The sequence below is a fragment of the Anopheles coluzzii genome, chromosome 3 (assembly GCF_943734685.1).
Source record: "Anopheles coluzzii chromosome 3, AcolN3, whole genome shotgun sequence".
Classification (NCBI taxonomy): Eukaryota; Metazoa; Arthropoda; class Insecta; order Diptera; family Culicidae; genus Anopheles; species Anopheles coluzzii.
The window spans coordinates 25,439,543-25,579,233 of NC_064671.1; the positions used below are offsets into that span (position 1 = coordinate 25,439,543).

General features: G+C 45.0%; 14 protein-coding genes across 20 annotated transcripts; 6 read left to right on the forward strand and 8 right to left on the reverse strand.

Annotated features, from left to right (window-relative positions):
• Window positions 1-230: 230 nt before the first annotated feature.
• Window positions 231-4,080, forward strand: LOC120955488 (zinc finger protein 16-like). The gene is made up of 3 exons (XM_040376393.2): window positions 231-584; window positions 756-876; window positions 959-4,080. Exons 1-3 carry the CDS (start codon window positions 571-573, stop codon window positions 2,327-2,329), a joined length of 1,506 nt encoding a protein of 501 aa, XP_040232327.2. The 5' UTR covers window positions 231-570; the 3' UTR covers window positions 2,330-4,080.
• Window positions 4,081-4,181: 101 nt separating this feature from the next.
• On the forward strand, window positions 4,182-22,032 carry LOC120955483 (annulin). Of its 2 annotated transcripts, none has more exons than XM_040376384.2 (6): window positions 4,182-5,651; window positions 19,361-19,876; window positions 19,949-20,332; window positions 20,396-21,045; window positions 21,103-21,537; window positions 21,606-22,032. In XM_040376384.2, the coding sequence occupies exons 1-6, from the start codon at window positions 5,498-5,500 to the stop codon at window positions 21,816-21,818; spliced, it is 2,352 nt and encodes a 783-aa protein (XP_040232318.2). In that variant the 5' UTR covers window positions 4,182-5,497; the 3' UTR covers window positions 21,819-22,032. The 2 variants fall into 2 exon arrangements, with proteins under 2 accessions (XP_040232318.2, XP_040232319.2); XM_040376385.2 differs by lacking the exon at window positions 4,182-5,651 and adding an exon at window positions 15,805-16,130.
• Window positions 5,676-9,178, reverse strand: LOC120955484 (annulin-like). The gene is made up of 4 exons (XM_040376386.2): window positions 8,317-9,178; window positions 7,682-8,236; window positions 6,117-7,609; window positions 5,676-6,044 (listed from the first exon to the last, which is right to left on the reverse strand). Exons 1-4 carry the CDS (start codon window positions 8,378-8,380, stop codon window positions 5,856-5,858), a joined length of 2,301 nt encoding a protein of 766 aa, XP_040232320.2. The 5' UTR covers window positions 8,381-9,178; the 3' UTR covers window positions 5,676-5,855.
• LOC120955485 (annulin-like) lies at window positions 11,725-14,819 on the forward strand. The gene is made up of 4 exons (XM_040376387.2): window positions 11,725-11,851; window positions 11,926-12,489; window positions 12,553-14,045; window positions 14,107-14,819. The coding sequence occupies exons 1-4, from the start codon at window positions 11,806-11,808 to the stop codon at window positions 14,248-14,250; spliced, it is 2,247 nt and encodes a 748-aa protein (XP_040232321.2). The 5' UTR covers window positions 11,725-11,805; the 3' UTR covers window positions 14,251-14,819.
• On the reverse strand, window positions 21,968-24,510 carry LOC120955490 (lipase member H-like). 2 transcript variants are annotated; one of them, XM_040376398.2, is made up of 4 exons: window positions 24,404-24,510; window positions 23,127-23,307; window positions 22,874-23,064; window positions 21,968-22,799 (listed from the first exon to the last, which is right to left on the reverse strand). In XM_040376398.2, the coding sequence occupies exons 1-4, from the start codon at window positions 24,453-24,455 to the stop codon at window positions 22,168-22,170; spliced, it is 1,056 nt and encodes a 351-aa protein (XP_040232332.2). In that variant the 5' UTR covers window positions 24,456-24,510; the 3' UTR covers window positions 21,968-22,167. The 2 variants fall into 2 exon arrangements, with proteins under 2 accessions (XP_040232332.2, XP_040232329.2); XM_040376395.2 differs by lacking the exon at window positions 24,404-24,510 and adding an exon at window positions 23,419-24,025.
• Window positions 24,126-35,428, reverse strand: LOC120955495 (uncharacterized). The gene is made up of 7 exons (XM_040376403.2): window positions 34,067-35,428; window positions 33,724-33,987; window positions 31,762-31,947; window positions 31,387-31,687; window positions 26,437-26,621; window positions 25,940-26,371; window positions 24,126-25,872 (listed from the first exon to the last, which is right to left on the reverse strand). Exons 1-7 carry the CDS (start codon window positions 34,377-34,379, stop codon window positions 25,190-25,192), a joined length of 2,364 nt encoding a protein of 787 aa, XP_040232337.2. The 5' UTR covers window positions 34,380-35,428; the 3' UTR covers window positions 24,126-25,189.
• A 475-nt stretch (window positions 35,429-35,903) lies between these two features.
• LOC120955489 (phospholipase A1-like) lies at window positions 35,904-41,840 on the reverse strand. Its single transcript, XM_040376394.2, has 7 exons — window positions 41,571-41,840; window positions 40,038-40,210; window positions 37,684-37,807; window positions 37,362-37,607; window positions 37,112-37,294; window positions 36,843-37,041; window positions 35,904-36,385 (listed from the first exon to the last, which is right to left on the reverse strand). The coding sequence occupies exons 1-7, from the start codon at window positions 41,629-41,631 to the stop codon at window positions 36,295-36,297; spliced, it is 1,077 nt and encodes a 358-aa protein (XP_040232328.1). The 5' UTR covers window positions 41,632-41,840; the 3' UTR covers window positions 35,904-36,294.
• A 1,335-nt stretch (window positions 41,841-43,175) lies between these two features.
• Window positions 43,176-52,299, reverse strand: LOC120955492 (phospholipase A1 member A-like). The gene is made up of 8 exons (XM_040376400.2): window positions 50,730-52,299; window positions 50,329-50,440; window positions 44,618-44,763; window positions 44,287-44,402; window positions 44,090-44,216; window positions 43,830-44,021; window positions 43,577-43,757; window positions 43,176-43,509 (listed from the first exon to the last, which is right to left on the reverse strand). Exons 1-8 carry the CDS (start codon window positions 50,773-50,775, stop codon window positions 43,452-43,454), a joined length of 978 nt encoding a protein of 325 aa, XP_040232334.1. The 5' UTR covers window positions 50,776-52,299; the 3' UTR covers window positions 43,176-43,451.
• Window positions 52,300-53,358: 1,059 nt separating this feature from the next.
• On the reverse strand, window positions 53,359-73,469 carry LOC120955486 (serine/threonine-protein phosphatase PP2A 65 kDa regulatory subunit). 5 transcript variants are annotated; one of them, XM_040376392.2, is made up of 10 exons: window positions 73,041-73,469; window positions 71,887-72,534; window positions 68,877-69,642; window positions 68,516-68,785; window positions 55,121-55,187; window positions 54,790-55,039; window positions 54,566-54,723; window positions 54,276-54,493; window positions 53,628-53,793; window positions 53,359-53,540 (listed from the first exon to the last, which is right to left on the reverse strand). In XM_040376392.2, exons 1-10 carry the CDS (start codon window positions 73,131-73,133, stop codon window positions 53,462-53,464), a joined length of 2,715 nt encoding a protein of 904 aa, XP_040232326.2. In that variant the 5' UTR covers window positions 73,134-73,469; the 3' UTR covers window positions 53,359-53,461. The 5 variants fall into 5 exon arrangements, with proteins under 5 accessions (XP_040232326.2, XP_040232325.1, XP_040232324.1 ...); XM_040376391.2 differs by lacking the exons at window positions 53,359-53,540; window positions 53,628-53,793; window positions 54,276-54,493; ... (1 more) ...; window positions 54,790-55,039; window positions 55,121-55,187 and adding an exon at window positions 66,839-68,425 and having other exon boundaries at window positions 68,529-68,785; XM_040376390.2 differs by lacking the exons at window positions 53,359-53,540; window positions 53,628-53,793; window positions 54,276-54,493; ... (1 more) ...; window positions 54,790-55,039; window positions 55,121-55,187 and adding an exon at window positions 66,839-68,428 and having other exon boundaries at window positions 68,529-68,785.
• On the forward strand, window positions 70,085-71,850 carry LOC120955493 (uncharacterized). Its single transcript, XM_040376401.2, has 2 exons — window positions 70,085-71,196; window positions 71,296-71,850. The coding sequence occupies exons 1-2, from the start codon at window positions 70,785-70,787 to the stop codon at window positions 71,742-71,744; spliced, it is 861 nt and encodes a 286-aa protein (XP_040232335.2). The 5' UTR covers window positions 70,085-70,784; the 3' UTR covers window positions 71,745-71,850.
• Window positions 73,470-74,111: 642 nt separating the features above from the next.
• LOC120955494 (uncharacterized) lies at window positions 74,112-75,402 on the forward strand. Its single transcript, XM_049609719.1, has 2 exons — window positions 74,112-74,946; window positions 75,008-75,402. The coding sequence occupies exons 1-2, from the start codon at window positions 74,550-74,552 to the stop codon at window positions 75,397-75,399; spliced, it is 789 nt and encodes a 262-aa protein (XP_049465676.1). The 5' UTR covers window positions 74,112-74,549; the 3' UTR covers window positions 75,400-75,402.
• Window positions 75,403-75,421: 19 nt separating this feature from the next.
• On the reverse strand, window positions 75,422-77,132 carry LOC120955491 (uncharacterized). The gene is made up of 2 exons (XM_040376399.2): window positions 76,743-77,132; window positions 75,422-76,655 (listed from the first exon to the last, which is right to left on the reverse strand). The coding sequence occupies exons 1-2, from the start codon at window positions 76,748-76,750 to the stop codon at window positions 75,617-75,619; spliced, it is 1,047 nt and encodes a 348-aa protein (XP_040232333.2). The 5' UTR covers window positions 76,751-77,132; the 3' UTR covers window positions 75,422-75,616.
• Window positions 77,133-80,390: 3,258 nt separating this feature from the next.
• Window positions 80,391-82,074, forward strand: LOC120959349 (uncharacterized). The gene is made up of 2 exons (XM_040382654.2): window positions 80,391-81,220; window positions 81,296-82,074. The coding sequence occupies exons 1-2, from the start codon at window positions 80,821-80,823 to the stop codon at window positions 81,724-81,726; spliced, it is 831 nt and encodes a 276-aa protein (XP_040238588.2). The 5' UTR covers window positions 80,391-80,820; the 3' UTR covers window positions 81,727-82,074.
• Window positions 82,075-88,851: 6,777 nt separating this feature from the next.
• Window positions 88,852-90,157, reverse strand: LOC120958777 (uncharacterized). Its single transcript, XM_040381777.2, has 2 exons — window positions 89,677-90,157; window positions 88,852-89,602 (listed from the first exon to the last, which is right to left on the reverse strand). Exons 1-2 carry the CDS (start codon window positions 90,110-90,112, stop codon window positions 88,920-88,922), a joined length of 1,119 nt encoding a protein of 372 aa, XP_040237711.2. The 5' UTR covers window positions 90,113-90,157; the 3' UTR covers window positions 88,852-88,919.
• Between the last annotated feature and the right edge of the window lie 49,534 nt (window positions 90,158-139,691).

The window sequence follows — 139,691 nt, forward strand, 5'->3', positions numbered from 1 at the left end:
CCAGCCGGTCTCGTTAATTTTTGTTTTTGCTTTTTACCAATTACACGATGTATAAAACTCCCAAATTTCATTCGTTAAAAGAAAGAAACGAAACAATCTCATCCCTCCAAAACGAACCAATCGAACTTTTAACGAACATTTGTCGATCGTTTAGACATCTGTCGTGCGGTCGTAATAGGTACGCCCAGTGCTGGTCTAACTGACAGGTGCTGCTGTCACAGGGTTTTTTCCAACAAGAAGCAACAAAAACAAACACCTGATAGAATTGTTTTTTCTTCCCCTGTACGTGTGTGTTAATGTGTCGCCGACGACGACGGAGCGCGAGGGGGGAGATAAACATCGGATTTTTCTCCACGGGGACCGTGGCCAGCAGCAACTTCCAGCGTTATTTAGAACCCGAGGCGGCATCGCAACACTAAAGCGGCCAACGAATCCACACACCTCCGAATTTTTCCCTGTGTTTCGTACGGTTCTGTCTCGCTAGGATAGATTTTCACAACCCCTCAACATCGCTCATTTTCCGACACCTACCCCCCCTCCGTCCGTGCAGATGTGTTTCTTTAGCAAGCCATGAGTTCAGTACAGTGAGTATACCTATTTTGGGGATAAAAAGCGACATGCGAGCGATCTCCGACACCTTCGGTAATTAATTTTCGATCCGATTTATTTCCCCGGTGGCGATCCGATTTCATCCCGCGCGCCCTATCCGAACGGCGAACCGGACTACTCACCATCGCACCTGTGTTGGCGTGCAGTGCAAAAATAGAAAACATTTGCAGGCTCTGTTTGTCCGGCGATGACACTTTGGAGTCTATTTTTGGTGATAGTGGAAGCGATGCGCTTCAGACGATAATCTACGACTGCACATCGATTAGGGTAAGAGTGGGAAAGGTGACGCCGTGAGAAATGCTGGAGTCTCGTCAAATGACCTTTCTTCTTCCTGGCTTTTATTTTTCAGATACTACCAAAGCTGGGCCTTCCGTCGGCGATTTGTGGTGATTGCAAATCGAAGGTCGAAAACTTCCATCAGTTCCGCGAGCGGTGCCTACACAACGATGAGTACCTGCGCACGACGCTACTGCTGGTGGCCGCCGCACACACGCAACCAGACGAAGCGGACGAAGATACGTACGGCGAAGAGAACGACAACGACGACGACGATGAGCAAGAGGAGGAGGAGGAGGAGGACGTGAGCATCAAGCTCGAGCCGGAGGTGCTGCTGGACGAGCAGAGCGATATCGATCCCAAGGAGGCGGACGAAAAGGGTGACGAGGGCGACGAGCGGATGCTCGTCGACCGAAACGACAACAAAATCGAACGGTTCGCACCGAACGAGCCGGACGGACCGGACGAGTGGGATGAGGCCGGCTCAAACGATCTCGATTCAGTCGGCAACTCGTCGCTGGAATCGTTCCACTTCCCGTACCTGTCGCCCGATCCGGCGGTGTACGGGTCGCTGCTGAAGTGCGAGTACTGCTCGCTGGAGTTTTCCGTGCTCGAGCAGCTGAAGCGCCACATCACCAGCCACAAGGAGGAGCGAATCTTCCAGTGCCACTACTGCCCGAAAACGTTTCACTTTGCGAAGAACCTTAACATGCACGTGGAGTACATCCACTCGAAGGCGAAGTACACGCCGACGCAGGTGGCCAAAATGATTGCCCGCCAGCAGATTCTAGTCCATAGCAGTAGCAGTAACAATAGCAGCGTGAGCCACAGCACGACCGGTGGGTTGAGCCCGCTCTCCTCGCCGCTGCTCGATACGAGCGACTGTCTCAACAATAACACGATCGTGCCGCCGCCAGGCAGCGATGGCGGATGTGGGTTAAGCCTTAACATCAATCTGAACGGAAACACACCACCGTCCGGCACGAACGGTGCGGCACAGTCGTCGGTGCTGGGGCGCAACTTGAAACCGATTCGTTTGCCCTCATCGGCTGAAGGGCGGCGCGGATCGTCCGTCGCGTCCGCCGATCGACAGCAACAGCAGCAGCTGCAGCATGAGTGCCACGTGTGCCATAAGAGCTACGGTGAATCGGCCGCCCTGCGGCAGCACATGCTCGCCCACACCGGGGAAAAGCCGTACAAGTGTGATATCTGCTCGAAATCGTTCTACAACGCCAGCACGCTGAAGACGCACCAGCGTATCCATAGCGACCAAAATCCGTACCGGTGCGGCACGTGCACGAAGATGTTCGACAATGCGCGCAGCCTCGAGCTGCACCATCGCACGCATACGGGCGAAAAGCCGTACGCGTGCGACGTGTGTCTGAAGAAGTTTTCCTGCTCGTCCAATCTGAAGCGCCACCGGAAGCTGCACGATCGCGACTAAAAGGAAAAGCGGATGATCGAACATGATTGCGTGTCGTTTGCGCAACGCAAAAGCACGTAAACATTCAAGCGAACCGGCCTGGTCGAAAGCGCATAGAATTACGAGCTTAATATGAACGTGTGTGTGTGCGTGTGTGTACAAGAGCATTACTTCCGGCCGGTTTGTTAGCGGCCGGAATGTACATATTTTTGTTTTTAATTTTTAGGGTGCAATCGCACCCCTTGGTGCTTCCGGTGCAGAGAATCTCAGCATAAAACACAACATTGACTGTGCATTTATATTTACAAAAAGAGGAAAATAACAAAACTTAAACACACACACACACACGCACCCATAACCGAAATAACTCCCCAAACCTATATCCCCTTACCCTCCCTAATGTGCACTAATGAGAGAACGACTTGATTTCTCGAATTTGTTAAAAAAATCCCTGTTAACATTGTTGTTGTGTTGTGAAACGTTCGCCTTTTATAGAAGTGTCCGTCGAGAGGCAGAAGATGCTCGTTTTGCCGTCCCCTTTTCACGGGACGGCTGTCCTATTTTTTGTGTGCTTAAATGTACATAACCAAAGCAAATCCCTTTCCTATAAAAGCAAAAGCTCGTCCCGAAAAAAAAACAAACTCGAAGTGAAGTCAGCAAGCGAAAAATGCAAAAGATAAATCTTCAGCTAGTAAAATACGCCAAAACGAAAGGAAAAACAACGACGCGAAACATATTACAAAAAAAAACAAGCGAAAATCAAAACCCAAATTTCTAGGTAGATATATGATATACTGTTGCTAAGGCAAGTTGTTAAAATTGAAACCAAAACCCCTGTTATCGAACGAAACCGCGAAACGGAGAAGAAGATGTTAAGCCGAGCTTGATTTTTACCTATATATATTGCCTACACTGTAGGAGGGGAGGGAGAAGCATAACGCTACAGCCAATGAAACTAGTTACTAACAACGTGATAATAGTTCCTGTGCAGCCAAAAACATACAAATAGCGAAACACGAAACAAAATCAAATGATTAAGTGCCGGCACTAGCAAGCAAAACGATAGGGAACGATAGAGGTGGCCGAAGCGTTTCTTGGTATTTTGAGCTTTTATGTTCGTTCGTTTGTGAGTAGGCTTATTAGATGTTTCTTTTTTTAGTGCTTAAAACATGTAAAACTGTTTCGTTTGCTGTTTCCTATAGCCATTTACGTATACAAACATACCAAAAGCCATCCATCGTATCCGACCAGTGGATCGATCGCATTTTCTAACGGCCATTTAAGCAAGCAAGAGCATCATCAATCGTTGTTGTTGCTGTAGTAGGATCTGAGCAAGAAGCAAGAGAATAGCTCCAGTTAGAAGCTAGGTGCAGCTAAACTATTGTTCTAGTCAATTTGCCGAATCCCGAAAGCGCGCGGATTTTGGGCAGCGAAAACCAAAAGAACTGGTGTGAAGCAAGCAATTTGGGTGCAACCCGACGAAGCGAGAGTGCGCGAGGAGGTAGCGGATGAAAGATCTTTGCGAAGCAGCTTAACGTTTTATTAATTGTGATTTTTATGTTATTATTTAATCTCTTTTAAAAACACTATCGATCCCAGATCCCGATCATCAGTGTCCGGACACCGATATCATGCTGGTCCTGTGTAAAAATGAGCAAACGGATGAAAGCGGGAGAGTAACGATCATTGCACGATCTGTTTGCACTGTGCTAGCGTAATTTGAACGGGCGCTTCTTTAATAAAAACGAAATCGATGGAATGAAACTGAAGAATGCGTGGGAAATTGTGCGATTGCTGATTGAAGCTGATCCGAATGTGTGCAATCAAAACAAACCTGCCGGATGGCACTGAGTTGTGGTGTGATGTGTTGTAACCTTTCGAAGATGTGGAACTGTGTCAAACAATCTTTCAAGTGATTACAATGAGGCATAAATTTAAATCCTCAATCACTCTGTTCCGATTGCAATTCCTATTAAGGAGTGTGATTTCTCATCCCCTGCACTGCACCGTGAATCATCTGGCAATGTTGAAGAGAATGATCCCCGGCTTTTCCTTATCGGTACCGCACGCGTGTAAATGAGCGCAGATTGCCACTGCATTCAGCTGGTGGCGCCCGGTGGTGGCTCATCACCATGCATACTTCTTGCTGACCTATTGCCACTGGGACTACCTCACAGTGTTGGACCCAGTCGGAAGCGAGAGCGGGAATCACCGGCTCGATCAGCTCCAGTTCTTAGATGCTTTCTGTCGCACGCTGAGGATGACGCGTTCACTGCGATATGATTGAGACCAACAAGCAAGCGCGCGCGCGCGGTGTGGATGCGTTGGAGGCGTCTGGAGGTCATCGCGCGGATCTTCTGATGTGGAGGAAAGCGAATACAGCATAGGAGGGGATTTTGAATTCGAGTTTCGAGATACAAACAACCAAACTGTCCACTTGAAAACCGCGTTGTAACAGGCATGCCCGTACCATATGCTCAGCAGTTACTTTCAAGCGCTCAGACGCGATTGTTGTTAGCATAACACGGGGTCCGAGTGCGTGTTTTTTTTTTTCAACCGGCACACAAGACCCTCCCTCGTGGGAGATCGCCGCTGCGATTAGTAGTAGCAGCCCGGCGCTGCTTGTGTTCGATCGGCTAAAATCAGTGATTGTATGTTAATTTCCCATTAATTGCGCCTTGTCGGTAGCGCAAACACGGCCCCGCTCGCACTAACCGTTTGGTCTCACAACGCTTGGTTTCACTGTTGAACGAGCTTCGTTTGGTGCAACACATCTTGGATTAGTGCAAGATTCATCGCACGTGTAACGGAATAATCCAATTCCAAGTCTTTCCGGCGACCAGTGTTCAATGTCGCCGACTCCCGGTCAACGGTAGGGTGAAGTGACATCATCTTGTCTGATAAAAATACGTACCACCAAGCTGAAGGACACCGGTTGAGGTGGTTGTTGTAGCAACAGGTGTGGTGCAGTGAAGTGGATTCCACAACAAAGTTGTGTTGGAGACCTACCTGTGAAGAATTTTACACCCGTTTGATTTGATCAACAAACTGGTGGTTTTCGGACAAAAAACGCACACAACTTCTGTGATCTATATTTGTTTAATTCCCCACCTTCTGGGCGTAGTGGAGTGTAATCGGTGTGTGTGACCTGTCCACCTACAATAATTCTCTGTTGGAGTATTCAAAATAATGGGCAGCAAAGTGAGCACCTTCTGGCGGCGGGCAAACTGCTGCCAGTGTTCGTCGTGCATGGACCGTGGCGTCTCTGATGATCGAGGAAGCTCAAGGTACAATCCGTTGGCGAAGCATCCCCTCGTTTCCTGGGGAATGGCCGATAAAACAGGTGAGTAGGAATAAAGAGTATTACTTTTATAGCATACTTTTAAGTTTTATTGGTGATCTGTGGTAACAACTAATTCCCGATCGTTTATTGGTGATTGGTATTGAATCGTGATGGCAAATGGCTGACATCTTGGTTTATATTTTACGACTTTTTTTATTACAACTGGCACTGTGTTGCATCGATCATTTGCTCTAGATCTCCAATTTAGGAGAAAAATAAAACCTCATGCAGTGTATTGTTTTCCTCGCGCTCTTCCACCTCGAAGTTAAGCGACCCTTCGATATCGCTCAGCTCGTTGGACTGGAATTTGGCCGACAGCTGAGTGCTTCCCTTGAACGAGGGTCGAATCAGGAAGGTGACTTCACACTTGTCCCTCGCGTCAACAAACTCAATCTGAAAGTAATCAGCATAGGGATGTGCGTTAGTAAATAGAAGTTCAAAGAACGATCGTTCTCCAATAATTACCGGAATGGTGAGACTCTTGCACAATCCGGAACACTCAATCTGGAACGACCCGGCGGTGATGGGAATCGGCAGTGGATTGTAGAACGTCGCCTTAACCTTGAGCGAAGAGCGCAGCAACGGCGTACCGCTCAACTCCAGCTGGACGTCTGGCTTGCGGAGGCTGTAATCCTCCTGCGAGAAGTACTCATAGTCCGCACCCTCGATGGTGGCGAAGCTGGTCACCTTAAAGATCGCCTCATCCATGCCCGGCTCGTAGTAGTCGTCGAACGCGACCGGCACCTCAATCACTTCCTCTCCGCTCGGCTCCACCTCCACCGTGAACGGGTGGCTCGTGATGGTTTTGATGTTCTTGCCCGTGTACAGGATGTGGTTGAGATGGATCCGACCGCTGACCGTGTGGGGCTCGTCCGGTGATACGTTCCTTACCCGCAGCACAATGTTGAACGCTTCCCCGACCAGGGCACGATCGTTCAACTCCAGCTCGAACTCCACATCGCGGCCCTCGTGCTTGATCGAGGAACGATCCTCAATCCTCACCTGCTTGAGGTAGTGCTTCGTTAGACAGCTCTGGCCCAGCTTGAGCGCTCGCAGCATCGTAAGTTTCGCTTCGGACGACTGTTCACCGCACTTGTAGCTGGCCGTAATGTCCTCCCGCTCATCCACACCGATCGCCTTCGTGCTAATGAACTGCCCAATCCCAGCCGTATCCTTCTGGATCAGCTTCAACGCCCTACCGGGGCCCCGGTAGCGCCAAAACACCTTGTCCGCGTTCACCTCCGCAAAGACAAAATCACAATCGTACAGCACGTTCACTAGCCCCTTCCGAACGGCAACGACCGGTGCGGGACCGAGCTTGTACGTGCCGTCGGAAAATTCCTGCGGCGTGCCATCGATCACCTGCCAACCGTCGTACGCGGCCGTACCAAGATCGGGACGCTTCAGCCACACCTCGTTCCACACGTGGTAGTTCCAGATGGAGTCGCGTGAAAAGTTCCGCATCACGTTGCCCTCCTCGTCCAGGTATACGTCCACCGTGAGCGAAGCTTCCGTGTCGTGGGCGGACGAGAAGTTGGTGACGATGCGACACGGGAGTCCAAGTACCCGGCAGAGCGTGGCCAGTACACCGGCAAACACCCAGCACTGGCCGTACCGGACCGGGCTTTCGGTGCGGTAGTACTCTTGCAGGATCTTGACCGACCCGGTCCAAGCGGTTGGGGCCGTCCCGTCGCCGTAGCTGCCGCTCCAGTTGCCGGTTACGACGCCGTAGTTATCGTTGCTGTTGACCACGCCGGACAGGGCACGGCACACCTTGACCGGATTGCCCCGGTAGGTGGCGGAAAGGCGGGCGACGTCGCCGAGCAGCCAGAGCGCACAGTCGAGAATGTTCTCCTCGTACTGGCCAAGTTTCCATTTGCGGGGATAGAAGCTGCGCTCGTTTCCCTTCCAGATCATCGTCATGTCCTCCAGCACGTACTCGCGCCGTTGATCCTCATCTGTAGTTGAGATGTTAAAGATCTCTTCTTAGTATCTCCTGTACTAACTGAAATCTTCTTTCAACTACTCACCCTCAAGATAAACTGGATCCTCTTCACACCAGGCATTGAATAGTAGATAGAACGGTTGATCGAGCTGGTAGCTGTTGCTCTCCTCCACTCCCTCCGACTTGACGTTGATAGTCAGCGTCCACCGGGATACGGACGCGGTGGGTGAAGTTCGTATCGCAACGAGCAGCTCCGTTAGGCCGTCCTCATTCACCTGCATCGATCGTAGCTTTGCATTCCAGTCGGAATCTTCCTCCTCATTGTTATCGCCTGTTTGCAGTATCAGGTAAACGACCGTCCCATGCCCATGGCTGATCCATTCACTTGCTATAGGATCCACCGCTAGGACGAGCGATATGGCATCCGTTTTCAAGTTCACCGGCCGGCTGCAGATCAGCTTCACAAGGAACTCTTCACCACGGCGTACGACGAGCTGGGAAGGTTTCGCTTTGGCATTGGATGTGCTCATAAGTTCAAATTTTTCCGTCCGATGATTGAGACCATTTTCCTCCAAACAGGTGTCGATTCTTTCAATCGTTAGTTCGGCCGACGGCTCATGATCGATCTCATTCTCAAGGTCTGCAGAAGTGATTGTATAGAAATGGTGGAAAAGAAATTAGGAACGGTTAATGTGCAGCTATAACGCCGAAATGTCTTACCATTTTGGTCGTGCTGCCAAAATGCGAACGGCAACGTGTGTGCTCCTGAGTTATTCAGTTCCATTGGTAATGCTGTAATATCTTCCCACTTTTTTGTTTCTGCTGTGCTGTAAACGAAACCGTCAATCGGTGTCCACGCGTGACTTGGAACTAAACGGTCAGCTATCGGCGATAGCTCATTTTATACAGCGCCAGCAATTCAACTGTACCAGCCATCTCCGCTGTGACGCCCGTGAGTCATGCGTGATGTTTCTGCGGTGGTTATTATTAAATCCAAACCCATCCGCACACGTCTGCTCCGGATGCAGGGTGGGTCAAGAGATCCGCACCCGTGGGATGGAGGCACGACGGGCAGCACTCAGTTCGTCATCGTGGTGACGTTATTTTCGGGGAGAGGGATAGCATTCCTCGAATACTGATCTTCGGAAGATGAATGGTCAACCGGACAAACACCCGTCAATATGCGTGTTGCGCTTGTGTAGAAGGAGAACAAATGGGAAGAAAGAATAATGATCGTTTGGTGTTGCGGGTGCTTTTGCGTGATTTTTACTGCCCCAGTAACGAAAACATTGGGCCCGGGTGTGCGATTTTATTATCAGCGCTGCTGCTTTTACTTTCACCATGCGCACAGAATGCGCTGGGAATTGTTCAGTGCAAGCGATCGTAACATGTCGAGCGGGAAGAATTATTCACCAAGTCGTAAAACAAGGCAGACAAACCAACTCGCGATAATCTCTTATCAAGGTGAGGTGTGGCCTATTTTTGGGTTACTCCTTGTCGTTTTCACATGATAGCTAATAATCGGCTCAACAAGTGTTCATCTTTGTCTTCCTGTTATTTCAATTACTGTGTGAGGTGTGGTGATTTAGTCCGGTATACCATTCCACTTATTGCATAACTATAATTCTAGATTTTATTCGATATAAAATGAGCGTTTGTGCAACATTTTTGTTTGTACAGAGACTGTTTATTTAGCTTCATAAATCATCTGCTACACAGATCGGTAACAACCACCTTTGGCGCTTGGATACTACACATAGAGCGTGGGTTGATTGTGTTTGACCATGTCGTTGAGATCTCATAACAAAATAGTAAACAAACCTAGGAGCCGTGGAAAGGTTAGGCGTGAGAGAAGCGCATGAAAGAGTAGAAGATCACTTATTAAATCGGCAACGGTCGTGTTATATCGCTTCAAATTTGCTTTCATGTTCACACTTTATCTCTGGCTTATTTGGTCTCATGTAGAACTGACATATGATGAATAAGTTCAAGTTTATTTTCATGATCATTTTGACTCTAAAGTAGCACATGGCATGGTAGAAGAGATATTGTTTCATTACAATAAGAGCTAGTTAGCTGGAAGCGCGAAAATGATCTGGATGGGAAGCGAACCAGGATCGAAGTTTATAGGAGCCGACGTGTTAACCATTAGACCGTTTGATTGTTTCAATCAAGGGGCTCATGTATGGATAGTTTTGATTAGGTAGTATTCTATTCCGATAATATACCACAACGAAGAACGATCGTCATATCAGAACTATTGGTTTCAGACAACATGCCAAACGTTAAAATAATTTGTTGGAACACTGGAAAAATACCAGTACATACCAGTAGAGTAGATTTAAAGCTAACATTAGATAAACATTTGATAGTGCGACTGTCACGAAAGATAATAAAACTCTAGGATGCATCGTAATATCTAGTCATATGTTGCAGTTCCCTCTTTATCTGCACTGTTTGTGCTAGTATTGAATATGATTCTGTGCCTTGAACCCCAACACAAACGATTAGAATTGATAGGATTGATAGGTTAAAAAAACGCTTGAAAACAGCAACAGTGTGCCAATGATCTTCTGTGATCCTCTGTTGCAAATTATTACCTCCTTTCATGTCTGAGGATCTCTGAGGAATGAAGCATATGAAAGGTGTAGATATAGGAAGAAGTATGTAGGTCATGTTTTACAAATCAATAAAATAAATCAAAGGAAAGATAGTCCTGGCTACGGTGCAACGTTTTAGAAAGGAATCGTGTCGGGCCAGTCTTGTAGAAGACGGCGCAGACTAGCCAATAACCAATAGCCTACCAACATATACCTCGTATGTTTAAATTAGAGTTTGTCAAAGTTAACAAAAAAGCGGAACTAGGTCCGAACGGTTCCATCAAATTTCGGAACCAGTTCCGAAGAGTAGGTTCAATCACTCACGACGGAACTGTCCGGAACTGTCCGGAATCGTCCGTAATCGTCCGCAATCGTAGGAATCGTACGGAATCGTAGTCGCCCGATATCAATGAATATGATTAGACACATTTAATATATCTTTCACTTTCTCGTCATTGCGTTGTGCGCACCTCTAGCAACTATGCGCTCCCTAAGTAGTTGAACGGTGTTGAAGTGTTTCGAGGCGATCGGTACGATGGCAGTATACTCCGATCACTCCATAGAAGTTTCGGGCATGATGTCGTACCATTTTTCTTTGTATTTTTTCATCGTTTTGTTGCTCTAAATATGGACAAGAAAAAACTGACCCAAGTTACAAAATTGCACGAACTAAGGCACAGTTCATTTGACACCATGTGATCGATTTATTCTAACTGTGACTCATTGTTGTTTCTGTAGTAGGTATGTGGGCTCGGTCCATTCAGGTCCATCGAACCTATAACGACCATGTTGCTAAAGTCGTACGCACATTCACTAGTATCGTTCGACTACGATTCTTGACGATTCCGACGACTTCAGACGATTCCGAACGATTCCGGTGAAGCTAGTAATTCCATTTCTCTGGAGTCGGAGTCTTTCAACCTAGCCAAATTTGAAGCGAAAACGTGGGTGCGATCCTGATAACCCATCTCTAGCTCAAATTTCGTATGGCGCCATACTACGATATCGCTAATCCTGTTGTGAGCGTCTGCGGTTAGTGTTGGTTAGCTTTTAAAGTACATGAGTGTTGTAAGCAACCGTATAATGGTAATCGAATGTTCTTGCTAAACAAAAAAAAACTAAATATAAACCAACACCTTTGAAAATCATATCACATATCACATATCACAGCTCCCCACAAAGGGTTTGGTCAACTGCCCTGTGTTCACATCTGGTTCAACTGGTTGAGCTTAATGTAACAAACGAAAAATCGGCACGTGTTTGGTAGCTTTCAATCGAACTAACTGCCATGGGCTAATTTGCCATCAAGTTGAAACTGCACCGTGCTAGAAGGCTGTTAACCAATTGAAACATTTGCCAGTAGAATGATGACGAGGATTCCGATCGATTCGTCATGCAAGTTTGTTCGTTTTCGCTGCCATTTTCCATACAGCTGCTACTGTTTGCAATTATTAACAAGCGATTGGTACAGTGGGCTGTACCAATTATTCACCCAAAACCTAATTGTCTCACGTATCGAATCGGCATCAAATAAGCAATTTCCTTATAAAAGTAAGCACCGATCACTGTGCGCAAGCTTCATTGGTGACCGTGCAGCCGTCCCACAACCATGTCTACCACCTCTACCAACTACCGGATATGGCCGGCTCGAAAAGGTAAGCTAGCTGTGAGCGTGAGTTCTGTAGTGCAAGTGATTCCAGCAAATTTGTGTGAAATTTCCTCCCCTCAGTGGTGACGAACAGTGCGATAAAGGATGTGCTGAAGATCGAGTCGATCAATCTGTGCTTCGATGAGAACGGGAAAACCTTCCACACGTCCCACTACGAGGCGATGACGAAACCGCGACCGACGAAACGTCCCCGCCAGCTGATCGTAAGGCGCGGGGCTCCGTTCGAGGTGCGATTGCTTACCAACCGGCGGTTCGATCCGACCGTCGACACGATGGTGCTGGTAGTTTCGATCGTTTCGTACGGCAGCGAGAAGCCATGCTTCGGCAATGGGACGGAAACGTACGTGCTGGTGTCGGTGGCGACGGACGGGACAGCACCGGCCGAACCGGACGAGCTGGCGGAGGATTGGCGAGCGGTCGTGGTCGATAGTAAGGATAAGGAGAAGGGAAAGGTGGAGCTGACGCTGCAGATTATGATACCGTCTTACACGCCCGTCTGGCGGTGGTCGATTCAATTCCACACCCGGCTGGACACGACGGACGCGAAGAGCATGACGGAGATCAAGGAACCGTTGTTTGTGCTGTTCAACCCTTGGTGCAAGAACGATGCGGTGTACATGGAAGGTACTGGGAGAGCGGACACTCGACTGTGTTAATGTGTACTGACATACAGTTTCACCCATTTAGATGAAGCTTGGCGTTCAGAGTACATCCTGGACGATAGTACGGCCATCTGCAAGCCCGCCTCGAAGGGGCTGCACATGAGCAGCTGGTTCCTCGGCCAGTTCGAGGCGAACGTGCTCGACAGCGCGCTCTACATCGTGGAGCAGGTGGCCAACGTGAAGGCCCCGATCAGCGGCAATCCGGTGCTGGTGATCCGTGCCCTTTCCGGCGCGCTCAACACGGCCGACGGGACCGGTGTGCTGCAGGGCAACTGGAGCAACAACTACGAGGGCGGCACGGCTCCCACCTCCTGGACCGGGTCGGCCAAGATACTGCAGGAGTTTTACGACACCGGGGAGAGGGTCAAGTACGGCCAGTGCTGGGTGTATGCCGGGCTGCTCACCAGCGTGTGCCGTGCGATCGGCATCCCGAGCCGGGTAATTACCAACTTCGAGTCGGCCGGCGATCACGATGCGTCCCTGTCGATCGACTACTTCGTGGACGATTCGGAAAAGACGGGCGCCGGCATGACGGTCGACTCGATCTGGAACTATCACGTCTGGAGCGAGGTGTGGATGCAGCGGAAGGATCTGCACAATCCCACCTACGACGGGTGGCAGGCGGTGGACGCGACGCCCCAGGTGCTGTCCGACGGCATGTTCAAGTGCGGCCCGTGCCCGGTCAGTGCGATCAAGCAGGGCCACGTGCACGTCCCGTACGATGGGGAGTTTATCTACGCGGAGGTGAACGCGGACGTGATCTACTGGTCGATCGGGAACGATCAGAATCCACCGAAGCCGCTCGAGATCAGCACGGCACAGGTGGGGAAGAACATCAGCACCAAAGCGATCGGGTCGGGCAAGCGGGAAGACGTGACGGAGCGGTACAAGTACCCGGAGGACTCGAAAGAGGAGCGCGACGTTATGAAGACGGCGATGAAGTACAGCAGCCAGCGGTTTAGCAGTGCGGGGCTGGCGAAACGGCTGCTGGGGGCAATGGTGAACGATAGCAACGGCACGGAAGATGCGATCCAGCTCGAGATCAAGTGTGACGAGGAGCTGACGCTGGGCACGACGTTCCAGATCGAGGTGGTGGTGACGTGCGCCAGTGCGGTCAGCTCGGTGGAAGTTACGGGCAAGTTGGTGCTGCGCGACTCCGACTACACTGGGCGCGATATGGCAACACTGAAGGTGACACCGTTCGCCATCAAGCTGGAACCGAGGGAGTCGAAATCGATCATCGTGCCGCTGGAGTACGGCGAGTACAAAACGATGGATACGCACAAGACGAACCTACGGGCGATCTGTACGGCGGAGGTGAAGGGTAGCGATCGGACGTACTTTAAGCTGAAAAACTTCCACCTTTCCGTGCCGGCGATCGAGCTGTCGGTGGTCGAGCACAGTACGTCCGGACCGATCGCGGTACAGGTGGATCTGAGCAATCCACTGCCGGTTCCACTGACTGGTGGCCGGTTCGTGGTGGAAGGCTCGCGCTATACCGATCCGATGGAGAAAAAGGTAAGTGGGGGAAGGTTTTACAGTGTACAAACGAGGATTATTTTCTATTTTCTATTCGCAGTACGAGAGCATACCGGCCGGTGAAACGGTGCAGTTTATCTATCCGATCAATCTATCCCACAAGGGTAAGATGGTCGTTACGGCATCGTTCGTTTCGAAGGAGCTGAAAAATGTGCATGGAGATCTTACCATTGATATTCCTTAAGCTGTTGTTAAAGCTGCAAGGGGAAAGATGAGAAAATATAGGTCAACAAGATGAAGGATAGAGTTTTGTGCGTCCAATAATACGAAATTTCATTCTTCAAAGGCTTATTACAAAAGTAATTGTGAGGAAATGTTTACATATTGTTTATGTTTCCATTATTGCTCTATTAATCAGTGAAGATTGTAATTTAGTACTATCTCATGCATAATAGACTTTATTTCATATGTGTGTGCATCTATATTACAATAATCAAAACTCCATTTTTGCTTTCACACTACACAACATTTTATTGAAGTAGATTATCACGCTTCTCAGTTCGAACGTTGGCATACATTCATTTTCTGTGGCATGAAGTGATACGTTCTGGAGTGTTTATTTTGCAATGACAGTTTGTTATGACACCATGTCCCGGTGAGTCCAGAAAGTGTGAAATCGAAATCATTATCTGCTGAGAAAGTTTACGAAAAAACGAAAGCGTATTAATTAAGGCATAATTATATTATAACCGAGAGTGAAAGACTTATAGCTGTGTGTGTATGCGTAATAAAATTGAGATATCACGGCAGCAATCCTTTGGTTGTGATTCTTCGCATTTACCATAGAGACTATCACAAAATCATTGCTAATCTCGTACTACGTTGATCATTGATATTAAGAATTTATCAAATACTCTTACGGTTGAGAAAATCCGTACTATGTATGTAGGGATTTCTTGGAATAAGGGTTAATCATACGATAGTTGAATTGAGAATATGTCTGAAACGACAAGGAATTTCGATTAGAAAGTTACTTCACTATTCATTTTGCTGCTGTTAGAGACTTCAGAGAATAGTTGGAGCATCGGTATTTGTAGAAGAGCAAGATCAATGTACATCGCTTTACATAAGCTAGTCTTCCGTGGGCTGGTCTTACTATAAGTACAAGATTACCACGTTACAAGAGAGTCAGTCTTTCCTGACAAATAACGGCCTGAAATTTAAAAAAGATCTACAAATGGCCTTGAAGTAACTGTTACGTCTCTATTCGTCGATAAGACCATCCCTTGCGTAGTGTTACAATTTGCAAACTAAACTTGTGTCATTAACCCGTTCCGATATCCGGTACATCCTGCACACATTCCAAAACGACAATCGAGCTCAATTACACGCAGTTCTGCTGCACAATAGAGACAAAAAACCCGTTCGTGACGTCGTAGTTTGCCACACCAAATTGCCTATTGACCGTGCTGAATGTTGTTGTTAGAAGAGCCCTACACAGCAGTTTTACAGTAATGACATCATCATTTCGTACGATGTGTTTCGGTACACCTCGTCGTCCACCCGTTAAGTCCGACTGTGTGATTCATCACCATGCTTCACATGCTGATTTGACAAATGATCTTATGCTGAGGGGTATGCTGAGGGCTTTTTGATAGGTCGAATCGAAAAATGTCCGCACCCTCTCACCCGGTTGGTTGCAACATCGCTACCTCCTAACCGTCTTAATGGCACCCTCTCTCTCTATCTCTGTCTCGTTTCTCCGGAGATCGTGCCAAAGATGTTCGAAGATCAATATGTGTCTGTGTGTTGGTACGAGACGCCACCACAGGGAAGCTGTGATCTGCGAGCGCGTAAAACGTTCGCGCACCGGTTAGCAGATGAAGTTAACCGTTCGACCTGCGCGGAGCACGTTTCTAGCTTTAGTCGCACGAAGTGTAGCGTACAAAAATTGATTTTGAAAAGCCATTGTTTGGGTTTGGTGTTTAGTGCACATTGGTAACGTGTTGAGTGTTTGAGTAGTGTGAACAATGAGCTATTTATACGATTATGTGGAAAAGTACTTGCCAACGTCGTGGCGAAGAAAACGCATCCGTCGTCCTATTATATGGTCCTCTCCAGAGTGTAAGTATGGAGTGGAAGTGGTGAAGCTATTTTTGAAAAGTGTTTTAGTTGATCGTACAAAATACCCAAATTGAAGAAGATTTAATTTAGTGGCACAAAATAAGTTTAGTGAAGTGTTTTCAAATTAATTCAAACACATGAGCTAACAGATTGTACCAACGACACGTATAAGAGCTTTGCGCCATCTCGTAGTCAACAGTAGGGTAGTGCCTTAATCACTGCTCCGTCCTACTGGACGATCTCGTACGTGATCTGTCGCCCGATCGTGTAGGATAGTACACAAATCATTATCGGTTTGCAAACGGAATTCTCGCGCACATTGATCAGAGGCTAAAAATAACCCAACACAACGCCCCCTTCGTACAATTGTACGACTCCAGCTGTTGTAGCCTCCCGTACTCAAGTTCAAGTAGCTTGATTAAGTAATACCAGCGGCCGCTTAGTAGTGATAAATAAAAGCACCCCTTTTTGTCACAGTGCCCGTAAGCCCACCAGTGTCCAGATGATCATTACGGGCGACCAGCTCACCAGTATGCAAATCGAGCGAATGTTTGTATTCCACCAAGGAAAGGTGTGCATTCTGACGCTCTTGAAATTATAAACAAACCCTTCTGCAGTGACACAACGGATGTGAATGTAAGCAAAGAAGTTGAGTGCGATGATTTCATACCCCGCCGAAACCGATCATTGGGTAAAGAAGCATCGCCAAAAATAAAAGCATTCATGCCTTGACCTTGTCAGTGCTTTTTTGCAAGCAACTTTAAGAGCTAGACGAGCGTTATGCACATGGACATCGCGGACCGAGGGGGTTTGTTTGTACCAAACGCATGCATGTTTATCTTAGCGTTTTGGGTAAATATTGCCAATAATATTCGCCAATGCTAAAGACGCATACCAGTCGTGCGTGTGCTACGATCGCCCCATGATCGCCGTTGTTTGGAGGCTGGAATCGTATGTGACGAATGAGGGGGTTTGATTTTGCAAGGTCATATAGAGACGAGAGCTAGCTGCGGTTAGCTAATAGAAACTAATGAAACCGCGCTTTTGGACACTTTTGTAGGCGTTGCAACGTTCAAAAATGGACTCGCTCGAATAGACAAAAGCTGCGATCCTGTGAGGCAGATGTCTCGTTTATAAGGTTTAATCTGAATAGAACTGTTTGTGGTGAAGCAGTTAGGAGGTCTGCTGTCGAGTCATTAAATGCACGACAACCTTGTGAGGGCAACGTTAGATCGAGCTGTGTGTGTGTGTGTGTGTGTGTGTGTGTGTGTATGGGGGTCGTGTATGTAGGAGGCGGAACCGATTACTATTACGCGGGAGCGGTCCGATCGATGGTGCGAGATTGCCTTTTAATGGCATGGGGCTTGAATGTCTCGAGTACGCACCCGAACCGCAAAATTGGAGCAGAGCTCAAGGATGTAAGTAAACAAATGGCTCATTGTTGGCGGCTCGTTTGATAGTGGGCACCTGTTGTACACTGAGAACGTGTTATGTGAGTTGTTTTATGCATCATTTTGCTTTATAAGGCATTTAAAACTGCACCCGAGTTGATGATCAGTGTAATTACTAAGATTGCAGCTAAGGTTAATAGTCAATTTGTATATAATTTTGACATATGAACGTAGCTACGAAATGTTAAAGCCGTTCCCGTGGTACATACGTCAACTCTCACGATTTAACAACAGGCCCGTCATAAGATCAAGCCCTGTATTAAACCGTATTTAACTGATAATTATGGAAATATTTAATCTATCTTAGTAGAATGCCTTTAAAGCCTGAATTATAATTGATTTGGTCTAACGATGACTGTATTCTATGTTATTATGATTATTTATTATGAGGCGTGCGCACGAGAGCGCAAACGTTCGCGTCCGTGAATTTTATTGTATGCTAATGGGACCGCCGAACAAGGCATGCTCGTGGCACGCCGCACGCAAAGCGCCGTGCAGTGCTTTGTACTCCCCCGTCGCTTCTCGCCTCCAAAGATCCACTCGCCCACCATCAGCTACGATCGTAAGATCCGCAATCATCATCACACCTCTCAGCCTGCGCCGACCCTGTCGCCAGCCAGGGTAGGCAATCAATCTTTCAAGCTAGAAAGTGAAGGTGGCTCGTTCTGCTAACAGCAGCCTCTTCCCATTCTCGACTGATTCATTCATAAAACGCTCGTGCGCAGTGAGGGTAGATGGGTGGGCATGCATGTCATCGAAATCGTTTCTAACAAGATTGGATGGAGAGTCACGGGACATAGCAGGATGGTGAATGATGGGGTACGATTCGGTTCGATAACTGATGATTATCTCGAACATCACGGGTAGCGATCGTTAAATAAACAATGGTGCAGTACAAAACGTTTACATTTTCGAGAGCGTGAGAAGCTTGGGTTGATTGTATGATTGAGAGTTTGAAAAAAATAACGCCAGAAGCGTTACGTTGCCAATTAAACGATGATAGATGGCGCTACGAAAGACCGAGAGAAGATCGTTCACCTATCAATAGGTTCTAGGTTCTTCAATCACATGAATCCGCATGATCACGATCGTAAACATAACACAATCAAGCAGGTCGCGTCGCCTAGGCGTGAACAAACGATAAATTATTCCAATGGTATAACATCGCAAACGACATTGGCCCGACTGACCCATCGCTAGTGACATTTACACTGACCAGTAATAAAACTAAGACATCGTACATCGGACAGTGATGTATTTGCTAACGGATCTGGTTAGAAGAAATGATGCTGGAAGTATGGCGACAATCAATTCTACAGAATGTGTCTAGTATATGTGACTCAAGGAAACTTCTCTAATTGGGGAATTCCAACAGTAAGGAACGACCGGATGTAGCAAGAAGTTTTCGTTGTGATTCACCCACGCCAAGGAGAGGACACTTGGCACTTAAAATAGAATTGCATTACAATTACCGTAAAGAGCATGCATAACGCCCTGTCACATTGTGTTACCTCACCGTTTGCAAAGAGCGCCTGATGGAAAAATCAATCTAACAACACCCGAAGCCATTTCCATCCGTGACGCGGTACGGACCAATTACAGCACTTTGTACCGATTTCACGCAACCTGGCTTTGATTGATGAAGTTGGTTGTTGATTTATGCGATTGAAGTTTATTATTAGATCATGGCGTGGTGGCGTAAAATCACTTGTTAATCGTACCTTTTTTTCCTCCTCACAATGATTCAACATTCTTTCTCTACACCTCCTCTCCAAACAGATTCACCCTCCGCTGATGTGCTGACGGTAAAGTCGGTCGATCTTTGCACGGAGGAAAACGGTAAAGATCATCACACCAAGCGATATGAGCTGATGAGCCGGGATGAGTATAGTGGGAAGATACCGAAGCTGGTCGTACGTCGTGGACAACCGTTCCGTTTGCGGTTGGTATGCGATCGTCCGTACGATCGGGCTCGCGATGCGTTGAGCCTTATATTCACCGTAGCTGATGAGGATCAGCCAACACACGGTCACGGGACGTTGGTGGGCATTCCGGTTAATCAGTTTCCGGAGCAGCTAGGCGAGCCGGAGGAGTGGGGTGCCGCGATTGAGGCGATCAATGGCGATCTGCTCCAGGTGTTGGTGAAGCCGGCAGCGACGGCTCCGGTCGGTCAGTGGAAGCTGGACATTGATACGAAGCTGCTGAGTGAAGCGTTCGGTAAGAGTTATTCGCTTCCGCAGGCGTTCTACGTCCTATTCAATCCATGGTGTCCGGATGATCTCGTGTACATGGAAGGTATGTAGCTGAACCGAAGTCGTCGATTAAGAACTTCTTAAACCTAATATAATGTTCTTGTTTCATCCGCAGAGAAAGCACACCGTCACGAGTATGTGATGAGTGACACGACACTCATCTACCGTGGATCTTACAATCGACTACGCCCCTCGGTGTGGAAGTTCGGACAGTTTGAAAAGCACGTCCTGGATTGTTCTCTACTGCTGATTGCAAAGATCGGCAAGGTTAGTGCAACGCACCGGGGCGATCCGGTCAGGGTGTGTCGTGCCATCTCGGCCGCAGTCAACTCACCGGACGATGATGGTGCACTGATGGGCAACTGGAGTGGAGACTTCTCGGGTGGAACTCCACCGACCAAGTGGGTTGGATCGGTGGAGATACTGCAGCAGTTCTACAAGCGGCAAAAGCCGGTCAAGTTTGCCCAGTGCTGGGTGTTTGCGGGTGTTGTGTCTACAAGTAAGAATGGTGGCAATTTCCTGGAACTTCAAAGCACTTATAATTATTATTTTTTCATTTTAGTTTGTCGTGCCATCGGTATACCGTCCCGTGTCGTAACGAACTACTCCTCAGCGCACGACACGCAAGCCTCCCTCACGGTGGACTACTTCGTGGACAAGAGTGGCAAAATTATGGAGGAGATGAACGCCGACTCCATCTGGAACTATCACGTGTGGAATGAGGTGTGGATGCAGCGGCCCGATCTGGGCATCAGCTCAGACGGTGACTATGGTGGCTGGCAAGCGATCGATGCTACGCCCCAGGAAAGCTCGGACGGAATGTTCCGCTGTGGTCCCGCGTCCGTGTTGGCGGTGAAGCTGGGCGAAGTGCTCAAACCGTACGATAATAACTTTCTCTTTGCGGAGGTTAATGCGGACAAGGTGTTTTGGCGCTACACCGGGCCACACCATCCGCTGAAGTTGCTGCGCAAGGATGTGCTTGGAATTGGGCTGTTTATCAGCACGAAGGCAGTCGGACGGTGGGAGCGGGAGGACATTACGTCAAGCTACAAGTTTGCAGAAAAGTCGGAAGAAGAACGGGCCACAATGCTGAAGGCGCTGAAGCAAGCTAACAGCTACTTTAGCCGCTACTATCTGAACGAGGAGTTCAATGAGGTTTACTTTAACTTTGAGCTGCGGGATGATATTAAGATCGGTGAACCGTTCAGTGTGGTAAGTGGTGAATTGTGATGTATCTGATAATAGTGCCTAATGAGTGACTTGTTACAGATATTGACGGTCAAAAATCGATCATCGGAAAACCGGCACGTGGTAGAGGGATCGCTTCACGTCGATACCGTACTGTACACGGGCAAAGATCGGGAAAGCGTAAAGGTGGACAAGTTCTCCGTCACACTTGAACCTGGCACGGAAGAGTCCATCCGTATGATCGTTGAGTTCCACGAGTACTATCGCAAGCTGCGCGATCAGGCAGCATTCAACATCTCCTGTATGGCGACCGTACTCGATACGGAGTTTGAGTTCTACGCGCAGGATGATTTCCGTGTGCGCAAGCCGGATATAAAGATATCACTGCTTGGTAAGCCAGTATCGCAGGCACCTGTTGATGTGCAGTTTACGCTTGAAAATCCGCTCCCGATACCGCTGCACAAGGGACTGTTCCATCTGGAAGGATCGGGCATTGGCAAACCGCTTCTTTTTAAGGTATAGCTGAAGTCTTCGTAGTGGAGAGACATTTATTCAACAAAATATCTTCTTTTTTGTTTCTCTAGCACGCTGAAATCGCACCCGGAGAGAAGGTCTCCAACACATTCACTATGACACCACCGTACTCGGGACGGTTGACGCTCGCTGCCAAGTTTACCTCGAAAGAGCTGGACGATGTGGATGGCTTCTTGGCGTTCCTCGCCCATCCACGACCGGAGGATATCATCACGGAGGTGGAAGATAACGTAATCGTTGCCCGGACGGACGTGATCGATTAGGGAATAGGGGCCAAAGAACTTGCCATTTGTAGTCACTACTTACCAATTCTAGGTTTAAATCTCTCACTCACACTCTGACTCTCTCACTCTCTATCCCCGTGTGTGTTACTCACTAACTGCCAACATGACGTGCGTAATGTGTTTTGAAAAAAAAAATCAACTGTATTTAATTAAACATTATAGTAAACACAAATAAACAGTGCCACAAAACAAACCAACCAATCAACCAACCAACAGGACCATGGGCAGCACTAACGAGTGGAGTTCAGTCTTCGATTAAACGCTAAACAAAAACAGGGGCCAGATAAACATGTAACGTCATGGAATGGCGAGAAGCGATGCAAAATCCCTAGAACCCTTTGCCGTACTCTGGTTTGGCGTTCGTTTCCAGGAAATGATTGCCCCGGGCCGTGTTGGGCGTAGCATCACCCATCGGAATCGAATTGGACCGGCACTTTGCCTCACGGTACTCCTCCGCACTGCGACAGGGATAGGCTTTGAAGGCGGCTGGACGGGTAACCGACTCGGCATAGAACTCGTACGAACGTCCGTGACTGCAGGCTCCCACAAAATCGTCGATCCCGCCGCAACCGGGCTGATTGACACGGCCACCATTGGGCCAAAAGTCCACATGGCCTAGGTTTCGATCGTGCCCAAGCATGCCCGCACACGTGTGCATCACGTCCACAAACTGAGCGTCGCTCGGGTCGAGCAGCTTGTCGGGCTGTTGGTCGGTGAAGCCGGGCAGTGCCGGATCTAGCCCGGTAACACGTGCCGCCTTGCCGCTACGGATCGATTGACCCGCAAACCCGGACGTGTGGGCACCGAGACTGTGGCCGATGATGTGTAGATCGTTCAGGTTTGTACCACGCTCCGCCACCATACGATCGATCAGTCCACCGACGTGTCGTCCGACGTCCCGCGTTGATGACGCCGCCCGGAAGTACAGGGTGTCCGATGCTAGCGGTCCCCAGTCGACCACTATTTGAAGGTGATAGAGGAGAACAAAATTGATTATCGCCGTGAAGGTTCTTCTGGCAGTGGCTTTAAATTACCGATCACATTCATATCCTCTCGCCGAAGATAGCTGTTTTTGATGTTCTGCGACACGGGGCTAACGATCGAGTTCTTCCAGCCGTGTATGACGAACTTTGTGGGCAGCGTTGGATCGTAGGATTTGTTCAGGGCCAACGGTGCCGCTGGATCATTGATGAAGCGAAACGAGCTCGGGGAGTTGATTGTGGATCTGCAATGAAGAATATGATGAATAGTATTTCGTGATTATAAGTAGGAATCATGTGATCTTACTGTCGATAGTAGTAAAAGGTAACATCCTCATGAATCCTACTGTTTCTTCGCTGGTCCGTGCTAGTATCGTTCGGTTCCGTTAGGTCGACAATGATCGGCGTGCCCTGATCGTCCGGCATAAACATCCACGTCACGCCATAGTTCGGATCGACCGCTTTCAGCTGCTGTATGTCACAGTTCACTGGAAAGGAAAGAGATCATAGGCTTCTGATCAACACTACCTAAGAAGAACCGCGAACACCTCTTGATGCTTTTCAACAGTACAGTACTACACAACCACACCAACACTAACATTCAAACAGTTCCCGAAGGAATACATATTGGCACATTAGCTGGATAAGGTAGTCGAACATTGCTGCCGTACGGTGCGAATTGTGCACATCAACTGATCGGTCCGCGGGCCAATTGCCCTCGCGATGAATTGCGCTTCCCAACCATCCGATCGGAAGAAACCATTAGCCGTGGTGTGGACATTACCGTTAATTAGCGTCACTACGGGGTAGGAGGTAGTTAGGTGGCATCCTCAGCTGTGGGAGGGAGATCTAAAGTATTCCAAAAACTACCCAAAAAAAAGGTAAATACATCATCACCCAACTGCTCTCGCTCACTGTTTGTACCCGGTTCCGCAAAAGTTCATGGTGAGTGGTGGAGATCACAATCACTACGATCACCGGGCTTCAAGGTTTGGTGGCGCAGCGTTTCTGCTAACAAACTGTATCATCTGTACATTGAGCGGGCTAGCGCTATCAGCTGAGAGTGAGAAAAAAGAGCGTGGTTTGCAGTACGATTCACGGCAAAATTGGGATCATTTAGAGAGGTGTTTGAACCGTGTCAACAACATGGTTGTTGACTGGCCGCACTGAAGGCCGCGTTGGGAAGGCCGCGTGGAGAAGGCCGCGCGGAGTACTGGATCGGTTCTAGAGTATTTTCGGAATATCACATTCACAAAGGCCAGGCGGGAAGTACAGGCACAGTGGGATAATGTAGAAAACGAAAGTGTTATAATATAACTATTATGATATGCACTTTTATTTATTGTCCACTCTTCGTATTTGCCTTTACCAAACTCTTCAAAACGGAGTTGCCTTATTCCACACCGTCAAACAATTACATACACTTGTGCTTTCTCTAACTGTGCATTTCACACGATACACTTAAGACTAAGATTTAAAATCCAATGTTACACAATCTCCTAATCATTCACAGTATAACAACAAAAAAACAGGCATACACTCTAAAATGGCACTGTCATACACTACGAACAAACGGCTACGAACCTCCTGCGAGCAGAAGTACTGCAACGATCGTCACGCTGCTCCAGATCACCATGGTGATCGTACGCTAAAAGCCGCAAAACTGTCTTGCTTGCCTGCACAAAAACCGTCACCGAAACACACTAAAGCGATCGCCAACCAGGAAGGACAATTTATAAGAGTCACCACCGAAACCGGGTTGGGGAGCAAACGAAACGCTTCGTTTTAGTGCCAGCATTGTGCCGAGATAAGCCGACTGCGGACCTGCCACATTGGGTGGAATCTTTTTTTTTCTTTTTTTTTGTATTTACTCTACCATCTAACCGTTCTAAGCAGGTTTGATTAGAATATGTGGTTAACCGGGTTGATTGGATAGCCATTTTGACTGCACGCATGAACGCCACTATCCAAAGGAAAAGTGAAGTTATCGGGGGGAGGGTGGGGTAGCAACTTGGCCCCACGCAAAAGCAGCTGACAATGGGTTAACGAACAGAACGGAACGAATCAAAGTGTCTGAGGTGGGACAGGGTGCGGTGCGTCAAAGGTAAGCGAGTGTGACACTTAATTTCCTGTTTCTTTTTTTTATCCACCCATCCCTCCGAAAGAACCGGTTCCTGACTGTACTGTAGCTTCACTTTCTACACTACTTTTTACAGCGAACTGGGCGTGCGAGACTCATTAATTAGATAAAGATGACTTGTGGCTCCGCCTGTGCCCCGGGAAACGCCGACGTACAACACACGAGAGTACGATAATTGATGGGGGGGTTTTGGGGTGCACAGTGCAGACATAGTGGCGACCGAAACTGCACTAATGTGCATTAAACATTGGCATCGTGTAGCGTTGCATAACGCTCGCTTCCTTCTGCTGCAATCGGCGCCGTAAATCTTGCAGGTAGAACGCATCGTCAATGTCGTTGTCGCTAGGGGGCGCCACCGCTGGAAGGATCGTCGTGGCCAGGGTGCTCTTTACCACTGGCAACGCGTCACCACTGTAGCGTGATTTGTCTTGCTCTAGAATTTTCCTGATGTGTTCCTTGGTCAGGTCGCTTGTTCCGACATGGTTAAAGTATGGCCACTCATCATCCTCTCCGCCCTGCGAGCCCTGGTGGTTTGGATCCTGTGAGTAAGGGGTAGGAAAGTGGTCCACATTGTTGAAGGAACTATCGAGCTTGCCCCACTGATCGATATCGCTGATGAATGGGTCCCGATTCAGCCCGTGCTTGTTCAGAATGGCATCCTTCTTTTGAGGGATGCTAAAACCAGCCCACCGACCGATGGCAAACGGAGAAGCAGGGTTAGTCGTTATCATAAACATGCCCTCGGTACCGGTGGGACAATCTTCCCCGGCGATGACTTGCGCATTATTCTGTGGGCAAAAGCCAAGCAGATAGTACACGTAGCTTTGGCAGCTCCAGCCCCAAAAGCCGGTAAGGCTGCGGATCGATTCGGCGTAGTAGTCTGGGGCGCGATGATGACTGCATGCCATTGGGTCTAGAAAAAGGATGTAAAAAAAGATGATTAATTTTAAATACTTAAAAGAGAACATCTTTAAACTCACTTTGTCCGGAGCCCCAACAACCTGGCTGCAGTATTCCTCCATTAACGTAGAAATCCACATGTCCACACCGTTCGATCTTCCCCTGCACCAAAGCGTTCGTGTGGATCACATCGACAAACTCGGCATCGGTAGGATCTAGCTTATCGTCCGGTGCGGCCGTAATGAACAGGGGCATCGCTGGATCCAACCCCGTAATACGCTTCAGCCGGAACGGTCGCACCGTTGTCGACACGTAGTTAGTCACCTGTGCACCCAGAGAAAAGCCAACCAGATGTATGTTGTCCGTGCCGGCATCGATAATACGCTGCACCAGCTGCCCGATGCACTTGCCTACGTGGCGTGTATTGTGGACGGCGGACGGGTAGCATGGACCGTGCGCAAGATCACTCCAATCGACGTAGAATAGGTTGTAGTTCGCACGGGACAAGTACTCTGTTGAGGATATCATAATTTTAAGTTCAAGTTTTTTTGTGAGAAGGAGCTTCTTGATCGTGTACCTCCTTTCATGTTTATCAAAGGAGTTAGGAACATGTCCGCATTGTACCCATGGATGATGACCTTCACCGGATGGGAGGGATTGAAGTACGACGAGCTCAGATTGGACTGTTCCCAGGTCTCGTCAATGTGGATGTACTGTCGATCGTCCGGATTCGAGCGGGTGAAGAGATAGAACCGAATATCACTATCCGGGCAGGGCCGATCGACAACCCAGACACAGTTACCGATGGTGAAGCTGCTGCGGCCTTTTTTCACCGAAACAGGAACAGGTCGGCAAGAGGGCAGGAATGATAAAGCTGAAAATGGTTGACAAAGAAATGCAAAGAAGTTATAGGAAAACACTGTAAATGATTAACAGATCTCTTCTTGCTTTACAAATTCTAGTAAGAGGTAACGAAAATCATTGGCAAGATTGGAATAACCACTGTATCAATTCACGTTCAATTTCAGCGACGATTTAGATCCAAGGACCTAGTGATCAGTTCCTGAATTGATACGGGTTAGTGATCAGGTCCAGAGCCGGTGTGAGTACAGAATTAGTTCCAAGCCAGACATGGAATCAGGATTAATTTCAGTACTGGTATGGATTCGGGATAGGTCTCAAGAGCAGGATGGGTACATGATCAGTTCAAGAACCGGTCAGAATTCATCCTTGGACTGTTATCAGTTCCAGCACCGGTGTGAGTGCGTGATTAGTACCAGGGTTTTCAGGAGCGATACAGAATTCTGCTATGTTCTAGGACCATGGATTTTGAATCAGTTAGAAGACTGGTTTGGATTTTGGATCTGTTACATGACTGGTATGGGTTGTGGATCAGTTTCAGAATCAAACATTTAAGAATAAAGAGACCGAGGTCTGGTGTTTTGATAAGCATGAAAGAAGTATTTAGCATTAATTCGTAAACTGGAATGGGTTTGGAACCGTTTCACCTTGCTTTACACCTACGAGATAACAAATAAACCTTGAAATTGTGTTGCTAGCCCTGTAACTAAATAAGCCCTGCGCCAACATAACTAGTGGTTCAAAAATAAACTGTTTTATTGTTTAAACATACGAAAGGTAACATTTGTTTACAAATCCGGCATTATCAACAACGACCACACTCCAATCGTTGCATGTTTATCGTTCCATTTGGGTTCTACTAATGCAATCAACAGATAAGAGAGTCGTTTTTTTTAAACAGCTTTTTAGATAATGCAAATAAACGATCAGCTCTTGAAATAATAAACAACCCGATAAGGGCCACACTTCAAATGGGTTTGTATAGCCCTGAAAACGGTACGCGTAATGGTTGGTCATTGTCAGGGTATTTTTGATGATGCAAACAGTTTCCCTACCAGTAAGCACCACCGCTACTAGCACGTTCCAACTCATTTTCGAGCAACTGAAGTTCCCTCTTCCAGCCATTATGCTCGTCTCATCACCGATGTGTGAAGCGAACTATTGCCGTGACGTTTGTCACACTACAAACTGCGCTATGATAAGCACTCTGGCGCAACAACAAACAACAAACTACACCGACGAACACGCTTATCACTGCCACACTATATCATACATAAATTCGCACAAACACACACACACACACTTTAATTGTTCACTACTGCTCACTATGCTCATCGGTCATTAAAGCATGTACCGGAAATGGTTACATACACCGTTAGATACATTCTAACAAACGAGCACACACTAACATTATCAAGTTGTCAGTCACTCACGGGCAAGATTAGCTGCAACGCTTCCGCAAACTGCCACTGCACGGATCAAACTAATGGGGTAAAAAAAACTCACTAATGGTCGAATGTGGGTGGGCTTGGCCGAAAGTTTCACCGTTGTGCTGTGTGCACAGGAAGGGTGCGTTAAATATTCTTTACGCGTTCGGTGCGGCTGGAAGCGCGCGAAAGTGTTTTCGCGTACAGTGCGTTTCCCTGCTTTTGGCCTCTTTGCGCGGTGCGTGTTTTCGCGCAATCCCGCGACAGTACCGCCAGGTGGTGGTATGCCTATCGACTACGGCAACCAATCATGCTTGGTTGACCACTTTTATGACACTGGTTCACTGGTTCTCGTTAGCGATTCTCGCAGTGTGTTACGCGGGTGCCGCCGGCTATGGTGCGATATCGATTTTCACTCGCGCTAAACGGCAAATGAGCGATGATACGACTGAGGTGAACAAAACAAAAAAAACACCATCCGAAAATGTTGATCGATCCGTCTGGACGGTTCGCCTTTGACTGGACGTAATATGAGTTAGTGAATCACAAACAGCTACCACCGGGTCGAGTGAAAGTGCGGGTCTGTCGGTCTACTAAGAGGAAAGTTGGAGGGTTCTTCTTTCTTTGCCCTGGTACTCCTTTTTTTCCTTAACCACGCGTGAAAGAGGGAAGTGATAGTAAGCGAATGCGTTTCTATGGTAACAGTAGACGAAAAACGCAAACCAATCCTAGTACGGGTGCACTTTTCTTAGAATCTACCAGCACCAAACGGACCGCGTGTGCCAGCTGCTAGGAAGAGTTTCGTTTAGACACTAATTTCTACACCCCCGGCTTCAATCGGTTTACGCTTGCCGTAGGTCCGCCTGGTCGCGCTGTCGGGGGTTTGTTTTGTTTATCACGGCACACGGCGAGAGTGTGTTTCGTGGTGATGGTGTTTGTGATATGCGATTGGTGGGGTTGATGTTTAGGCCAGGGATGGCAAACCTAGGAGATAGCGTTTGAATGAAAAGCATGTGATATTGGGAGCTAATTTTATCCAAATTTGTCAATCAGAATATCACTTTAATTTTATTTAGTACTTTTAAATATCCATGCGATTTTTATTCTACCAAATTTAGTACTGTTGCATTATTTCTCGTATTTTATTCTAGTTTAGATTACAATCAAGAAAAAAACAACTTCAATGTGAAATGTTGTTTACACACTAATAACTAATAAAATTACAGCCACTAGACATCAAGAAAACATTAAGATTACAGACATAGAACTTGATTAAACTAAAGGTCTTTTTTTAGTGAAGACGTCTTGTAGTTACAAATGAATGAAATAAAAAAAATATAAAGGAATAAAAATACATGCTCAAGAATTAGACAAAGATAAAAAATGGAACTCAGAAAATTAAAGTTAATTTTAAACGAAACCATCGCATAAAATAGAGATCAAGAGAAAATTGTATAAGTAATTAAGAAATGAAATGAAATAAAGTTAAAGTAAATGGACATAACAATAAATAAATTAAAAACAAAACAAATTATAATTCAAATGTTGCAAACTGTAAAAGACATCTAAAGATAGAAAGCAATGAGGAAAACAATGGAAAATATAGAGGGATTTGAAACACAATACAAAAATAAATAAATAATATGATTTAGGTTCGACACCCTTGCCATCGGCACACAGCAAAAGCGCGCCGAACACACTCAAAACCGGTTAAACTAAGCAGTAAAATAAGCGCAAAATGTAGCGCATTACGACTGACAGCAGCACATGCACATAAAATAATCAATTGAAATCGTTTAAAAAAATGTGTCGAGATTTGGAAATCGTTAAACAATGTTGCAGAAATTGTGAAATAATGCAAAAAGACACAAATCATCTTAAATTATGCTGGTTTATTGAATAGTAATACTTAACATATCCCAAAACACATATGCTTGGGATGTCAATTGACGAATTGTGACGTACTACGCTGCAAACAAAAAAAAAAGACTACAAAACTAATATAGTTGAAGTCTAAATGATCAGTTTCACCACTGTACGCCGAATAACAGATCATCTTCTATTACAGCGACTTAGGTAATTATGGTCACATCATTCCCACATCCCACCCGATGGCAGTTAGCTTATTCCACCTGTGTTTTTGTAAGTCTTTCGATCCTGGGCGAACATTCTTTTCGCATCGGTCGTGAAGGTCGTGCCACTGCGTCTTAGCTTCGACGGTGTACTTAACCTAGGCGATCAAAAGTTGGGTTTCACGCCGAACAAATTACCACCCCGTTTCGCGTCTGCGTCCAGTGTGTGTGTGTGTGGCAATCGTAAATGAGCCAAACGGGGCAAAGTCATGAGCGAGTTCGTCCCCGTGATGATCCCGATAAATCACCAATAATACGTAGTTATGCGTTAGATTTAGCATTCCATTTTTTGTGTCTTTAAGTTAATTCACAGTCCCACTGCTGGCTGCTTGATTGCACCCCTGGGTGCTTAGTTCTTGGCACATGCGTTGATCTTGCAGCTGAACGTCACAGCGGTAATGAGACAAACGTGTACACGTCGGTGCCCTCCATGCATTTTTATGACCATTTTTTGTGTTGATGCGAGTTTATGCGAGTGTTAAAGCTGTCGATCGAGCGTAAGCATAGAGCAGGCGGCAGGTGAAATCTTCCGCGTTTCCCTTTGAGATCTTCCACACAGATTTCACCAGCTTTGCGGTGAAGGTAGCTAAATGAATTCTAACGCTTACTCTTTCCGGTTTGAACGTTGCGCCAGCCCTAATGTGCAATGCAACACATTGGCAAGTTCGCAAGTTTGATCGTTAGATCCAACAGACAGTACTGTGGCAAAGCTCATCACAAATCGACAATCGACGGTGTACGCGATCGTGTACGCCTCTTCGCACAGCGCAAGAATGAAGTAACCGTCTGCTGATCGCCATCAACTCCTCAGAAGCCCATTGCAAACGGTGGCACTGGATTTGTCGGCACGAAGTAGACTCCTTCGACGCTGTTGAGATGGACAAGAGAAAAGAAACGAAACATTAAACGGAACGATGTTATAAGCGGGAAATAGCTAAGGCCCAATAGTAGGTCATTGGCGACAGTGTCCCCAAAATATTGAATTTTTCGGCGAAACCCAGGAAGCCACTGACCCACTGACAAAACGGACGAACGGACGGACGGACAGACATACTCTCGCGTACAGGTTCGCTGTCAGCGTTTTGGTTCGTTTGATGCGCTACTCACGTATTCGAACAGTACTCGCCCATCAGTATGCGATTGCTATCGGGCACCTGGTTGTTTTCGCCCAGGGCCACGTCAGGTTGCGCGGTCTCTTCCTGTCTGCTGCTGCTGTTGTTACTGCTATCTTCACCGGCAATCAACGATTGTAGCTGCTGCTGCTGTTGCTGTTGCTCCACGCGATACTTACAGAAGCCGAAAAAGTATGCAAAGTAACTGGTGCACCGTGTCGCCCAGAAGCCGTGCTTGCTGTTGATCGATTCCGCAAAGTATGCGGCCGACATCATGTGGCTGCACAGGGGTTGATCTGTCGAAATAGGGGGTGTGTGTGTGTTACACATTAGTCACGGAACTGCCAATACGATTGGCAGACTCACTCACTTTGATCGTTTTCACAGCCGGGTTGATTTTGGCCACCGTTCATGTAGAAATCGACATGCCCGCACGTTTCGATCTTCCCGTACACGCCTGCGTTCGTGTGGATCACGTCCACAAAGTCGGCATCGCCCTGGTCCAGCTTCCAGTGTGGCCGGGCGGTGGCAAAGAATGGCAGCGCTGGATCGAGACCTACAAAAGTGGACGGAAGATGATTGTTAGCACACGTGCAAGGTGTTCGTACTGGACATGACCTTGCCCAACGGTTGCGGAAGTGGATATGTTTGAGTAGGAATGTACATTCAACATTACAGCATCAAGACAAAAACAAGAACTGTGTACAATGAGGGTCATTAGGTCGGTGCTTTCTTTTTTTGTGTGCGTTTGTACGTTATCTATCCAAACCGAGCTGTAGCTTTGAACTTGACACAAACAGCTGGAGGCTTTATTATTTGAGGACGGAGGAGTAGGGAAAAAACAGAACAAGCGCCACACAGCTTCAGCTGACATTGACATTAACCCGTCCGGCGTGAGATGAAGCCGCACGGAAACTGTATGTGCACTGCATACAAGATCAAATACACGAGATCATTTGAGCTGAAAGGATGAACTCTACAACTTGTTTCAGCTTCAGAAGGTTATACAATAATCAGTAAACTCGTCATTTCTTCGTTGTTTTTTTTGGTGAGTTTTTTACCAACAATCGATGGAAGGATGGAACAATCGACGACCAATTTGGTGCTCAGTTCAATGCTCAATTAACATTACCCACAAAACGGTCTCCAGCTGGTGAACAGGTTTTCCTTCGATCATGAAGCCATGTTTGTAGGGCCGTAATTAATGTGTGACCCTCTTCTATCAACGTAAGGGGCGGCGCTAGCTGAGGGCTGAGCGCTGAGAAATATGCAAACACGACACGGTTCTCACTTTCGTTCGAAGATTTGCATGTTTCCGATCAGGCGGGAAATGGTGTCAAAAATAAAGGAGGGTGTTAACACGCTAGGGTCTCGTTTGTTTACCGGATCAAGGTGAGTGGATACGAAATGGGTAAAAAACCTTATTTATTGCTAAATGATTAAGCCTTTCTGGACGGAGTTGCATCATTTAGCAAATGGAAAATGACTGTTTTTGAACTTTGTTTCCTATTGCTATTGAATTCAAATTAGCTTGCAATGTTCTCCCTGGAGTTGTTAATAAGATCACCTCATTTGCAGTTTAATTGATCATTTTCAACGCCCGATCGTATCGGTTAGTTCCTCGCAGCTCTTAAAGTGCTCATTGTTTCACTGATTGCGTTTCATCTAACTGAAAGGATCTCGCCAGTAGCTCAGCCTAGGTCAATTGGTTGCCGTGTATCAGCCTGCACGATCTAAAAGCTTCCTAAGCACCGGTGACCAATCAACCGTGGAGCAGCATCCACCGTTTGCGAAAGCACTCTGCAGTCTGAGATGGTTTGCAAAAAAAAGTGATATCCAGAACCTCTATTTTATGCACGAAATTAGTCAACCAAAAACGAGTTATGCATCTTTGGCGAGAAAGAGAGAGAGAAGGAAAAAGAGGTGAACTGTATCAAACACAACCTCAGGTTTCAGATGTGAGCGCATGTAATATTATTGCAAATTTATTACCCTCTCACGCTCACTGGCGGGATAGCGATCGCGCGCGCTTTCGCCTTGATAGAATGCGATCAGTCTTCTCGCACACATTCGGAAGTTTACGATGAAACGGGTTTTCTCGCCATCCAGCATGAATGGCTCATGGGGCCACGCATTTTACACTGCCATGCAGTGCAATGACCATGCCGGTGCACCAATGCACCAATGCAACGGCAGCAGCAGTGAATTTGTGCCAAACTGTCACTCGGTCAATGCGAACCACTACTCACCGGCACGGCACGGTGGGGGAGCTTAGACTCCAGTGCGTGAAAAGCGCACCCTTTCCAACTTCTGGAGCTACCGAAAAACTTACCCGTGATACGGCGGAACTTGACGCCGATCGATTTCTCCAGCGCGTTGCTGGTGAAGCTGAGCACGTGCGCACCGAGACTGAAGCCGATGGCGTGCAGGTCCCGGGTGCTAAATTCCGGATGGTTCGCCTGCAGACCGATCAGAAAGGTGGCGGTACACTCGCCCGCCTGCTTGGTGTTGAAGGCGGCCGTCGGGTAGCACGGCAGCCGGGACAGCTTACCCCAGTCGACGATGAAGACGTTCGTGTTTGGCTTGCGCAAGTACGCTGTCGTAGTGAAGTGTCGAACAGAAAGGAACATCAGAAATCGGGAGGTTTGAGAAATGAGGTACTGTTTGACCATTACCTTTGCGGATCATTTTGGTCGCGTTGAAATCGATACTGCCGCCATAGCCGTGTACGATCAGCTTGTTGGTGTGATTGAGCCGGATGTGTTCCGGGACGTGCGGATCGATGGAATCGAGCAGTACGGGGCCATCCTTGGGGTGTTCACTTGAGAACACGTAGAATGCGATCGTTTTCGAGGTGCACGGTTCTAGGTACTGGAATTGGCACGGTCCTATCGTGAACTCGTGTGCGGTCGTTGGGACGCAGCCAACGAAGATCGTTAGCAGAAGCACTGCCAAACGACACGAGTTACTAGGAAGATTATGGCACATTTTTAAAAACGCTTCGTTTCTCAAACATGCACCCAAGAAACACACTCTCGCTCTCACTCGCGACGAACCGCCAGCTCCTTCAATCGATTATCGAACGCGTAGATTGTCAACTGTTTCATCGGAATGTGGTTTGATGCGTCGGTACGGGTTGTACTAAGCGATCACGTCGGTACGTTCCGGGGACTCACTGCACACTACACCGTTGCGACCTAGTTCGGACAGTGAATTCGATGTGTTTGAACGACGCACTTTCATTACCACGCACTTCGGTGTCCCAAGTCCCGTAGATGGGGGGGAATCCTTCGTTCACACTTACACTGTTTTGTTTCTGCCGCTCGGTTGCAGCACAGCTTTAATAAACGACACTAAAAATTAGCAACCGTACACATTTGGGGTGTGGAGATCAAGCTGACGATGATGATGGTTTCTTGCACAATGCACAACCTGGCGTCCAGTGTGTGTCCCCCCAACTGTGTCCTCAACTGTGTCTATTGCTGCATCGGTGGGGATCAATCGAGTGTGCCATGTGTGCACTGGCCAAATGCAATGCGTGTTGTAGTTTCTGAAACCGACTGTTTCGGAGAGTGCGCTACTCACCACTTACCACCGTTACAGCTGGCAGCACTGCTGCACGTAGTGCTCGAATTGTACTGAGCGATCCCGTTGAAGCTACTAAAACTCGCTAGCTTAGGGTTGATCCTAAGAAGCTTGCGTCCGGCACGCTACTGAGCCGTGGGGAGTAAAAGTCTCCAAAAGGCTACGGGGCCCGAGCACTGCTCAGCCCCCCAAAAACGTTCTATCTCACCCGGCTCACTGTACGTTCGGACCCGCGCGTGAGACAGTGTGAGGCGCGGCGCATGAATTTCGCTAATCCTAGTTGCGCGCTTGGTGGGGGATTAAAAGCGTAGCGTACTAAGGTGGGAAAGACGAGTTTGTATGTTAGATGCGTACGTGTGAGCGCATGTGAATAATGGTAATGATGATGGTTTGGGGAAGATGATGGTGATGATGATACCCGGCCGTACCACGATCTGGTCGAATAATGGTGAGAAGCTGTGAGAAAGAATTCGTTTTTATACGCCCGCATCGCGCGCCCTTCGCTTGCTGAGGTGGGGGAGACGAACACGTTTTGTTCTAAGCCTGTGCTGCACAGTGGGTTGCAGGTGGTGGACAAAATTCCAACAAGGGTTGGTTTAAACATCGATGAATTTAGAAATATTTGATTATTTTATCGTTCAATCAGGTAGAGGCAAGAATAGAAAGAGGAACAACCTTAACCTTAAAACATGAAATGTTCGTGCTTTTTTATAATTTATTGTAAAATCTCAACGTTTTAAAGGCGTACATACCGTAAAACAATCATCAACAAACCGAGTGCCACAGCTTCCTTGTAAATAATTGTGCGTTGAAGATAAACCGTTGAAGGCTTCAGACGTTTGCGTCAATTACTACTATTCTACCCAGAACGCAACGCTCTGACTCGGCCGACAAAACAACCCTACCAGCATGGAAAATTACCACAAATCGTTTCGCAAAAGAGTTATTTATTTATTTGCCCTTTTTGCAGTGAAAATCTGCAGCCGTAATTACAACTTCCTCATTGGCGATGATGGGAATTTCCTCCCATCGCAGTACGTGAGATTGGTTGGGGTGTTATGGTGATGTGATATTGTGGTGTGGTGAACTGCTATGAACAAACGTACACTAGAACTCTGTTGAGATGATGCGAACCGCGTAAAATGAGATGAGATGGGTGTCTTAATAGCTAGAATTGACTTCATATTCTGACAGTGCATTGCCTGCATGCGTGCACGAACGAACGATCGATTCTTCATTCGATCATTCCAAAGATGGGAACCGATCGACGGATGAGTTGAAGCTAGCGATCGTTCGTTCTAGCGTTGCACTCGAGCGCCTATATGCAGCATCGCTGATCGCCCGGCATCGATGGTTTCGATGGGCAGAACGGTGGATTATTGTCCTTTATGCAGTACGAGCCGGAGGCACTGCGAATGAGAATAAGAATATGGTCATACGGTTAATGAGGTTAAGGCGGTTTGACGACGGCATGCTGCGTCACCGTGGACGATCATGTGCTTGTGTATGCATCTGCAATGAATGCTTTTCCCTCAACCTTTTGCCCCTAAAAACTGTTACGTTCGAAAGAGAGGTATTTAGAGGCAGGGAGTCCTGCAGAGCTGCTTAAGCTTGGATGGAAGGAGTTGCTAGTGATGATCTTGCTGTCGTTAAAGTGGTAATAAAGTATTGCAGTTTATAATTTCGCGGCCTTGACGTATCCACGAAGGGAGTAGGTTGAATATAGATAATTGGATATGTTGGAGTAGCTCTGTAACTACTATTTTATACCAGACTGCCTTTTTTTGAAGCTCCTTAGCTCTTCTAATGCATATTTTGAGATCTTCACCCAGAAATGCCGCTTATTTTTGTAGCCTCAAGTCTTACTTTGGTGGTGTTTTCAGCCCCATCGGTATGGCGTAACCCATCGCGTAGCCGAACCGTCGGCGTCCCTGCCGGACGCCTGACCCGAGTATCGCCGAAGACGGACAGCGCCGACTGCAGGGCTCCGCCATCGGTTCGTGACCTTCGTACAGTGACTGGGCGAGGTAGCAAATGGCCCATATGTGACTGCACAGATTAATGTCTGGAAGATAGCAAAAGGGTTTGAGTGTTACTGATAGCTCTTAGAAAGCATATGCTCCAGAGATACTTACTGGTGCTATTCCCACAGTATGGTTGTCGCCTGCCACCGTTTACGCAGAAATCAATGTGTCCGACGCGTCCTCCTTCGCCGTAGTGGCCAGCATTCGTGTGTATGACCTGCACATACTTGGCATCGCCCTGATCAAGTCGGTTCACTCCACCCGGTTTAATTAGTGGCCGCGCTGGATCCAGTGCTGATGATAGGGGGTATAGAAGATGTAGTCTTCAAGATAGTCTAACATATGCAACTTTATCCCTTACCAATAATTCGCTCCATTCGGAAGTTGAGATAGTTTGCCATCAATCCGCAGATATGTGCCCCGAGCGAGTGTCCTACACAAGTCGTCCTTTCCACCGGCAATCCAAGGTCTCGCAGCTGCATCAAGCTCTGCGCCAGACATGTTGCCACCGGCCGTATATTGTACACCGCCGCCACATAGCACGGCGGCTGACAGAGGGCGCCCCAATCGACAAGGAACACGTTGTAACCGCCATGATTGATGTAAGCTGTAGCGAAAATTTTATAAAAAAAACAGTGCGTTACTATTCAGGTCATTTGTCTAACGTCTAGCATCACACCTACCATCTCGCAGAACGGCAATCGGTAGCGTATCATCACCGCCGGCGTACCCGTGTATCAGTATGATGTTCTCCTTCGAGTGATCCCATTCGGTGTTGTTCAACCAGTCCCGAAGCCGATGATCGAACTGCGAGAGTGAGAGAGAGAGAGAGAGAGAGATGGAGGGGAGAGTTAGAACAACATACGGCCTTGTCGAGTTTACCGGGTAGCTTAGAACTAGAACTGTGTCACAGCAACATTGATAACGCGTGGAAGTTTTGAAGTAGGAGCAGACTCGCAGCACCAAAACACGGCCTAATCTGCGTGCCAACCGCAGAATACCACCGTGCATGACATTGATCAGGGCCAATAGGCCACGGATGTTAGGTGGTGGTGGTGGTGATGGTAACACGATATGCAAAACAAAACACGACTTTCGAAGGCACCGTTGCGGTTCGATAATTGAGGTTAATAAACTGGTGAACCCGCCGCGACCGATCCACTGTTGACGAATGATCATGAGGGCGGTAGCGCTCGGAGGGGAAACTGAATAAGGGAATGCATATTAATAACTGCCACTCGGTGCGTCTCCTTGCTCACCAGCACTTGTGGCGTACCGTGTGCGTTATGTTTTGCCACTTGCGTATGCTTAACACGTTGCCCACCTGTTGGATTCATGCGCAGTAATTCCACGCAAACCCACGTCGTACGCAACTTCCGATGCGAAGGGTTTCCGGTTTGTGCTTTTGGCCTGCCGGCCGGTTACTAGTTTAGACTAGCGCGACAAAAACGGACTGTTGACAGTTTTGGGACGGCTGGGCGTTTTCCATTGACCGTGTCACGCGGTGGGACACTGATTGTGGGGAAAGGGGGAAGAGGTATGCGTGCCGTACCGGTAAGCTTGCCGGCACTAATTAGTGGGTGAGCACGCTGGGTAATTGGAAAGTATCCTCGGGCAAGATCTATGTCAAGAACTTACGGTATGGTTGTTGCAAGTGGACTCATTCGAGCGCACTTTTAAAAGTGCTACCGCATGCTCAAGGTGGCAGAAATTACATGTGTCTTAAAAGAATGCCCAGTGGACTCTCGCATAATGAGTTTAATCCGTTCGAGTAACTCACTGGTTACACTAAAAAATAGCTAAACAAAATAACTACAAAATCATCTAAAGGAGTAAGTGACTCATAGGAGTAAGTGAGCTATTAGTTAAGTATTTCTATGACAATTCGTTTATGTTTTTGTACAAAGTTATTAGACAAGAATTGAAACAAATTTTGGGGCGATCCTCTTCAAAATGTTGCCTTCCTTTTTTAACTAGTTCTCAGCTTCTCAACTCAATAACGACAGGTGCTACAACTCCCCAGGTTGAGAGAAAATGAAAAAAAAAACTGATAAGGTTCATTAGTTTCTTGAATTATCTTAAAGTGTTCTTTAATTAAACACTCAATTTATCATTCAACATAGCCCTCAATATCACCATTTCGTGGCATCAATAACCAGCAACTGTCGATGGAAGCTGAAATGACATCCGAATTTCCTTCCTGTCAGACCGGAAACACCTTTTTTGCATGCCATTTTGTTTGCCAATGCATGCCCGGAACGCGTCGATAATGAACTTCAAAAACCCTAACAGCCCTTTCCAGTGGCCCTTCAAACGCCCGATGGCGTAATGTTTCGCGCACACCGGAGCCTCCGGGCACGTGCTCGCGGTAAAACAGTTATGCGCGCCAAGCCTCAGTTATGCTAAGCGAGCCCTATGCTGGTGGCTCCAAGGGGCTAGTACATCGGTACATGCGCGTAAGCACTTGTGTCTGTCTACCTTCCGCACCATCACCACCACCACCACCACCAGGGTGCAAGCAGCATTGCATTTTATTGCTTCTTTTGGCTTACAAGAAGGTTGGAGGGAGAAAATATATAATCAAACCAGTTATTAACAACGTATCAAAACGGCAGGATTGCGTGAATGTGCACTGCCCCTGCCGGACGTGTGCAGTGGTGGCGATTGTACGACTGTACGAAAATGCAGCCTTTTGCAGCCTGCAGTCATGTGCATTGCATGAGACCCCTGTCCATATCCACCCTACCCTTTTACGGCTCCGCGTTGCACGTGTTGGTAGAGGCCACAACGTTAGTAAAGGCAACCTTGACGTTCAAAAACGAGTTGTGGCATGCTGCGGTTTGAACCGAACCGATTCACGACCCAACGCGAGTACGGCGCTTAACCGTAGTGTGTCCTCTTTTGGGTTAGATGTTTTACCGGTACACGATTACACGACACTCGCGCAAAAGGATAAATCTACCCAAACTTGCCCACAGTGGGCCCACCGAAGCCTTGAAGATGCCGTGTGCTAAAATACACCAACTACCAGACTTACCTTAAACTTATCCTTCACGATGCCGGACGTGTAGAGGTAGATGCTAATGTCCTCATCCGGACAAACGTCCTGCCCATTGCCCCGCTTCCACACGCAGTCCTCCCGCGTCGTGTTGAACGAGTCCGGATCGCCCAGGTAGAGGGCCTGCGCCAGAAGATGCTGTGCCTGCGCGTCTATAAATTGGTCTTGCGGTTGGTTTTTTGTGTGTTTGGGTGTGTGTTTTTTTTTGTTTGTTTCGTTTTGTTTTGCGCGCGATTGTTTTGAAGGTTCGAGGGTTTCGTTTGGCGCACCACGCAAACCATTAAAACGTACAAAACCAGATCGAATCATATGCTTTCAAAAGAAATTGGGGGTTTGGAAAACGAATGATAGCGAAGATAGAGTGCATTGTGGGTGTGGGTGCTCGATGGTGATGAAGCGGACATTTTGGTGGATGAAATGTATGATAAATGTATGGAAAATGGTGAAGATGCTCCCACGAAAACAGGGTGTGAGTTTGCGTGAGTTTAGAAGAAACAAGATAGGAGGCAGAAAGACGCAGTAGACGCCCGAAAGTGATGAGAAAAAGATTGCAGAAAAAAAGAGCCCAAAAGACTAGATTCAAACCATTTCATTCTAATCATTTCGTGCTAGAATGCATAATACGAAAGAACAGAACTGCTTGAAATGTGCTCGAATAGCTCGATGATGCAACGCGACACTCACACATGCACAAAAGGGATGTGTTAAGTAAGATCAGACAGTAAAGATAGACAGTGACGGAGCGTGATGGAAATTAGTATCCATGGTAACGCTTGCATTACACCGGCACATGGCGCCAACTCGGGCTTGAGTAGTTGTAGTAGTAATAGTAGTAGAAGTAGTAGTAGTAGTAGTAGTAGTAGTGGAAGTAGCTATAGGCATGCTTGTGCGTGCAAATGTACCGGGTGCGTACAAATGGTCCGGTTGGTAGTAACCGTGAACCGTGAAAGTGATCGACTTGTTCTCTCGTTCTCTAAGCGTGTTTTTTGCACATGCACTTGCACACATAATACGCACACACACACAAAGAAAAGCCATATGATTCGTGTCGATGGTTTTCCATTGTTTGGTTCTTGCTGGGGTTGGCTCCAGTCGCAGTAGTATTAATTGACACCGCTTGCATTGCTGTTCCGCTGCGAGATACGCGATTTTTAATTCAATTTCCTGCTCATTGTCGTTTAAGGGCACGCATACGAGTGCAGATGAGACACATAATCTGATTGTTTGAACTTTACTTCTTGTGTAATGATTAATTCTGTTAAATTTAATACAGCGACTAAGACTTTACTTCAATTTTTAGGACAATAACCACATTCGGGGTTCGTCGCCTGATGTAGCAAAGTCTCTCGTACACTCTATTTTAATCTATTAGATTGCATCACTTAATATTTTCCACGAAAGTGTTTCCTCCAACGCGGGGGGCTCACTACAAACGCATCCTCCCTGCTTCTTCGATGATGATGAAGGAATGCGATGATAACTCTCAAAAAGGCGCTCAAAACAAACACTTACAAATCATTACACCACCGCTGACCAGCATCGAGCAGAGAGCGATCTTCACTAGCAGCACCATGCTGGACGTTTGGGTTGGATCACTTGGACACTGTGTAATAAAAAATCCTAAAACCACTTCTCACACACCAGGAGCCACACACCGATGGCTGGCCCTTTACCCGACACCTGCCAACAGACGACTGACTGACCACCAGGCACCACCAGGTCCGTGCTGGACAATCCAAGCCCTAGCAAGCAACTGCCGAACGGTCCGTCTGCACAACTGCATCAAAGTCGGTCGTGGGGCCGGTCTGGGTCTGCAGGTTTTCACCTGCCGCCACTGCTGCGGCTCTACACCATGGCCATGAGCTGGCAGTGTAGCAGCGCCGCGCGTTCATCGTGCCATCCACCGGGTGGCTCGGGCAAATGAACACAGCGCTGATGTGGGCCGGGTTGTGTGTTCATGCAGACCGCATCTTTGTTACGGGGCAGTGGTAGTAAGGGTTGCTTTTTTACCTGTGAGTGCGCACATTCGCGCGGCTTAAACCGTTAGATGCAACATTTTCAACGGCACGACCGTGAGGTGCTGGTGCGTCTGTGTGCGGAAAGCGATCGGTTGGAGGCCGCAAATTGGCAGCTAATTGCGGTTGAGATGATAAATTCATTACAACGATAACGAGGCAGGTTGACACATGAAAGGGGTAGAGTAGGATTAAGCGAAAGAGAAGGTAACAAAAACAAAGAAGAAGTGTTAAGCACGTTGTAATTACGGATCAACATGTCACTGGCTGCAATGGTTGCTATTTAGGGCTTCAGAATGAAACGAAAAACTCGCGTAAAGAATTATAAACACTTTTACAGTGAAGATCTTAACTGATCATTTGCAGGTCAAGGATTCGTTTCTTGTGTTCGCCCTTTTATTCCGTACCGTCTTATTTAATACAACCTGAAGACAGTTCATACCTCTTGCTCTCTAATACATCATTGGCACTAAGTAGGACATACACACGCTCAAAACAAAATCATAAATTTCTTCTCCCATCAACAAAACGTGTCTATAGTCACATAGACAATGGCCGGCGCGTGGTGTGCCTATTGGAAAAGCCACAAATTAAGTGTGCGGTAATAGCAGGAAAGGAAGATCTCCAAAACCAGAGACATAAACAACACCTAGAAGAAGCTTCTTCAAATGCCAAAATGGTGTCGCAATTGGCCAGCACCTGCTGGGATGATTGAACCCCATTCCCCATTCCGAGCACGTTTCAGCCATTGTGACGGTGAGTTTGCCTAGCTTACCCGCACTGCACATTGTTGAAGTCCGTCCCTAACCACCCCAAAAGGGAAACCACCCCGTGAGGGGCACGATGTATCGGTGAATTCATTTTTGCGAACCAGCAAGCGAGAAACCGAATGAACACGCGCCAGAAAGCTTACCGCGTGCGTTGAAGCTGAAACGTGACCCGGTTTCGTTTCAGAAGTGTAGTAGAACAAACAGCCGAAACTTGGAGGTTAAATCGTACAAGTTCCGCCTTCTTCCGGAAAATGTGCTGATTGATTGTTCTTGAGCTGAAAAATGTGCAGTTTGTTCTCAATCGAGCGGCCCAAAATCACGCAAAACACATGTTACACGTTGTTTTGGGTTTATTTACAGCGCTAAATCGAACTTAATGCTAGCGAGCTATGATGTTGTTTTCGTTTTTTTTTCTGCAATTTGATACTGCCCCTGTGCATCTCTTGTGCATTTCATTAAGCTTGCCCTGTTGCTTGCTTTAATACTGGTATTTGTAAAACCAAATGCTTCTTCTATTTGTAATGCTTTAGGAATTACACTGCACCTTGTCCTTTGCGGTTGTTCTTCAATTTCAATATCTTCAATATTTCAATTCTTCAATTAGTTCCTTAGTTAAACGGACAGTTCATGTTCTGCTCCATGTGAACACAGTATCCTCCAGTCACACTAAAAAACAAAAGGAAAGAACAGTTTATAAACATTGAATGCTAATAAAATCACAAACATGTCTTACTTTCCCGGTGTATCCTGCCCGACGGTGAGCCATTTCATTCGCACACGGTTCGACTTCACGAAGGGTATCCGGTTGTCTGGCACACATCCGGACGGGCAACGGAACGCACGCATCGGTCTGGCGGCTAGAATGGCATTGGCAAGGTAGCACACACTCAGAAAGTGGCTACATCGGGCTTGTTCTGTGAAGTGACATTAAACATTAAAAACATCTGAACAGTAAAACAGTATAGGGAAGTTAAACGTATTCTTACTAATTCGATCGCCCTCACAATAAGGCTGCACCTGGCCACCGTTGATGCAAAAGTCCACCCGACCGGAAAACGAGCTTTGCCCGAGCAGGCCGGCATTGGTGTGTATGATCTGCACCGAGCGGGCATCATCTCGCGTGAGGCGAAACTTTTTCGATGCATGCTTCTCTATCAAGGGTCGTGCTGGATCGAGACCTGCCAAAAAGAAGCATTAATTGTAAGAAATAGTCTTAAAATGAGATAAAATTCAAAGAAAGCTTTACCTATAATTTTATACTGCTTTTTCGTTAGATGGTTACTCATCATGCCGCATATGTGTGCCCCAAGGGAGTGTCCTACGCACGTGATCTGTTTGCTTGTACAGCCGGCAAACGTTAGGAAGGAATAGAGCTGTGAAAACAAAATATTTATCCGAATTAAATCGGCTCCTTAAAGCATACTTATGAGCTTAAATTCATACCTGTGCCGTACACTGTGACACCAGCTTGGTGTTGGAAAGCGATGAGAAATAGCACGGATACTGCGACAAGACCTCCCAGTCGACTGCAAACACGTTGAACTTACGCGAAAGGTAGGCTGCGAAAAGCGAAAAAAAAGACAGGTAGAACAGTTGTAAAAGCTCGCGCACGTGTCGGAAAGCTCTGCGCGAAACGCTTCAACCGGTGGCGAAGCGTTTCGCATACAAATGAATCGTTTTTGTGAGGTATTCTTTTAAATTCATTTTGTGTCTTGTTACTGCATAAAATAGTGTAATTTTCTTTTAGTTTCAATGAGTTTTGCTGCATCATTACCATCCTTCAGGAACATTATGTGCCGGCTCGTCTGCGTCCCGTTGAAACCATGGATGATGATCGCTGTCTGCTGGTTCGTTTTGAAGCCGACCTTGAAGATGGACTTCGGCTCGTTCATATCGATGATTCGGCCCTTCCGAAAGGTTCTGTTAAATGGTGTGTGGCAATGCATGCAAATGAAAGCAAAATTAGTGATAGTTATGGTGCTCAGCGTTTTTGTCGATTTATCGCTCCTATTATCGTTTTTTTGTTTTGTTTCCACCCCGAAGAAGGTAGGAAGTAGTGCAAAGTGAACGAAAATTGCACCCAACGAAAGATAGATCCCGTCGCGTTTGCACCAAAATTATCATTACACGCTGCGTTGGAGCAGAACGTCACCAAAGCAAGGTGAAGGCTTCGGCCGTAGTATGTAAATGAGAACGAACGAAAGCGCACGCGATCGGCAGCAACTGAAGAAAAAAAGAAGGCCGGAAAACAAGCGGCAAACATCTTCCCGCGGAAGTGACGGGATTCCATCCGGGGCACCCAGGAAGAAGGGTGGTGAGCAACCGTTGCAGTGAAAATGCTTCACGCGCCATGTGCGGGAGGTTTAACAAAGTTGCAGACAATCAACGCAGCAAGCGACGCTTGTAATTGTTATTACAGATTATCTTTTCCGTTTGCTATATCCACCTATGCGTGTGAGATTTGATTGAAAATTTTAGAAAAAAGGAATAGACAAAATCAAGTACACTGATGTGCAAGTAAATATCACTTTATTTAACGTAAGACAATACATGTCAACCAAACCAGCGGCAACACAAATGAAACTTGCGATTAATGTTTTGTCCATCACACTCACAAAAGGAAGGAAGTTCGGATCGGTCTGCTGCATCGCAGTGCATTGTAATTGTTTTCGCGAAAGGGTGGAAAGATGGGAAGAATTAATTCATACCGCCGGGCGAAAGTAACACCTGCAGCCTCGACATGCACTTCCTGGGCGTGTTGGAAGCGATCTTTGATTGCAGTTGTGATAATGCAAACTGCAAGAAACAAAGCACGCATCATGCACGGATGATCGCAAGCCTTTTTCCCATAACGATGGTGATGACGGTTGGTTCCATGCATGCTCAGTCGATGTAAGACATAAACCATGCCACCAGCACCTTCAGCTGAGAGACCCCGTTCAATTTTGCACCCATTTTTTTTTATTATTAATAGATCGAACCCGAAGAAAAGCTCAGGTGACGAAAAGGGCACGACGGTGATTATGACTCAATTTAAATCGTATTAGTTAGAGAGGGTGCAGCAATTCTTCGGGGGGCACGGAAACAGTGCCCTGGTGTCACACATTTCCTGCCGTACGGTTCCTTCTGACTTTCACTTTTCTTGAGGTTTCGATCTCTTGTGCTTTCCTTCTCGCACACGGAAAAGTACCCCGGTTAATTGCGATGATGTAATTGGGCGTCGAGATGGTGCTGATGGATAAGATATTTCATCAGAATGTAGTCGGCATCTCGGCCCTCAGCCGGTAGCTCCTTGGGTAGTTTAAAGATCTTAAACGCAGGCAAAACATACACTCCATGGGAAACTATTCCACCAGGCAGTCAAGAGATGATTCCGTGCATCGTTAGCGTTTGATCGTGTTGGGAAAGGTAGTCACATCGCCTTGCGGAAAAACGAAAAACAAAAAACCCCACCGCCAACGGCAAATGTGCCATTTAGTGACTTCAATGCGCGTACCACGGTAAGCAACGAACCCAGCGAAGCAAACACGAACAACAGCATGCAGTTGTCGCAGAGTGCACACAGTGGGACTTTCTTCTTCCGGCGCTTTCCGTTGTTGTTCCGCCTGATCGCTCGATCTTCGTGTGTCGCATCGGGTTAACCTTGCCGGCAGGGGTTTCTGCTAACTAAATCAAGCGGTGGAGAGGCAAGGATCACGATTCTGGTGTGCCCGTTGGTGCCTGTTTCCCCATAAATGGTACCCATTTTATGAATCTGCTGTGACACTGTGTACGAGGAAGAACTCATCATAGAGAGGAGCGTGCAAAAAAATAGGCAGTCTGTACGCTATGAGATTTACAACTCTTTAACGTTTGATACTGGAAAGGTTGTGAGGGGAAAGAGAGTTTCGTGCATGTGGGGAGAGGTTTTTTTTTTATTTTAAAATTGAACTCTCTCATGGAGATACTGTCACCTCGGAATACATGACAGTTTGTTTTTTTTGTGTTGCTTGTATAAAACGCACGAAATTGAAAGTTTTCTTTAAAAAAACACAAGAAAAATGCTTCCGGGGAAATTCAGTTTTCTCTACCAGAATGAAGAAATTACGGTGTTTAAAGCATAAATGAGCACTAACAAATAATGGCAATGCCGAATTCAACATCCAACAGGAATGCTTAACCATTATTGCGAACCTATCTTCAACCGGTATGTGGAAGCACTCGGTTAATTGATCGATACAGTTAGCTTCTTCCCCCTGTTTCGCATTGAGTGCCTAGAATTTTGCAGCTGTTGAAGAAGCTCGCACCACAACCACAATAGGAAAGCGGGGAAAGTAAACTCCAGACGTGGCTCCAAACATATGATTACGTCGATTATTAAAACGGTCTACTTGAAAGTTCAATAAACGGTTCGGTGCAAAACAGGAGGGAAGTCGTATTCGATCGGATGAACTATGCTGTAAAGATTTGCTCTTTACGCCAAGAAGTGCTTTGTGCAAATAGTGCGTAGCCATCATTGAGAGCTAACGGAGCTGCTACAAGATGTAAAGGGAATTCGCATCATTCCGGAATGCTATTGTAAAGTAATCAATCACCATTCAATTAGCGTTGAAGCTGGCACGAAATGAGAGACGTTTCCGTGAGTGTGTCGAATTAATTGTTTTACGATCAAGCACGCTTATAGGCGAAGTTCATGATCGCTGAGTTGAGCTAACAATGATGTGCTACTTTCCGGATTTATAGAAGAAACACGCGTAACTGGTTTTAAAGGAATATCATGGTTCAAATGAGAGACTTCCATGCATATAAATCGAGCGAAAGAGTGATAGAGCTCTGTAAATGTGAGATACATCGCACATTTATTTGTCCAGTGATTCTCTATGGACACGAGTCTTGGAGCATCATTCGAGCGGAAGATGCAAACGCTCTAGGCGCGTTTAGCGACGCATCCTTCGGACCATCATTGGCGATGTGTTGGAGTTTGGAGGAGAAGGATGAACCACGAGCTTGCTGAGCTGTACGGCGAACCAAGCATCCTGACAGTGGCGAAGGCTGGCAGGATATGTTGACTGGGGCATGTGATGAGGATGCTGGACTCATTCCCCACCAAGAAAGTGTTCGACAGCGATCACCAGTTCGACATGAGGTGCATGGGAGCACAGCGAACTCGATGGCTGGGTCAAGTGAAGTGAGATCTGTCGGAGGTCGGGTGTCTAAATGGATGGGAGGCTACAGCCAGTGACTGAGGTCGCATCCTGGAGCATGATTGTTGACCAGGCCATGTCACGGAGAAGTATTCTATCGCGCCAAGTAGGCCAACAAAAGAGAGGGAGAGAGCTTTATAAATATTGTCATTTTTTAAGTAAAGTTTTAAGTTACATAGCTACAGTTTACAGTCTTAAAATGAAATTAAACATATGGAGTACCTAGAAACTTCAAATACTTCAAAAAAGTGTAAAATTATAATTTTCTCAAATTAAAACCTGCAAAACATGATCCTCATGAATGATTGATCATAAAACAATGAGTCTGTGTCAACGCTCTCATCCTGCACGATGATGCTCTAAATCCAAGACTTACAGACAACTTTTACCGTCCCTTAGACGCCATCAATGGCCGCGTTTAACGACCACGCGGGAGATGTTGATTATCGCGTACCTTATTATCTTTAATCGATCTACAACGATCACGAGTGGTGCACAGGAACGACAGCATGATGCTAATTTAATGTACAACCGTCCGGCACAGCAATTGCAGCAAGGGCAGACGATACAAGCAGTCAAGACGCTGCTATGATAATGAAATTTCACTCTCACTGATTGTGCGTGAGCTAGCTTGTTGTTGGCGGGAGAGGGCTTTTCACTGCAAAAGGAAGCTTTGTCATGTCCTTGAGCGAATGGGGCGTGTGCGGAGGAAATCCGGCCTGCAGTAGCCGGGAGTAGAAAGTGAAAACGGAACCAGTTTGTGTGAAGTGCCCTTCATTAGACGGGAGAGGAGCAATAAAATTCTTCCCCTTCGATCAAACTGTGCCCAATGCATGCATCCAATGCGTTGCAGTTCAGTCCCGCGCGCATTAGTAGCACACTGACCCACAAATGATCATCACTCTCCCCCAAGGTTTGTACTGCCGTGGCGTGGGCAGTGCAAGTGCAGTTGTCAGTTGTGCAATTGCAGCGGAAAACCGTTACGCAGCTTTCGATCGTATTTTGGTGACCCTTTTTTTAAGCTTTGCCCAGGTTTTCAGGGATGCCAAATGCCATGACACCATACAATAATAGTTCCTGTAGCAAAACAGGATTTCCTGCTTCCCGGGAATCGAAAAACTAGTTGGAATGGAATCTGCAAAGGTGAAGCTACTGACACCGCTAGCTACTTGGTCGCGCGAGACGTTTGGAATGGCATTCAAACACCCTTTTGAGTGACATGGTTACACCGGTATTTGCCGTTAAAAGAGAGCCGAACTTAGCCGAACAACGTCTCGAGTTCCCTATTTATGTTGTTTTACAGAAAAAGAAAGTTCATTTGGCGAATGACATCGTTAGTAAGTTTTTCGCATTCGTTCGTTAATCTTTTAAGACACTAATTAAAGCATTATAACACAAAGCATTGAACAAAAAAGCGTATGATCTTCAGCTGTCCTAGGATTACTTATATCTGTTGATCGTTTATTCGCTAATACGCCACCAAGCGAACTTGAAAGACTACTGCGCATCCCAGGCTGAACATGAAAAAGTCTCCCTTAGCTACTAACATCATTAATCACTTGCAGTTGCAGTTTTCACACAGCAAACATTAAAACTCATCACATCGTTAACTGGTGACGTTTCCCCCGGTGTGTTGCTAATTCTGCAAACACAAGAAAGCAACACACGATAGACTCGATAGGCCAATGCTCTATGTACGACTATTGTCTAGCGCACCCTTTCTTTCTGCTTTATTTAATGTAGTCGATTGTCTTTACAGGTGCAACGTTAATTTCCTCTTCTTGGGCGTGCTACTGCCACGGTTGAGCGGCCGCTGCTGAACCTGGGATTGTTTTATTATCCTTTGCTCAAGCCTGTTTTGTTATTTAGTTCGATACAAATTCCCGTAAACAGTCGCTTTCGCCGTTTTGGTAGCTGGTGTAAATCAACACCTCAAGCAGCAGCACGTGTGGCTAGTGTTTTCCTAGAGGCTTTAGGAGCGTAGTGTAAGGGGCGAAACTAAAGACAATATATAGACTGGAGTGTGGTGCGGCAAGTCGTAAAAAATTAGCGGAATCGATGTGCTCCAAAAGTCAAATATCATAGTTTCATTTCAGCAGGGGGTTCTTAATTATTTTATAGACAACTATAGATAACAAAGCTTGTTATCTAGAGAAATTAATTGTACCATAATAAGGGCATTATTATGAAAGAGTTATATAAAAAACTGTTCTTTTTTGTATCTATTACACAAGCAATTTCTCAAATTGACAAGCAGCTCTAGCTTTTCTTATAATTAAAATCAATTCCAAGCTATACTTACGGTGTGTAGAGGAAAAACTTTATGTCCTCGTGTGGGCACTCGTAGTTCTTTGTCCACATGCAGCGAAAGAAGTTGAGATCCAGCACGCCACCCTGAAAAATGGCGCCTATCCCTGCCGGCAGCCGACAGAAACGCAGAACAGAACAGAAGAACAATGTGTCAAACGAAGGACATGTGATGGTGGAGCAATTTGCTCCATTACACGCAACTACTAAATCGATCACTAAGCACTAGCTCATTAAACCGCAAACCCACACCATATGCTTAATCACCCCCCAACTAATCTGTGAGAAACTCTTGGCATTTTTTGTGCAAAACAAAACACAACAGAATCACTTTTTACTTGCAAAACAAATGCTCCCAACTAAGTGCACTGTAGGCAACCGGACACCACAATTTACCTGCCAGCAGCGATAGAACGGTAAGCACGCCGAATAATAGCCTCATAATGGCTTGTTCACTTGCTTCTTTTGCGACGGTTTACGGCAGCTTTTCACAGGTTTTTGTTTTGTTATTTTGAATTTGGACACACGTGTTTCGGAGTGGCGTTGGAACAATTACATCGGAACTATTTTTAAACGCACTTGCCCGAGGAGTGGAAGAATTGCGGCTCGGATCACTCACATCACTCAATACGCAAATAGAATATTCTTTCTAACTAACGGAAAGAGATTGAAGGAAATAGAAGCAAAGAACGCATGCAAGCTGTTTGGGAACCGGGATTGCACCGGTTTGAATCCAGCTATCGGGACAAATTACGTTTAATTTCACTGCCGGAGCTGGATGGATAATTCAATTTTTCCACTTATTTCCACTTTTGATTCACATTCTATTTATAATTCGGATTTAACAAACACTTGCTGGATGGTCAGAATTTCCACTTTGCACGCGCATTAAGCGAAAGGAAGAAAACCCGACCGAACCGAACACCGATCCAACCGCGAACGAACCGCGCTGGTCGAGAGCAGCAGCTGAAATGAGCTTTTCGCGTTTTCTTCCGCCCGATGGCATGCTCGCCCATGCTTAACCATCCGAGCATTGCCGCTTTGTTTGTGTGCTTGCGCCCGCCATGGGGAAGCTGTTTTTCTCACCCATTTGCTTTTCCACGGCGCGTCACGAGCGATTCCACGCGCGCTGGGCAGACGTCCTGAGCTGAGGGTGTTTTTAAGCGAATGTTCAAACAAAAGGGTCCAACGCAGACAGTCCAAGGGATGGGGTTTTCCCATTTGCTTCACTTTGTTTACAATCACGCAGCAACAAACACTTCCTTTTACTCAATTAAACACCTTCTTGTGATTCCGCACAGTGTGAAGGAAGCGTTTGCACCGCCCTTTCTGAAGCTCTGCCGGGATGCTGGGCAAAGCTCAACCAGCACTGCCGTTGCCGGGCAACACACTAAAAGAATCGTACCGAAGGAGCCATAGGGAACGATCGAATAAACCGGGACACACTGGTAAGTATCTTTCGATGCAAAACTTAAACTGGTACTGGTTGGAATTGACCGCAAATAGTGCACGAAAAACAACAACAAAAAACCGGTCCGAAAGGAGTGCGCAAGTGGTTTGTTTGATTTTCTGGTTTGACGCACCGATGCAGCTTTGGGAGGCGCAAAACCAACGACCGGGATAGTTTGATTTTCCTTGGCGCTGGAAAACCGGCTCCCCTACTGGATACTGTCCGGGTGGGAAGTGAATGGACCACCGGGCTAACCACCTTCCGCTGTCACTTGCTTTTCTGGAGCGATCGTAAAGGAAAAGCTTTGGAATGGCCGGGCGAGGCGGGAGCGATCGATGACGATTAATGTTGTTGTTTGAATTGATGTAACGATGCGGTTTAGTAGGACAGTGGAGATGAGGGAAAACTGAAACGTCGATAGAATGCTGCGGTATTTGTGTCACCAGTGACGCAATAAGAAGACATGTGTGCGATTGAAATGTATGGCCGGAAGGTGATTGTGTCATGGAAAATGCGAGATGGGGAAAAGCTATTTAGAAGTAGGAAAAGTGAGAATATTTACAACAGAACCGAGTTTTTCGAAATTTTTAACGCTGCCTCTAGGCGTTTTGATTATGATTTCCCATTTTTGCGTTTGGGTGTACTTTGTCCAGGAAAAAGAATTATAGTAAATCATATTTCAATAGAAAAAAAACATCGGAAACGGTTATAAAATCTGGGTAACCTTGTATATTGCTAAACATTGCGACAAGCATTTAGAGGACGCTTGGAGGTTTATAGTATCAAATAAAATAAAATATTATATTTAATAAAGTAAAATATACCAATTTTTAATTAAAAAAATTGATAACAAATGTCATTTGTTGTTGTTTTTTAAATACTTCAATTGTAATTTACCTAAAATAATGTAAACTAATAAATAATACATAATGCAGTGGAGCGCCGTTTATCCGGGCTTCTCGGGACTTGACTTCGCCCGGACAAGCGAATAACACGGATAATGGGTCAAATGATATATTTTATCACCAATTCCTGGTTATTTTTTGGAAATTTTTCTTATTTTTTGATAAAAATAACCCAGTTTTCATTAACTTCATGTTTTCGAAAGAGAATTTTTAAAATTTGCCATGAATTATAGTGTTTTTGTTATGACAATGTGCTTTTATAACCGCTTTTTCAAATATCCTCCTCATAACCCAATGTCACTTTTGTATTGAACTGTCATTTCTCAACAGCACGGATAAACGGAATGCCGGATAAAAGGTACCCGGTTAAACGGCGCTCCACTGTATGTTGGTACTTGCCCATAGTGCTTTTGACACACGCTATAAAAACTCCTCTTCCTATAAACGCCTAAAGGTATGCAATAACACGTTTAAATAGCGCACGTGGTTCTGCTTGCTACTCACTGAACGAATTTAAAATTAAATCAAACATCATCCAAGGCCTTTCTTTCGTTTCTACTCCACATTCTGAATAAAAAAACAAACATAAATGAAGATCAACATGCTAGAGGGTTTGATAGAAACGGCAAAACAATAATCTCTATAGTAAAGTAGCCAAAAATCGCATAAATATTGTTGGAAGAATGTTTTTTTGCTTTACTAAAAAACCATTTTGTACAAAAGGGTAACTTGGAGAAGTCTTAAGCTAATCAAAACAAATAATGGAGCGAATGTTATTCAAATTTCGAGCCGGACACTCCTTTGGAATATGGTGGGGCACCGTTGGTCTGCAGGTAGTAGTCACCTTTGGCACTGGAAAGCGTAAGAAAGAAACGTAAAAAAAACGTTAAATTCAGCTCCGAATTTAGTCGTTAAACGCCAGTGAAACTGTCAACTTACTCAGAGCTGCAATCGATTCCCATGTGCACGATCGGAGCCGCCCGATCGACCTTGCCGTCCTTGAAATCGTCCCACGATTTGCATTTGACCGAGTGGAACGACGCCACATTGCTTTCCGCTACACTTTCCGCCCAGAACCACCACGAGCGCCGGTGGCTGCACAGGTCTGTTGTATTAGTGGTAGAAAAAAAAAAATGAATGTTAGCAACAATGTAGAGCGATTTAGATGAGAACTACTGCAGCTAAAATGGCCGATCGATAAGCAAATGTAACTACAGCTAAATTTCTATTCTACTACGCAAAAGAAAATGGATGAGAACCTTCGGACGAGTTTTGGCGGAATGCTTTCGCTGTAGGGTAATAAGGGCAGGATGGAAGTTGGATGGATGGGTTTGAGCGCAGGCGGGAAAAAAACCATGCAGTTAATGTGGCATTCGTAGTAAGGAGGCAGGCACAGCAAGGATAAAAGCAGGACATAACAGTAACAGAAAAAAATAATAAAAAGAACGAAACAGAAACATAAGACAAACAGAAAACATGTACAAACATAAAACAAAAACAAAAAGGTTAATATGAACGAAGTTCACAAAAAAACGCATGCGTAAAACACACACACACAAAACACATGCCAATCATGCGCACACGTACCATTATCGGTGAGCAGTTTGTAGTTTCGCTTCGGGCAGCCCGGCTGTAGGGTTTTGCCATTGTTCGGCCAAAAGTCGGCCGTGCCCGTGCTGACCGGTGCACCGTACAGCCAAGCGTCGGTGTGAATGACGTCCACAAATTCGGCATCCTTGGAGCTTAGGGCGGTAGCGAAGATGCCCGGATAGAACGGTGGGAAGGCAGGATCGAGGGCCGAAATTCTGTAACAAAAATACACAATGAATATAACATTATTAAATTGTCCACTACGCTAGAGCTCCTTAAGGTTATACCTGTTTAGCTTGACGCGCTTTTCCGATTGAGCTATCACAGTGCGTCCAACGTATCCCGCCAGCTGACCACCGAGCGAATGTCCAACGAGGTGCAGTTTGTCCACATTCAGCCCCGCATTGATCATCCGCAGTACGACGGATCCAAGATAACTTCCAAGCTGCGAGCGAGAGATCGCGTTAGATAATGTACTTGGCCCAGCAAAAGATTTAGTGCCCACGCTTACCTTCTTGCAGTTGGGGACGGCCTCCAGCAGATAGTTCCCGTCCGCCAGCTGTGCCCAGTCGAGGATGATGATGTTATGGTCACCCCGCTTCAGGTACGCATCGGCAATGACGTGCACACTCTCCACCTCCATTGACTCGATGTAGCCGTGGAAGTACATGACCGTCTTTTTGCTCTTGTCGAACCGGCTGTGCTGCAGGATGTCCTCGGCCTTTTCCAAACTGTACGTCTCATGGTCCTCAAACTTTGGTCTAGAGCGGGGTTTTGTTTTGGAGCAAAGCGAAGAGTTAAGAGGATGTTATTTTTGTGAAAATTAAAGATTTACTACATACCCGTAGAACAGCACAAACTTGGCCGTGTCTAGGTGGGCCCGCACCGGCTTCATGCCCACCCATACTCCTGCAAAGAGAGGAAGAGAGTAGAACAGAATGTGAGTAAAGAGATCGTGTACACTGGGGCAGCAAACGTAGTTTGAGAATTAGAGTGAAGGACGCCTTTAATTGACGCTGATCGAGAGTTGGGCCAATTGGCACAAATGATTTATTTGCCATTGTGCATCATCTCCCAAACGAAAGATCACGTCGATGTGTATGGAAAGTGTACAAAGGTAGGTGCTCAACTACTGACAGAGTTAAACGACAACCAACCATTCAGGCCGTTGATTGACATTTGTTGCGATCATTCGTGTGATCAAGCAGACACGGGAAAACATTCCACACCGTCATCGCGACCTGCCAGACACGAACCGATACGACACGCTTGTTTGTGTGATCTTTCTTCCAAGAAACCCACGTTAGTACATGGGAGAAGTATAAAAAAAACAAGCCCCAAGCGTCGAGATTTAATTAGCTGCTGCTGCTCCCTTAGCATCTCGCTAATGGCTACCGGTCAGTCAGGTGACTAATCATCATCAAACCGAAGGTAATCATTACGTTTAGCGGGCGTGTGGGTATGCAAAAAGATCGATCAGAAAGGGGTAATATAGCCTCTCCCCTCAGGTCTTAAGGGTTGACCTCCGCATATCTCCAGTACAAAAGCGCGGTTTGCGGTTACGCCTTAATTGTAGCCCCGCGGGCGCTCTTCGACTGCCTAATGGGGTCTCTAATCTCTACCCGATCGGACGACGGTCATGACCAAGGCTGGATTTACGTACCGGCCCAGAGACAGCGCGCGAGAGATGTAAAACACGGAAGACACACAGCAACACACACGCTGCACTTCTGTTGGGGCGTGAATGTTGTTTATCACCGTTGGCAGGCAGCGTGCATTACCGCTTATCGTCTATGGCGGGAGAGATACGGATAGGGGGTTTCGGGGGTTTGGATTGTTGGAGTGGTTAGTTTACTGTAGTTTTTTTTGCTCAAAAAAAGGTGGCGCCTTTTTGTTCGCTCTTCTTATCTCCCAATGCAATGATAGTGATATTTAGGGGCTCTATAGGGTATATTCATATTGTTATGACATAGGCCGTAACTCCCAAAAATAACGGAGAGTGCGCGAGCAACCTAATATTTCATCATTTCAGAAAAAGATGCGTTACGGAGATTCAGCTCAAAACTAATTGGAGCTCGTTTGGAAACTCAAGCTGCTCAAAATGTGATGTAAACCAAAGAACAGCTCTCTACGTTATTGTAATTTTGTAACCCAAAAGAAATCTTCTATTAAGCAGGTCTTCTGACTAGAGCCTAACAATTTGGAATTTGAATGGACCTTAGACGTCATTCCGCTGAAATCTTGAGATTGAGATCCACAGGTGGTACACGCGTGACGCCAAAGTAGCGCTGATCTTCAGCTTGTCTAAAGATCCCACCATCACACCACGGAACTAACGATGCCATCGCTCCAAATCAAGTTCAAGTTCCACCTGCGCAAAACCCCCGAACTTGATTCGAATTTCGCCGTAGGAGAACCGGTTTCAGGCCCCGTCCGTCTCGATCGACACGTGTGTGGCTGAGGCGACTTGATTAGTGGCGGGTGGCGAGGTCCCATCGGAACCCGGAACATCTTGAACCGGGCACCATGAAGAGAAAGTGACAAAACCAGTCATGCCAGACGAATGTTGCGAAAGTTGCTCAACCGGGAGAGGCACACAACAGGCAACAGTTCGGTGCATAGGATGCACCACCACCATCGTCTACTGCTTGTGGGAACTTGAGTAAGGTCGGATTTTCAGGTCTGATTGTGTTCCCTTTGAGCGGCAGCAATTAGCAGCAAAGCCATCCATTCTTTTTCTTCACTGTTCCGTAGTATGGCGTGCGGGCGCACGATCACACACTCTCGTGAAACTTACTTGGATTTTTTAGACTCTTCATGGTTGAGATGCGCGTTGCGACGACTCGAGCTGACACTCTCCGCGATGACTTGGCTGTTTCACGGGATTGGTACACTTCCTATACCTTGTCAATGTATTGGATGCCTTTGAAGAGTTTTACACAATTAAATCACACCTGGGTCATCACACACACACACCCCTCGACTAGAACGAACAACGTGGTTTGTAACGTGTCGCTGGGAATGGAGCAGGAAATGAGTCTTATCTCCCGCAACACTTCCCGCTGCGTTCCTGATGGCGTGAGTGGCGAACTCACAGTAGCAAACACAATTTATTGTCCAACCGACTCGGTACAGGAATTACGATACAATTTAGAACTCACGGCACACGAACGCACGCACACACACACACACGCCTCTAAAGTGGCTTTATTTTTAGAACCAAATACTATACCACGCTGCTACCCCGCAATAGTAGCGTAGCTTCGGGATAGGTCCGGATTGAAGGAGGGAAGGTCCAACTTCGCGCTCAATTTGCCAAAGGTCCAAATGGGATGACCCAAACCGAGCGCACACCGCACACGCAATTGCTTAAAAACAGCGCCTGATTTGGCCTTCAAATACAGTTCAATGTACCGCACATTCCACGCGACCAACACCGCACTACTGTGCGCGACCGCGCACGCTTACACTGGAGAGAGGAGATGGTGACGGTGGCCGTGGCGCGTCGATTGCGTAACTTTTGCCGAACAACCACAATTGGGCTTATGGGGGAGGGGTACACCGTTGGGAAACGTGAGCCACCGCTGTCTGTCTAAGGGCGTGTGGAACTGGCGAAAGGAGCGCGCGTGGTGTACACCCGGACGCGAACACACAACCGTCCGATGTGATCGCTCGCAGTGAACTGAACGCGGTACGGCTCAAGCGCGCACACGGCACGGCGTTGTTGATTCGGCGTGTGTATCGGGGCAGGAAAAACTGGAAACCCTTGAGAGTTGGATGTCGCTATTTCCCACCACCCCTTGGCCGGTGCTGGAAGCGAGCAAAAACAAAACACGCGCGCGGGGTTCGATAGATGCGAGAGTGTTTGTCCAGTTGTGTCGAGAAGGGTATCAAACTGACGGAGATTCTACGATCGCGGGTTGTTGTTGTTGTGGTTGTGCTGTGTGTGCGGGGTTGTTGCAGAGGTGGGAGGTACTGTTATGCTGCTAGAACAACCACATTTGCCATTTCACAGCAGTGTTTGTCTTTTGATGAATCAATGGTGGCACCCCTCCGATGTGACCGAGTGGGAGAGGAGCACGACGTGAGCGCCACGAAGTACTTCAAGGGCTACAGTTTTACGCATCAAATTCAACCCCGTTGGGGGGGAACGTCCAAACATGGGGGGGTGATTGGTCATGTTTAGTTTATGAGAATGCAGCACAGAAGGGATTAAAAAAGCAAATAAATAGATGGAGAGGATTATGTTCGAATGACATTGAGTGCTTCTAATGATCAACATCCCCCATCATGGGATGGGAGTTGTTTTGAGACTAGGAGAAACGATCGCGTGAGGCGAGAGAGGTTTGATAAAATAGATGTTTGTTGTGCGTTGATAAACAATTATCAAAATAGAAAATTATTTTTTGAAAAACTGCAGTTTGAGTTGTAGTGTTAGAGTTCAACAATTTGGCAGGGTTAAAAATATAATCGATAAAAGTAATTAAATATGTCATAGTCATAGGCTCATAGGCTTTTAAACTCTTTAAACATGCCATTTTCCAATTAACAATTAACTTCAATGACAATTGACTTCTTCAGATGGTGGTGATGGTGGAGCAACGCATAAAGTTATCTTTAAATTATATTGTTTATCAAAATCATTTCCGTAACTCTTCATTCTTTACACCTGGAATTGTAGTAACTGTGTAATTATTGGCTCCATGAGGCCTAAGAAGAGTTCACATTTTGATAACAGAAAATGTTTATACAGTCCATCAAAAGAGAGATCTTTACAGTCTTAAGAGAAACCGAGGAAGTCGACACTCATTGAAAGTTAATCAGTTCGATGTACTACACCAGGGGTTGGCAAACTCCGGCCCACGAGCTAAACCTATCTGGTCCCTGAGACCATTTTATCGGATTGGACGATTGGATCCATAACAGTGGAACGGAACAAGAATATGTTTATTGAAGTGAGTAAGTTATGTGACTCAAAAGAACATTTATTGCAAATGACCAATGGATGAAACGAGGATGTTAAACCATTCATCGCGGTTAATAACTTATTCTTTGATCAATATTTCTATCAAAGTTGTACAACTTTCTTCCTCATGAATCGTATTGATTTTTATGATTTCATGGATTCATTGTCATTCATTTCAGCTCTAAGTTCACATCTTAGGTTCTGGTTGATTTGGTATCTAGAACGAATAGAGTAATACACAATTGTTTAGGCAGATGTTTTACTCCAATACAACCAATTGTCCATTCCAGAGTTATACTACGTCCTGAGTTGTAGATGTATCGATGTTGTTTACTTAAAAACATGCTTTCAGCTCTTGTTGTAGGATAAAAAGCAAAAGACTAAACAAAGAGGACATCACGAGAAATTGGTGCATTTTTTATCGTTGAAAATGCTATCCCCGTAAAAAAGAAGCACATGTCTCAATGGTTTAAGATTAACATTAACTACAATGAATACATCTATTCCATCTGGCTCTGTACTTAAAAGTTTGCCGACCCCTGTACTGCACGATCACCTTCTTCAATATCAGTTCAATACCAATCGTCGATAGTAGCCATACAAAAATAATAAAAAACCAGCATACATCAGCACCGACCATCGACATATCACCCAAGACTCACGGGCTGCCGGATTTGATTTGTACACCTTGCATGTTTAGTCACTTTCATCCTCTCTCTCTCTCTCCCTCAGTTCCGCTACCTCCAAGAAACACACCCTGTGTGTGTGTGTGTGTGTGTGTGTGTGTGTGTGTGAGTGTGTGTGTGTGTGTGTATGTTCAGGAACTCGTTACGCAGGAAAGCCGTTGGAAGTTGTTCCTAAAGGCAGCACACAAGCTACCTAACGCCGTCGTCTTGTCATCAGAAAATTGATTGCACTCCCGACGACGTCATTACTAGCCATGCTTGCCCATGACGACGACGACGACGAACATCTACTCATCAAGCACATTCAATTTATGGCCGTAGAAAGCTCACTGCACCAAACCCGCTGGACAGCCGATGGACGGATGGCAATCACTATGAGGCTTTTTACACGTTCAATCTAAGGCGCATGATTGCCGGTGCCTTTAACAACATCCCTCACCGACACCCACACGGGAAGGAGAATTGTACCAACTGCACTTTTCACCATCAATACACTGACCTTGTCACCTTGCGTGCAATCGGGTAGGCCCCATACCCAGCCCAGCCCGCCCGGCATTGGTGTCATTTTGCATTGGTATCGTGGTATCGTTTTTCTAAGCTTCCTGCTCCGGGAGCGAGAGTATAACAAGTGCCGTCCGTATCTATTACAGGAAAGAATCTAACTACACCTCGTGTACTCGTGGTTGTGGCAGGACGGGTAAGCTCCCTCAACCTTCGGTCGGTACAGGCGATTGGTTGGAATGAATTATTCAAATGCGTTGCTCGTTGGTGGCATTTTGCCGTTTCGTGGCTAGTTTGCTAGAACGATCAAATCGACAGTTTTATTGACGAGCTCGTTTATGTCCTCCCGTGTATGCGCGTACTGAGCAGCTAAGTCCGTGGAATCGATGATTCGTTGAAGTGCTTGAAAATGCAATGACTTGCATTACAAATTAAACCTTGAAAACACAGGAAGATATGAGCTAGCGGTGCTTCTAGCAACCAGAACGAAGATTTCCTTTTGAAATGTTACGATTTCTGCAACACCCGCCAAAGAACAACCATTCCGGCCATCATTAGCGGTCGTTGCAAGTCCCCGGCACCATTCACGAGCCGTTGAGTGACATTCCTTCCCTCTATGTAAGGCACACCGGTCCCTTCCTTCTCGTGTCATGTCCATACGACATGACCGAAAAGGGGTGGGGTGGCAAAAGCACAAATCACTTTCAAAGTTTGTCCACCACAACCACGGGGCCTGATAGTGAGTAAGATCCGTTCTTTGGCGGTAAACCCAGAAGCTTCCTCCGCCAGGTACGTTCGGCACGAAAACGGCCATGGTCAAACCGGGTTGACCAACCGCACCAACTGCATCGTGGTAATAAAAACCGGCCACCGGATCCGTTCGCCAAAAGCCACGCAGACGGGTGGAGCGGCCCGTCTCCAAGTTGCTCGTTACGAGCTGTGTACCCCGATGGATGCATTACTTCTTTTGACCAAGCATTTTGGTTCGACGGTTTACGACGGCTCCCTGTCTGATTGGGTTTTTGCCAAAGCTAACAACAGGCCGAACTTTCGCGGCTAGTTCTGTAGCTGAAATCTACCACCTTCCAGCCCAATCCTCTGTACGCTGTGCATCGTGTGTACGAGTGCAGCAGAGTGCAAGAACGAGTTGCATATTTGGTTGTAGCTAGCAACCACGAACGGGAGGAGAGACAGAGAAGCTGGTGTGTATGGTAGAGCAAATGAAAAAAAAAACAACAGTACGGTGTGTATGGCATGTTGCAACGAACGGTTTTCGAACATACCGCGTAACACACACGCCCCCGAGGAAGTGATTGAACGAATTGATGGTTTTGTTGTGAAAAAATGGTTGTCCATGAGAAGATTTCTTATTTGAAGGGTAAATTGTTTAAGTAATAGCATTTCATGGTTACATGAAGGTGATGGTTTTTTTGTTGATAAAAATTTGAGCTTTCAAAAGCAATAGCTTCTAGTTTTCATTAATGTATAAGCATTGAAGACTGGTTGGATATAAAATTCTACAATTATTCTAGTCTGCATGCTGTCTGAAGACTATTGGAATTGAAATTGAAGCATAAAATCAATTGGAACTGTCATTACATTGATCGAGTCGTATAGTCAATACGTCAGGTGCATTGCGATTCAAACAACACGATCGCGTCGGCTTGGGATCGAGCCTCAAATGTTAATCTGAACTTTTCACTCTCAAAATAGGCGTGTCACTCTTTGACTGTATGCGTTGATATGAAGCAAGCTACGTATTCGAATATTTCTGTCTCCAATTAGTCATAATTCACAAGGAAATAAGCTTGATAAATAATACTGGACAAACCCTGTTCACACCGATTTTGATTAACCCTCTATCTTATCGTGTGAGAGTCTAGGTCGAAGAAAAATACATATTTGACAGTGTCAAACAACACACTGATTTCATGTCAATGTCGCGTCATCTAAACACCTATCTTTGCCTCTTTGCATGGGCATTTGCTGTTGTGGGCAGTTGTGTAGAAGTTTGTTTCCCGAATCACAAGGAGTACACACAAGCATTAATTGACAATGGTCAACCCCTCCTCCGGCAGGGTTAATCCGAGATCGATGTAAACAATCCATCCACCACAACACAACTGGTTTATTAGTAATTCTGCTTGCCGAATTGAGCTGTCGTATTTGTCTTCGAATCAACTCTGTTTCGGAGGGATGTGTGTACACGAAACGAAGTTCCAAAACCAATCTCGTGTGGTACATTCAATGCCTTAATGCACACTCATCATTCATTCCACTTAGGGGTTTGATTTGCGTCAGCGATGCCGCCCCAACATCACATCGAATCGTTTCGCCTTAAATCACGTAAACGACACTGTTCCTGATCGTCGCCGCCATAAATCACACTTTTCTTCTTTACGCACGATTATAATTTCACACCAATGGTTTTGTATCGCGTCTTTTAAATTGTCACACCGAATTCCACCACCCCGCAAGCACTACCAGAGACCGATAATTGCAGGCGCAAACTTCCGCTCGAGAAGCGGCAAACACTTTGCTGAATGACTGTTTGTACCGAGGACGCGTGGACAGCACGGTGTGCGGCAGCAGTATGATTATGCAAATGTGATTCACACAAACCACTTGTATCGCAGTACACTTGGCAAGCGCTTCGGATGCCGAGAGCAAGCGCAAACCGCACACAAACAGACACACACAACAAAAAAAAAACAATTCCGATGCACTGCGCGTTTGTTAACCGAGCAGAGTGAAGTGCAACGATCAACTAAAATGAAACGATCGGTTGCAAGTTGCAACAAACCAGAGCAACTGCACCCGATGCACGAGTGCAGCATTTGATCGATCGGGTTATTTTTTTTATCTTTACATTTGATCGATTAAATGGCGATTCATCGATTCTTTGATTTCTTTCTAGCCGTTGCACTTGTTCATTTGCTATTGGAATCAACTTGGGTTTAACAGCCGCTGTTAGTGACACAATCGTTGGATAAAATATTATAACGGAGTGGAGAGTTTGCAAGCGCCTGTCAGAGGAGCGGTAAAAGCGGCCAAAGGCGTTGGCAGCTGTGCGTGGTAAACACGTGACAAAACGATTCCCCTACACGTGGTGTAGCAAAATGTTGATATTATGGAGAGGTTGTATAAAAAATCATAACTTTTAAAACTAAGATAAAAGGATTATAATGTACTAAATGTAAAATTGTAGTGGACACATGGTCTTATCGGTGCCATTTCTATAAAAATTAAATTAAATTAAATATGTTAATGTATAGTTATATCCACAAACATACACAATTTTTGGGGACAGTTGTCATCGTTTCTACATAAAATGTTGCAGAAATTGATCGTTTTAAAACTATTTTACAATTACACGAAAGCCATTTGCGGCCAAAATCCGACGATACTAAAGAGTTCATTAAGTTAAAATGCTGTCCAAGACTTAATGGTTCGGAACATGCGACACGCTGTTTTGAGCGATTATCATTAAAGGGAGGGTGGAGATGGTATACAGACGGGGTTGAGGTTTAAAGAGAATGATAATAGGAATTAAATTAAAGCATGTTGAAAGCCGACACAGCACTACGAATGAAAAGAGTATCAGACGAACGTTTGAAATTGACCTTGATAGCTTCCAAATTGAAGACCTTTGGATTTTGAGATGCAATGGGAAAACTGATACTGACGATGATGAAGAAGAGCTTATTTGCTCTAAAAGCAGTTTATGTTGCATCTCTAAAACTGCTTTAAAATAACATTAATTCAACTTCATTATAAAGCAACATTTTCTTAACTTCACTATCAAACAGCTGCTGGTTTTAGTATAGAAAACAGCTCCAAAAAGTTACCATGTTTACAGATAAGTTCACTTTGCCCATCCAAAGTCTACTCACCGACCGCTATCACCAGTCCCGAAACAACCACCAGCACCTTGTTCATCTTGTGTCCGCGTCCGCTCACAACACACGTTCGCACTGCGACTGGTCGCGCAAAATTGGCGGATCACTGCCGTCCGGCATTCGCCAACACGACCGTGATGATGATGATGATGATGATTTGCCGGTGATTTCGTCGCTTATCAGTACACCACACCAAACATTGGTAACCATACTAGCGTCCAACAAATACACACCAAACAGAGCACAACACAATTCACCCGGGCCAAATGTTATGCACGAATGAATTATGCGGACTGAAAGCACACGATCGAACTTTGATCCCGCGAAGCGATCTCGTCTCGCGTATACGGATGAAGATCTTCGCAGGGGGTTTGGTGAACGCGCGAAGAGGTTTAAAATTAGAGAAACTATCACCGACACACAAACACCAACATGTGTAACATAGGGTTAAGAGCTCAGCACTCTCACCACGAAAATGAGAACATTGCTGCACACCGTCAGCTGACCGGTCCCGCGGATGGATATATCTCGTTCCGCGCGAGCATAACCAACACAGGCGAAGATCGTGTTCGCGCGGCTGATATAGGAATTTTATCTTTCCAAGGGTGGTGTAAAATGCACGTTTGGCAGCGATGACGCATACGTCAGTGTCGGCAGTGCCGACAACGTCTTCGTACATCCGTTGAGCTCCACGGATTTGAAGCGTTAATCGTGGCTTGTAAGCTGGTGCCACCACTGGGTGTATGTTTTAAGGAAGGCTACCACCCCGGCACAAGGATTAGCGATTAAACGAAGGTTTGGGGGTTTTTGGTGGTGATGGTCGGCTTTTGTTTTTGTTGGATACACTTTTGTTTTGTTTGGTTTACTATATTTTAAGTTCCATCAACGAACACGTTGCGGGTTGTGGATCGCAAATGTCTGTCTAATTGTTGGACCTACGATGCCCCTTCTGTCTGGGATCTACGCTCCATCTGAGCATCTTTCTTCTCAAACGAGGCTAAGTGAGTTTCTTCAGAGTTGTGCAGTGTGTTCATGTGAGAAACTGGAACTACACATATATTGCACAATCCCAGCTTCGACCTTTGTAAGCGGTATTTTGAGGAGAAATTGGTGAAAATCCTCAGACTGTAGCAGGACCTGCTGACAGCCCTAATACACTAACATCAATCGCACGATGTACTACTAGGTTAGATGAAGATGTAGATATAAAATATCCACATCATCCTAATGTTGAATCTTGGTTGAATTCTTAGTTTTGGCTGATTCCTTGCAAATATGGTGCAAAAGTATTAAAGAAGATCTCTCCTTCAATTCCACAAGGGTCAAGACGATCCTCACTTAGGAGGAGAGCATTAACACAACACAGAACAATAGAGAAAGTGCAGGATGTTTTTGAAAGATCATCCATCGACTGTGGATTTGATTCGAATGTCAGTTCGAGGCAACTTTGAAAGGATAAGGATTTTCTGAGTTAATACATCACTATTGTAGGAGATTATTGGGCCCATCATCATTTATCCACAAGTTGCTGCGAACCATTTCGGTTCCGATGCTAGTTTCGTGTTCATAAAACGGCCAAGAAGAAGTTACGTTTTTGGGATGCTCGAAAAGATATTGTAAAAATGATCTCCTAACGGGTAAACGAATCAGTTTTTGCTCGATGAAAACATTTAACGTAAGAAGATAAAATGTAAGTGGATGATAAAAATGAAATGTGGAAAGGAAAATTGTGTGTACATCAAAATCACGACTCAAATTTTAAGATTAATTTACTAAAACTACGTCTACTCACCGATCGCTACCACCAGTCCCACCAAAAGAACCACCAGCAGCACCTTCTTCTTGCTGCATGTTTTCTTCGCACGTTCGTCCTCCAGTGGATCCGGCGTCCCGTATTGGTTTGGTGATTTTTCTGGTATCAGCATACCAAACGATGTCTTCCCCGAATCCATAAGTAAATAGGTTGAATAAGACACCACTAAACAGAACAGCGTTCACACATCCGGTGCAATACACAAGTGATCGGATTAAAGCACTCTGATTGAAGATTATTCACGTAAAATGATGTCGTCTCGCGTGTACGGAAGGTTTTTGTAGTTTGGCGATCGCGCGAAGAGGTTTAAAACTGATCAAACTATCACAACACGTATAAAAGGAGGACGTCAGCTTTCAACACGAAAGCCAGAACATCCCGCGCCGCCAGTTTTTAAACAGCGAATGGATATGGTTAACCACGACCACGACAATCGCAAGGAAAGATCTTGTTCGCCACTGATAGCAATTTTATCTTTCCCCGGATACGTCAGTGCCACGCCAGTTCCGAAAACACCTTTTACTTCCGTGAAGCTACGCGGATTTGAAGTGTTAATCGCAACGGTGTAATCTGGTAAATTAGAAATTATATTTTTACGAAGCTTCTTAGGATTTACTATTGAACGAAATGATTCAAGCATTGGAAATACTGTTAAATTTCGGCTTTGTCCATCAAAATTTTGTATCATTGGAGCGTATTTTTTTTTGTTTGGTTTATGTTTTATTTCTATTTCTCATTCCTTCAACGACGGCATTGTGGGTCGTGGGTTTCATATGTAATTTTCTCCCGTTTCGATTTTGCTCTTAAACGTTAATTTGCCAAACGATCGCGCAATTCATGTAGCTTGTGTTTTGTATTCCTTCCGTAATATATATAGTGTTTATATTTATTTATATGTATATAGAATAAACTTAGGCGTTAGAAGAAGAAATAATTAGACGTTAAAAAAGACATCGGTTGAAAGAAACGATCCTACGCTGATGCTACCTTTTCAGCCGCGTAGATTATACACATAATCGCAGATCGTTAGTTAATTTCGCACACAGTTTTCCCGTACATTCGCTCTTCCACACACACGAGAAAGCGCTTGGCACTTTCTCACTCTCTTCTGAGCTTTGCGAAAATTGTATAAAGCAAAAAAGCAAGGGAATAAACATTGATTTTAAGATCTTTCGCTTCGTAACAGCCCGCAGAGTTAGAGCCTGAAATTCCAACGGCGGTTTTTGAAAGGAAAATTAAGATTTGCGCGCTTCTCGACACGACAAAACTAAGGATGATTGCGCGGGCGGGGAAGCGACGTGTGAAAAAGCTGCTCAGCAAACAGCGAATGGTTCGCCTGCGTGAGAAAGTGCGCGCTGGACGCCCGAGTCGGGTGGACATCGTTTACAGAAAGGACACCGAAATACAGGAATTTAAGTTTCTCAGAACAATTACATATTTATAAAAAAAAATACAGAGAATGTGTTGATGTATGTGAATGTGGTGTGAGAGAGTGAATTTTAGTTTCTGTTTGTGTCTGTGTGCCTATTGTGTGTACAGTAGTATAATCCCTTGTCTTGTGTTGTATAAAGAGCTCCTATTGCCCTCAGTAATGTGTAATCGCGGCCCCAAAACATGTTTCTCCTTCTCCGCCCCTTTACGCCGCTTGGCGCGGGCTGGAGTGGGGTCGTATTTTCAATAAACTTGTGTTTTGCTTGCCCACCTGCGCCCTCCTAGGTCTAGAGAGTAAGTGATACTGGCGGCAAACGGAAAAGCGCAGCAAGAAAATGCTACTAATAACAACACTAGCCTCTCCTTCCCTCTCAGTTAATTATTTGTTCTGTTATTCGTTATTTTAACCGCTTCCACACATACACATACACACACCCAAGCATGAGCTCGCGCGCACACACACACACACACACACGACTCGGCAGGACATTATGTCCTACCCCTTTCTGTTAAGTAGTTAATTGTGTTTCTTGCAAACGGACAAAAGAAGGTGATTTGCGCGAGCAGCATCCAACCGTCTAACGCACCCACCGAAACGGTATGTGTGCATGTGTGGATGCATCTCAACCACTTTAAGAGAGGAAGGGTCGAAAGGGAGGTTTACTTATTTTGTGAGTGTTTCCTGCACTGCGGCGTATTAATAGTTACCAAAAACTGCGACATAAATCGTTCCTCCATTAACCTACAAATTTCCCGTACAACAATTAAGATGTCGATCCTGTTGTCCTGTTGTTCTGCACGGTTGCGCTGCACTCACCCCCATCATCATCGTTCTCGACGCTTTATTTAGGCTGCTATAGTGAAAATAGAAAACACCATTCATTAGACCACGCCCGCGAATTAATCGACAACGCGTCCCGCGCCCACGCCATTGTACCCACCGGCACTGCTCACCATCGCTTCCGAGGCAAAGTATTTCACGTCCACGTCCGTGTCGGTGTTGAGCTTCTCCAGGATCGGCTTCACGTGCTCGTCGATGGCAGCCTGGTCGAGGAATGGCGACAGTTTCTGCAGCGTTTTCGCCACGTTGAAGCGCACGTTCGCCACCGGATCGGTCGATAATACTTTGATGGTCGGCAGGAACAGCCGCTCGATGATGTCGGCACCGCAAACGTCGGCCAGTGCGTTGATGCAGAACAGGCAGGTCATTCCTGGGAAGGATAGACGTCAAATGGTTCAAATATTACAAGCTCTTTGCTCCATCCCAAATGTACCCAAACCTCATCGACCGCGAATACTTACGGTGCAAATAGTTGCTGTTTTTGTACATCACCAAAATCTGGTTGATAATGTTCGTTTCCGCCCACTGGGTGCCGAACGTTTGCACGATCTTCTTCATGTTGAGCGTGGCCGCCTCGCGGATCGCGTACACGTGATCGTTCAGCCAGTTGAAGCACAGATCGCGCAGCTTCTGGTTGAAGAACTCCTGCCCGAGCTGCCCGGCCAGCAGCGGCATGTACTCGATGATGGCGAGCCGGACGCGCCACTTGCTGTCCTCCGCCAGCTCGACGATCGCCGGCAGCAGCGACTGGGACAGCTGCTGGATGCCGATCACGTCGTTGATGCAGTCCAGCGTCGAGATGATGTTCAGCCGCACCTCGGGCCACTCGTCCTTCAGCTGGATCAGGAACAGTGGCAGCAGATGCTCGATCGTGTTGTTGCGGCCGACGATCGGGCTCAGCCCCATGATGACCGAAGCGAGCGCCGACTTGACGTGCTGGTTCGAGTCGGCCACCAGCTCCTTCACGCACGGCAGGATCGACGTCATGATGATCTGCTCCTGGCAGGCTTTGTCCAGGTTGGCGCAGAACTCGGTCACCTTGGCCGAGGCGGAGGCGCGCACCTCCGCCTCGCTATCCTTCAGCAGGAACTGGAAGGCCGACACGAGATCGTTCTTGGTGATCTCCTGCCCGACCGCTTTCTGCAGATCGGTCAGCTTCTCCGACACCATGTACCGGACGCGCCAGGAGTTGTCGTTGACGCACTGGCGCAGCGTTGGCATGACATTCTGAGGGATGGGATTGGGAAGTAGAACAAAAGCAAACATTGGAGGTAAGTATGGAGGAGCTTGATGTACAAATTGCGAACGAGAAACAATAAAAAGCGATCTTTTATTGTGCACGGGACTATCCACGATCACTTCGATTGTACTACACCGTGGGAAAAAAGGTGAGATGATTGTGTATGTGAAAAATTATTAATGCACAGATCACACGCAGTTGCGTAGCTTATTAAACACGCAAAATATCGAAGATGAGTCAGCAACAAAACGAGCTGAGTAAATAGTTCAGTTATGACTCCGATGAATTGCATCATATTTGATAACATAGATCAATTACTCTGTATTTATATCACTGATATATTAATATTTCTAAATTGCATATGGAAGTAAACACATTATTCAAACAAAACGACAAAGATTAAGTTGGCGTCCAACTGTTGTTTCAAGCATAAATTAATATGGGAAATATTAAATTACAATATTCCGATGTCCATCCAATGCGAAGCGTCCGGACAAACCTGTTTTTGGCGAAGACTAATTGTCTCTTTGCATCGGTATAAAATCAAAACATTCATTTTATGCGCGATCAATGAACATTGACGGCGACAATTTCAAGGCCACCAAGGGGGATCAATGTTGTAGCTACCCAAAAAAAAAACCCACACCAGGTAGACCGGCCGACCCCCCGGGCAGGAAGTACATTATTAAAACATTTATATTAGAGGTAAAAACGTTCACCGTCTCCCGTCAGTGGGAATCCCTCTTCAAAGAACGAGTTTTAATCTTCTCCCATGTTCTCAAACGCACTGTGTGTTCCCGACGCGGGCCTTTTGTTTTGCCAATGCTCACAAAAAGAGAGAGCAACGCAGAGCGTTCGCATATTTCACTACCGTACGGCTGACCGAACGGTTCAAGCGCTATTGCCTGGATCGTGCGTCCGTTCGACTTGCTGTTGGTTTTACCGATAACCTTCCGTGATCGGTACATCACGCAACCTGAACTAAACTGAAGGAGCTGGAGCGATAAGAAGGAGTGCAGCTTAGCCGCGTTCGGCGAAGAAGCATAAACGAAGCGAAAAATTCATAGTTGCTCCATAGTTGGTTGGTGGTTAGTTCTTGTTTAACCATCGTGGTAAACGGTTGTCCCAAATGATGAGACAGTGTAGTGTAACGTCTCGTGTGTGTACGGTGCTGCTTTGTCTGGCGGTGATCGGTGTCGCCGAGGGTGGCTTCTTGGACTGGTTCCGCAGCAACAAAAACAAGGGCCACGATGTGTGCCGCGTGGAGTTCGAGGTGCTCGACCCGCAAGGTTTGCGCCTGTGGACGGCACAAAAGCCACAGATGAAAGGGTTCGGCGTGGAGCTGTTCATCAATCCGGTGCACGGTCGTAAGCAGCAGCCGTGCAACGTGTGCCGCAATACGACGGAAATCACGCACGGCAAGTTCTTTCTGCAGGATGAAAGCGTGATCGTCAAGAGCGGGGACATACTGGAGTACGTGATCATTACCGACAATGGCAAAACGGTGCAGCGCCACAAGCCCAGGAAACTGATTGTGGACGGTAAGTGAGGTGTTGCGGTGGTGGTGTTCGTTCATGCAAGGACGTTTGTTGCAACAGAAAAAAGCGTTAATTGCGCGTTCATTTTCTACACCCCCCCAGATTTCCTCATTAAACCGAAAGGAAGCTGTGCCTGTCCGCCCGGTACGGTAACGCCTGCGACGCCGACCCAAACCGCCCAGCAGGTCTACGAAGAGCCGACGGCCGAAATTGCTCTGCTGGAGCGCATTCTCGAGCGAGTGTCGAAAAAGTGTGCCGAAGGCACGATGTCCAGCTATTTGTTCCTGCAGACGGATCGCGTCGATGGTCCGGCGGACGATTTGAAAAAGATCGTGCTGAATTACTTCCAACAGAGGGACGCACTGAAGCCGCTGGCAGGATCGATCCTGTCCGCGGAGGACGGCTCGGACGGTATCGTGTTCCGGGTGGCTAACATTATTGATAAGCTGAAAATTTTGGAGCTTGCGCGGCAAGAGAACGACATCCTGGACTACGACAAGCTAACCGCCATCGGTGACATGGACATTCGGGCTTCATTCGATGATGAGTGAGATTGCGTAAAAATAACGCTTTTGTGTAACAACTAATGAAGCGGCGGGCAGTATGATTGTAAATGTAAAAACTGAATAAAAGCAACGCAAAACCTTCACACTAAAATGCACTGTTAAAGCTGTGTTAATGCCTGGTACTTACCAGTTCCACCTCGTCCTGTGGCAGCAGCTGGGCAATGCTGACACATGCCTCGACCGCGAGCAGCCGCACGGAGTCCTGCTCGTCCTGGGCCATCTGTACGAAGGTGGGGATCAGGTCCGACTTGAGATACTCCAGCTCGACCACCTTGGCGAACTCGCCGAGCTTGCCGGCCGCGGCACGGCGCACCATCGGCGTCTCGTCCTGGCAGAGCGTGCGGAAGTTGATGCGCAGCTCCGACTTGACCGCGGCCGACACGCGCGGATAGCACACGGAGAACAGGCCGCAGGCGGACGTGCGCGATGTGAACCAGTCGCCCGACACCAGGCGCTGCAGCGTCGGCACCAGGTGCACCTCCAGATCCTGGGCGCTGTGTTGGCCGGCCACGGTACGGAGCGACTCGACCGCCTTCTCGCGCACCACCGTCTCCTCGACCGTGGCGAGCGATTCGAGCGGCGGTATCAGATACATCGCGTACTCGGGCCCGCCGACTAGCGGGATAAAGTTGCCGAGCTGCTCGGCCAGTGCCAGCAGCACCTCATCCTCGTCGTAGATGGACTCGGTCAGGAACGGGATCAGCTCGTTGCGCGTACGCTCTTCGCCGAGGGCTAGGGCAATCGTCGACAGCTTCTTGATCGAGTTTAGGCGGAGCTAAAAATAAAAGCACCAGAAGCGGGAAGGAAAACGAAAAATGTAGTGGAGTTGTAAACGAATCAACAAATCAATAAATGGGTTGCTCCCTGCTCGTGTGTCTGAGTCCTCTCCCCTCCTCCAACCGCATCGGAAGGTTATTTTGCGTAATCCGCGCGTAACGCACATTGCGTCGGAAGGCGAAGAAAGCACGTCATGCGTTGAGGCCCCCCCTGTCAATAACATTCCCATGGACCGCAGTAGGATCCTTGATCCGAAATCAATCGCACTGCCGCCGCTTTCGCTTCCCGGTGCGTACTCTTTGGGCGGATGCCAACACACTCTCACACACGGAACATATACGGGGCAAATCCACCACCACCACTACCGCCAACCTCATCCGAAATCGATGGGGTTGCAGCAGAATGTGAAGGCAGGCAGCAGGCAGGAGAGGGACAAGGTCAGAACGGAAGCACTTCCGCTGCTCCCCCTGACATTTGCCCGCGGGCCAGTCATGACGAACTTACCTGAATATCTTCATTTTTCAGCTCATCGATCAAAACAGCAATCGGATAGAGTGAATCATCCGCAGCTTTATCACCGCTCGCACTGGCAGCCATGTTTTATTCCTCCTCGGGGTGTTCTGTCTTCTCCTTCACCGTTGCGTATCTGTGTGTGCGGTGGAGCGGGATGGGAAGGCGCACTGCGTTGGTGCTCCGAACGTGTCCGCGAGCAAAGTGTTGAAAATCCGGTTCCGGATGCTGTTGCTTCGCGCAAAACTTTACGTTAACTGTGCGTCTCTCTTCGTACTACACCGTGTCACGCTTCACACTACCCTATCGATTGTGGGGTTCAGCCGTTCGCACGCACCAACTTTCGTGACGAGAAAAGCGAGCAATGCTTCTCCTCCGATTTTCTCAAGCCGATTTCCAGGTATGTAAAATGTCACTTTGAAGCAGCGAGCTCACGCACACCACTGCAAGCAGAGGAGCGTTCGTTTATGGTGTGCGGTTGAAAACTGTCAGCGCGGCGACAGTGTGTCTGTTGCTAGCGCTTTGTGCTAGAGAGCAAATAATTGCGCTGCTCTGTTTGCTCTGCTTGGACACATCGGTACCGGTTATTGACAGAAGCCGCCTGTCTGTTCAGTGTGGCCAGATTATTTAGGCGGTTTTCGGTAGGATTCCAAAATTTTATTTGTAGTTTTAAGTAGTAAATTTTGATTTTGTCAGTAGTTTTCGGTAGGTTTTAAAACTCAAAATTCATTTAAAAAAAGTACCAAGCGAGAGGGGGGAGAGGAGGGGGTGCTAATACGCTAAACGAACATTCCACCTCGCGAGAAAATGTATACTTTATCTATTTCAAGGAGATGGATTAGATTTGGTTCAGCGGTCACACGATTGCAGGTTTTTCTGAAGTGTCGATCTGAAAATTATACTAGGAATTCTAAGCCAAAGAAGGACTGAGATGCCCATTTTCTTCTCAGCGGTGGCGATTTCCTTTCCTCGGCGCTTGGGGCTGTGGCAGTGCTCCATCGGATATGATTTTATCGCACGTGTTGTCAATCGATTTTCGCTGTATTGTTTAGATTGACAATTTCTATTGATAAAAGTATTATAAAAGTTTAAGTTCAGTTTCTCGATTAGTATTATAAAAAAATCTGTGATTTTCGACAGGAAAAGTAAAAAATCGGTTATTTTAGGGTGTTCATCTGTGAACCGATAGGCATATAAAAAAATCAGTAGGAATACAGATAAATAAGTATTTCTGGTCACTCTGTGTATGTTGAGGGATGCTGTATTCAAACAGCGCACAGATCAAACAGCCGTTAAAATTGTGATAATGCTGTGCTTTGATTGTAAATTTGTGATAACGTGTTGAAATAAACAAATCTGTGCAGTCAACGGGCGGTGCGTATCAGTACAAGTTGTGTTTTGCTCGAGAGAGCAACTTTCTCGTTCGTAAGCGTTGCACGGACAAACTTAAACCCCGACTCATACACAGATAGTGATCTCAGCTCGCTCGCAGTACAGTTTACGATGCGTTCGCTGGTGCATTTTATATTGAGTTTAGCATTACTGCGCCTCGCCTGGGCCCAGGAAGATGTTCATCTGCCCGACTATTTGGTGTTTACGAAACAGTTTGCGGTGCACGTGCAGGTTCGCGAACCTTCCGGCATCATGGTCTGGACCCGAGACAGTCCGCTGATCGAGACGTTCGGGCTGGAACTGTACGTTGGCCGGGGTAATCACAGCACCCGGGGACCGATCTGGGACAGACAGCTGCTCGTCAACACGTCCGTCCTGGTGGATGGGAAGTTTTTCATCCACGACGACGGCATGGTGGTGGAAGTGGGTGACACGATTCGCTATCGCTTCATGGTTACGCACAAGAAAACGCTGTTCCACAGCAATTTCCGTCGGATTCTCGTAACAGGTGTGGGAATGGACGTTGTACTAGTAGAACCATGTTAAAATTAATTTTATATAATTTTCAGATCATCTATTCTATCGCCCGAAGAACAACTATTGCTTCTCGCAGTGCCTGGTAGGCGATCAGCAAGTCGCCCACGAAGAGGTTACCCACCTGAAGCTGCTTCTGGAGCAGAAGATACTGCAGTGCGTCGGTACGCAAGCGTCCGAGCATCTGTTCTTCCCGCTGGAAAATGCCTCGAAGCTAGTTGCTGACGCCGAGCTGTACGTAAAGTCGCGCCTGTTTCAAGTGGAGGCACTGCGACCGCTGGTCAACAGTGTCGTCACGACCTACCTTGCCCACAACGGTGTCGGCTTCCGTATGTATACACTGCTCGATAAGTTTAAGGTGCTCGAGCTGGGCCAAGGCTACCTGGATGTGATCGATTTCGACAGCTTCCTGGAGGAGTCGAACTAGCAGCGAAAGGGGAATGGCTGAATTCGTTTAAAACCATTTATTGTAATCGTTACTAAACACTAAACACTTTGTGTCCCGAAAGCAAGCGTCTTGTATGGCGAATCATAAGGAAGAAAAACAGAATGACAGAAAAATGAGGGAAGCAATACGAATCAAACAAAAAGAAAGAAGGCTGGAAGAACAAACAGTGATGAGCTTGCCGCCAGCTAGCAGCCCACTACTTCCGCAAATCGTCATCGGTGGAAAATACTTTGTCGTGAGATTTCATGTGATGGTCCAGCGTTTTGCGCTTTTTAAACTCACGCAAGCACAGATGGCACTGGTACTGTTCCGCGATGATGCAGCAGTGCTTCCGCAGCGACTCGCTGGACGCGTACGACAGCCCACAATCCCGGCAGTGATGCAATCGTGTCGGTTTGAGCAGCCCCGACGAAGCAGTCCGGCTCTGGGCAGCCGGCTGTACCGATGGGAAGGGCGGTGACAGTTGAGATGATTTTATCATATTCACCGTTTGTCTAATGGAGGCGGAAGGATTGTGGTGGTCGAACTTTGGGACAATGGCAGTGACAGGTGCTGGGCTGGACCCGGAAGTGGTCTTAGCGGACGGTTGCATTGACGCCGTTACCGTTTCGAGCGCTGAGGTAGATAGTCGTGCCGATGCCGTCCATCGGTCCCCGGTCGGGCAGGACGCTTTCATCTTGGAGTACGAGCTAGCTTCCAGCTTTCGGCGGCCCTTTTGAATGTAATTGTTCAAAATGCGCTGATACTCTACCGGAGGGGACAGATTGCCGTGTGCCGCCGGTTCCTGCTGGTGGTGGGGTGAAGCAGTTTTGTCTGGCTCGGGTGTCTGTACGGATGAAGCTTCCTTACCATCATTCTGCCCACCACCTTCCAGTGCGCCCGTTCCGTCCGGTGATTCCCGCCGAATGGGCCGTTTGCAGGAAAACTCGCTTGGATTGACGGCAATCGTAATGGCGCTCGTGTCCGACAGCACCACATCCGTCCCGGGCGACACTTCGGTAAGGTATTCCATCTCGGAGAAGAGTGACGATACCTCCTTGTCGAAGCAGCGGCTCGAGCCAGCGTTAAAGCCACCGGGAGGGGGGCTTTCCTGCCGGCGCAGTTCCGCATCGAAATCCTTGCAAAGGTGCAGCGAGCTCGCACCGGCAATCCGGACCACATCCTCGCAGATCTCACCGAAATCGTCGATGATGAACGTTTCTTCCGCGAAGTAGTGATCGTAATCGAAGCACATGCTGTGAAGGGAGCGGGAGGGGAAGAAACCACATGTTAGAACCGGTTTTGTTGGCGGCAGTTTATGGATTTGCATTGCTCTGCCCTACCCATCCATCGTGATGCGCACTGATGCAGGGTGAAGATTTAGCACCGTAAATGGCCACCAGCTGGCACCGAGCGGCGCGTGATTCGTAAACAAGAGTGAAGAGCGAAAAAAAAAAGGAAAGAAAAGCGTGCGCTACACCCACCACCACCACCACCACCACCGAGGAGGAGCGGCTTTTGCGTAGAACTATCACCACATTTTGCTGGCGATGGGTAGAATGGTGATTTCACACTAAATCCACACTGTCCGCGGTCATGGTTGATCGGGTTTCTTATCGATTTCGGGCGCCGAATTTGGGTGTAATTTTGTGTGAAGCGATTTCGTTCTAGCAGCTCTTTTCGGTATTTGTTGTGTTCTGAACTGTCAAAGTGTGCGCACACACACACGCGCGCTAGGGAAGAGCGAGAGAGTGTAGAGTTGTGCTAGAAAGAGACAAATATTGCACTGCCCGCGAGGGGTAGATTTCGAAAATTAAGGGATGAGCTTCGAATGGAGTTTGAAAATTTGAATTTGCAACCGTTGGATCACGTTTAGACGGAATGGCACCATTGTGAAAGATAAATTCGTTAATTAGAAACGAAGCTTTGTATCATATTGTAGTAAAAGAAGCTTGAAATACATAAGTTCATACAATTCTAAACTTTGATCATGGTTTTATAGAACTGTTTAATAGTGTCCCTGGAACAGTTAAGCAGTTAAGCCTAAAGTTATGCAATCATAACTTAAAAACACAGGTTAGTCCCGAGATACGCGCATTTATCTAAATTTGAAATTTGTTTTGAGCTAATTGTACAGGCGGTCCCCGAGATAAACGGTACCTCTTATACGCGGATTCGGAGATACGCGGTTTTCTATATTTGACAGTTCTTTGAGCAAATTGTACTGATTTGACATATAAATTGTAAAATGCCAAATAATTTCCCTTTTGATAAAACGTTTAAACCATTTCAAATGGTTTAAAACTGCTAAATTCAATCAGAATTATATCAAATAATTAAATGAGTGACTAAAACCGCCCCCTACTTGCAAAAATACATGAAAATTAGTGATATTTAAGCTGGAAATCACGAGATTCCACTTACGCGGAAATTCAAGATACGCGGTTTTTGCGGCCGTTTTCGGTCCCCATTAACCGTGTATCTTGGGGACCGTCTGTTCTCATTTGAAACATCAATTGCGAAATGTAAGATATATTCACGTATATGATCTTCTTCTTTCACACAACAACCGTTGTCGGCCACAGCCTGCCTGTACCACACACTAGTGAGATTGACTTTTAGTGAGTTATTAGTTACCCATTGGAGTGTAGTCAGTCCTACGTATGAGGGCACGGTCCATTCGGGACTTGAACCCATGATGGGCATGTTGTGAAGTCGTACGAATTGATTTCTGTATCTCAAGACCGTCCATTTTTTATAAGCTTTTAGTAGCATTCACTTTTTTTTTATCATTCAGGAGGCACGGTCTAAAGGGCCGTATTTGAAAATATAAAAAAATAAGACAAGAGAAAAAAATCTTACGAATCATATGAAATAATTAATGAAGTAGCTAAATTCCACGCAAAACTACATGCTAATAGCAATATTATTGAATAAAATCGATAGAAACGACTTGAACTTAAATTTGAGTTACACGGTTTCTTTGCGGTCCGTATTTCAGGGACTAAGTAATGGATGGCTTTACTTTCAGGGATTTAAAGTATGGATCTTCTTCTTCTTCTTTGGCACAACAACCGCTGTCGGTCAAGGCTTGCCTGTACCCACTAGTGAAGTGAGCTTGGCTTTCAATGACTTATTGTTACCATAGCAGGATAGTCAGTCCTACGTAGGGGGGCACGGTTTATTCGGGACTTGAACCCATGACGGGCATGTTGTTACGTCGTACGAGTGAACGACTGTACCACAAGACCGGCCCTTATACCATACTACCCCTACCCCTAAAGTATGGATAGCTCAACATTTATTCCAAAAATGTAAAACAAGGATACCAGATTGAATGGAAAGTCACGTACCGATGCAATGTTATACATCATACTCGCCGAATACATCAAAGCAAATTCAAGCACAATGGACCGTTAAAACATTGGTAAGAAAACAATGGCTTAGTGCAAGTTTTGGAAACGGCACCCAAACTGATAGGATCGCTTTGTAGAGCTTTGTTATCAACGCGTAGTGGCGTAGAAAGCGCGCGGTGTAACACGTGGGCCAACTTTACCACGTTTAGAACGGCTGGTGTATTCATTGTGCGAGTTGCGCTAACTTTACAATCGTGGTAGAGATGAATCAATTGTGAGTAGAAAGTTTTTTGGTAAAGGATGCTAAAGGTGGGTAGTAGCTGTAAGGTTGCGATTGTTACGCATCAATCAGCTACCGCAGAAAAGGTCGGAATTGTAGAATTTGTCATTACATTAGGCTTTGATGATGAGTGTTTCCGTACAGTACGACAATAGCTTTGTTAAATGAACAATGAAGCTATTGTTATAAAGAGCTAATTCATTTATAAAATTGTTTGGTGAAGGGTCAGTATGTACATGAAGACAGTTGAAGAAAATATGGTCTTAGTACAATGTTCTTCGAGGTTTAATAAGATTACTCCCAAAGTTATGTACTTGAAATACGCCTGGATGTATACCATGCGATGTACTTAGGTGCTCTGAATGTAATATTTATTTTTATAGAGACTTTAAACCAATTGGCTTCATTCGCATTTTACTAAATGTATTACTTTTAAGGGTGATGGTAAATTATTTTTTCTTAATTGAAATTTGCTTATACTTATTTAACTCATTTAAAGCTTTACTCGTCAAAGAAAGGACACGGGTATTTCGTGCTCAGCATGTTGCCCTTTGACGGCATACAGTAAAAATATTTGGAAAACCCAACTATACCCTACAAGCCTCTGCTACAAGCCTGATCTACGGCACTGTCAAAGAACTTTCATAATTTATTTCCACCATATTAATGTTAGGCTCAACAGTAAAGTATGTCCTTGACCATCATCGCGCGAATATTCGACCACCACCCTTCCAAACCTTTTCCATATCTTTTCTCCATCCCCTTCCAATAACGAAATAATTGAATTCGATTAAAAGCGCTCGGCGCGAGCACGGGCCCTGCGCCCCATTAAAATAATTTTAATGGCTTCGAGTTTTTCTGGCGTAATTACTTTTAAATTCCGCACCCGCAACCAATCATCCTGGTGCGGGTGAATGGAATAGACCAACATCCAACACCTCCCGGTCCGCACCGTGTGTCAAGAGCGTTGGCTTTCTGCCGCCGGATAGCGCAACAATCCTGCGCGATAATGAATTTTTAAGCTACCACGCCACGTGCTGTGTTTCGACTAAGAAAGGGAGAGTGGGAGAGAACCCGATAGAGCGAGAGATAGAGTAGGCGAAGGAGGGAACAACAGCGGCACAATGAAACCGGCACAGCAGAGCGCACGGGAGATGAATTGTGCTGGTGAAATAAATTATTGTTTGCTTAATTACTTTCTGCAGCCAAAACGGTACTACTGCCACTACTACTGACGCCGAATGGTGCTAGTGCGTTGCGATAATGGTGAACCCATCGGCACTTTTCCGGGAAATGTTGCCCGCTTTCGGAAGTTTGGTTTGTCTGGTGCGGCGGTTCGGTGTAGTGGTCGCCTCTCTTTTTTTTGTTTAAAGATGCTGCCGGTACACGGTTTGGCGCAAGAAATGGCAACAACTTAGTGCTTAATTAATTTATTCTAACTTCGATAGCGATTCCCGTTAATTGATGGCGGAACTGACGGGCTAGGCGGTCATTCTCTTCCTTCAGGCGAGCTGGCGGGAAACTGACAGATGGCGCAGTGGTGGTGAACACATAAAAAAACACAATTATAGTAGGTCGTGGACCTAGGACAGTACACAGGGTGGCGACAGGGTGCGAGATAAGGAATGCAAAGCAAACACGACAACAAGAACACTTCCAATCACACAAACCATGTACAGTGCGGATTGTGAGTTTGTGTGTCATGGAGCGCAGTGCATATTGCAAAACGAAGTGCTTGTACAAGGTTTATCTTGATTTTTGGAACTGATAAGTAATCCCTGCAGAATGTTTCCAAACATGCTTCGTGCACTGTTAATAGTGATCGCTTTCGGTGCGTCCCGGGCCGGATTGCTGGACTGGTTTCGTGGCGAGGACGAGCTAGAGGGCCATCGGATAGGCAAGATTCACATCGAAGTCCTCTCACCGAAAGGCATTCGGCTGTGGACGGCATACAACCCCGACACGGAGCTGTTCGGTGTGGAGCTGTACGTGAAGTATTACGGTGGCCGGACGGAGGCGCTCGACTGTGCACTGTGTCAGAATGTTACCGAACCGGTGGACGGGAAGTTTATGCTGGAAGATCCTAACCTAGTGGCCCGTTTTGGTGATGTTCTCCAGTACACGATCATCACGTTTGACGGCACCACGACGATGCGTCATGCCGCAAGACGACAGTTTGTGCGAGGTACTGCCACCACTATCAACAGTTACAGTGTGTTTGTATGGATTGTAACTTTTCTGTTGTATTTTTGTTGTATAGAGGAGCTTATCAAACCGAACGATCGGTGTTTCTGTGGCGCGCGCAAGCTACCCGAACCGCTGCAGGATGCACCAATGTCCGAGGTGGAGCTGCTGGAACGCATCATACTACGGGCGTTGGGCAACCGTAGTCGGGAGTGTGAGGCGATCTCGAACTGGCTCGTGCTAAGGGCGGAACCTCGCAACGAGCAGGCCGATTTGCTGGAGTACGTGCGAACCTATCTGGATCTGTTGCTGTTGCGTGCGAAATGGCGCACACTGGATGCTGGCGGGACGGGCTGGACAAGTTCCCGGCCGTCGGAGCTGGTCGTGGAGGTGGACGATCATCGGGATGGGATTGCGTTTCAGGTGCGGTCCACTATCGAGAAGCTGAAGCTGCTGGAACTGATGAGATTTAGCGGGATGATAGAGGACTACGATGGTGTTTTATAGGTCGTTGAGGATAAAGTAGTTGAGGTATAAGGTAGTGAGTAGAGCTTGGAACAATGTCAATAAATGGATAAGTAGACTCATAAGAATAATTAAGGCGTTGGACTATTAATAGAGTAAAATTCGTGGAAAACCGCTTACAGGGTTTACCAGCATAATAAACAACTGTTCACTTGTTTATAACAATAGTCGTTTTGAATAGACACCGCTGTCTACCACTTGCTCACACGTCAGATGGTGTAAGCCAGCTGTGTCAAACTCATTTCATCAGAGGGCCGCAAGTACAAAATTTCAGTGATTCGCGGGCCGCAAAGTTGGGAATGGAAAATATACCCCAATATTTATGTAAAATACTTTTTTACATTTTTATTGTTAAACAAATTGACTTTTTGTGTACTCCTCGCTTCTTATCTGGAATCGTTTGTTATGTACAAATTCGCGATGTTATTTTTATATGTGCTATTTTTTACATGAGAAAATTTTTTTAATGTACTTTCAACGTTATTACTAAAAAAGGACATTTTACATTACTCGCGTTCTCTTACGGCAGTTCTGCTAGAAAATATCTGTTAAACACACTTTTTCACTGAAGTAGGAGAAGTCTAGCAGCCTGTAGTGAATCTTTTTCAAGCAATCCGAGCTATCCATCACTGGATGAATAACAAAAATATTTGCTTGCAATGTTTTGACAGATCAAGAGAAAAATTGTAATAACACGTGTTGAAACATTATTTTTGCTAATTTCCAAGTTCCAAGTGTTCTGGTGTTATATTCATTTCTTATAACAAGAACCCGTATTTTACGAATAACTTTTTTTTAAATTACGATAATTTTATCTGACGAAGAGTCGTGGTGTGTGTTCCCATACAGATCGGCAAATCTGTTTTTGACACTTGAAGGGAGATGATTCGCGAATTGAGGAATTGAGGACTGTGTGAGCTAATCTATTAATAAGCTTTGTATTGCATGGCTTCGGCATTTAGATTATTTTTATCCTTAATCTAAATCCTTTAGGCTTAAATGTAATCATATCATTTTGGTTTTGATTTTTGGGGAGGTTGGAAATTACATTAATTCGTCTTGCAGAATGTTGGGTACAAATAATTCCAACTTGGCTACAATCATTTTTATTAACATTTATGGTGGCATGATTATGACAAAAAACAGAAGTGGCTCCAATCGAATATCAATGATGTAACATTCTAAGGTCGGAAAAATCGAAGCCGAATGAATCCTTTACTCGGCAGTCGGGGGCATGGAGATTGTCAAATTCGGTGGGACAACCGATGACTCCAACGGTTCCGAATGGCTTTAAACGGCTCTATAGGCTTCGGACCGTAGCCGATTGAGCCGGTCTCGTAGTACAGTCGTCAACTCGTACGACTTAACAACATGCCCGCCATGGGTTCAATCCCCAAAACCGCGCCGCCATACGTAGGACTGACTATCCTGCTATGGGGGGAATCAATTAGTCACTGGAAGCCAAGCCCACAAGTGGGTACAGGCAGGCCTTGACCGACATCGGTTGTTGAGCCAAAGAAAAGAAGAAGATAGGCTTCGGACGGCACCGAACGGAACTGTTGGTTTGATTTTGGCCGGATTCGGAGTAAGAATAGCTAAAATCGGAAATGGTTTTGAGCCGTGGATGCGATTCCGACAATCCATCACTAGTTGTTGCGAAGTTTCCTAGTGTGTGTATCAAGTTATTTTCATTTCTTTTTCGTTTGTAGACAGTTGACGCAAATCTATTTTTCCATACAGAATGCGCAATCGAATGTGCACAAAACTATGCTAATATTCAGAATTTAATCGAAACATAATACGACTGAGCTTGCATTCGATTCAGTGATTCTTAAGGGTCTCGATTGATATGTACGTTAGTGTAAAATAAGTTTATGAGATGTTATGGGTACATTCATGTTAGTTTCCATATACCAACAAAAGGATTGTCCTTCTCTGGAAAATTTAATACACTTTGACAAATAGTAATAACAGATTTAGGGTTTGCAGTGCTTTTAGCAATTCTCAAAATACTCTTGCGGGCCGCATCCAGAATCAACGCGGGCCGCATGCGGCCCGCGGGCCGCCAGTTTGACATACCTGGTGTAAGCTACTCTGTCCATTTCAATAACACAATTTTCGCCTTCGAGTAGCAACTGTCAGATCCGGCATTGTTTGTTTTGTTTTGACAAATTTTGCAAAAACAAAACATTTTCAAACACGTTTCTTTTATTCAAGAAATATGCAGTATAAACCATACATTTCAATAAATCAAAACATTAATTTTGTTAATTATACAACAACCACAAGAAACCGTGCCGAATCCGACCGTTGTGCAATCGAAGGCGGAAATTGTGTTATTGAATTGGACAGAATAGCTTACACCATCTGACGTGTGAGCAAGTGGTAGACAGCGGTGTCTATCCAAAACGACTATTGTTATAAACAAGTGGACAGTTGTTTATTGGACTGGTAAACCCTGTATATATAAATTTGCATTAGTCGACCATCGTGTTAGTCTACCAAGAAATTTGCGACCAAGATTTTTACTACCAAGATTTCTGCGATCAAGAATTATGCGACCACGAAATTTGCGATCAAGAATGTTGCGACTAAGAATTTTGTGACCAGGATTTCTGCCACCAAGAAATAAGCGACCAGGATTTTTGCGACCAGGATTTTCGTGACCAGGATTTCTGCGACCAAGTTTTTTGCGACCAAGGTTTCTGTGACCAAAATTTTTGCGACCAAGAAATATGCCACCAAGAATTTTGTGATCATGATTTTTGCGACCAAGATTTTTGCGACCAAGCTTTCTGTGATTTGTGACAAGATTTTTGTGACCAAGAAATATGCCACAAAGAATTTTGTGATCAAGATTTCTGCGACCAAGATTTTTGCGACCAAGATGTTTGCGATCAAGGATTTTGCGACCAAAGATTTGGTGCCCAAGAATATTGCCACCAATTTATTTAAAAATGCATCATCAAACTTTTGTGCAGAGTGCACAGAAAACTGTGTTTTTGCAAGCTTTGGTTACATTTTTCTTAAAGTGACCTTCCAACATCCCGTCTGGTTCGTGTCATACCAATACAGGATGAAAATTTCAAATACCAGTTCGGCTTTATACTTATGTATTGCACGTCATGCCACACGCTGAATGAATGACCTTCTTTTGATCGTGAAAATAGGTGTCATTTTGCTCCTGTTTTTGTCGTTTTCTCGTTCTTTACTGGGAGGTCATGAAGTAGAGCAAAGCACACTTGAGCAGGATAATGACGATTACCAACCGAACAATTCGTTGTTGTTGATGGCACCGACGAACGTTGTTGACGACGACGATGATGATGATTATGGTGATAAGATATTAGCCTTTTTGCTGGTTTTCTGTGTAGAAGAAAGGTGTTTTTTGTGCTTTCCCCAAGAACAAATTGCCCAAGCCTCAATGGCGGTAGGCTTTCGAAAGCCAACACGACGGGTTTTAGCCTTTTGCATGGAAAATCTTCAAAAAAGCCGGTCGCCCGTGTTTGATGGAGTTTTCTAAAACGTTTTGAACTTGTTCGCTCTTTCCACTCCATTCCATCCAGTTTTTAATGGAACGGAAGTGCTCGAAGGGAGAAGGTGAAGTGCGTGTGTTACGGATTTTCCTCGCCATTTCCTTTTAGAGCGCTGGGCTTAAGGGGGAGCGGGGGTTCAACCAGCAGTGAAAAGATGCGTCAAGTAAACCGGAGAACCCCGGTAACGATGCGAAGGAAGGAGGCGCGTGTGCGAGCGTGGAAAATGATTTATTAGTCCCGCATTAGAATGGCGTAAAGTGTGCCAGAAGGCTGAAAAGGGAAAAAAGCGTACCCGTAGGTGGCTGCTTTTTTTTCGCTCTTGCCGAGCATCGCAAATGACTAGCCAGAAATGGGGAGAGCGAGAAAGAGGGAAATTATGACACCTACCGAAATGCGAAGCGCACCAGTAAAACGACCGAGCTGATGTGTGTTGCGTTGTGTGGAAATGGTGAGATGGGGGGGGGGGGGGGGGTGAAAAACATGCGTAAAAGCGTTGCGATCTGACGCGCTTCGAGCCACCCCGTTGAGGGAGGAAAATGCAGCGACCTTGTGGGCTAAAAACGCCTCCCTTTTGCTGGTGTTTCGTCGTTAAAAGGGAAAGCATAAGCCAGCAAGGAGGAGGAGGAGGAGGAGGAAAGAAAAAACAGCGCACAAAAATATGAACCAACGAAACGACTTTGTTGGCCCCGTGGTGGCAAACGCGCAACGCGACGAAAAAGTACGTGGAAATGGGTTTCCTTTTTTTGCTTTCCTGCTCCACTGTGCTAAGGGTCGTGGTAGTGAAAATGATGAAAAATTCCTTTGGTGCTGAAGCGATGTTAGCCGATGTAAAGCTGAGTAACGAAGCGTATGTCAAGCCGACGACGACGACGGCGAGGCAAAGGCGAACAAAAAGGGATCAGGGCGTTATGATTATGATTTCATGAATGATTAAAAGACTGCCATCCCATTTACCATGCAGGGGGGGAAAAATCATGCTCACGCTAAGAGTGTGTGTGTGTGGATGTATATATTGCTTTGTACTATCTCCTCTACAGCACCAGAAATTGGGTTCACTTTAGCCTCTTTCTTCGCCGTGCATGAAAGCACCACAATCACCCAATTTCCCAGCTTTTGCAGCTTGCGTTTTGCAGTTCGCTTTCCAAAACGCGAACCCATTTTCACCCTCCCCCCAAAACAGGATCCACAATTTAACGTTGCACAAGTTGGTGGTGGTGATGGTGGTAGTCGTTTTTTTGTGTTTGTGTTATTTGTTGGTAGAACTACGGCCCTTTATCGTGGCGGTAGGCTTGCAAAAGTCGGGCGAGTTGTTCCCGCGGCATAACCCCCGGTGTAACGACTAATTTTCCCGGGCCACATGTAATAATGGAGTCTTTTATTAGGTTAAGCAGAAGGGCAAAGGAATCGTGCAGCGTTCAGGAATTTTTTTTTTTCGTTCTTGCTCACTCTCTGCTCTCTACGTGGATAGGGCAATGCAAAAAGCACCGGTAATAACCGTTGGATGCTACAATATGTACCAAGCCAAATAAGGTGTGCCGCCAGGGCAGAAACAGTGTTGGCGTTTTTCTTTCCACCGGTGCACGTTCCAATGAACGAACGAATATCGCTTTTTTTATGCACATACACGACCGGGAACGGTATAAGCGTGTACGTACGCGGAATGATGAGTGTAATGAAGATTATGATGATCGGTACGGGTAATGGTGTTCGTTAGGCGCTGGTTGGCTTCCTGGGAGCAGGGCTAGACAATTATTACTCGAATATGCTTCCGGTGTGTGGTACGGTTTTTGGTAGAAAAGGAAAGCATTTTTTTGTTATTTACCGCAACCATGTGTGGAATGAATGGTGGAGTGGAAAAATCAACTAGAGCTTGTATAGCTTTTCAAGGCAAGTGCATAGTTATGCACTTGTTTTGGTGCAATTCGTTTGAATGAAACAGGTAATCTTGAACGTTGTTTTCGGTCATTTGAAGCAGGGCAATTGGAAAGACTGTGAAAAGTAATTGTGTCTTGTATATGGTATTGCTAGAGAACCACTTAAGTTTTAGGATAAAACATTTTCTAAAATGTGATATCTTTATCAGTGATTATTTATGCCTCAATTCAACTTAACAACTCTACACTGTGTAGCTTCGAACAGCTTCAAATGCACATCGACAGGAATGCTGTTTAATTTGGCTATAGATGAGCGCCTAAAGTTATGCAATTTATTGATTAATTGATCAACACTTTGAATGTCATGGCTATCAGATATGAAATCCAGGGATAATTGACTTTAAAGCTGAATAACTCGTAATAGAGAGAGCGTATAATAATGAAATTTGGCAAAAAGACCAACAAAGTAGTAAATAGCTTTTTAATGTATACGGTTTTTGAAAAAAACTTTGGTATTTTCTTTTAATAGAATAACACTAACAATTCCTTTGATGAATATAATGCAGCCACATATATTTTAGTTGTAATGTGAGCTTTCAAATCCTCTAATATTTAGCAGATATTAGTTAAAAGATTATGTCAACATAAGTTTTTTCATATGATCGCTTTTTAATGATGAAAAAACATCAATACATGACATTAAACTGTTGTTTCCGCAAGTTAATCAAAACCAAGCAAAATAATGTAAACACAACAAGATATCAATATAAATTGTATTAAAAATCATCATTTTTAACATCGTTTGTTTATATTCAATTACACTTTCTTGGGGGCCATGGCTCTCATATATGACAGCCAAATAAAAATGTTAACAAAAAGTGCTTGGCATCCAGGGAAACAAAGATAAATGGTCTGGCACTCAAAGTGTTGAACGATAGCTTATAACAGTCTGAGAACAAGCGTCCAACAGCTTCTCTTATTAGGAGCAATAAAAGATTTTCCTCCCAAATCCATCAAGTCATAAGATCAAACGATCGAATAACATTAACATGGATTCAAATATTATTTAAATCTGATTTTTTAAATACAAATCTACACATCATGCATGCAACCCAACTCAGTCTCAGACAAATAAGTCTGGAAGTCATATAGCACGATCTAGAAGTTTTAGCTTAGACTTACTTACTTACTTGGGCAAAATGAGGGGAATCAATTTGCTTTGTGCAACGCATGTCTTTGATAAAATAAGCTTTAGAGTCATTATACATACAGTGAAATCTCCAAGATGGTGATATCTATAGGTGAATATTCAAGGGACCGATAGATATCCATGTTGAGAAAAACTAATTAAGGTGTTGCTATGAAGCATCCAATAAACTACGGGAAAAACATAGCATCCTTTGACCAATATATTTGTAAACCGTCACCCAAAAAAATATCTTGGAGAATTTTGACAGCCTAATCGCATATGCAACTCGAGGCCTAAGGGGAACATTTATCTTGAAGAGACATACAATGTATGGAATATGAAGAGACCATCAAAATAATCAGCTTAAAGAAATAATTCGTCTTGAAGAGACTACATCTTAGATAGATATAACTGTATTCCATTTAAAAACATTTTCATGTCTCTAAGAATATCGCACTTTCTTGGCGTAAAGACCAAAATGAGTAAATGAATATACAAACAAATCACATATGCTCATTATATATTTTTTTAACTAAGTTCAAAACTCTCACGTTCGATGAGTATTCTTACGGCTTTTCAGTATTTCTTGCCAACATCATCGTAGTCCCTAACGGACGTCATACCGGCTTCGCGCGCCTGGTACAACACTAGCAGCTTGTGGAGCAGTGTATCCATCTCGAAAACGATCACCTTCCCGTTAGGGCTGGCACCAACCAATGCGCTATCCGCAACCCGGGCAAGCTTAGGCGATTGTTTCAGCACTGTTTGCACATATCCGCGCCAATCGATCGACGTATCGTACGAATCTTCCGGGCTCTTAAGGGTTAGCAGGTTGGTGCGTGGTTTCGTTGCACACTGTTCACTAACCATCTCCACGATACCTTTTAAAATGCTTGCATCGTACCGCCGATCCGGTTTGGCTTGAATGAGTTTTTGTGGGAGACGTTCGTCCCTCGCTCCGTTCCGTACGTCCAATAGCGAAGCGTGTGAGCAAAGGTTTGTTTCGGGATCGATTTCACAGTCAAATCCTTCGTCGGAATAGTCACCGTTGAACAATTCCTGGTTCCAGTTGGCGGTAGTGGGTGTGATCGGGGAAGGAGTTGTAGTTCTTCTTGTCGATGAAGTTGGTTGAGGAGTAGTGAATCGTGGCGTTTGGGTTGTGGACCGTGACCAGGGCGGTAATGTGTAAACTGGCTGTTTTGTGGTAGTTTCTGATCGGGTGTCATTCTCGCAGGTACAGTTGCTTCTGATCATATGTCCTGGAAAAGTGTAGAGAAGTGAAATTGAAAACAAATTGTCGATCATTGCGGCCTTGTTTTCCCTGTATACTTACGAAACACATGAAACTGGATCGTGTTCTTTAGCACTCCTCCATCGGTAAAACCCATGTAGGTTGTTAGGTTTAACGCGTCACCCGGCTTGATGATCACCTCCGTATCGCGCACAATGTACTTCCCGTACACCAGCTCCGTCGCGTTCTGCACCACGTCCGGCGTATCTCCGCCCGGGTTGTTGATGTACAGCTCGAACGCAAAGTATTGCGATGTAGCGTTCAGCCTTTGGATGGAGAGCTCAATACCTTTCGGGCTGTAGATCTCGATGTTTGGGTGCGGTGTCCAGTGGTGCGGGCGTCGATGCCCGTGTCCGTGATGATGATGATGGTCATGGCGGCCATGGTGGCGACGGCCATATCCATGGCTGAACACTTGCTGGCAGATCACCGCAAAAAGCACCACCGTACACAGCGCTGCAGTGAGCGATCGAGACATCTTGCTGGAAAGGTTGCACGCTTGAGACTGCGGTAGGTTGATCAGCGTGCAGCTGTTATAGCAGCATCTCGTTGCGTACTTATCGCTTCATAGTTCAGTATTGGTGATAACCCTAACTGAATACACTCAGTGAGCAAATTGTTTGGAGAGAGCTGAACGTGTGTGACGTGCGAAGATGATTCATGGGCGAGAAGTTTCCGCGAGAAGTTCCCCAGTTTGTTATGCGCATCAACAATGTGGCAGCATAATTAAGCACAATTGGCAATTGGTGCTCACTGTTGGGTCGTTGTTTTGCTAATTGAAGTGTGGAGGGTACGAGCACAAAGGAAGCAGCAAAACAATGATAACTTTCTGTTTATTTGCAGCAACATTATTCAAACCATAAATTCATACAGCGTATGGTAGATTTCCCACCAGACATTTGCTTATTTACAGCAGCAAGAGCAACAAGAATATGATAAAACATACACGAAAAGCATTGCAAAAATGGAATGAATACATTCGCAAACAGCATGTTCACAACGAGGCACGGCAAAGTTTCATGAATTCATTTTGAAAAATTAATATCCCGACATGCTTTTTCACTTTTTTTTGTTGTTCATATCGCTACATTTCTAATCAAATTATAAAGTTGGAAATCAATCGCATTCAAACTTTCGTGTCGGGCACGCGAAAAGTATGTGAATGTTTTAAGCCATTTCGATTGGTACGGTTACCAGTGCTTTGGGTGTTCGTATGTGTACATTTATGTTCGTACATGCATATGGTCGACAACCAACATTGGTTGAGCAATCTAGAATGCAGAAAACTTGCATGACCAAACTTTTGGCCTCATTCCCCCCGGGATGTCTTTCGTTGATTTTTGCTGTTTTTTTTGCATAGTACAGGGAGCAATATTTGATGGTAGGCGTACAAGTAACACCGTTAACTTTCAGCACAGTTTACCTGGTTTAGCAGCATTTTTCGTTGGATTTTGTTTTACATATTCAAATGAAAAGGAACTTGACTGATGAATTGATTATAATGTTCATAAACAGTTTTCGAATGTGATTTTTGAGGCTAAAGATTAAAATGGAGAAGTTTTTAAAGTTTGAACAACATAATACTAGACATCGTTTAGATTAATTTTTACTAATTTATGTTTTATTCTATGCATAATTTTTTTTGCTGGATTGGGCAATGATGCAAATCAATTTGCCGTTTTGAAATTTTAATTATAAATGTGTTGAAGCAAGTAATGCATGTGAATTCGTATCATACGTTATAGTGTTACTGTATAGGTATAAGGTTAGCAGGATTTTTGTAATAGAATGTAAGTTTAATAAAGCAGTCTTAATCAAACCACCAAGCGATGTACTCGAGCTTCATCAATACACAGCAGTTACACAATATATAACAGAGCATTAAACAATATATAGTTAACTATAATTTAAAATAACATTATAGCTAATCTTAACAATGTATTAAGAAGGAAGAAGATGGAAAAAATAGAAGGAAGAAAGAGCAAAATAACAATAAGAGGACCAACATAGAAGAAAAAAGAGAAAAAGAAAGGAGACAAAGAAAGAAAGAAAAATAAAAACAAAATTGAAGGAATAGATAAGAAACGTATATAAATAAAGATGAATCACACCAAAAAGTAGCTTTATTAATATTGAACATTCAGAACACAAATGCAAACAAAACAAGAGTACGATGGCGGTGAAAATAAAAGAAAAAAAGAAAAGAAATATCGTACAATAATTAATAATAGATTGCAAACCTTCAGGAGTTTGAATGGACAACAGATAAATGTAAAAATGCTAGTAGAACAATACATCTTTGGTTCTTCTTTTTTAATAGCAAAATAAAACGTAAAACCATGCCAATAGAATGCGAAAACAAGTTGAAATAAAACCAGTACACAGATAAAATATTCAGATGTATAATCCTGATGCTGAACGTGTTGATGTTGTTGTCTGTTAATAATCAAGATCAAATACTGATTGCAACATTCTCAGCAATTTACCGACTCTAGCACCGATCGATCCCCCGAATATCACAGAACGAGAAAAGCTTTCACCAGTCGGAACTATTTCCAAACTGCCTATCAAAACTATCAAATTTCTCATCTAGCAAATGTTATATTTCTGCTCGCACCCGGCCAGCACCAGTGCGTAAAGATCAAGATACACAGCATTCCCATTTGCGCAGCAGGGCTCCAGCACTTCGAAAAATAACAAACTTGACAGGCCCATTTCAGAGGTGGGGGGAGGCCTGTAGACAAAATGAGCATCTCGCCTAATGGAACTCCGTAAGCCACAAAAAACACAAAAAAGCTTCCTCCACAACCGAGCAGACATGTAGGGGTATATTAAAACACGGGAAGGGCGTACAGTTGCGGGGAATATGACAGATCAATTTCGTTTTGATTGCACCAGACACAGTGAAATAATTTTCATCCCAGTGCCGGGCCCCGTCGATGCCGTTTCGGCTTGGTGGCTGCGGCAAAGCCGGCTGAGGCGGATGGCGGAGGCAGGGGGACAAAAACATTTTCATTTCACCAGCCGGCAAAACATGCTCTCTCTCTACGGCAGTTGGGCCCACGACAGAAACGCTCCTCTGTGGTCGGTTCCTTCAAGAAGTCAACGGGCGAAAGCATGTGTGTAAGGAACATGACGCTGTTACCGGGGAGATGGAGGGTGGTAAAACACACCCAAGAACATGGCAATGTTATTTCGCAATTCTCAGCTCTTTTTTCTCTCTTTCTTCCCATTCCTTCTACCCGTTGCTGTTGCTATTACTGCTCCTGTTGTTGCGCAGTGGCTGCTGTATGGTATGGTATGGTGCGGCTGCCCACTCCGTTGTTCATCTTGTTGCGGGTGTGCTTTGAAGAATTATGCCATAAAAGTTTCACATTTCTTCCCAGAGAAAATGGGAGGGGGGGGGGGGGGGGACTCGGCTGCTTTTGGGAGTGCAGGAGATGGGGAAAATCCACCCGGTTGTCTAGATCTAGCCGGGTGGAATGATGATGCAGTTTATTTGCAAACAAATTCGACGATGTACCGGGCACAGGGGGAGGTGGCAACAAAAACTCATTCCATTGCTACATTAGAACAGTGGCAGAACAACTCGTGAGACGTGGCCGGTTTATGCAGGCTGCGGTTATTTAACATGAAGCACACAAGAAGAATTGTGTTCCATATTTCATCGGGATGATGATGCATTATTCGTGTGCAAAGTGTGGGGGAGGCCACGCGTGTCAGTATGTGTGCATGTGTGCGGTTTTGGTTGAACGGGGGGCCTGTTGCGATTTTATTTCGCTTTATTTTGCTCCCTTTCTCTCTCTCTCTTCGAGTGCGAGTGAGAAGTGCATAATTTGTGCATAATTGTATGCAGCCGAGCTCGATGGGGACGCATGGGCGCTGGCAATGCTTTTAGACAAATGGAAAGAATAATTCAACCGGCTGCGGTTTAATAGCGTGTTTGTTTGCTGTGATGCACAGCGTGATCAATATAAATGGCACCCATAATTGTTCATTAATCTTGCGTGGAATGTACGCAACTTAACTTGGGGTTTATCGGTGTTCGGGTTGGAATGGTGGGAGGGTTTTTGTTTCAATTAGGGTAAGCTTTCACCCAGTTGCTCACAATGGTGGTTTTGTACGGTAACAATCATGAGTGTGAAACAGTGTAAAATGATTTAATATATATTTTGAAATGCTCTTTTTCATATTTTGAATAGTTTTGAATTATTTTTGTTGATTTCATGATCGAGGTAGTCTCGTGGCATAATCGTCAACTCGCACGAAAAATCCATCGTGGTCTGAAGCCTCATATGGATAGTTCCACTGTATCAAGTACTGATTATCATCTGGCGGTTTAGTTGGTAGGTCTTTCCGCAATCAAGAAGAAGAAGAAGATTTTTTTTTATCTATACAGGGTTTCAGAGTCAATGTCTACAAAATGTTTTCATTGCTGGCGAGATGTTCTTCAACAGCGGTCAAATGTTATATTTTAATCACAATACAGGGGTTTCAAGTCAGTTTCAGCAATTATTTTCAGCACGTCTCAAGCTAGAGTGAGTTGGACAGTTCTTTGTGGTGTGTTGAAAATCATGTGTAAAGGCCGGGCTACATTGATCGTACTCCGTAGTGTAATTTTTGTGAACGCGTACGCCATCTAGCGGTGGCGGGTTGAAGCTACATGCTGGTATAATTTATCTGTCAAAAAACGTTTTGGGTCGGGGAGGCTATAATTTTACCCAATGATGGATAGATGTTGGAACATGAGGAAAAATGTTGCCCAGCGCTTTGTATGAATGACGATTTGTCCACCAACAACAATTAACGGCCTACTTTGTTGCAATTTATGGACGTTTATCAACATTTCCTACGGCAAACAGGTAGCCTGGTCGAAACTTGATGAGACACCAAGTATGAATAATTTTGGCACTTAAATTATACCCACATCTAGCTTGCGCTGGTCGCCGCCAGATGCGCTAGTGAAAATCAAAATTACGCTTGCGAGTACGATCAATGTAGCCCGGCCTTAAGAACTGAAATGTTATCATGATGCAAATACACCATTTGACAGCTGTTGAAAAATATCTTGACGGTGATGAATAATCATGTTAAAATTTGAACATGACTTGGAAATGATGTCATGTACTAGTTTTTAATATAGGATTTTCCGAGTATTAAAACTGCGATATCCAAACCGAACAAGCGCCAGAGAAGTAAGTAAGTATCCAATGCAAACAGCAGTATTAACCGCTTGTGATATGTTTTTTTTCAATAGCTGCCACGTGTTGTATTTGCATTACACTAAATTTTCAGTTCTTGTCTATGATTTTCAACCCATCATTGTAAACTGTTGAAAATCATGGGAAAGAATGGAAAAACAATGTTGTGATGCAACATTGCATTATTTAACAGCTGCTGAAAAACACCTGGAAAGTAGTGAATAATGATGTTTATATTCGAAGTAACTAGGAATGCCCTGTAATATCAATGTTCGTCTCAATTTCATCAGAGCTATTGAGATTCATACTCCATTCACTCGCTAGCTCTAACCGACTTACTGCTTCTACTATATTCTGTTATACGGATGTTTTCTTTTAAGTTAGATTATGGGCACTTTTGTTAAGCCACTAGATAGACAAGTGAAGCAAATGAATAGAAATTAAAATTGATGTTTTTGCCGTTTGTCAGGGAACTAAAAGTAGATACAAAAATGAATAAATTTCCTAAACCAATAATTAATGTATAGAATACATCTTGAACCATGCAAAGAAAACTATAAGGAGTCGTTCTTGCTTACATTTAAGTAGTTTTAGACTTACTTATCATAGCTGTGTATTCATATGAGGGAAGAGAGACATCCCTCGTAATGGGTGTAATAATTAGGCACTTTGGTACATAACATATGTTTTTTGAATAATTTGCCATTGGGAGAAATAATGCACCATAAAATACATCGTAAAACATGTTCAGCAGCCTCACACCACCTGTTTCAATAAAAACTACCCCTTTCACTACCTTTATACGAGTCATAATCGGTTCGTTTTAATTTAACTATCGTACCGTACCGTTTTGCATAGTGAAATGATGATCGCCATATGGTCAGCGTCACCCCGTTTGTCTACAAGACAACGACTCCAATTATGAAGCTACAGTGGAAGCCTTCCAAGGCATTCGTATCGTTTTACGATGATGGTTATTAGACCATCAGGTCACGGTCTATTTACACGAGGAGGAGGTTTTACACATAAGCATAAACGTAAATGCTCTTCGCCAGTGTAAGGGGTACGCGCTCGCCACAACAAATCATTTCGGTGTCCGGGTGCTGTTGGGAGGGTGGTGCCGGCCGGCCAATTACCAGAAGCTAAAACACACGCCAGCAAGCGGCAGAACATGCGAAAGCTTTCACACCCGCACACGTACCATCGCGCGGAGTAATTGTTACCTGGGAGAAAAAATAAATCTATGTGCGTTTCGTCCATCAAACGGGACGGGGCAGGGCGTTCAACAGGTTTTTGGTGTTGGTTTTTCTGCCTGCTTTCATACCGATGCTAGGAATCGAAAGCGTGTGCGTGCGTGTGTGTGAGTGATTGTTATTTGGTTGTGCTCGTTTAGATTCATGAAGCGAGCGGCTCACATAAAATAAACATTCTAATAAATAATACTAGCCGCTCCCGATGCCGGTACATGCCGAACGAATCTCGTATGAGCGAGTGAGCTGCAAACCGGGTTTACGCTTTATAACGGGGAAAGGACTGTGGAAATGAGTAACGGAAAGGCGTACGGGATGAAGCATTTTTCCGTTCGATGGCATCACATGTTGCAGTGCACGAACGGCAAACGGGCTGACGGGTGCTGTCGTATTGCATCAGAGAGCAAAAGGTTTGTACGCATGGCGAGCAAAGTTAGGTGCAGGGTTTGGAGTGGGTGACCAAAGGGGTACACTGTAAAGTCCACTCCCAAGCTTACCTTACATGGGTGGAATGCAAAAAAGGACCATTCGTTCGGGCATTATTCCGAACGCTGCTGTATGGTGATTGTGTGGTGGCGTCGGCACTACGGTACGGTGAAGCAGCGATGTTGCTCTATTCTGTTGCACTTTTGTTGCACAGAAGCACCATCGGGGGTGCTGGTTATTATGTATGCAGCAACACCCTTTTGCCAGTGTTATGCATAGAGAAACGGGATGCTAGGAGCGAAGCATTTTCGGGGATGAGTTTTGTGTTGAGTTTATCCGAGTCATTTGTAATCCATCTATCCGTTCGCCGTACTGATCAGCGTATAAACACGTTTGGGAAATGGTTTAATCGTTGCAAAACGGTGGCCGGCGGGCAAGAGTGCACGATACGGTGCGGTGTACATTTGAAGCAGTTGGGTAAACGTGCGTCATGCTGTGGTCATCAGTTAGAGTGCCTTATTTTTCTGCAGAATACGGGATGCGGAGCTACAGAGCACGTGCAATAATCAAAAAGGTTGCAAAAGGTGCACCACCCCGAGAAATACATAGACACAAAGTTGTACCATGGCATTGTAAAAATAGAATGCAAATTCAGCATCTCATCGCTGAGCAATGTTTATCTCGTTGGTTTCGGGTCGCCGAGGTAACAGCTGGAGACAAGGGGAAGACAAAAAGTGCTTATGAATGTTTATCATATCTACCTTATGGGCTCTTTGTGTGCTTCTGTGTGTGATCCTCACACACAAAGCGAGCTTAAACTGTCTCGTTGAAGGACGGTTTTATACCTTTCGTCCCGGGACGGGCGTCGTGGATGGAGTCGCCCAGTCGCCCGTACCGGTTTCATGTCATTCAAAGATTCCAATTTACTTTGATGACTCGATAGGATGATGCCCGGCCAAGATGCTGGTGGGTGACAAGTGGGCGTGTATCTGTGTGTGTGTGTGTGTGTGTGTGTGTGTGTTCGTGCTTCCCAGTGAAAAGCTCCAACCAACAGTGCTCCCCTGGGGCGGCTAAGATAAGAAAGCCATTTTTTCGAAAGTCATGTGCGTGATTTATCAAAATTTCAATTCACGCCACTCGATCTTCCGCCTTCATGCGTCATTAAGCAAACGGATGAGGGAAAATGTCGGCGTGTGTGTCGGCTGGCGAAAGAAAAGAAAAAGCCAAACAAAAAGGGGTGTCACAGTGACACATTGTTCATTGTCACCGTATCGCTCCCCCGAGGCCACAAGGTTGAAGTATCACATTGACACATTTCGTTTATCTAAGATGTGAAATGGTCGGATGATGCAGGGCACTTCCGGTACTGGGGCTGGTGTGACCGGTGCGTCGTTTGCCTGGAGGGCTTGAAGATTTGTACGTACGCTTCGCATTCCGGTTCGGGGCTTCAGGGCGCGGGTTTTTTTTTCCTTTCGCAGGAAAAGGGATTTCTCCTGCTTGATGTTGTTGTTGTTTGTTGTACTTTTATGTTGCTGCCCGCTCTGTTAGGTTTATCCCCTTTGCTCGGTGGTTGTGTCATGCGATGTTATTAAAAACGAACGGCTCGTGGTAGATTTGTAACCATGACAAAAGACTCAAAGATTAATCCGTTACGGCGAAAATAAAACCAGGTGATTGATTACGGTGCGCTGTTGGGTATGATTGATAATAAGACTTCCGAGAAGCTGCCTCGTTCAGAGTGAGGATTTGGGAAAGCTGGCCTTCGGAATGTTTGGAAAGTCATTTTACCTGAACCATACCTTTTGACGTGCAGTGTAAACATTTTTTTCCAATTTATGAGGATAAAAAGAAGAAAATATATATGAATTTACTTGCTTTTCTAACAAAATTTATTAAAAGAAGATAATTATAAAAAAGAGGAAAGAAGAAAGTGAGCTATCATTTGTATTTTTAACTGTTTATGAAACTGTTTCCTTGCAATAAGCTATGAATCTACAAATGTGTGAAGTTGTTATAAGCTTTTTGTTAGAATTTGGATGAACAATTCTCAAAATTGATATTTTTATGCTTTTACTTTAATGACTTTCTCGGTAAATTATCAGAAACAAATTATAATTTTATTTCAATTATTTATTTTTATTATTTTACGTTTAGATAAAACGTTATATTTGAGCATAGATTGCATAGTTTTCTTCGATTTTACAACTTAAAATCATAATTAGGGGCAATTCCATGGAACGATTCCTGCTCAAAAATTCCTGTTAAAATCATTTTTTGCTCTACCTAGACGAAATTGAGCCGAAATCAGTCTTTTTGAGCTGTTTTTGACATGTGCTGGTTGATGGAGGGAATGAATCTTTGCTTGTAATATTTTGACAGCTGCAAAAAATATTGTGTATTTTGGAATTTAATGTTGTGTTTAATGCGCATGAGAGAACATCCTTCTAAAGTTTTTTGTGATTTCCATATAAAAATCATCGATATTAAAATCATATATGTTAATGCGTATACGTTAACCTTTTCACGACCAAGGGAAATATTGTTCCCTTCCACAATACTCGTTATCGGTTCATAAATTATTATTGAATCGATATTTTTATGAACATTACGTCAAAATAAAACATATGTCGATGATGGCAAATCGAACTGTCAACGAATACAACATAAAACAACTTATTCGTAGTACTCTCTTCCTTCATTAACAATTTACTATTTTTGCATTTTTAGTCTTGGAAATCTTATGGTCGTGAAAGGGTTCAAGCAATACGGCCGAAGCCATTTCTACTGAATAAAAAAAAATCATAAAGCGTATACGTTCGTTAGATTGACATTTTCGAGTCCATGAAAGAATCATGTGGTGGAACCGCTAAAAGCGTTCGCGAATATTTGACAAATGAAGGGAAATGATTTGCCATCAAACAATCGTTCTGTGGAAACATTTCTATTGTATTTTTGTGTTGCTTCTTTCAGCCATCACATTTATCATTACCCATCAAAACCTATTGATTTCAATCACAATTACAACATTTCATCTCTTCTCATCATTCTCATCAGATAGCAGGGTGTCCTCGCACAAAAATCTCCCATCATTCTTTTCTTCCACTGTAATATCAAGTCCAAGAGTGTTCCATCGTTGGCCCAATGCCAAAGAGTTGCTGTCCACCGGCTGGGCACAGCACCATCAACAGTTTGTACCAGTCTCAGTGTAGAAAAATGACTAATTTTCTATCATGCCCTGCGGCACTCTCTGTTGGTTAACTGAGCAACACGGCCAGTCTCCGTTGCTATCACCCGAGAGCCACAACTATCGCCCCGAGAACGAGCGAAGCCTACCCTGGGGCAAAACCGTGGGGCAAGTTAAATCGAGTTACACCAACTTGTTGACGCTCCGACCCTCGGTAGCAACAAATTTTGTCGACAGATTGATTGCCCTGCCCCGGGTTGTGGTGGGTTGCGGCAGGAAGGCGATATTTATTGAAGAGCAGGTTTTCTTATCTCACAGCAGCCCTCCCGCTGTGGGAAACGCCTGGCAGTCGAGCGTGAAACAAATATATTTTTAGGAACAAAAATGAAAAATTGGTTAGACAGGGAAAGAAGTACTGCAAGCACTTCGACAAAAGGTGGCCGCCTGTCAACGGTACCGTTCGCTGTGACGCCGTTAGTGATACGAACCGGTTGGGATGAGAGCGCCGGAAAGGTGTGCGGCGTGCGGGCAGATGCTTCCCTGGGTGGGCGGAACAGGCGATAAAGCCTGCCAATATCATGCCCGGCTCAATCAATCACCCATCGAAAACGGGAATGTAATTCGATTTGAGGATCATTAAACAAACACATTAACTTTATCATTTCGGGGACGGTTTTTGTGCGGGCCGGTTGTTCCTGTGGGAGTGTTTTCGTCGAAGTGTCGAAATGGTCGGAAACCCATCAGCGGAAAAACATGGCACAGTGATCGTGGTGCTGGTGGTGCTGGTGTAACTTTTGTTCTTTCCCAAAAATACACAGACACAGAAAAGGAAGCCCAAAAACTGGAAGACCCCAGATGGCAGCAATGGCATCATCGTCGTCGGTCCTGCGGAGTCATCATGGTGGAGGCTGTGAATGTAACTGTGAGCCAGTACGGGCGGGCGGTGGCAGCTTTGCGTCCGCCAGTGCGGAAGCTCTCGCCATTCCGGTCTGGTGTGGCTTTCGTTTACTTGTTTGGTGGCAAATTAATGAAATTATGACGGAAGAACCGTTGTGGTGTTGTTGCTAGCTTTTGCCATGATGGCTATTGTTGTGATGGCTGCTGTTGGATGTTATTTCTGTCCTTTCCATGATCCATCCAGCGGCACTTGTTGAGAAAAGTTCGGTTCTGGAGTTCGCTGAAACTCATCTCCCTTGCAGGGGAAGCTAGCAATAAGACAAAAACTCAACTTTTCACAGTTGGAAAAGACGATTTTTATCAACAACAAAAAAAAAAAACAAAAAAAAAACCAAAAAAACATCTCTCGCCTGGACATCCGAAAAATGCGCCGTAATGTGATTACCAAAGTTCAGATGACGTGACGTTTGCGCCGAGAGTTGAGAGCGGGACGAGCTTATGCGAATTTATCTTATTTTCATTTCCATTTATTATCATCACATTTCTTGACCGGCTTGACTGGCGTGCGGGAAAACGAAAGGAAGCGGTCGGTGATTGTAACGGAAACTTGTTGCGAAGTGAAAGTTTAATAAAACAGTGGTTGCTGTTTTCCGTTTGTCGCCGCTCGTTTAGTGGAGTGAGTGTTCGTGAGTGTCCCAAAGCTGGTGAGAAAGCTCAAGGCAAACAGGAAAAAACTAATCACAAAAAAAAAACATTCCGTTTGCCGGACACGCAAACGAAAGGATTATGTAAATGAGGTGGCAACTGTTTCGTTACGGTGACTGTCACTGGTCGGTTTGATTGTGTCCGATTTTTCACATTACCATAGACTCTCAACATGGAGGGATGCGACATTTGAGATCATTGGAAAACAAATGTTAATGGAAGTCAATAAAAAATAGAATGGTGAATGAAAGTTTCCGAACCGGTAATCGTATAATAAATGACATGCGTACGTTTTAGTGCACATTTCCTGAATACACAATTCGAGGAAAACTGTGCAAAGAGGGTGAAAACAATATTTTAAACACAAATATATGGTACCAATAAAAGATTTATTTTAAATTACTCGATGACTCGTGTTGAGTAATGAACTAAACTGGCTTTGATTTATTCCTTTTACCTGAAGGTATGCAACAGAACGCCTAGATGTAGGCAAACAAAAACCATTCACCTAAAAATACAGTAAATATGGTACAAGTAATGATAAATCCTAGATGGCGTTGCTTAGTGCCTGAAGCTATGCAATATGATAAACTGCTGCAATATTTTTCATCAAACCCAATTAAAACAAAAAGAAAAAAAAACATTTTTTATAAATTTGTGATTAATAAAGTGATAAAGTGATTAATCAATGGTTAAGATTTGTTCTGTTACTCATGATTCAATAAAAATTGTTTATTAAACCCACTCTAAGTGCAACAGTAATCCCATTTTGAAATGAATGAATTGCACATTGAAACGAATTCTTCCACTTTAACAAGACGTGCGCCAGCTTTCAGCATGCAATTACACGAAGGCAGCTAGTTAAGATGTCTGCAACATTTCCCAACGCACGTGCCCGAAGTCATACTTGCCGAGGGTGTATGATATCCTGAGCCTGGGGTCTGTGCAATCTGCTGCACCATTTGGATCCAGGTTTGTGGAAAATTAGAAGTGCTTGCCGCTCAGCTGCAACGGAATGTCCGTCACTGGACACGACGCAGCGGGCAGGCAAGCGGGACAGGCACGCAAAAACGGAACAGCTAGCTAATTTCCAGCACTTTCCACACACAGCCCACCCCTGGCAGCCCACCACCGGGAAGGTTAATAGTGACTGCTATTACGCACGAATTCCTATTTTTACCAGCTGGCTTTGTTTTCCATTGCTTGCTCATGGTTCTGCGTTCCATACATTGTACGTGTACTCTGGCAGCGAGCGAACGAAGTGATGAGAGCGTGGTGGCAGCTTTTCTATATAATGAAAATGTTTTCACTTCGCTACACATGTTGCATCGTTTTAATTAAAACTACATGAAAATATAATGAAAATATTATCACATCGGAACACATGTTACATGTGTAGCCGGGGTTACAAGAAAATAACCGACACTTTCATCGTGTGTGTGTGTGCACCACGGCCGGGAGGGGTAACTGAAGCCTACCCACAACACCACACAGGAAAGGGAAGCGATTGGGGCGTTTGGAATGAATGAGCTTTTCTAAATCGGCACGAAACGTGCCATTGAATGGGAAACGCAACCATTGCCTCAGGACTGGCTGCATCGACTGCGTCCTTGAGCGGCGTACGTACACTTGCTTCGATTACATATCCAACGTGCGGGTGGGACGGTGGAATGAACGGTGCCAACGGGCTGGTCTGGGATTCCTTGGGCTATCCGGGCAAAATGGTCATAAAATATCGAACACTGTTTGCCTGGCATCGTGCTGTGCCGTCTCGTGCGTCTGGTGCCATGCGTTGGAGTGTCTGAGGACGATGAAATATGTGTAACTTTGGAGCGAAGTTACAGCAGAACACCTGGCAGCGTGCACTTGCCCGTCTGATGGATAGGGGTACGGATAGGCAGGTACGCAAGATTGCCTACCTTTCAGGATGATTGCTCAATATTAACTGTTATACATTGTTGTAACTTTTAAGCAACTGGAGCAGGAAATCGTTTGGCGTGGTAAAAATTGAAATATGTGGTGGTTTTCGACGCTTTGTATAATGTGTAATTTGTATAATTTGGAACTTTTGTAAAACAGGATTATCAACGTTCTAACATGTTTATTTTGAGACTACAATTCTTAGCATAGGTGAGAACTAGTATAATAGTAATCAAAAACATTACATTGCATACATTTAGGCGCTCACAACATTCAATTCTATTAGTTTTGTTCATCAGTTCCTATGAAAGTACGCAATCGACTGTTTCAATATGAAGAACTGTTCTGAATCTTTCAGAGATATTCACAAATCAATTGAAGCCCTGCTTGGAAATACTTGCCCATTGAATTATATCAAATAATGTTTGATAGCATGAGTTCCAAGCAAGCACAAATGATATTCAGATCCATGTATCCTGCTGCCCTTCTGTATATGAAATTATAGTTGTGGAAGTACGTGTCAGTTCCAGGAATGGGGCGATGAACATTCTGAACAAGTGATGAACAATATATTTGTAGTGAAAGCTACGATCTCTTCCCCTCTATTCATAATATACGTTCTCAATGGAAGTCGTTTCTATGAAGCGTACAGCATGAATAGCATTCCTTTGATTTGTGAACTGCATGAAGTCTTACATCGTCTTTGTGTACCACCAGCTATTCTACGAAGATGAAACAGAGCCAATTGATGGAACCACAGCGAAGAAAGGCCTTCATCGTCAGCTTTTGTCTTCGCCAAATGGCAAACGAGCTTTTCGATGAAGGTCCCAAACGGACCGCCACCAACTCCGGTAAGCCTTTTATCACGCACTGTACTCGGTTCTATGAAAACGAAACCCCACACTTTGGAGCCCGCGATCCTTTGTGGCGTGAACGCGCGCGCGCGCGCTGCAGATCGTGTAGGAGCAAGTCCTACAAATTACATTAACTTTTTACACCAACCACTCAAACTTTACCCCTTTTTGTTGCCGACGGAGGGGGTTTTAGTTTCACCCCTTTTCTGTGTGGACCCTGGAAGCGGTGCAGTAGCGCCGGAAAAAAAGGAAGTTTAATTGCGAAACATGAAAGAAATAGAAGAGAGTCAGAGAAAGAGAGAGAAAAAAACACATAATGTTTCACGTGAACCGGAAGCTACCTGGAAGGACGGTTGTTCTCGTACAGAAAGTGTGTGTGTGTTTCTGGGCATTTTTTGTGCGCCCTCTTCCAAGTAAAGACATAGTTCCGGTAGCACACAGGAAAGTTGGTTAGAAAAAGTTGTACTACCACTCCGGAAATGCGCCTGAATTCTTACAACAGGGTGCCGATGCCTTTTTTCGCTCCTCTTGACCGGAAACTGCCTAAGAACAAGAATGCAACATAAAAAAACTCGCATTTGCCCAACTGTCCAGAGAAACGGAGATCCCGCAACCCGAGTTCCCGGAACGTGATGAAAGTCTCAATTGCCCGGTTTCGCCCGGGCGAGCGTCTTAACAATGTTGGGGAATTTGTGTGCGCGCGAGCTTACACACAGCGGCCGCTGCGCGCTGAAAGTTAGTTTTACAAGTGGATAATTATGTAAATAGTTCTAATTAGAGACACTTTCGAGCGTGCGCTCCCGCTGTCCGCGGGCATTGGTCGGCTGCGAGGATATTAAAATGAAACGGTTAAGAAGAAAAAAACTCGTCAAACTCTTGGTCAGGCTTGGATAAGTGTGGATAAATGGAACAAGTTTAAGGGAAATGGAAAGCTCCAGCCTCACGCAGTGTTTTTTTGTTCTCCTTTTATCAGGTTCCCCGAAGGTCTGTGGCGAAATGGATTGTATAACAATTAGTTTTATACCGATCGCTTTCCCGGGTGCGCTTGTGTGTCAAGCAAATGTTAATAATTGGATTTGGGTAAAAAAGCTCCCCCGCTATTTCCGGCCTGTCGCTTTGTTTTCCCATTAAGCGTTAGACAGGCAATGGAGGCGGTATGATTTAGCATGACTACCAACAGGACCAAAAGCCCCACACATGGGGAGTAAACAAAATCAATTTGAAAAATTTAATTTACCGACAAAAGTGATTGCTTCTTTATTGCATATTGTGCGAAACTGAGCTGGGTTCTGGGGCCAGAGGGCTGATCTGTTTTTTTTTGTTGTTGCAGAGCCGCTGATCAGGTGCTCTATCGGGAACAAATCGAAACGATGGTAACGTTCACGTTGCACCTAGAACGGTAGCATTACCATTTCCCTCTATCTCTATCTCCGTTTCTCTCCCACTGTGTGTTCCTCTCTATCAGAATCCGAAGCGAAGGTACATCCACCTAGCTCGTATCCCTTTCAAAGCCGCCAGACCCGATGCATGTGTCTGTATGCGTGAATGTGATTTGCTACCCATTAAAACTCAATTATGTGTAGCCTTTGCTGACCCACTTTTCCACCCCGGATCCCCTTACAGCGTCTCCCGCTTGGATCGGGCTCGTATAACAAAAAGAATCCCGAAAGGCTGATGCGCCTGCAATGTAGGCTTGCGGACGATGCAAGACGATCGAAACGCAACCCCTGGCGAAGAAGGTTTTGCGTACAAAATATTTCGATGGATGGAAAAATGGGTAGAGAAAATTAATTAATTTCCTGCTACGAAGCATGGATGTACGTTGGAGCAGGCAGGCGGAGATGCCCAAAGTGTCCCGTGTCCGCTGTGCCCGCTGAGATGGTGAGGGCCAGTTCCCGGGACCGGCCAGGTCCGGGATAATGGATTGTGGAACTGTTCAAGCGTATGATGCTTTCGGAACGATTGCCGAGCGATCGGGGCGTTTGGGAAGTGGGAGTGGAAGACCGGGCGGCATCAAGGTAGGGAATACTAATTGGAAACTGATTATCATAAGTGATCCGAACGTGTGTCGAATGAATGCGCTTAGTGCCTGTGCTGTACGAGCGTCCCTTTTTTTGCCGGCGGGCTGTTTTTCCAATCCTTTCCTCAACTGTGTATGTGTGTGTGTGAGTGTGTGTGCTCACGTACACATGCACACTGTCGAGTATGATATCCTGGTTTTGTGATAAAACATGATCCTAATCAAGATTTTCCTTTGATCTCGCTCCCTGATACGTTTCGTGCGAATCGGCAAGGGGAAACGCTCGTTTGTAGCAAATAGTATTGATTTTTGAGCACGTTATAAAATCACAGGAAATCTCTCTTCACATACAAACACACACCCACACACACACCCACACACAGCGAGCATCATCATCCGGTACGATGATGGTGATTGACGGTGTTATTTGATATTAAAGCTCACACCCACAGCCACCACTTGCTAAACATCTTTTCCCTTTGATGGAATGTTTTGTGTGTTTCGGTAGCGGGTGGGGTGCAGAGGCGGCGAGTGAAAATTGTTTTGATTTTCACCCACCATGGCCACCCTTCAAGCTCCCGCTCTCAGTTTCGTGGATTCATCGAGGCTTTATCCGCTTCAAACTCTGCAACCGTGCGGTAGTTTCTGTTGTATGCTTTTGATCGCCGAGCGGAGCTTTCAGCGGCGTGGCGATGAATTAGTTATACAAGGGCCCTAGCTCCCCCCCCCCCCGCCACGAATACGCGTCAGGATCGAACCGATTATCCTTGGGGCGCTGTTACTTTGAAGATGCTAGATGCTGGCTGCCACGGGAGTGAAGCCCGTGAAGTGACACCCGTTTTGTTGCGGAATGTGTACTGGCTGGCGGCGAACGGTTTGATGGGCTTCGGCTGGGACAAAGCGGGATTATAATGAAAATCCTTGCTAATGAAGGTGTTGTAGGCAAAGTCGGGCACAATTAACCGAAACCGTGCCATTGCCGTGCTGCCTGTTAAGGTTAAGCGCCGGTTGGGGCTGCTGTAAAGTTTTGCTGTTTCGGTGGATTGGAACAGCAGCAACATTTGATAGGTTCTTGAAGTCGCAACGATTGATCGTTAGTATAAGAAGCTCAAGCTTTGTTGTTAGCTGAAAAAGAGTAAGGATTATTGTTTTGTTCAAATTCAAGCCTAAATATGCTCGTTATTCTGGTAAACATTTATTTTAATGCAAAATTAATTTTATGTCGATTGTTGTTGAAGAATTGAATTCATACCTACATTTATGATTTTTTCCTTTTATTAGAGGATTTTACGATTCTAGCCAGCATTCTTTGTATGGAGTTTGACAGTTGAAATAATATCAAAATTCCCTATAAAACCACACGTCAAACTAGCTGCAGTTTTTTAGCCAGAAAAGCAACTTGAAAATGTATGCGTCGATATCTGAGCTGGCTGACTGTAGCGTACTGCAGAAGTGTTGAACCAAATGACTGTCAACGTTCAAAAATGCTCTATAATATAATGCAAATAAAGTTTTTGCGAAACAGGTCCACAATACTATTCGATTGTAAACAAGCTGGCAGTTCAGTTCCGCGAACAGATGAGGTATGTGATTTAGGAATACAGGCGGTCCCCGAGATTAACGATACCTCTTATACGTGGATTCGGAGATACGCGGTTTTTCTAAATTTGACAATTCTTTGAACAAATTATACTGATTTGACACATCAATTGTAAAATGCCAAATAACTTCCGTTTTGATCGAATGTTTAAAACTATTTCAAAAGGTTTGATACTATTATATTCAGTTAGAAGCATACCAAATAATTAATAAAGTGGCTAAGACCCTACTTATACCCTAAAATTATACGAAAATTAGTGATATTTTAGCTGGAAATCACAAGATTCGACTAACGCGGAAATTCGAGATACGCGATATTTTGCGGCCGTTTTCGGTCCCCATTTACCGTGTATCTCAGGTAGTGATGAGTCAAGTACCACTTTTCACTGTGTGGTGCTGTGGTACCACGCACAGTCTACTGTGCTGTGTGTGCGTGGTACCACACTTAATGTGTGGTCACACAGTAGCTGTGTTCCCGCACAGTTTTTGCACAGTTACTGTGTTATCGCACAGTTAGTGTGCTTTGCACACTTTTTGTGCTCCGCACAGCTACCACACAGTTTGCACAGTTTGTGTGCTCCGCACAGTTTGTGTGCTCCGCACAGTTATTGTGTACAATCCGCACAGTTTGTGTGATCAGCACACCCGCTGCGCAAATTCGAGCAGTTTTCTGCGTAGTTTTTTGCGTAGTTTTGCGTCAAAAAATACGCAAAAAAATACGCTAGACTTCAGCCAAAACTACGATAGCCAGCGCATTTATTGCAGTTTTTAGGTGCGGAACGAGCGCCATCTGCTGAAGGAATGGATGAACTATTTCAGACGGCGGAGCAAAAAAAACGGCCGAAAAATTCAAAAAATATTGGCGCCCATTCCTTCCTCTTCTTCCTCTTACTCCCTTCCCCTCCCTGCCTTGCCTTATACTTGCGCTTCAGCCCGTGCCTTTCGCCGTCAGCTGATTGTGTGTATGCGTTGGTATATATGTACATTGCGGTTGTGTATTGTATTTGGTGGGTATAGCATTTATTTATTGTGTGTGACCTTGACGGTGCGGGAGAAGCTGGTTCATTTTGGGATTTAAAGTGTTATCGGTGTATTGATGGTTTATTTTATTTCGTGCCGCTGCTGATGAGACCATTCGATGCCCCTGCCAGTTGAGGGTGAAGAAGCCTATTTAAAACAAGCGTAGGAGAACGTCTAACACTAATCTAATATTTTTTTAATTTGAACATGTTTCATGCTTCAACGACCTTCTAAGCATCATGAAGCACAGTGTATAGTGACTAAAAAAATATATTTTTCTAATGTGCCGAAATCTTTCTCGAGTTTTTGTGTCTCGACACACACACACACACGCACACAGCGCGGGGAAAGTGACCATTCACTCTATCATGTCGCGATTCCCCACCCCGCCCGGCGCTAGGGATGAGGATGCGCTACATGATAGCTGAACCAGCCTTTCTTCCGATAAGGTAGTCGTGCTCGATCGTGCGGGGAGGGGGTGGGGGGTGCGTGCTTGCGTTCGCGCTTTCGTGGGTGCATGCTGGTGTGCGCGCTTTCATGCTCGCGGGCGGGCGTACGAGCGTGTGTGTGTGCGTGCGTGCGTGCTGGCGTGCGCGCGTTCATGCATGTGTGCGCGCGCGCGCGCGCGTTTGTGTGTGTGTGTGTGCGAGTTTGCGCGCGCGTGTTTGTGAGTTTGCGCGCGCGTGTTTGTGTGTGTGCGTGCGTTTGGAAACACCAAAACTATTTGATTCTGATGCGTACATTTCCATCCGCTGCGGCTGCAAAATACCACGCATTTTCGATCTCGCTACCTGAGAGACAACACAACCATTGGCATTGGCATCTTTGCGATCGGCTCTGCTGTTGGGGGTATCAAAAAGACACACGATCAAAGCAAACGTGCGTATGATATGTTGCACATTTATTTCTAATTCTAAGCTAGCGGACGCAAGTGGAAACAACATTTTGAATTGAATCCATACAAAAGAGGAGGATTTGTTTATTACGGTGTGCGTATGGTGCTGCACCAGTCCGACCAGAATCTGGCGGCTTGCTGGTTTGGAGTAGTTATCATGACGCCGATTGACCGGCAATGCCTTGGAATGGGTTTGGATCGGTAGGTTCATATTTTAGTCGAGTGCATTCCGTGCATTTGTCGCGCCACAGCAGTAGACCCGGCAGCACCAAAGTCAAAACAAAAACCTTCCCCGAGTGTGGACTGCTATGCTAATTTCTTCTTCTTTTTATTATTATTCTTATTATTGGCGTAATGGCTTACGCGATCATGCCGGTCTTTTCAGGACTTGAGTACAACGTAGCCATATAGTCAGCCCTTGCTACGGCGGACGGTTCATACGCGATTAGAACCCACGACGGGCATGCAGATGTGAGGAATGATGGCGGTGCCGCGGGCCCGCTCCTATCCAGCGTGCAACTTGCATACTTCCACACTGTCTCCTGCTCGATGCATACGCTGCAGGCAGGAGGAAGGATGCACCTCCACGATAAAAAAAACACCGTCATGAACCAGCGGTGGACCTAACGGTAGGCGGACTAGGCGGTCGCCGAAGATTTCTAGTCTGTGATATGCCGTATGTCTACAATTATTAGCGACAAAGGCCCCCGGAAAGATGATCGTAAGGGTCCCATGGCCACCCCTCTTCCACCGGCAATTTAAGTATACCGTTCAATCTTCCAACAGCTGTGTGCCAGTACCCCCTGCTCCCGGTCATCAGTTACCATTGACAGGGGCCTCAATTCGTCTTTCCGCCTTTCATGAACACCTTCTGTTCTTTGACCGATGGATCATAACATTCCGGAAGAAATTACATTTGGCGACAGTTTTGCATACACACGCACACTCACAACCATGCGCAGGATGCTTAGCATATCTATGTAATTCACAACAAACGAAATCAATAGCTTAGCTTGCGCTCTAGATACCGGCGGAATGAAAAGTTGATGAAAATCAGCGCCGGGCTGAATGTGTTAATGCGAATTAGGGTTCTGCGCGTTGCACAGCAAACCCTCTATCGTGCGCTAGCGATTCCTTAGTCATTTTTACATTGCAGCAATTGAACTTATTGCGCTTTTTTGGTTTGATTTGTGAAAATAAAACTTCATCGCCGCAATGTTTGTTAACGGCATTTTTAGGCGCCACAACAGCTCGCGAGCATTGACCACACGCGAGAAAGAGATAGCGCTATGGAGGGAAAAAGCACGGACGACGGCTGACAGCGATTGGCCGTCTGACGCACCAACACATTCAAACCTTCGACAGCGCGCTCAGGCGAGGGGAATGAGGCGGAGCCAGGGACGGGTAGCTCGACGAGCTGCTCGACAAATTTGCCGTTGGAGAGAAAAGGAAGGCATGATGAAATTCTCAGAACTCCATGATTTCTTCCGTCGCTTTGCGCAGCGGGCAGTTTGTGTGCTCTGCACAGTTTCTGTGCTCCGCACAGTTAGTGTGCTCCGCACAGTTTGTGTACAATCCGCACAGTTTGTGTACAATCCGCACAGTTGCATACAATAACTGTGCGGAGCACAGAAACTGTGCGGAGCACACAAACTGTGCGGAGCACACAAACTGTGCGGATTGTACACAATAACTGTGCGGAGCACACAAACTGTGCGAAGCACACAATAACTGTGCGGAGCACACAAACTGTGCGAAGCACACAATAACTGTGCGGAGCACAGTAGCTGTGCGGAGCACAGTAACTGTGCGGAGCACACAAACTGTGCGGAGCACACAAACTGTGCGGAGCACATAAATTGTGCTAAGTGTGGCACCACAATTTTATAAAATGTGTAATTGTGCTCGCACATTTTACTGTGCTGTGTGTGCGTGGTGGCACAGTGCTACTTGACTCATCACTAATCTCAGGGACGGCCTTTACAGTTAGATTCTAGGTTGACCTTTCAAGAACATTTTGAGGTCTGTGTTTCCAAAGCGTGTCGTCTACTGGGATTTTCTTATGTGTTAATTTACGGAAAAGATTTTAATGACCCTCATAGTTTGGTGTTCTGCTATTGTAAGGCCGATATTGAAATTTGCGTGTATTTTATGGACGCCAACGCAACGCAAGTTATGCCATCGATAATGACAATTGTGTTATTAAATTGAACAGAGTAGCTTACACCATCTCACGTCTGATCAAGTGGTAGACTGCGTAGTCTATTCAAAACGACAATTGTTATAATCAAGCAAAAGATTGTTTGTTGGACTGGTAAACCTTGTAAAAATTTAACTTTCTTCTTAAGTTGCAAAACGTTATTTTACACATACTTTCAAACAGTTTGTCAATGCTTTGTCATTAAATGCGAGTTGCATTGGCACATTTCCTAGTTGCTGCACAGGGAAAAGCTTTTTATTCCCTGCGCAAACCACAATATTCTTTCATTAACTTCGTTCCATTTTTTTGTCGAGTCCGAAGTGCATTGTGTCTTTTCTTTTTGTTTTGCTTGCGCAAATTTGTTCTTAATCCCAACTACTACGAGCCAGGAGCTAAGAGGAAAAGGAGTAAAGGGGGATGCTGGGAGCCGGATAAATTGAAAATGCCGCCAGTGGTTTGGCAGGAAAATTAGAAAAGAAAGGTACCACCCATCAGCCCACCCGACTGTCAACCGCTCCCTGCGGGACTATTCGAAGGCTATAATACCTTGGTCCCTTTATTTCCTGTGGATTTCTTTGCCCACCAGAGGAGCGAAGGGACGAATTAGCAGGGGGTATATGCATGTCCCTGTCCCACGTGCGCCTTCTTCTCTGTGTGTGTGTGTACGGGAAGTGTGGGATGAGATTAGCGTCGGACGATACCAGCCAAACCCGGTTTGAATTCAGTGGATTTAATTTTCCTTACTTTTTCCATTCCATCTCGTTCGTCCACCGTAGCTGTGTAGATCCCCCCGGCGGGGGATGGCGAGGTTGGGTGGGTTTGGTTTGCAATGGAGACGGCCAAAGTGTGCCGCTGTGGAAAATAAATGAAAAGCGGAAAAGATTTATTAACATTTGTAAGATTATGCATAAGCTCTCGTGCCGTTCGCGTCGCCTATTCGTCTTTGCGCGCGTCTTGCTCGGTCAGGAAATCGACGAGGGAAATCCATCCACCCCAGATTCGTGCGAGTTCGGTGCTGGTGTTGGTAGGTTTTTTTTTGCTGCTTCTCTCTGCGGTTTTACTGTTCCGTTACTTGTACCGTTTTGTGTGCTGCCACCGACAAAAGGGAAAGCATCCGACGGGAAGTTGACAATTGGCTGCCGGCAGCTAGATGGCTGGATTAAGACGGACGACAACGACGACGACGACGACGACGACGTCGGTGTAAGGATGTTGTTTTTAGCCATTTTTTTGCTCTCTCGTCTCCTTCACACAATTTCTCATTTGCGAAACCCACGCTTCCACGGCATCGCTGAGCTTAATTTTACACCATCACCAATCGGAACCGATGTTGTCTTCGCACGGAACAGACAATTACCTGCGGGATATTGGTCGTGCACGCTCCTCCGTCCGGGGGCGCTGCGGGTGTAAGAAGACGCGCGAGGGACTGCGATGGTGCGTGAAATTTTAATAGAAAAAGTAAATCCACTTATTATTCCGGAAGCGAATGATGAAGGCGACTGTTAGCTCGCGTGAAGACGATGAGGGCGAGTGTGTGTGTGTGTGTGTTGGTACACTGTTGCGCTCCGTAGAGGGGACCGCGATGCGAATTGCACAGCGCGACAGATAATTTATCGACGCGTCGCATCGTTTGCGATAAGCTTAATGGATTGTAGTACAATTCCGATGACCAATTATTCTGATCAATTGAGCGTGGCTTATGGATAGCGTGGTGGGGACATTAGCATCGGCGAAGGTTTGGCTGGACGCTTCGTGTAAAGGGAATGTAAGGCGCGTTTAGCGAAGCATCAAAATGGTTGTCCGAACAACGGAACTGCTGAGTATAGGATGATAAATGATGGGTTTTCTTAGATTGCTTGGGGTTTTATGAATGATTTTTTGGGACAATTTTTGAATTTTAACCTTTTTTTACAATATTGTTGTATTTTATCACACCAATGAATGAAAAAATGCTTATTTAAATCACCTGGAAAAGTAAAATACCCAGCTACGATGAGAGGAACAAACATAGGCATTTTTCCACAGCTTACTTAAAGATATGCGACAGTTGCATGTCTTCTAAGAGTAAGTTCTCGTTGAGGGTGAACATGCATACCCTAAACCGTCTTGCGGGATTATGCGAAACTTTCACAACCATACCGCACTCATACCCGAGCTCGCGCACTAACCGAGAGCGAAAGGTGAAATGAATCGCGTTTTTATCGCATTATTATTGCACAGCTCACTCATACGAGCTGCACTCTGCCGTACTCTTTCGATCGTGACGAGCAGTAATGAGCATAAAGCTGAGGATTGCTAACCGATGAAAATCAATTGCTGCGCTCCGGGCCGGGCCGGGTCACATGAAAACGAAACGAATCGAATGCAAAAAAACGAAGAAAGGAAGGGAAATAAAACGATAACCTACCGGGTGGATAAATTTTATTAGTTGCCCCATACAGTGAGCAATAGAAAAAAATAAAACCTTTCCTGCTTCCCATAACAATGATGCGGTTCGGCTTTGATCGCAATTCTTCCATCAGCAGTACGTACTAGCGCACACAAACGCACGTGATCGAACACGAACAATAAGGTTAAATGAAGAAGCGAGGCCACTGAAAGGGTCTTCGATTCTATACCTCTTTATGAGCCAATTTCGATGCGAGCTTCTTTTCCCCCTCCCGTTTGTTTGGCTGATGAACGAAACCGAATTCATCAAAAGGCTCAATGAGGCAAATGTTCGATGAATGCAACAATTTTTCCGATACCCCAATTTCCGGTCAAGGTTTGGTGCCTGCCGACAGAAGCATAGGGTGGGTGAAATCATTGCTTCGCTTCATGTACGGGGTAGAGAAAAATAGATTCCCTGGCCGGGGGGTTGATGTTTGAACCGTTTTTCCACCCGAAATGCTTGTGTCTGCGCATGTTTGTGTGTGTGTGCGTGTGCCTTGTTTGTCTATGACTAGCCAGGAGCTGTTGCCTCGGTGCCGTGACTATGCATAATCCATATGCTTATTATTATCATCATAATCATCAAAATTCACTTCGTTTAAGAGTTTTTTCCTCCCTCCGTCGGCCGGCAATTGTATGTCCGCTCCGATCTCAATCCCCTTCGCTGCACCATGACCGGTTGAATGGATCCTACCATTGGTGGCCACCATGGGAGAAGAGGAAGCCGAGCGACTCATGACCATCGAGCCAGTTGCTTGCCATTGTGATCTGCATAATTGTAGCAGCATTTTCCGGATGCCGGCTAAACGGTTTTCGGTGGAAAGTTTTTCCGCATTCTACCGGACCAGGGGCCAGCGTTTTGATGGTGGAAAATGGTAGTGGAAAATGCACAAACACAAACACGCTTTCAAACGCAAAGCATGTGCCAGGTAGTCTGTGTGTTACCCCGGCTCTATCGTGAGAATTGCTGCTCAAAATTCGATCGGCTTCCGGCCGGCCGGCGACAAGGGGTTTGCCCTCTATGTGCCGGAATTCCTGCATGGTTGAATGTTTTTTTTTGCAACAGTGTGCGTAAGCCAGTCTGGACAAGGGAACACATTTTGCAGCGTGTGACATGTGTGTCACGAGGCACGTACGACTCAGGAACTGGTGTTTTGGGCCTGGGAACTGGAGCCGTGTTGGTTAATGGTTCAAATTTGCATAATTTTTCCTCCCCCTTGCCCATTCCGCTGCTATGATAATGTTATTTAGTTTTGATTGAAAAATGAATGATGGTTGATGCGGGGAGAACCCGTTCGCGCTGCTTTGGCCATGTGCCTAGAAAGGGATTATCCTTTAATGTTAGCACAGTTTGGCCATGTTCGGATGAGTTTAAACACCTAAAAAATTCCACTATTGCTTGCAGTTGGTGTTTAGTAGGAGAAAATTTGAACCTTTTCAAAGGTCAAAGGTTAATTTTAAATATGTAACGCAGTTTTTACATTTTCCCTAGAGCCTAATGTAAAAAAATACCACAAATTTGATTAAATCAACCACCCGAAAGCAAACTAATCAAATTGGCTGTAATGCTGTTTGATTGCAGATGAAATATAGCGTGTCAAGCGAAATTATATTACGCCTACAAAGTCTGTTGAAACGTAAATATTTGCCTCACAATTTATCATAATAATTTAACGTTATTAGGTTTTAAAATTTACTCGCTCTTTGAATTTATCATGGAACCGTGGATGCTGAAACAAATCCAAATAATTGCTCTGTGACATCCAATTACACTTATGGAGCGAATCTGGCCTCGGGGTTCTATTAGGAGCCGACTAATCCGACAGCCAATCAGGTCGCAACTATTCCGCGGGAATGAAATGTAATCAACACACAATAAACTCTCCCGTCTGTTGATCGGGTCGGTTTGATTGGCATTTTTTGTATGCGTGTTGTTGTTGAACATGTGCTCTATTTGCCAGTTTAAAGAGCTCCAAGGCAAAAAGCGGTTACAGTACACACGCAAAAAAGCAAACAAAAAATTGTCTAATGAGTTCCCTGCTAATGACGTGTTTAAATATTGATCACACCGCAGTGGATGAAAAATGTCATGCACACCCCGGCCGGTTAAAGTTCAGTGGTAGCTACGCGCTTATCAATGCACACATCGCAGGTGAAATGGGTTTTTTTTTTCGCCAGAGATACAAAATTCCCTTTAACGTAGCTCGTTCAATTTACCATCATCCAACAAGAAAAAAAGGTAAAAGAGACCAAGAAATGACTACATCCTAATTTCTAGCTCGGGCAGAAAATTTCTACACACCCTCCGACGACGGAAAACGATGTTAAGCTGGAAATTTTCATAAATCACATTCAATTCCCCCCGCTTGCTTAACGATGTTTGCGCGACGCTGCACGGGTGTAACTACCAGGACGTGGTTTTTTTTCTGCTCGTTCCGGCTTGCCAGTTTGCCGGGTTTGCATATTGCCCTCTCGAACTTTCTTTTACGGAGCCATTTCGCTCCCGTGTCGAACGTTTGGGTTTGGGCGCAAATTTCGTCAATTTGCAGTCGATTGCAAATTTTCGCAGCACGCTCTCCGGCCCAGGGAAATGGTTGCTATTACCGTGTAATAATAAAAAAAATGAACTTTGTACATGACAATCCAACATCCACGGGCAGAAGTGTAGCCAAAAGCCGTTTAACTGCGAGTTAGGGGAAAAAAGGTTCAAGTATTCCACACCCAGTAACCACCCTTGGAATGGCGTAAGACTACGGAAGAAGTGCACACAAAAAAGTCTAAGAGGGAAATTCAAAAATCTTTATGATAATATACATCATAAAAATAATGAAAACCAACCTCTCTCATCTCGACGCAGGAGAGGAGGAGTGGGGCAAACAACAGCCGGAAAACGGCGCCATCGAAATCCCCAGCGTGAAGTAAAATGTTACAATAACGTCGAACATAACTCCCACCAGCGCAGCAGGTTCCCCGTCGAGGGAGGGTAAAAAAGGAATAAATTCAGAGCGTTAGCGAAGAGTACTTCCTTACCCATCGTTTGCACCTCACCTGAACTTCGATTTCTTAGTGCTATTCATTAAACTAGGCGTAATTTTGCTCGTCTCACATTATTGCTGGACCGGTCCGGTCGTCTTGCCGCCGGTCCGGTGCAGGGTGGGAGGTGTAATCGTGTCCGGTTTCACCTTCGCCCTTCGTTGGTGGGCTTGTACAACGGTCAAGGGTCGGTTAACGATAGCTCCGCTGAAGGTTGGTAATGAATAGCTCGAGCGGGAAAGGTGGAACAAAAAATACGTTCAACACAGCGCTCAGTAAGCCTTCCTGGAGGGGAGGGGGAAGGACGTTATTCTGCGCGAAAGAAACGGTTTGCCCTTTTCTAGCCTGCTGTGAGAAATTATGTGAAAAGTACGCGCTTCGGGGCAGTACTGGCGTGAACGTTTGCGTCTGCCGCTGATTTGTGACGAGGCTGAAGGTGCTGTTGGGTGATTTACATATTTTGTCCGGTTGAATGGTTTTAGTGAAATGGTGTTTCCTGTTCTGTCGCTTTGCAAATTTCCGGGGAGAAGAGATTTAGAGAGAATTTTTGGGTGTTTAGATACTGTTCTTACGAATGGCAAACTGTTGAGTTTTGGAATAATTTATACATCAGTTATTAAGCGACACAACAGAGCTGTGTCTGAAAATAGAACTCTGAAAATAGAGCTGAAAAGAAAATAGAATAGAGAATAGAAGAAATTTCAATCATTGGTTTCATTTCAAGCTGCAATTGGTAATTGTCATTCCTACTATAAGTAATTTCAGCTTACTAAATACACTTAAACAATGTCATTAAAGGTATAAAGCGGCATTCATTTATAGCTAAAGTAACGTCCTGCTCATCTATAACCTTTTATACCTTATATACAGGCGTCCCCTGAGTTACGACCTCCTCGAGTTACGACGATTCGCAGATACGACGATTTTGATTTTGACAATTAAAAGTTGTCATTGAGAAGAAATTGATGTATTTTTTGAATTTCTAGGCTGATAACCGTTATACACACATTTCCAAAGATTCCACAACTCCCCGGTCTTGAATATCTATATTATGTAAACGACTTTTGGAGTAAAATTAATACATTATAGTACATTACTTTAAATAAAGTACACAATTTCATAGATTCCGACTCTTCAATTTCAGTTATAAACTTTATATTCACAGATATTCGACATACGACTATTTCGACTTACGCCTTCCTTTGGGACATATTTTCGGTCCCAAATACAGTCGTATCTCGGGGGACACCTGTACCTTCTATAACCGTTTATAACACATCTTCACGATTGTTCTACACAGTGTCGATCCTTAGCATCACTTAAGCAATGGGTGATATGTATCAAACGAATATTTAGCATAAAAATGATCAAATTATATGATTACATGGTGCTTTATTGATGACTTCAGGGGATTATATAATAAAACTGTATGTTAGAATTATTGTCCTATTGTCCTTCTTCTCCACATACAATTCTAATATGAGTACATGAATCGTTTCTCACATTAACGAACCGTTAAATATGATTTGCGATAGTGTTTGTATGTGTCAATAATAATTTATTTCAAATGATGTTATTCTGATTCATATTTGCCTATCTGTCAGCAAACTATTCGCAAAAGCTGTAATTCGTTTTCTACCAAGTTTCAAACTAAAAGAAAAGGCGAGGAAATTGTTTAATGTTCTTTACATAAATTAAGAACGCCATTCTAATCAGCGCAATTAATATGATGCAGCTTAAGTGCTGCCGAACATTCCCGCAAACCGCTTAATATAAAAGCAACTAAGCTTTGCTAGACCTATCCGCTTCATTACGGTCGCCCAGTTTATGCGCACCTAAACACCGATGAAGCCAGATTTCGATTTATCAAATTACGACCCGTACCAAGGCACGGGGGCTTTGGCTGAGCTAAGCGAGCATTTCAACAACACTTCCTTCCCAGCGGCACACGCGGTTATTATGGTGTGGTGTGATAAATTTCTCCCAAGCATGACATTCGCTAATAAATGTACAAGTTCATATGTGCAGCACATGCAAGGATTTCTCTCCCCCCCCCCCTCCCTCCATTTTCCTGCACCACGAAAGCCTCCAAGCACCAAGCAAAAAAGGGGTTGAAATTGAAAAAGAAGCTCTCAAGTATAATGGTTTTGCGGAGGCTTTCTCCGAAGGCGAATGTGCAAAACAATGCATTCCACGGAAACAATTTCATACTTGATGTCCTTGCACAAGGAAAAGCAGCGCTCCACTCTTCCTTTCCTCCATTGTTCGCCGCTTGCTTAAGCTTTGTGATGCCTTCCCCATTCCCGCGTCGTTTGACGGAAGCTACCCAACACACGATAATAACAAGCCATTTGTTTTCGGTGTGCAATTGTGAACCGTGCGGTACAAAATGGCAGGGGGGAAATGTCGCTCTAATGTGCTTTTACCACACACACACACGTACGTACGTAGTGTGGAAGGGAAGACAACATGCGAGGGAAGAGGGCGAAAGGGAAGCGGGAATATTCTTTTGTGTTTTAGCCGCTCTATAGCGCGGCGCACAAAGGCTCCGTCGTACCTCCGAAGGCGAGGTGCTGAGCCGTGTAAATTACAAGACATTTCATGCACAACACACGGCACCGGCAAGTCAGGGACTTGTATGGGGCGTTGCACTGCCCTGGGAAGTCAATAATAGGAGTGCGGAATTGGCATCGGCACCCCTTTTTCCACAGGCTAACAGTGAGCTTTCAACGGGCGGAAATGTGGGCGCCTGGAAGCTTGTTGAAAAGGGTTTTCCCTTCTTTCTTTTGTTGTGTGCTGTCGCATGCTGGACGGTGATTTGCTTGTGGGATTAAGAAATTTTCAATCAACATGCTAGTTTGTTGTTGGTTAAAGGAGGGAGTTTCAATGGCGGCAAGCAGCTGGCTCACATTGGCATGCAACAAAACGGGGTTGATTTCACCATAAGAAAGAGCATGGTGCGTGTGCTATGCATTGTACTTCACTCCCCACGCTTTACTGCAAATGACGCACGACTCATGGCTTACCTAGACCCTGCTGCTTGTGGCATGTTGCATTTTAAGCGCCCATTAATCATCATCTCAAACGGAACGGCTTCGTGCCTGGTCAGCGCTGTGACGTGATCGTGTTAGCATTCCAACGAGATTGTTAAGAGAAATTTCTTACCGTCACCTTCATTTTACCACTTTGCACTGTCTTCAGCTTGGGATGCGCATGATTCTTGGACATAAAAAAGGAGATGCCCTTATTTCTTGTCCATTTGATTTAATTATTGAAGGGAGAGCAAAGCCGGCTGGGGAATTCGATTACCCACAGATGGGGGACGGTAAATTGAACGTCATTTCCACTGCACTGGCTCGTCCACATCGGTGGCGGTGACACATGTGAAGAATGCTTCTAATGAAGGTCAAGATTTGCCTCTCCTCAAAGACTTTTTCCCCCTTTTTTCCTGAACATTTTGGCGTCGTGTGTGTGTGTGCGGGACAAAAGTTTTATCGTCTTGGGCACTGCCTGCCAGCGTGTGTGTTGCTTCGGTGTAGCACATTTTCACAGCCACGGTCAGTGGTAAATTTCATTAGTGTCCATCGGTTTGTTTACTTTGCCGCACAACACCCGTGCCCGTGCGAAAGAGTGGTGGACTGTTTTTGTGTTGATCGAATTACCGGTTTTCCATTCCGGTGCAGAGTGTCCGGTCCGTCCGACACGGGCACGGGCGTACCGTTTCTGCTCCGTTCGTCCTTTCATTAGAGATAAATTAATAGAATTAGACACGAAATGTTGGATGGTGCACTGGACTGCTGGATGGCGGGCGGGTCGGCTCGGTTAAGGGGGGGAAATTAAGAAAGTGAACGTGCGGCGGCTTGTACGTTGTTCCGCAACACTCTACCGACCGGGAGGACGTGTTTAGGAATTACGCTGCAAAGCAGCTTGTCAAAGATAGAGCAATACACTGCCTCACGGCTGCCAAGTCGCATAGCGATAAGGCGAAGTATGCTGTAAGCTACAGAGGTTGTGTTGCGGCGGTTGCTTTTCTTTGCCCCCCCCAAGCGTGTTTGGCTCCGTTTGCGAACTAAGCTCCGAGAGGGCTGATGCGCTTCTGATGTGTTTGTTCGTGGTGCTGTTTTGTGTGCGTGTGTTTTGTTTCTGGTTTCGCTCTGCAGTAAGTAGTTTACCATAAACAACATTTTTTTTCGAGACTTTTTCTTGAATGCGGTAAAATTGGCTGAAGCAAACATACAACAAAAAAAAACCTCAATGGTGCTACCTACAGAAGCGGAAAGATGGAAAGCATGAAAGAAAGGTGGGAAAAAACAAAACAGCACATCTGCCCAAATTTCTTCGAATTCGGAGAGTTCGCATTGTGTTGTGTGGGGCGTGTGCTCGGTCGGGTAAGTTTGTTGATGTGAGATTTTCATTCATTGGCAGTTGGAAATCACTTCCCATCGTAAGCTGATTAATGCCAATTAAGACTGACGAGAAATCAGAAACTTTCTTTTCCACGTTTCTGCCACCGGCCCGGGCGTGCGTTGCGGGCTAAAGTACCATTAGTTTATTTTCTTTCTTTTTTTTCGCTCCTCTTCCTCTCTTTTGGTAAGGCATCGGAAGGCATTGAAAGCCCGTGGGCGAATGAACGTTTTTCTTGATTTTATTTTATTGTATGCCGCTGGTGGTTTCGTGCTTCGTTTGCGCGTTTGGTGGAAGCCACTCTTAACATAGGCATTTGGATGTGCCAGGATCGTGGCGTATTTCTCTGGATGTACGGATTGACTGAATGCAAACAAAACCGACCAAACAAAATAGGAGGGAAGTTTTTCGATTTCGCGTTTGTAAATCTCGATAAAGCGTTAATTTCTGAACGGAGCTTTCCTCGGAGCCTGGTTGATTGAAACATGGCGCGGGGATGGGATGGAGCAAGGTTTCAATTGAACAATTGGTCAAGGATTTTAGGCGCTGATTGGATTTCGGGAAAGTTTTTCTGCGTAAATAGGCCGTATTAGCAGCTCAGTGGAGAGGAAAGCATAGAAGGTACAAAGGGAGCTCACGAACGTGGTACAGAAGCTAAGAATTCACAAAGTTTCGCTGGAAAAGATGATGAATGTTTTTGAATATTTGTTGGGGTAATAGCACAACATTATTTGGTTGCTTGTGTTTAGCTCTTTTCAAAATCAGTTTATACTTGTAGTTTTGAGAATTAATTTAATAAAATAGTGAATACAAAGTATAACTTGAAAACATCAAGAAATATGCCACGTTTAATATTTTGTAGAGATGGCCAGCGGTTTGTTTTAGTTTATTTTTTTACAATATTTTCTATTTGATTATAGCGAAAATAATGACGAATCGATTTCATAAAACAAAATATAATAAAGAAAGTGTGGATCGACAAAATATGCAATCCAAAAATGAAGGGAAAGAGATGGTAATGATAAGAAGAGAAATAAGTTTGAGGTAAAATAAAAGGAAGGAGCAAATCAATCAATAAGAGAGCAATATATAAAGAATTGTGTAACAGAAAAGAGAAAGACCAATGAATCAATTCAATAATCAATAAAAAAGTTAAAAGAACTTCTAGAAGATAAATAATTTCGATTTAAAAGAGTAATAATGGATTTAGCAATTCGCAAGAAAGCAATATAGAAAGCGTTATCTAAAAAAACATGATCAGAAAACAACTATAGGAAACAATCCAATTGGTCATGCAAAAGAAAACAACCATTTTACATACTCTAAAAATTTTCTGTCATTTGTCACGATCAAGGCTCCTGATAATGGCCGCGTTTGTCACGATCAAGGCTCCTGTTTATGGCTTCATAAACTACACTGATTTAATAGAAATCTCACTATATATAAAATCGAAAATCGCCACAATGACGTGAGAGTAAACATTCAGCGAGAGAGAAAATGCGGTGAGAGCAGAGCTCTCTTAGCAACGCGCGTTGCTGCGAAAGGACTTGCTCCATGCCACACTGCCAGTTCGCGGGTAATGAGGACAATGGTTACTTAGATTTTTTGTTTACACAAACCGATTTGAAAACACATGGTATTGGATATAATGATTTAAATTAAAGTTGCAAGTTAGCCACCTGATGATAACGTGTCCCATCTTATACCCCTTCCCATTATTAATCAAGATATTCAAGGCAATATTTAAAAAAAAACCTGTTTGAAAACTATGCAAAATAGCTTAATTGTGAAATGGTTGATATTCCAATTCATTCAATCATTAATAAAGCCAACCATACTCATTATTGGTGCTTAAGCACCTCGAATACTACATACACCGTCGTTATCATAAGTGTGGTACAGAATATCCTGTAAAACGGGTTGCTATACCCAGGACGTCGAAGATGTACACTCCCTCAAATCTTCTTCTACTTGGCGTAACGTCCTATGCGGACATGCCGGCCTATACAGGCTTTCGAGACTTAATTCATTACCACGTAGCCGGATATTCAATCTTAGCTAAGGGTGGACGGTCCATTCTGGGCTTGAACCCATGACGGACATGTTAATGAGTCGTTCGAATTGACGACCACGTACCACGGGACCGCCCCAAATCTACTACTCCGCAATATTGGTTGAGTCGGGACCAGGAAAACGCATGACAATAAGAGGCGGATGTAGCCGAGAGACCTTAAGCGGCCATATGCTAAAAAGCCTTGCTGAAATTCCGAGCCAGAAAGCGGCGGATGTTGATGGCTAGAAAGTTAAAATTGAATTTGAAACGATTTGCTCGCGGGCGGGAAGAACTACTTATTTCAGGATGTCCTTCCGAAACAAAGCACTAAAGGGAGAGATGGTTCATTGCGCAACATGGCTGCAACATACTGCGCGTTAGGTGAGACAACCGTGAACACTGCATTTAGCCGGATCAGCATCAACTGCAGAATAATCCACAATGAAACTATGCTTACTGTAGAGTGCCCAAGAGGGCTGAAAAGATTCTGATTGTATCTATCAAAAGTGATGACGATATCTACCATGTGATGCTATCACCGTACTATGGTGTTGATTAAGAACAACCACCATAATTAAGGACACGACAAATTAGAAGCAAAATCTGAAAAATGTGGGGCGACAAGAATAAATAAAGTAGTTTGCAAGTAAACGCGAATTTAGTTAATTGATCTGGAAAGGGTAAAACAGTGAATATTAGAACTACACTTTTGGAATGGTTATATGAGGGGATATGTTCACTGTTGAAATTTGATATTTGGCGCAACAATAACATTTGTCTCATACACAAATACCAATTCCATTCAATACTTCAAAACCAGTTTGAGGATAATAAAGTAAAATTTTGACGGCGTTTTTGGAACTAACCTTTTTGAAATTTAAGACCGGGAAAATTTACATTGAAAATGTTCTAAGCATCGATTACTTATTACCTAACGTATGAAACATAAGTCGAAAAAAAGAGTAGAAATGGAATTCGAACCATGTGCAATATCATATTTTTTATAGTTCAATCTTACATTTATGGGCACAAAAAACAAAAAATGGATTGAAGCAGAAGTGAGCATTTCCAAAATTGTATGTTTTTAAGTACGCAATTGGGATTGGATCTAAACATGTTGTATATGTATTAGCGGCAACCTGATTTTTTAATCCACTGCACATCAATACGTTATTCAATGAACACGTTGTTGAGGTTACTACTTAGCTATGCTTTCCAAAAAATCACGCCGATAACTAAAAAATAAAAATTAAAAAATTGATAAAATGAACACGTTGTTGAGGTTACTACTTAGCTATGCTTTCCAAAAAATGACGCCGATAACTAAAAAATAATAATCAAAAAATTATACATTTGTGTCAACAGAAGCATGGAACGTATCAGTTCGAAAATTAAAAAAAAGGGCGTGACTTGGCTCAAAAGTAGCCTCATCGATATTTAACGGTTCTCCAAAGTACAGTAAGAAATGTCCAGGAAGTTACAAGGTTAACACATTTGTGGTGTAACGCATAAGAACAAATAGGTGTTTGAGTTATGGTTGTTGCAACTGAACGTGTAGAGTTTGAAAATAATTCGAAATTTGAGGACATCCGGTAGATTTTACCGGGCCTTAACTAGTAAATGTATTTAAAAGAACGCAGGAATCGCATTTGTTTAAGATCATGATAAGCTAGGTAATATTTGAAATGTAAATATATGATAAATTTGTCGGAAAGATACATCATCCTATAAATTGGTTCGTATTGTTCTTTTAAAAATACCGAGTTGTATCTTTTTTCTTTATTCATCATAAAAAGACAGAATTATTTCGTTTAACGTCTTTTTTCAATACCAGAACCCTTTCTTTCGTTTTTGCTTACTCGACCATCTGCTTTCATCGGTATTTGGGTTTCAGTAGAATCGTATAAGCGACGCTTGGCATGCAACCGATTGCACGGTTATCGCTGCCCTTTTGTGACATACAGGCCTCAATGATTGAGCCTTCTTTTTCCATGGGACCTACTTTCGGCGAGCTGCTTTTCGTAGCGGCGAATGTGCGCGGATACAAAATATGTTCCCTGTTTGTTCCGTGCCACGGTCAGAGCCGGAGAAAATTAACTCATGACCGGTGCGGATGCGGTCGCTCGTACAACAATACCCGCAAAAATGTGCCCCACAGCAGAAATGTGAAGGGTAACCGATTCGAGCGATAAATTGGATTTCTTTAAATTTATTGTTCCCGTCCACAATGTTGCACAATTGAATCGGACTGACCGTTCGGTGTGCCATCGAGAAACGCGTGATTAAGGAGCATTGTGGTGGTAAAAAAGGAGAGAAGTGAGGTAAAAGGGATGTTTACAACGTTTGCAAAAACTCCGGACAGCCCCGGTTGGCGAATTGGCATATCGAAAACTGATGACTGTGGTTTGCCGTTTAACCGGAACCGGGGGTTTTCGGGGAAGGGTGATAAAAATGGGTAATTTTAATGCCTACGAAGCTGTTTTATTTTTTTTTGAAAATTCAGTTGCACTATAATCAGTTTTGGCTGTAGCGAGCATTTATGAGCTCGTTTGTATGAAGTTTGCAGACAACTTTTTCATGTTGTTCAATGTTTATTGTTATGTGTACCGAGAATTATAATGATTGCTTTGTTTTTTTGTATGTTTTCCAGTTGTTTTCATTCATTAGAATCTTTTTTATTTATTGTTTGAAGAATTCTTTTTATAATAAATTCTTATTAGCGTTTTCATTTCAATTACTAATTTCAATATCCGCCTTCATGGCCAAATAACGAATTCTTGAAATTTATTAATAACAGCAAAATTATTCATGATCTAAACTCGATTATACAGACAGAGCGCAAAGAGACTGTCATAAGTTTTGCGAATAAAAGAGAGTAAAAGAAGATTAAAAAGAAGAATTAGAGAAATTAGAAGAAAGAAGACGGTTACGGAAATAGTTAAGAGAGGAGTCAATATCAAAGAGATAGTAAAAGTGGTCAAACAATCTGGAACAGGATAGAAGAGGATCATTGAAAGTAAATAGCGTATGTCATGTCATGGACATGGACGAAGAGAACGAGAGGGAACATACAGCAAGATAGACGAGAGTAAAAGAGAGGAGTCAAAATCAAAGAGAGAGTAAAAGTGGTTAAACAACCTGAAACAGGATAGAAGATAATCATTGAAAGTAAATAGCGTATGTCATGTCATGGACATGGACGAAGAGAACGAGAGGGAACATACAGCAAGATAGACGAGAGTAAAAGAGAGGAGTCAAAATCAAAGAGAGAGTAAAAGTGGTTAAACAACCTGAAACAGGATAGAAGAGGATCATTGAAAGTAAATAGCGTATGTCGTGTCATGGACATGGACGAAGAGAATAAGAGGGAACATACAGCAAGATAGACGAGAGTAAATCAGGAGCATCAGTAAAAGAAACTAAAAGGCCACCACTAAAACATGTTTTAATCACTTGGCGGCCGAATCTTATTGCATTCGAGCACATTCCAATGCTCTTTGCCATTTTTGTTTTAGTCCTAAAGTGTATATACTTTAAAATTCAACTTTAACATTATATTATATTAAAATTTATTTCACATTACCTAAAAATCCTTACTCTCCTTACATACGTAGCTTTCATTTACCCTCAATCAACGAGTCTGACCCATTTATCTGTGATCAGGCGCGTTCTAGCTTGTTTAAACCACATCACAGCTCCGATTCGCTCACCTGATCTTGCCCACCCCAATCATTGCGCTATCGTGCACCCATTTTGCAAAACCATCTCTTCCCGCATGTCAATCTAGATTAGTGTCACATCATTCCGTAATGGTTTCCGCACTGATGAAGCAGCAATGATTGAAAATCGGGACTGTGTAAGTAAGAGCGGGAAAAACGTATTGATAGAGGCGGAAGAGGTTGGTGAGGCTAAAAACTGCTGTGTCTACACTTTCTGCCCTAATCCTGTGTGCGCACCCATACACGCGCAGGAGAAGCAATTTAGCAAAAACCTGTCTGCGTGAACGCGTGCTATCGACCATCGGCAGGATTAGACTAATGAACAGCGTCCTGCTTATCAATCGTGTATGGATGTGTGTGTGTTTGTGTGCACATGGTGTGTTTGCACATGGATCAGGATTTTATAGCATGCACATTCATGTGTATGTGTGTTCGAAACTTTGTTTGATCGTCAGTGCGAATGTTCACCTTGATGGGATTGTGTACGTGCGTTGTGCAACGGGCAGAACAATGGAATCGGGTTCGGAAAAGGGATGATTGGAAGGGCGGGCGTAAGGGTTGCTGGTTGAACAATGAAAATGCGTTCGCCCCGGGAATGGTAAAGGCTTAGGAGATTTTTCCCCGATTACCGATGACACGGCTCGGTGGCATTGAAGGTAGCATACGTGGTGTGCGTGTGTGTTTGCGCTTCCGTTGAGCTAGGTGTGTGTACTAACGCTTGTGTTTGGAAAGATGGAAAGAGAGAAAGAGAGACGGGGAATGTCTAATAAATTAATAAAATCCATTTGCGGCAAACGCTAAATCCCTGCAGCGTGACGGATGAGTGCATTTGTGAATTGTGCGCAGTGATTTGCAACGATGTCAGGTGCTGCAGAGCTAACGATGGGCGCTTAGTGTACGTGTAATTAATGTCCATGAGAGTGAACAAACATGGGAACACTCTGACAAAAATAATTTCCCTTTTTTAAGGTATGTTTGAGTACTTTGATCGAGTTTTTGATGGCCCTGGTGGAACACGTAATAATTCATCATCTTTATCACACTTGCACTCTCTGGCATATGCTTGCCATCTTACAGCAACACGTAACACCGTTGCAAGATTATTAATTACTGACCGGACACGTCCGAATTTGAAACACTTTTCAGGATCGACGCACTGCACTGAAAAGTGACTGACCGATACCTACCCCTCCGCCCACTCACTGCAGCACAGGTCCCCGCTCGGTGTCACACGCAAAACGTGCCGGAAGGTTCGACCGAGGTGCTCAAAATGTTAGCCCACTCATCGCGCGTGTCCAGCAGTCGGCTTCCGAATCCGGAATGGATTAAAATGGCACGTTTCTCGGACGGTTTCCGGGCGGCGCTTATCGAGCGCCCGTGCGTGGTTACGAACTCAACTGCCTGCTTGCCGGTGGAGCTGTTGCCGCCCACCCTTGAGGGTGAGCTTAATCAATCATGCACACGGGATCATGTGTGAGCTGCACTCGGTCGTGCTGCACCATCGCAAAATGCACGCTCGTGGTGTGGAGGGCCTCCGAAAATAGTAATAAATTCGAACGTATGTGATTTGTGTCTAACGAAGCCAATCGAGCGCCCGGTAAATGGAATGGCCCGGGTGCCATTCCAGCGTCCAGCCGCGTTGGTTTGTCATTAGAGATGGCAGCCGGGAGTACAGCTTGGGGTGGAATGCAACGAGTGCAAAAGTGAAGGAGTCTGCCTGATTTCGATTGCAAAAGTCGAAAATCACACGTGAGTGAAGGCTTAAGAATTGGGAATTCAACCGGGTTGAGATGGGGAGGGGGTGTTTCAACGGGCGAACGATTGTGGTTGTGTGTGGCCTTCCTCGTTCGGAACGGTCGATTAGAGACGGCTCGTTATTGTGGAGGCTTATAATCAACGAGCTAGCGGACGGATTTGTAGGATCAACTGCGATTGAGGGAAGAGTGCCGAAATCGACGGAAGCGTTCGGTACGTTGTGCACTGTCACTCGACGTTGGACGTCAGCATCGATAGACGTTTGAGCGTATGATGGGTTCGTTCGATTGGTGAATTGTAGTGTTCCACTGACTTGGATAAATAATCACCAATGAAGGTGTATTGTTTATCGATTATGAGCTTTGTGCAAGTGTGGTTTGTACTATTCGAAGAATATTATTTGCGTTATTATTATTTTTATGAAAATTATGGAAATTATTGTCTCTCTCTGATTGTTGTCACTAAAAATTCGAGGCTATTTATTGTAAATGAAGCTAATATTAATGTTTTATGATAGTTGTAAACCCGTTATAAAGTTTTTAAATTAGAAAATTTGTTCAATTGATGCAGAAGAAAATTTATGTGATGGATTATGTGTAATAGTTCCTAAAATTGCGGAAATAATAATTTTTAATGTATTTTAGAATATTACATGAATTAAAATGCCTAAAACGCACGAATGGTGTTAAACTTCACACAAAGATATACAAAATACAGACAAAGGATAGCTGACAGGATGTACAAAAGGTTCAGTTTACCACCGGGATTCAAAAACGAGTCCCTCACGGGCCATTCTCTACGACAAATGAGTCCATTGTCGAGATGTAGCGTGTTTACAATTAGAAATCACACGTTTAATCCGTTTGCTCACCTCCCCGCCGCGCGGTCATGGCGTTGATGAAACAAGAAACCATACAATATCTGTGTGTGTGTAGATTGTATGAACCCTCCAGCCCGTGGAGAGTAGGGGTGGAAACGGTGGTCTTACATTAGCTGCCCCCGTCGGCCGTTGTAATCGTCGTAAAAAGTAACTAAAACCCGGCGCGATAAACCGACCGACCGTGTGATGGGGCCCGCTGGACGCGCTTGCCAATCGTTCGGCCAGCGCGCCGTTATGCACCGGGAAAAGATGTCGAAAATCATTAAACGTAATGACCGTCGTCATGGTGTGCGCCGCCCCCTTCCAGCCCTGGTTTAAGGGGCGCGTGGGGCAGCAGTAAAGAGTCGCAGCGAATTAACAGCACCGGTACTCGGCCGATATTCGAGATGACTGCGATGCCAATAATCGGAACGTGAACTTTGACTTGTGTGTTTGTCGATGTAGGTGTTTGTGTGGCTGTATGTGTTTCCGTGCTGTGAGGGTGAGAGGCTGTATAAAATCCGATGCGCTGGCAGATTCCAAAGGTCTCCAAACGTGGGAGAGAAGGAAGAGTGTGCGTGTGTGTAAGGGTTGCTCTCGGTAATGTTTTGTGTGTCAGTTTCATCCTACTCAAACATACATAACGGCGCGTTGGGTGGTAATGAACACACACACACAGAGCGCAAGGCAGGGTGTGCAGTTTTGTGATGTGTTTGTTGAACTTTATGATGTGTGAAGCGAAATTACTTTCCTAGCGATAAAACGCATGTTTGCTTGTTGTTTCATTTAGTTGCACATCCGGGAGCCGGGTGTGTGTTTGCGGAAAATGTTGCGCCGGTTTAGTAGCGAGCCCGTGCATGTAGGTTAATGTTGCTGAAACGTAATTTAATTCCTGGAATGCTGCTCGGCGCTGACGGTCGGTTTCATGCGCAGGTTTTTGTCGGGAGCGGAAGGATGGTTTCAGGTTGAACGCAAGATAACGTCTTATAGTAAAATTGTATGATTAGGGCTCAAAATAAATATAATCTATTATTTATATATATATAATAATACATGAGATCTACTAAAAAGTGTTGTTCTGTATAATGCACGCATTCAAGGAAAAGGTAACTTCTGGATAAAGGGAAGATATAATAGTTCATGATGATTGCTGTGTTCCCAGAACCAGTAAAATGTTAATAAAATATCTGTTGCTGAAATTAAATACAAGAGAGCTTTAAGCTTATTGAGCCGTTGGATGTAAATCACACAAAGTTTCTCATTCAATGTTGCAAACAGATGTTAATTTAATGTTCAAAACAATTTAGTGATTGAGGCTCTTATGTGAACTAGGTTTAACAATCCTTGTTGGGAGTTTACTTATTTTTAGGCCTGTTCGGAGCTCCCAGAGATAGATTTAAATGATTTTTAAGAATTAAGCATATCAAATGTTTCTATATCCAGGTTTCCTAGTGTTACGCGTCATCTTGGGGAGGCAGGTTAAAAAATGTTTAATGGGAATTTGGATAGTTGCTAGAATCGAGAATGAACTTCGGCTGTGGAGAGATGAACTTCGGCTGTGTAGAGATGAACTTAGAGATTAAAGATTGAAACCTATGAAATAATTTATTGCTACAAAGAACTCATCGAAATAAGAGCTGTCGAAACACCTAGAAAAGACGAAAGTTTACAATAATATTTTACAAAACATGATCTCATCACTTGTTTTTATGATTTAATAGCAAAATTGATGGTTAAAGCTAGATAAACTAATAAAATAATATTGTTTGGTTTGGATGTTCATTAAAATAATCAAAATTTAACTGTTTAAACCAATAAAATAATTTTCAAACCCTATCACGCGCTCTTTACACCGTTGCCAATATCTGCACAAGCCTCAGAGTCTTCCGTAGCAACCATGTGCCGCCACATACGTGCAGCAAAACAAAGCCCAACAACCATCACTGTCAGGGCATGTGTCTCCCATTTCGAACATCCTTTTTTCTTGCTCAAGTTTTCCACCAAAAAAACCCATCTCGTCTACCGCTGACCAACCCGTCCGTGTTCAATTTCTTTAATAGCATGTGTGTGTGAAAGTCGAGGGCGCTTTATACCCATCGGCCATCGGAAGCTTGGCGACACACGTACACACAAAGAGAGAGAGAGAGTAAGTTAGGATTTTAATTTAAAGTTTACAACGCTAAACCGAGATCGGTTGCCCAGACAGATGGCCAGCTTCCTCGAGCTGCATCGCCCGAAACTCGAAGCCCCCGTCGTTTGGCAACTCATAAGAAGGGAATTTTAAGCGAGAAAAGAAACGAAGAAGCAAAAAAGCAACCCCACAAGAGCCACCCCCAATCGACCAAACTTTACTGTCCGCCCGTTCGATTTCTTGGGCGTAATGGAAACTTCCTGAACGATTTGGTGACGATCGGTTTGCCGGTAGGTTTCGGTCTGGCTGACAGCCGATATAACGCTGATGCCTTCTCCCTGGGCGGGGAGACGAGGGTAAGTTGGCCGTTTAGCTTTTGGGTGAAAAGTTTTTCAATAATATAACGTTACACACACACAATGCCCGCCGGAGACTGCTCGATCGTCTGCTGACCACCACGGTACGGTGCGGCGGGATAGCCATTATGGTGAGCGAAACGAAGTTTGCATTTTGGGTTTTATGCCCCGGCACATAAATTCTTCCCATGGAGTTCACTGCTTGTTGAATGTATGCTTTGTATGCTTTTCTTAAGCAGAGAAAAGAACCACAGCATGCACACCATACGAGCGGGTGAGTGATGAGAAGCTTACCCGCGTGACGGTATTCAGCAAAAGGCAATGCTTTTTTTATGTCATTTGCACCGAAAAAAGAAGCGGATTCTAAATGAAAGAATCATTTACGGTGCCCTTTCGTTACATTTGCTTGCTGTTTTTTTAAGCTTTCCCTTATTTTTGGACCAGACACAAGTGCATGATTATTTTGAAGTGCACCGTGCCACACATACACACATTGTGAGACCGGTGCTTCAAGTGTCCACCGTATCTACTCGTTCACAAGCGTTGTGCTGTTTGCGTCGCACAAACAGGGTTGGGAAGAAGGCAGCAAAGGCAGTGCCATTGTTTGGCCGAGCTGCGATAGTTTCGCTGTGAAGCAAATGTGTAATATTTTTCTCAACTTGAATGCACTCTCGAGGCGCACTACACTGTGTGTGTGTGTTCTTGAGGCGCTGTGATGTTCTGTAAGCGGCGGTGTGTGTGCAACGACCCTTGAACACGTTCCAAGACGCCACACCCAAGGGTGAGATGCCCCAGTGCTGGTAGCGAATTTTCTTTCGCAGCAAAAAAAAAAAGAAAAAAAAAAACTAGTCTCGAAATAAAAAATGCAACCCTTTCTTAACTGGGTTGTGTTTTGTAAGCGGTGCTAAAACACGATCATAATATCACCCACCCACCCCACCGAGGAGAAGCTGCGTCGGCTTAAATGTGCAGCCGGGGCAGCAACCGGGAAACCGTTCGCGCTGCAGTGTCCGCTCTGAAGGTGCAGACTCATAAATTGCCCTCTTAAACGTTGATCCTCGAGTGCCAGAACGATGCAGTTTCCTGTGAGCATGTGTGCGGCTTGGAGGTCGCGAAATACGGACAGTTTTGCAGGTTTGTTTAACAGTGTCCCTGCCCACACTGCTGTAGGGCAAAGAGAATAATATGTGCAGCTTAGGAGAGATTTGTTCGCTGTTATTCAGCGGAGCAAGTGATGGAAGATGGAGCATAAATTATGCGACCACAAGCTACTGCGCTTGTTGCAAAGTAAAGTAAACCAAGGGGGCGATTTTTGTTTGGGTGACAGTTATTTTTGTGTGGCTTTCGCGTAAGCAAGAACCGAGGATCTAGTTTCCTTAACCGAATTGTTTGCCCGCTTGTGACAGGCAACGATGAAGTGGTGCAATATTTTTTGAAGCAATTTCGTAAGCGATACAAATGTACGGTAATATTTTGAGTAGATTTTTATTGAGAAGATGATTAGTTCAATTTTTTGTAGAGGTTGAGGTAAATTGGATGTGTTTTATAAACATACGTGTAGAATAGGAGTGTTAGAAACTGCCGCTAGAACTCGAAAATAAGTGAAAAAATGCATTCTTTAGGCTGACACTGAAGGTGTAATTATTATGTTTGGTTTCTTTATTTCCTTTAACACCAACAATGAGTATTTGGAGTCAGCATGTGTAGGTGAGTCTTATTTTTACAGTGATTTAATTGAATCATACAGATAAATTTGGCATTTGCCAGTTAAATTTTCACGCCTTTGATAGTTATATAAATATAATCCTATTTATAATCCTATCGCTCCATGCACGTCCACATACCAAACACCCCGCAGCTTGGACAAAATGTAAATTGGTTGCATACTCAATAAGGTTTGGGTATGATTGAATATTTCATCGATTGATGTGTAAATATTGTGTCAATAAAACTTTAAAATTATGTTAAACGATGTTTTAATACTTATTGAAAGTATTGCACGTTTTAGGAGGAAAAATCGATAGTACAGAATTTATGCCTAGTTCAAAATCAATATGGCGGATTGACTGTAAAAAATATAGCTCGGATAAATATTGATGATAAAAGTGTATGTACTGATAGGATGAAAATGCAGCATTAAAGTAGTCGAACTGGATATGGCTCTAGAGACTCCCTCAGCTCCATGATTCGGGTGTTTAATGAAGTTCGTCATTTGTTTGATTTTGGAACCTCAGTGCAGTCCTTTAAAAACCGCCTTCGAAATGAGTTATTAAGTTGATCTTTCTATTTATTTTAAACTAATATTAGACTTTCACGGATCGCTCTTATCCATTGAACGAGACATAAACAATTCAACAATTAAACAATAGCTAATACAATCAACGCGAGCGTGCTAAGACAGTGTTTTAAGTACTTTTATGACAAAACAGCGCGATATATTGTAATGATTTTGCAATAAACTTCCTATCTTGAAATAGAATCGGGAAAGGACGTTAATTGTCTCAGATAGTGTTATAAATGCAGTATCATACTATTCATGAGTCAATTTTGTACTTATTAGTTAAAAGCTGAGCGATTGTCTCATCTAATAGTTCTAATCATGCTTTTTTATAGATAGAAAAAAAACAAACTTCTGTTCCTCTTCTCCTCCAAACAGAACCTTCGCGTTTTCGCCACGCTCAATCGATACAGCAGTAAAGCAAACCAGGATAATAACATTATGATAACTGACCAATTCCACTAAAGAGCGTTCGGATGAAGATGACTGCCACGAAATCAATTGAACACACACACACACACTCACACACACACACACACACACACACACACACACACACACACACACACACACACCCATATGAACTCATAGCTTCATAGCGAGAGCGCACAATAATGAACCCCCGGAAATCAACCTCAATGGCAGTGAGCATAATTAAATCCACTTTACCACCGACAACGCTGGGCAGCCGTGTTTGCTACCCCTATGGTAGAGGATCCCATTCCCCCATCGACTCTGCTCGGTGGTTTCAATGTCCCCCCATCCTCCTTCCCTACTGCAGTGGCGATTTGCCAAGGGTTGGGTCATTACTGGCGCTGCTGTTGCTACCACAAGCAAGGCCAATGTTGTCCGCACACGGTTCACCTCTGCCGGTATCATTAGTCAATGGGGTTTCAATTGGTTCTGGTTTGACGGGGGAGGTATTAGGCTGGGGGCGTTGGGGCGGATATTTAAGCGTAGCAAATCGATTGATCATCGTCGATACAGCTTTGGGTGAGGTGTGGCGTTTCCCCACAGGATGCACTGGAACGCTGGTGCGCAGGTGGTAACCGGTCTGTAATCACTGTTCAATCATGGGCAATAACATATTCGATATCCCCAAAATGTTTTCCCCATCGCACGGACCTCTGACCCCTCAGCCGGACGCAGAACGCCGTTGTTTGGTTTCCGCTTATTGTTTCGCATCGTTGTGATGCGGTGCAGCAGTAAACGGTCGCCGGTTTGCTACCATAGGCCATTCATATATGCAGCACGCGATCACACCAGCAGTAGCAGCAGCAAAAGGTGCTGAATCGTGCGAAAATATGCATCCAGCTGGTTTTTGGGAACTGGCAGGGAACAGCGGACAAAGAGTGTGTGTGTTTCGGGACGTTCGTTTTTCGAGGCAGGGTGGAAACAATATGAATCAATAATTTGCATTTTGAAGGTGGAACTTGCTGGTCGGCCTGGCCTGGTTGAATGGATGGGTTTTTGTAAAATGGATTGTATGGCATGTATGTAAGCGTAAGGCTTCATAAAATATTCGATGCATTGTTTTGGTTGCAGCCGCACGGTGAGGGTCATTGTTGGGAAATATTGCACAATTGCACTGCGGCAGGGATGCAGAATGCTTCGCGAGTAATGGCGTTATTCGTTGGAAAATATCGTTAAGATATTGAATGCGCTTGCAAATTGCGTTTATTTATAATATTTTTACTCTATTAAAGCATCAATTTCTCTGTAAAAAGCATCAAACTTTCCGTTCGTTTCATCTTTTGGGCACTTTTTGCCGTACTTTTTTCAGACTTTACAACTGACATTTAGAGTCGATTGCTTGAGAATGTAAATAACTATTTCGATGGTAGCAATTAATAAATTTAAAAAAAAAATCATCCTTCAACATGCTTTATTAGAGCTTTAAAGCCACATTTTCAGCAAAGGATCTGGTAACTTTGTACACATCAGAGTATAATACTAGCGTGAATGTAATATCATGCGCTGTGCAAACATATTTCACCATATTCCCAAACATTGTGCTTGTTTTTTCATTAAAATCATTGCTCTGTACGCTTGCAGGCTCCCAAACTTTGGGTGAGATGTTAGCCAAACTTCTTTGTTTGGATTTATTAACACAGCAACAACAACAACAACAACACTCGCGTTTCAATACGCTTCCGAATATTATTCAATTTTTGATGCACAAAACAAGCACGGCGAATTGCAGCGAGGGCCAATAAACAATTCGCCTGCCCGAAAAATGGAAAGCAATCGCAACCGAATGTTTTAGTGCAGTTTGGCGAACCACTTTTTGCGCGAATCTCGTACAAGCAGCGCCAAAATCACGGCCCCGCCACATTATTATTCGCGTGAAATGTTTGTGCATGCGGGTGTTCAGCTTTAGCCGATACGTGACGCAGCGCCGGTACGCCTTTCCCGATCCGGCTCGAAGGACCACGATTTTGGGCAAACAGTCCCCGGTTTCATGGTGGGGATTTTGTAGGGGTCGTTGCACGTTCCTTCTCTGCAGGTAGTAGCTGGTGGGTAGCAGAACATTTGGAAATTCAAATTGCGCCTAATGGGATTGCTCCGGCGCGGTGTCACCTGTTGGCAGAGGGACCGAGTTGACAGTTGAAGTGATTTTTGCATCTGGAAACGTCGCTGGGCGAAGCAGCGAGCGTTCCGTTTCGGGCACGGCCGAGAATCAGCATCAGCATAAGGGTAGGCCTTTTCCAAATGAGTAATCTGGTCCCGCCCGTCCCGCAAAAGGTTTCGTGCGATTGTGCGGGTTTGTGAAGCTACACAAAAAAAACTCCCCGTTGGACAGAGGGATAATTTATGCTCCTGCGAGACGGATGTTGTGTTGATCCCGGCAGCCAACGGTTCACGTTGAAGTTGTGCCAAACAAACGGCCCCCCGAGAATGTCGTCCACCCAAATGACCTACCCCCAGGGGGGAAGGATGGTATGAGATGAGGCTTTGTACGCATTCGAGACCGGAATAATGATGGAAATGAGCATCAACGAGATAGGACGGCCGTGGATATATACCGTCCGGGCATACGTGTACGTGTGTGTGTGTGTATATGGTCATCATTTGTCAAACCGGTGTCTGGTTCGAGCCGCTGAGAGCCCCCGGGGCAGCTGGCTGTACGGCTTTGCCGGTGCTACCCCCGAGCGATGGGGACCTTCGGGGACCCGGAGTGAATTATAATAAAAAGCAAATAACAACCAACCCCGGGTTCGTGATGATGAGTGAATATTCATCAATTTAATTTCATCAACCAGTGACAAAAGTGAGTACCAGGAATCCGGCTTGTCCCTGGGCCGGCATCATCCACCATCCGGTTCTCTGTCCAGCTTCTGTCGTGAAATGAGTAACTTGTGTGGGAGACAGGAATTATACGCACCGGAAGGAGATAACATAGAGAGAGAGAGAGAGAGAGAGAGAGACAGAGAGAAGGAGATAAAAAAGCAGGATGCTAATGCGTTGGGCGTGCGAAAGCTTGACGATGGTGGATAATTTAATTTGACAAGCGAATCGAGGTCAAGCCGGTGAGCCGGAATGGTGCTGCGAGCGGGTTCGATCTGGATGTGTAACAGTGTGAAAGCGAAAAGAAAGCCCCCGCTGCCAGCGAAAACCGGGTTTACCGTACCAGGAAAATCAAATCCTCTCTCTCTCTCTCCCCTTTTAATCATCTTGCGCGGAGGACAGGGTCGACGGGTACGGGAAGCGTTTGGTTGGTTGGTTGGAAATGTTTTTAATGAAAATTGTGTCAATTTTCATTAGGAACCCGGTGGTTAGAAGATAAGGTAAATCTGGGGCTGGGAAGAGGCTTTGCTGTGCCTGCCAGTGCGGCCCGTCTCAACACCTCCAACCTATGGATTGGATGGTGTAACTGTGAACCTGCTGCCCGTGGGTGTACATTTAAAATTACTTACTTACCCGTGCTCGGTGTGTGTGTGTGTGGCCCCAGTGAACGAGTGCTTTACCTCAAAAGCGGGCTTAATAAAGGGCACGATCGGTAATTGTGTGCGGCTCACTCGGTCCATCCGCACCGGGGATGATTAATAGTAATCAGTCGCTAGCGCTACTAGCCTAGGTTTCGGTGCGTTCAGAGAGGATTAAAAGCGTGAGGCTGCCTAGGAGAGGGGAGGAAGGAGAATGTGTAATGAGGAGACAGATTTAATGCAGATCATGGCCAAAAACCGCAAAGGAAGGGAAAGTGAGAGTGTGCGTATAACTTTTAATTTAACTTTAGCTGTGGAATGAGTCGTACAATCGAGGCTAGAAGGGTGGATATTAATGATCGTTGAACTTTTCGAGTCGCAATAAGGGTGATGGAATGGGGGAATTTGGAGTAATATAAAAGACATGCAGATTATGGTGACAGGGGCTAGTAGTTCAACATTTAGCTAAATTTGTAACTAATGTTACGAATAAAAGAGGAAATACTAAGTTGTTATAAGACATTTTAAATGTATTTCATTTGCTCTTAAATTAGGTAAAAACTGATATTTATTCAACAGGAAAATGAAACAGAAAGCAATAACATAACAATAAAAAATAAACAATAATGAAGTAATTTTTAAAAATATTAAAACAAAAGACATATAAATGGAAGATATTTTTAAAAATGAATGAATGCAATAAAATTAATTTTTATTAATTTAAATTAAAATTTTCTTTGAGTGGTGTGTTCTTAAAAAAATGAGCCTCAAATCAAGCACTCACGTCAATTTTCATTTTAGAACGCTCCTCATGTTGCTGGAACATGGCTTCATCCCTTCATTCTTGCAGCGTTGAAAATGAGCAGCAAACACAATTCAATGGATCACAGCCCCGTCTAATGGGTAGATGAAGTTTAATTGGCCAATTACCTTTCGGGCTCT

What these genes read in the sequence shown, in the direction of transcription:
- LOC120955488 (XM_040376393.2), top strand. An exon ending in ACGACTGCACATCGATTAGG is followed by an intron (nt 877 to 958) that starts GTAAGAGTGGGA and finishes TTTATTTTTCAG; the next exon opens with ATACTACCAAAGCTGGGCCT.
- LOC120955483 (XM_040376384.2), top strand. Translation starts at nt 5,498, where the DNA reads ATGGGCAGCAAAGTGAGCACCTTCTGGCGGCGGGCAAACTGCTGCCAG. An exon ending in GGGAATGGCCGATAAAACAG is followed by an intron (nt 5,652 to 19,360) that starts GTGAGTAGGAAT and finishes CTCTCCAAACAG; the next exon opens with ATTCACCCTCCGCTGATGTG. An exon ending in TCGGTGAACCGTTCAGTGTG is followed by an intron (nt 21,046 to 21,102) that starts GTAAGTGGTGAA and finishes GACTTGTTACAG; the next exon opens with ATATTGACGGTCAAAAATCG.
- LOC120955484 (XM_040376386.2), bottom strand. Translation starts at nt 8,380, where the DNA reads ATGGAACTGAATAACTCAGGAGCACACACGTTGCCGTTCGCATTTTGG. An exon ending in GGATCCAGTTTATCTTGAGG is followed by an intron (nt 7,610 to 7,681) that starts GTGAGTAGTTGA and finishes TCTCAACTACAG; the next exon opens with ATGAGGATCAACGGCGCGAG. An exon ending in GCAAGAGTCTCACCATTCCG is followed by an intron (nt 6,045 to 6,116) that starts GTAATTATTGGA and finishes GATTACTTTCAG; the next exon opens with ATTGAGTTTGTTGACGCGAG.
- LOC120955485 (XM_040376387.2), top strand. Translation starts at nt 11,806, where the DNA reads ATGTCTACCACCTCTACCAACTACCGGATATGGCCGGCTCGAAAAG. An exon ending in CGATGCGGTGTACATGGAAG is followed by an intron (nt 12,490 to 12,552) that starts GTACTGGGAGAG and finishes TCACCCATTTAG; the next exon opens with ATGAAGCTTGGCGTTCAGAG. An exon ending in CCGATCCGATGGAGAAAAAG is followed by an intron (nt 14,046 to 14,106) that starts GTAAGTGGGGGA and finishes TTCTATTCGCAG; the next exon opens with TACGAGAGCATACCGGCCGG.
- LOC120955490 (XM_040376395.2), bottom strand. Translation starts at nt 23,479, where the DNA reads ATGTTCGACTACCTTATCCAGCTAATGTGCCAATATGTATTCCTTCGG. An exon ending in CCTTCGGGAACTGTTTGAAT is followed by an intron (nt 23,308 to 23,418) that starts GTTAGTGTTGGT and finishes TTTCCTTTCCAG; the next exon opens with TGAACTGTGACATACAGCAG. An exon ending in AGAGGATATGAATGTGATCG is followed by an intron (nt 22,800 to 22,873) that starts GTAATTTAAAGC and finishes ACCTTCAAATAG; the next exon opens with TGGTCGACTGGGGACCGCTA.
- LOC120955495 (XM_040376403.2), bottom strand. Translation starts at nt 34,379, where the DNA reads ATGTGCCATAATCTTCCTAGTAACTCGTGTCGTTTGGCAGTGCTTCTG. An exon ending in CAAGTTCCGCCGTATCACGG is followed by an intron (nt 31,948 to 33,723) that starts GTAAGTTTTTCG and finishes CCACTTTTGTAG; the next exon opens with GTCTCGATCCAGCGCTGCCA. An exon ending in TTTGATAAACATGAAAGGAG is followed by an intron (nt 26,372 to 26,436) that starts GTACACGATCAA and finishes TATCCTCAACAG; the next exon opens with AGTACTTGTCCCGTGCGAAC.
- LOC120955489 (XM_040376394.2), bottom strand. Translation starts at nt 41,631, where the DNA reads ATGGTGCTGCTAGTGAAGATCGCTCTCTGCTCGATGCTGGTCAGCGGT. An exon ending in GATTGCCGTTCTGCGAGATG is followed by an intron (nt 37,608 to 37,683) that starts GTAGGTGTGATG and finishes TTTTCGCTACAG; the next exon opens with CTTACATCAATCATGGCGGT. An exon ending in CCGAATGGAGCGAATTATTG is followed by an intron (nt 37,295 to 37,361) that starts GTAAGGGATAAA and finishes CCCTATCATCAG; the next exon opens with CACTGGATCCAGCGCGGCCA.
- LOC120955492 (XM_040376400.2), bottom strand. Translation starts at nt 50,775, where the DNA reads ATGAGGCTATTATTCGGCGTGCTTACCGTTCTATCGCTGCTGGCAG. An exon ending in AAGTTTTTCCTCTACACACC is followed by an intron (nt 44,764 to 50,328) that starts GTAAGTATAGCT and finishes ACCATTTAACAG; the next exon opens with AACCTTTCGGAAGGGCCGAA. An exon ending in CATAATGTTCCTGAAGGATG is followed by an intron (nt 44,403 to 44,617) that starts GTAATGATGCAG and finishes CGCTTTTCGCAG; the next exon opens with CCTACCTTTCGCGTAAGTTC.
- LOC120955493 (XM_040376401.2), top strand. Translation starts at nt 70,785, where the DNA reads ATGATGAGACAGTGTAGTGTAACGTCTCGTGTGTGTACGGTGCTGCTT. An exon ending in CAGGAAACTGATTGTGGACG is followed by an intron (nt 71,197 to 71,295) that starts GTAAGTGAGGTG and finishes ACACCCCCCCAG; the next exon opens with ATTTCCTCATTAAACCGAAA.
- LOC120955486 (XM_040376392.2), bottom strand. Translation starts at nt 73,133, where the DNA reads ATGGCTGCCAGTGCGAGCGGTGATAAAGCTGCGGATGATTCACTCTAT. An exon ending in CCGTCCCCAACTGCAAGAAG is followed by an intron (nt 54,724 to 54,789) that starts GTAAGCGTGGGC and finishes TCTCGCTCGCAG; the next exon opens with CTTGGAAGTTATCTTGGATC. An exon ending in CAAACTGCTCACCGATAATG is followed by an intron (nt 53,794 to 54,275) that starts GTACGTGTGCGC and finishes CTAATACAACAG; the next exon opens with ACCTGTGCAGCCACCGGCGC.
- LOC120955494 (XM_049609719.1), top strand. Translation starts at nt 74,550, where the DNA reads ATGCGTTCGCTGGTGCATTTTATATTGAGTTTAGCATTACTGCGCCTC. An exon ending in CCGTCGGATTCTCGTAACAG is followed by an intron (nt 74,947 to 75,007) that starts GTGTGGGAATGG and finishes TATAATTTTCAG; the next exon opens with ATCATCTATTCTATCGCCCG.
- LOC120959349 (XM_040382654.2), top strand. Translation starts at nt 80,821, where the DNA reads ATGTTTCCAAACATGCTTCGTGCACTGTTAATAGTGATCGCTTTCGGT. An exon ending in AAGACGACAGTTTGTGCGAG is followed by an intron (nt 81,221 to 81,295) that starts GTACTGCCACCA and finishes TTTGTTGTATAG; the next exon opens with AGGAGCTTATCAAACCGAAC.
- LOC120958777 (XM_040381777.2), bottom strand. Translation starts at nt 90,112, where the DNA reads ATGTCTCGATCGCTCACTGCAGCGCTGTGTACGGTGGTGCTTTTTGCG. An exon ending in GATCCAGTTTCATGTGTTTC is followed by an intron (nt 89,603 to 89,676) that starts GTAAGTATACAG and finishes ACACTTTTCCAG; the next exon opens with GACATATGATCAGAAGCAAC.